General features: G+C 38.1%; 5 protein-coding genes and 5 pseudogenes across 6 annotated transcripts; 6 read left to right on the forward strand and 4 right to left on the reverse strand.

The window, feature by feature from the left end:
* Positions 1-15,525: 15,525 nt before the first annotated feature.
* On the reverse strand, positions 15,526-18,148 carry LOC143572947 (dnaJ protein homolog). The gene is made up of 7 exons (XM_077057961.1): positions 18,009-18,148; positions 17,738-17,921; positions 16,917-17,067; positions 16,687-16,834; positions 16,335-16,611; positions 16,051-16,249; positions 15,526-15,963 (listed from the first exon to the last, which is right to left on the reverse strand). The coding sequence occupies exons 2-7, from the start codon at positions 17,885-17,887 to the stop codon at positions 15,641-15,643; spliced, it is 1,248 nt and encodes a 415-aa protein (XP_076914076.1). The 5' UTR covers positions 17,888-17,921; positions 18,009-18,148; the 3' UTR covers positions 15,526-15,640.
* Positions 18,149-22,900: 4,752 nt separating this feature from the next.
* LOC143572948 (RING-H2 finger protein ATL70 pseudogene) lies at positions 22,901-23,350 on the forward strand (annotated as a pseudogene).
* Positions 23,351-25,399: 2,049 nt separating this feature from the next.
* LOC143572949 (RING-H2 finger protein ATL70-like) lies at positions 25,400-25,891 on the forward strand. The gene has a single exon (XM_077057962.1). The coding sequence runs from the start codon at positions 25,400-25,402 to the stop codon at positions 25,889-25,891; it is 492 nt and encodes a 163-aa protein (XP_076914077.1).
* Positions 25,892-27,050: 1,159 nt separating this feature from the next.
* Positions 27,051-27,524, forward strand: LOC143572950 (RING-H2 finger protein ATL70 pseudogene; annotated as a pseudogene).
* Positions 27,525-27,900: 376 nt separating this feature from the next.
* LOC143572951 (uncharacterized) lies at positions 27,901-28,826 on the forward strand. The gene is made up of 2 exons (XM_077057963.1): positions 27,901-28,237; positions 28,339-28,826. Exons 1-2 carry the CDS (start codon positions 27,901-27,903, stop codon positions 28,824-28,826), a joined length of 825 nt encoding a protein of 274 aa, XP_076914078.1.
* Positions 28,827-51,847: 23,021 nt separating this feature from the next.
* On the forward strand, positions 51,848-53,236 carry LOC143572939 (uncharacterized protein At3g28850-like; annotated as a pseudogene).
* Positions 53,237-53,475: 239 nt separating this feature from the next.
* On the reverse strand, positions 53,476-56,971 carry LOC143572953 (uncharacterized; annotated as a pseudogene). The gene is made up of 3 exons (XR_013142343.1): positions 56,624-56,971; positions 55,255-55,406; positions 53,476-55,172 (listed from the first exon to the last, which is right to left on the reverse strand). The product of XR_013142343.1 is annotated as an uncharacterized LOC143572953 (transcript).
* A 4,174-nt stretch (positions 56,972-61,145) lies between these two features.
* LOC143572940 (mitochondrial acidic protein mam33-like) lies at positions 61,146-64,155 on the reverse strand. The gene is made up of 3 exons (XM_077057958.1): positions 63,963-64,155; positions 62,750-63,090; positions 61,146-61,495 (listed from the first exon to the last, which is right to left on the reverse strand). Exons 1-3 carry the CDS (start codon positions 64,143-64,145, stop codon positions 61,330-61,332), a joined length of 690 nt encoding a protein of 229 aa, XP_076914073.1. The 5' UTR covers positions 64,146-64,155; the 3' UTR covers positions 61,146-61,329.
* Positions 64,156-118,609: 54,454 nt separating this feature from the next.
* Positions 118,610-119,842, forward strand: LOC143572941 (vacuolar protein sorting-associated protein 60.2-like; annotated as a pseudogene).
* A 20,911-nt stretch (positions 119,843-140,753) lies between these two features.
* Positions 140,754-142,335, reverse strand: LOC143572943 (uncharacterized). The gene is made up of 2 exons (XM_077057959.1): positions 141,902-142,335; positions 140,754-141,818 (listed from the first exon to the last, which is right to left on the reverse strand). Exons 1-2 carry the CDS (start codon positions 142,232-142,234, stop codon positions 141,345-141,347), a joined length of 807 nt encoding a protein of 268 aa, XP_076914074.1. The 5' UTR covers positions 142,235-142,335; the 3' UTR covers positions 140,754-141,344.
* Between the last annotated feature and the right edge of the window lie 1,844 nt (positions 142,336-144,179).

Raw genomic sequence — 144,179 nt, forward strand, 5'->3', positions numbered from 1 at the left:
ATGATAAAGCAAGAACCAACTTTAAACAAGCACAAGTTAACCTATAAATAAGATTATTGTTTTAATGATTTGTTTTAAGTCTTGATTATAAGTTAGCATAATTAATAAGTAAATTATTATATATAATATATATATTACCGAAAATCTGGGCAGAAGAGGGGAGAGAACGGAGGCAAGAGAGGAGGCGGCAGAAGGACAATCGGCAGAGAGCAAAGGAAGAGAGATAATAAGTGTTTGTGTGTGTAGTGTGAAGAAAAATAAGATTATTATTTATAGGGAAACCCTAGGAGACATGAATCCAGAAAAAGGGGAAAAGATTTCAAGACAAACAGAACAAGACAAAACAAAAGATAACAAAAGATATCAAAAGCAAGTAAAAGATATCAAGAGATATGGCAGCAGGGAAAAAGAGAAAAAGGCTGACAGGGAACAGTAAAAAGGCATGGGCGGTTCAGATAAAGGTACAGGTCAAGCATGGAAAAAGCAGATCTCAAAAGATAATGTCAGTCACTTTTTCTGCCAACCAATGGGGTTGGTGCGCATGCTGCGCCGAAAGTAACTTTTCAGACATAAAGCAGATTAGGTCAACAGCTCAAAAGATAAGACAACACAAAAGCAAACGGCTAGATTAAACAGAAGAAAACTCAAAGGGTTCAGCGCGAGAAGGCTGACACAGAAGGTCAAGAGAGCGCGAGCGCGAAGGCAGACAGAACTAACCTTAGCGCGTCGCGGGAAGAACTACCGTTCTTAGCGCGCTGCGAGAAGAATTACAATTCTTAGCGCGCTGCGAGAAGAGTTCGTCTCGCGTATCGCTGAAACAGGTGGTTTTCACGCAGGATTCCTTGTAAGGGGTCTGGCGCATGGAGCTGCGCAGACAACCTTAGGCGGGAAGGAACAAAGGACAAGCAAAGAGTTAGAAGAAAAAGAGGGAAACAAGGCGTAAGGGCGGGACGGCGACAAGAGGGAAAAGAGGGCGGAAAGAGAGAAGGAGAGGGACGGGACGGCGGAAAGAAAAAGAGAGAAAGAGGCGGGAAGGAAAATATATATTATTATTATTAAAAGTAAAATATAAGTATAAATAAATATTAAATCATAAAAGAAAGAGATCGGGTCAGAGAAACGGGTACCTGGGTCGGGTCGGATCGGGGCAGATGTTACAGTCTCCCCTACTTTAAGAAATTTCGTCCCGAAATTTATCTCGAAGTAGGTTGCGCAGAGAACAGGTGCGGGTACTTGATCTTCATTTGATCTTCCCTTTCCCATGTAAACTCGGCTCCGCGCTTGGACTCCTAACGAACTTTCACGATAGGGATACGACTGCGCTTGGTTTGCTTTACCTCGCGATCCATAATCTCAACAGGCTTCTCAACGAAATGCATAGTTTCATCAACTTGAACTTCATCAAGTGGAATGTGAAGGTTCTCGTCAGCTAAACACTTCTTGAGATTGGATACATGGAACGTTGGATGCACATTACTGAGTGCGGGCGGCAGGTCAAGTCTGTAGGCAACTTTTCCCACACGCGCGAGAATCTTAAATGGTCCAACATATCGGGGAGCAAGCTTACCTTTCTTCCCAAAGCGGACAACACCCTTCCAGGGCGACACTTTGAGGAGAACAAGATCACCAACTTGAAATTCGAGAGGCTTCCGCCTACGATCTGCGTAACTCTTCTGTCGGCTTCTGGCAGTCAGCAGATGATCACGGATCTTGGCGATTTTATCGGTCGTCTCTTGAACAAGTTCGGGTCCTGTGATTTGAGCTTCACCCACTTCGCTCCAACAAATCGGGGAGCGGCACTTACGACCGTAAAGTGCTTCAAATGGGGCCATACCAATACTGGAATGATAGCTGTTATTATAAGAGAACTCGATCAAAGGCAGGTGCGAATCCCAATTACCTCCAAAATCAAGAACACTAGATCGGAGCATATCCTCAAGAGTTTGAATAGTTCGCTCAGACTGACCGTCAGTCTGAGGATGATATGCCGTACTCATGTCCAAGCGAGTTCCTAGCGCAGATTGGAGAGATTTACAAAAGCGAGATATAAAACGGCCATCGCGATCGGATATGATGCTCAAAGGAGTACCATGGCGGCAGACAATTTCCTTGACATAAAGCTGCGCGAGTTGCTCAACACGGTAGTTTTCACGAATGGGCAGAAAGTGAGCAGACTTAGTCAAACGATCCACTATTACCCAAATGCTATCATGTTTGCTTGCTGTCAAAGGTAACTTGGTAATAAAGTCCATCGCTACACATTCCCATTTCCACGTAGGAATTTCTGGTTGTTCGAGCAAACCAGATGGGCGTTGGTGTTCAGCTTTCACTTTAGAACAAGTCAGACATTTAGCTACGAACACAGCAATATCCTTTTTCATACCGGGCCACCAATAAGTAATGCGCAAATCCTTGTACATCTTATCAGCGCCAGGATGAATAGAATACCGAGATTTGTGCGCTTCACTCAGGATATCAGCGCGAAGATTCTCATCAAAGGGAATCCAGATGCGATTAAGATAGCAGAGAATTCCACTCAGATTAGGGACAAAGTATGCTTCCGCGCCACACGCTAACTCGGCGCGAAGGTTACCATTACTGATGGATGCGCGCTGCGCGTCGCGAATGCGTGATTCAAGATTGCTCTGAATCGGCGCAAAGTGAAGCTGCGTGCGCGGCAAGATACAGTTAAGCTGGCAGGGTTTTCGGCTGAGCGCATCGGCTACCACATTAGCCTTACCAGGATGATACCGGATCTCACAATCGTAATCGCTGATGAGTTCGTTCCATCGGCGTTGTCTCATGTTAAGTTCCTTCTGATCAAAGATATGCTGAAGGCTTTTATGGTCAGTGTAAAGGATACACTTAGTGCCATAAAGGTAGTGTCTCCAGATCTTTAAGGCAAAAACAACTGCACCAAGTTCGAGGTCGTGAGTTGTATAATTCTTTTCATGAACCTTGAGTTGCCTTGATGCGTAAGCGATAACCTTGCCTCGTTGCATAAGAACACAACCGAGACCTTGGTTGGATGCATCGCAATACACGACAAAATCTTCATTACCCTCAGGTAGCGCAAGAACAGGAGCTTCACACAACAATTGCTTGAGCGATAGAAATGCTTCTTCTTGCTTCGAGCCCCAAATATACGGTTTACCTTTGTGCGTTAGAGCTGTTAAAGGCAAAGCGATCTTTGAGAAGTTCGAAATAAATCGCCGGTAGTAACCAGCTAAGCACAGAAAGGAACGGATCTCAGAAGGAGAGGATGGCGTAATCCAGTTCTTGATTGCTTCAATCTTGGATGGGTCGACATGAATACCCATCTTGTTGACAACATGGCCAAGAAACTGTACTTCATCCGACCAGAATTCACACTTGGAAAGCTTAGCATAGAGCTGCTCGGTTCGAAGCTTTTGCAACACCAACCGAAGATGTTGCTCATGCTCGGCCTTGGTCTTAGAATAAATCAGAACGTCATCGATAAACACAATCACGAATTTATCCAAGAAAGGCCTACACACCCGATTCATTAGATCCATGAAAACGGCGGGTGCGTTGGTTAAACCGAAGGACATGACCAAGAATTCAAAATGGCCATAACGAGTTCGAAAAGCAGTCTTCGGAACATCTTCATCGCGGATGCGCAACTGGTGATAGCCAGAGCGGAGATCGATCTTGGAAAAACAAGAGGCACCTTGGAGTTGATCAAAGAGGTCGTCAATGCGCGGTAAGGGATACCGGTTTTTAATGGTGAGTTTGTTCAACTCGCGGTAATCTATACACATGCGAAACGATCCATCTTTCTTTTTAACGAACAACACCGGAGCACCCCAGGGCGAAGAGCTAGGGCGAATGAATCCTTTAGCAGTCAACTCTTGAAGTTGGCTTGCCAATTCTTGCATCTCAGCGGGCGCAAGACGGTAAGGAGATTTAGCCACGGGGGAAGCACCAGGGATAAGATCAATACGGAACTCGACTTCACGAGCGGGAGGGATACCAGGAAGATCATCAGGAAAAACTTCAGGGAAATCACGCACAACAGGGATATCGCGAAGCTTCAACTTTCCTGCATCGGGTTTAACCACATGGGCTAAAAATGCAATACACCTTTTCCGCACGAGCCTTCGGGCTTCGGCGCAAGACATAAGTTTAAGACCGCGGGAGGGTTTTTCGCCGTAGATATGAAGATCACCATTCTCTCGAGGTATGCGAATCATCTTCTTGGCGCAAATAACTTCGGCGCGATTCTTCGAGAGCCAGTCCATACCAATGATAACATCAAAGCTTCCAAGAGGCATAGGGATGAGGTCAATCAGAAAATCGTTTTCGTTAAGGTTAAGCGTGCAATCTTTAATCACAGAGTTAATTAAAACAGTTCCACCGTTAGCCAATTCAACTGAAAAATCTTCTTTTAAATCGCTGCGCGGTCGCGCAAGCTTCTGCTCAAACGCGCGAGAAATAAAACTTCGATCGGCGCCAGTATCAAAAAGTACAGAAGCATAAAATCCGTTAAGCAAAAATGTACCATTAACTACGTCATTATTCGCTTGCGCTTGGTGCGCGGTTATATTAAAAGCTCGTCCACGCGTCACTTGGTTTGAAATCTGGTTCACCGGATTCGCCTGTGTGATTTGCACTTGTAGTCTCGGGCACGCGTTCCGGAAATGACTGGGATCACCGCAGTTAAAGCACGATCTGGGTCGTGGGTTTTGGTAGGTTGGTTGTGGGTTCTGCGGGTAGACTGGTGGTGTTGGCACAATTGGATTGGCGGGAAGGACTCTACAGTTTTCTGCAAGGTGACCAGCGCGGCCACATCGGGTACAAAGTCGACATGGGACTTGAGGTGGGTGGTGGAGTCTACAGGTTGGGCAGAAGGGTTGATTTCCTGTGTAAGGTTTCCTAGTTGGCGGGGCAGGGAGTGCTGGATTGGTTAAGGCATAGTTGTGGACTACAGGAGGTGTTGGGTAGGCTGACAGAGGGTTAGGCGCATAAACTGGAGGTTGGTAGATGGGTTGCTGGACAATGGGCGGGTTGGTAAGCGCGTAGGCTTGTCTGCGCCTACGTTTCGGGTTGTTATGGTGTGAGGGTTCAGGTTTGGTTTCTGCGGGTTCAGGGGCAGTCTTGGTGGGTTTGGTCTTCTCAGATCCCCGCAGGAACAGGGTTCCTGCTCTGACATGGTTGTCGCTGAGCACAGCGGCCAACTCGATGGCGTCAGAGAGGGTAACTGGGTTTCTGGCCCATACAGAATCTTGAATTTCCATGGGGAGACCCCCAAGGAATTTCTCTATGGCTCGGCGTGAAGGGGTAACAAGGTGAGGGACAAGCAAACTTAGTTCATGGAAGCGCGTCGCGTACTCGCGCGCTTCACCGCTGTATTGCTTCAAGTTCCAGAATTCTTCCTCCAAGCGCTTAACTTCGTTGGGAGGGCAGAATTCCCGCGTCAGAATTTCCTTAAATTCCTCCCAGAGCATGCTGGAAGCAGCTTCTGCGCCACGCGCATGAGCTACTCCATTCCACCGTGTAAGCGCTCTAGATTCCAGGACACTGGAAGCATATAGGGTTCGTCTGTCTGAGGGGCATTGGGTGTGGAGGAAAGTGTTTTCTATTTTCTCAAGCCACTGGAGCATCACGGTGGCTCCTTCAAGACCTGTGAACTTTGGAGGGTTACCCGCGTTGAAGGATTTAATGTTATAACTGGAGGTATTATTTTGGCTCAAGGCTTGGGCTATTGCGGTGGCCATTTCCTGGGAACGTTGCTGCGAGCGTCTGCGCGCGGCTTCTTTCTTCTTGAGATGGCGACGAGATAGCGGAGGCATTCTATAAAAGTTTTAATTTTAGTTAATATCTTGGTTTTAGCACAAAGTATAACCTCGAAAAGCTTGGTTTCGCGGAGTCAGTTACTGTCAAAAGTTAAAGTAAAATAAATGACCCAAAATGCAGACTTAATAAAGGTAACAAACTCGAATCAAGAATCGACAATTCATGTATCACCATGACTTTCCGAATTCCCAATTTAAAATATACGAGCAAACGAGTATTGGAGATTGACGATTCATGTATCACCATGACTTTTCAATCTTCAATATAAAATACACAAGAAAATGAGTATTGGAGGTTGACAATTCATGTATCACCATGACTTTTCAAGTCTCCAACCTCAGAACATAATCGTAAATGAAAATTGAAAATCAACTATTCATGTATCACCATGACTTTTCGGATTTTCAAACCCAACAAACGAATATGTAAGAAAAATCAATAAAAATCGAAATTCAACAAAAATCGAAATATCGCGAAATAAAACATAAAATCATATACTGCGCAAGCGCGAGCATATTCATAAATAACGAGTAATTAACAATAAGCGCGCAAACATGAGATTTCTCTCATGCGCGAGAAGGGACTCTTAGGTATTCTAGGCCGTTACGTCTAACCACCTATCCTAAAGTCAACGAGCTCTGATACCAATCTGTAACACCCCGACCAAAGGCGGATTATACATCGGGGCGCCACATATTGTTTCATTACTCGTGACACTATTGGGTGTCAATATTTAATAAATACATTCATTCGCGCACGCGCAGGGTAAACAAGAGATAACATAAATCATCATAAATCAATATATTATAAATCATAATATTCGAACAGCAATAACTTGTCTTGATACATTTTAATCTAGGTCCAAAATAAAGAAAACTTCCTATGTGTCCACAAGCTCCAAAACAGCTACTGCAAACCTGAACATGTGTTAAAATAAACGTCAGACACTTGCGTGTTGGTGAGAAATCAAGTTTAATAGTCAATACATAGAATACAATAAATCTGCGCGCAACATGTGTATGTCTGGTTTTCAACAAGGGTGTAATCTGATCGGGACCAACTCTAAGATTCATAAGACTGCCAGTGCTCACAATTGAGCTCACAAACAAGACAAACTGTGCATGTGTAAACAAAAGAGAAAATCATAAACGATAGTTCTCCCGTGTTCATCTAATGGTACCATGAGAACTGCGGAATAGACCGACAAGACGGTTAATGATCCACACATACAAATAAACAGCCAAGTCTACGTCCTCAACACATGGGATACTGCGCGACTAAAGTTCATAAACAAGTTTAAGACTCTAAGTTTGTATGAACACATGAACATCCCAAAACATTAAAAATAAAAAGGGATTAGGTACGAGATTACTCACTTGATAAACGATGCGGTGTAAGATAAAGCAAGAACCAACTTTAAACAAGCACAAGTTAACCTATAAATAAGATTATTGTTTTAATGATTTGTTTTAAGTCTTGATTATAAGTTAGCATAATTAATAAGTAAATTATTATATATAATATATATATTACCGAAAATCTGGGCAGAAGAGGGGAGAGAACGGAGGCAAGAGAGGAGGCGGCAGAAGGACAATCGGCAGAGAGCAAAGGAAGAGAGATAATAAGTGTTTGTGTGTGTAGTGTGAAGAAAAATAAGATTATTATTTATAGGGAAACCCTAGGAGACATGAATCCAGAAAAAGGGGAAAAGATTCCAAGACAAACAGAACAAGACAAAACAAAAGATAACAAAAGATATCAAAAGCAAGTAAAAGATATCAAGAGATATGGCAGCAGGGAAAAAGAGAAAAAGGCTGACAGGGAACAGTAAAAAGGCATGGGCGGTTCAGATAAAGGTACAGGTCAAGCATGGAAAAAGCAGATCTCAAAAGATAATGTCAGTCACTTTTTCTGCCAACCAATGGGGTTGGTGCGCATGCTGCGCCGAAAGTAACTTTTCAGACATAAAGCAGATTAGGTCAACAGCTCAAAAGATAAGACAACACAAAAGCAAACGGCTAGATTAAACAGAAGAAAACTCAAAGGGTTCAGCGCGAGAAGGCTGACACAGAAGGTCAAGAGAGCGCGAGCGCGAAGGCAGACAGAACTAACCTTAGCGCGTCGCGGGAAGAACTACCGTTCTTAGCGCGCTGCGAGAAGAATTACAATTCTTAGCGCGCTGCGAGAAGAGTTCGTCTCGCGTATCGCTGAAACAGGTGGTTTTCACGCAGGATTCCTTGTAAGGGGTCTGGCGCGTGGAGCTGCGCAGACAACCTTAGGCGGGAAGGAACAAAGGACAAGCAAAGAGTTAGAAGAAAAAGAGGGAAACAAGGCGTAAGGGCGGGACGGCGACAAGAGGGAAAAGAGGGCGGAAAGAGAGAAGGAGAGGGACGGGACGGCGGAAAGAAAAAGAGAGAAAGAGGCGGGAAGGAAAATATATATTATTATTATTAAAAGTAAAATATAAGTATAAATAAATATTAAATCATAAAAGAAAGAGATCGGGTCAGAGAAACGGGTACCTGGGTCGGGTCGGATCGGTGCAGATGTTACAGTTAATACATTTATCCTAAGTGATAAGTGTATGCCCTATATGATATATGTTTTATGTAAGAATGATTGCTTGATGGTACGTGAACGATCTTCGGATATTGCACGTACTGTCAGGTTGTAATGTTAAGTATAAGGTAAATATGATATGTATGCTTATGCGTATGAACGTGTTAGAGATAATAAAAGAAGGGAATAATGATGTATGGTTGTATGGTTACGAAAAGGGTACCGAGCCCTAATAATACTCGAGGTATGATGTATGGTTGTATGGTTACGAAAAGGGTACCGAGCCCTAATAATACTCGAGGTATGATGTATGGTTGTATGGTTACGAAAAGGGTACCGAGCCCTAAAATTACTCGGGGATAATGTATGGTAACGAAGAGGGAATCGAACCCTACTAATATTCGAAAACTAGGGACCAGCCCCTTATAATATCTGTGATGTTAGGGACCAGACCCTTATAATATCTGTGATGTTAGGGAATCGAACCCTTCTAATATTCGAAACTAGGGACCAGACCCTTATAATATCTGTGATGGTAGGGACCAGACCCTTATAATATATGTGATGTTAGGGAATCGAACCCTTCTAATATTCGAAAACTAGGGACCAGACCCTTATAATATCTGTGAGGTTATAGGGCGAAAGGCTCTTTAAAACGTATGATTATGTATGTAAAGAAAGTATGAAGGTAAAAATGAAAGTAAAAGCACTTAAGTGTGTATGAAAGAAAGTTAGGAGGTTAAGTATGAAATGTAAAGAATGTATTGTATGATTATGTGATTAACTAGAACTCACTCAGCGTAGCTGACTTTTAGTATGCACGCAGGTGAGTAGGATGAGACAGCTGGCTTGAGCGGGGACACATGGCAGAAGAATAAGAGCCTGGCATCTGAAGACTTACGATGTTTTAATGTGAAAGACAAAGGACGTTTTGAGACAAGTTATGAAATATTGTAATGTTTTATGAAAGTTTTATATTCCGCGTAAATGTTTTAATTAACTCTGATATTTAGAACTGTGTTTATGAGTAAATCCAACACGAAAGTAGGGTTACCGGTAACGGGGCCTTACACTAATAAAGGTTACAGATTCGGTCAAGAAGAAGAAACTTATAATATCGTAGCCGCTCATGGTTATTTTGGCCGATTGATCTTCCAATATGCTAGTTTCAACAACTCTCGTTCTTTACATTTCTTCCTAGCTGCTTGGCCTGTAGTAGGTATCTGGTTCACTGCTTTAGGTATCAGTACTATGGCTTTCAACCTAAATGGTTTCAATTTCAACCAATCGGTAGTTGATAGTCAAGGCCGTGTAATTAACACTTGGGCTGATATCATTAACCGTGCTAACCTTGGTATGGAAGTTATGCATAAACGTAATGCTCATAATTTCCCTCTAGACTTAGCTGCTATTGAAGCTCCATCTACAAATGGATAAGACTTTGGTCTGATTGTATAGGATTTTTTGAACTAAAAAAGGAGCAATAGTTTCCCTCTTGATAAAACAAGAAGGCGTTAATGCTCCTTTTTTTTATTTAGTACTATTTGCCTTACATAGTTTATTTCTCTTTGTTGACTTTTGTCAACTTGACACCTTTTGCAAAACCCCACAGAATACGTAAACGGAAACAAATACCTTGTTCTTCTTTCCGATCTACTACGGCAACCCTTCGCAGATATGATTTCCAAGCACGAAACCGGAGCAAGATATCACTACGGTAGCTGGTCCGACTGACCCGCTGCCGATTAGTAAACTCGTTGTTGGTTCTTCTCGATCGCTTGTGTTTAATCTCTTGCGGATTGCCAAACAGCCCCGAAATTCCGATGATCACGACTTTGATCGGTTGATCAATAAACACCGGAAAGTTATTCTGGTCACCAAATCTCAGCCCCTCGCCAACCCTTGTCTGAAAAGTCGACCCTCGGCTCGGTTATTTGATCACAACTTGATCGAACCCTCCTTACCGATCACCTCCCTGGATCAGGAAATAGCGTTTTAATCTTTCGGTCACGAATAGCTCTCGTAAAACACGAATCCAACTGTGCCAAAACTGATCCACGCAGAACCCTCTTGGTTTCGCCGATTACCGCCGTAGGGACCTGACTAACCTTCCGCCGCTGGTTGTAAACTTGCAACTGCCGGAGCTTAACTTGCCGTTGATCTTGTGAGAAAATAATTACTTGATAAACACCAAGAGCGCAACCGCTCTGATACCAATTAAAGTCCCGTATCGATAATAAAACACGAACTAAACAAATAACTCTTGTTTATTAATCAGAAAATATAACTCAAAAAACTTATTACAACTCTATCAAACACTAACTCGGTTTGACTCTTGATGAACCCTAGCTTGGTTGCATCTAGATGAACCCTAACTCGGTTACATCTCGTGTGTGCCTCTTGATGAACCCTAACTCGGTTGCATCTCACATCACACAATCTATAATGTCTAACCATAACTTGGTTTATATAGGACTAATTTAACTTGCTATCAAATACATTACATATTATAATTACAATACAATTAGGAAACATAATCAACTATGACCGACTTGTCATTATTGGCCCCTCAAGTTCACCGACTTGTGACTTAGAGTCTGAAATTACTTCCAACAATCAAACTGGTTATGATAAATTAAAGTTTAATGTAATAATATATGTAATTCTTTGAGAAAAATTAGTAATATAATATAATTGACATAACTTTTAATATTCAAAATATTAATACCAGTGAACACATCACTAATGCACTAAAAACGAGTCCATTCAAGTATACAACCTTAAACCTTTTAACTTACATATACACATTGCATGTAGTCAAGTGAATTCCGACACACGGGACAAGTACGATGAACCTTCAACCATGTGTCAACACAACTTACATGAAACAAGTGCCCACATTCCGGCAACAACCTTAGCATATCCGTTGCTTTATAATCCGCTAAGCAAATAACACAACCGGAGCCATAATAACTGCTAGGGTGGTCCGTTTCGTTGTAAACAAACGTAGGCAAAGTTTCCATGACATCATCTTGATGACTTTCAGGGAGGCTTAAGAAATGATAGTCGGATGTGGGCAGTGGTGGTGGTGGTGGTGATGAAGAGTGCAAGTTGCGTTTACATATGTAAGAAATACAACAGAGAACAAAGATGAAGAAGAGCAAGAAGAAGTACAATCCGAGAACGTAGGCGGTGCCGCCTCGGGTGTTTCCGGTGTCCATTGGACTATTGGAGTATTGATGGAACTATCATATGATATTGTGTGTGTATTATGTATACTAGGGAAATTGTGAACTTAGGTTGCTTATTATTAGTTGAGTTGAAATTTAATGGTGAATGGTAGCATCCAAGAAAATTATAAGCATATTTGGTTTGACTATAATGTTTGATAATGTATAAAATCTTATCTGATTTTAATATGATCTTAGTTAATCAAATGTACTCTTAGAAATATATTATGTATAACGTTATTAAAAAAATAATAATTATAAGGACTGATGAAACGAGGAAAAGTCCTAGATTGTTGAAATATGTGATTAGCAAGTAATGCAAAACCATAATTTAGATAGTAATAGTAAAGTAGGTAAACACACGGAGTATGTGATTATTAGATGTCTTGTTTGATTATAAAATTAAGTTTAAAGGTTTTCATTTGATTGTGAACTTGTTTTAAAGGTAAACAATGTTTCAATATAATTAAGAAATGAAAACAGAAACACAAGAAACTCAAGGTATATAGCGAGAAATCATTTTCAGTTTCAAGATTTAGCAACTAAAAGTTTCAATTGAATGTTGATGCATAGCATATAAATAATGGAAAATGACCGAAATTGACTCATTTGACCAAATTAATTCATTGTCAGTCCCCCACAATAAATATACTTAAAATAGTCTTTTTTAAACCGTAGGATCCATCATAATCAAATTGACACTCGACAGATCTTTCTGACACCTTTCCGTTTTTGAACCAACCACATCTTGACACGTATACACTGAAACGGGCGGGCCCGACCGTTTATTAAACAGTCGGCCAACGGATCTATTCCGTCGGGCCTTCATATCTACTTCGTCGACCAACATATCTATTATGGCGGTCTTCACATCTATTTCGTCAGGTCTTCATATCTATTTATTCGGGGCATTATTATCTTCATATTTAATTTAAATTTATTAAATATATATTACATATAATAAAACACAACTTTGGTGACGCAAGTACCCGATTTGGCCACTCGGTGGCACCTTAGTGAATTTTTTTTTAAAAAAATTGGTCTATTTTTTCTTTTTTTTATGTTCCTCTACATCAACCAAATGCCAATTTTGTTTTTTTTTTAATTTCCGATACTGTAACGAACACGACGAAAAACGACCTGATTCACAATGACTCGCATTTTTTTAAGTTCTGATACCGTAACAAACGTAAAGAAACTGACCGAAGGTCGAATTAGTTTTTGTTTTGTAGAACTTTGTTCTGGTATCTTAACAAACATGACGAAGACCGATCAAGTTTGCGTAGACTCAACACTCAGGAATGATAACGCTCAGGTTTTACTAATGCCCGAGTTTTACCGAATGACGCCACCTCATTGGTCTACCTCAAATTTTTTTGTTGTTTGAGTTCTGATACCATAACGCACGTAACCGAAACCAACCTAATTCAAATCGACTTACCGCCTCAACTTCTAGGATCGATAATGTTTGAGTTTTACCACTGCACGGGTTTTACGTTGCGCCGAGTGAAAACACTAGTTATTTAATATATATAAATTACAGGTTTGGTGTCGCGAAGTTGCCATTGGGCCGCTTGGCAGCACCTTACTTATCCATACAATTTTGTTTTTGTTCGTTTTGATATCGTAACGTACATAACGGAAGCTTACCGAATGATAATTTAGTTTTTCATTTGTTTGTTTTAATTCAGATATCATAACGAACATGACGCAAACCGACCCAATTCACATAGACTCAACGTCTCAACGTCCGGGACCGACAATGCTCGGTTTTACCAACTGACACCACTCCACTAGTCCTCTCAATTTTTATATTTTCCCCCTTTTTTTACCTCTGGCACCGTAACGAACGTAGCTGAAACCGACCAAGTTCGTGTCTAGTTACCGCATCAATGTCTGGGACTGACAACGTTTGGATTTTACCACTTCCCGAGTTTACTAACCAAACAAACTTTGCTTAAAATAATTTTTTTTATATGTTAATTTGACGAATATATATTTTTTGGAAGCTAAGGTTTTACCAATGGTGTCTATACCGTAAAGAACATAAATGATACTAATTGAATTCGCGTTAACTCACCAACGTAACGCTCGGGTTTTGCCAACACTCAGGTTTCAATGTTGAGGCTTTACCAATTGCCCCGGCGCAACACGCTGAATGAAAATCTAGTTAAAAATATTAAAAAAAAAACAAAGAATCCAAATAATCGAAACATTATTTAATGTTTAGTGAAAATTTTAAGGGCTAAGGGTGATAACTCATAAATTTGGTGGATCGTAAAATTAAAAAAAAAAAGAACATATTTGGGTGGTTTGTGATGATACACGACACCTCAACATGGGTAATATTCATGCATATTGACATATTGTTGACAATATTCGTTTTCCACCATTGTCGTGTAGCATCTTGACCGTTTTTAAAAAAACCGACCGTTTAGTTTGGTGTTAACCGTTTATTAAACAGTCGGTTTAATGGTTTAAAAACCTTTATACGGTCGGTACGACGGTTTAATAAACGGTCAGCCAACGGATCTATTCCGTTGGTCCTTCATATCTACTCCGTCAACCAACAACATATCTAATCTGGTGCCTTCACATCTATTCAGTCGGGTGTCAGTTATATTATGGTGGATCCTACCGTTCTAAGTTTTTTTTATTAGTTGGGGAGGCTAGTTATGGAATTGGTTTGGTCAAATGGATCATTTCAATCGTTTTCCCTCTAAATAACTACATTAATATGAAAGTAGCTTCTAAACAGTCGATCACACCAGGGTCTAGGACATCTCCTAAGTCCTAACTACGTTAACTAATGTGAGATGGCACCATTGTGAAATCAACAAGTATCCACCACGACTCATAGCAAACCGCACAAACGGATACATTAATTAGGGTGAGATGACCCCCACTGAGAACTCAAAATTCAAGTTAAATGTTCAATTAAAAAAATTTATAAACAAAATTTTATATATTTGGAGTGTTTAAACAAACAAATGGAAATCAGATTTACGGTATAATTAAGCAAATTTGTTAACATGGTGTGCCGAATAGATGCTAGAACGATGGACATAAGCATCTTCAACAATTTGATAATGAACAATCCGTGAAGAGGAATGAATGGCATCACGATTCACTCAACTCGTTAGCCTTTAACCACACAATCAATAAGATATTCGGTCGTTTCTGTATATGATTAATGAAGTAGTTTCTTTCCACATAAGATTTTTTTTTCTCTACATAGCCTCTAGGCCGAAGCCACAACTGTAGTTGTTTCTGCCTTTTAATGATCCACTTTTTAGTGTGTGTTTTTTGTCTCTGCATAGTCTCTAGGCCGAAGCCATAACTAGGGTTGCTTCAGTCTTTTAAGATCCTAACCACTTTTTTATAAAGTGGCGACTTAAATATTCTTCATCTCCCCTATGGATTTTCCAATGCTAGAACGACGCTCAAAAGACTTGTTTGGAGTCCACCACAGTTTAGAGGCTCCATTTAAAGTTGTTTGAAACACACAACGATTCAAAGGCTTTGTGGTAGACTCAAAGGTTTTCTTTTAATGAACCAAAGACACTTTGATTCTGACTGATCTAGAGATAAACTTTCAATAAAATCATTAAGACGCTACCAGAAAGCCCTTAAAACAAAACGAGTTGACTAAACACTACTCCGATATATATACCTTACCGATAAAACCGTCTAATATAGCAGAAAAACCCAACTCGATCTAGCAACCCATTAGTATTCTACTAAATCATTGCCAATAATTTTTGTTAAAACCAGCTCAACCAAACCGTCCAAACCATGGCAAAATCAAGTTTGACAGCATTAATACTAATAATGAAATGCCCTCACAAAAGTTGTTGAAGCACAAGAATATGCTGGAACCAAGCTAACAAAAACTTACCCTTTCATTGACATCACAACACAACACAAACAAGTAATAGTATTTCAAATCGTTCATACACGTTGCAGTTTTATACTTAAGTTAAAAAAGAAGAAAACCACAGCTGATATCAGATGAGACCAAATTGATGATTCAATTACTGTTGTGCACATTGTACCCTCTGTGCACCACCATGCATGTCTTCATCCTCATCATAAGCTTCTTGAGCCGCTTGCTGTTGCTTCCTTCTCATCTCTTCTTCAATGTTGACATCATGCAGAGTTGTTTCCTCACATTCATCCAGTTCCATGTCTGTCATTTGCATTGATGGCTTTGGTGGCAGCACCGCCTCCAACGCCTTGCACTTGTCTGGTGACAATGAATCAGGGAATTCCACGGTGAAGTGGATGTACAGCTTCCCCCTCATAAACGGCCTCTGGTACATTGGCATTCCTTCATCATTTATTGCCTTGAATTGATCTACATACAAATCGATTAATAACCAATCAAAACACCATCTTTAAAATACATATTAAGCATTAATCATTAGTTTGCAGAGGTATTTACCAGGCTTCACAACTTCTCCAGGTTGAGATTTGATGAGAAGCTGTCTGTTATCCAAATGAGTCAAGACAAACTGGAACCCGCAGAGAGCCTCTGTCAAGCTCAATGTGTGCTCAACAAATAAGTCATCACCCTTTCGCTTAAACTTCGGGTGCTCCTTTTGTTGCAGCACAAACACAATATCACCAGTGACCGTATCAGGCTGTATAACAAAAACCAAGTCAAACACCAATCCTACTTCATAAACAAACTCAAAAAACAAAATAATATAATAAGATAAAGCTTACAGCTTCATCAGCCTCTCCGGGAAACGTAATCTTCTGTCCATTTTGCATACCCTTCTCCACATGTACTTCCAGAACCTTCTTTTCCTGAACCACTTTTTCACCCTTGCACTGTGTACAACGATCCTTATCATTTATGGTTTCTCCAGTACCCTTGCACTCGTTACAAGGATGTTGCATCTGCTGGATCATAGACGGGCCAAGATGTCTGATGGAAACTTTCATTCCGGACCCTTGGCAGCCAGCACATTTCATTGAAGCACCTGATTTTGAACCCTTGCTGCAAAAATACAAACTAGGGTTAGAAAACTAAAACAGACATACATGAAGAGTACGAGATGAATTCAAAACATACCCTTTACACTTTGAGCAGATAACATTACGTGAAAGCGACAGTTTTTTGGAAGTTCCGTTATAGAGATCCTCAAGAGAAACTTTGAGAGGATGAACAACGTCTTCTCCCCTTCGTTGCCTTCGTCCCCTACTGCTACCACCACCACCACCTATTTACAAAAAAATTATCAAGTGAATCATAGCAGTAAAAAAACTACATTTTGAACAAAAAAGTAGATTAAGAATGCTTACCACCAAAGAAAGATTGAAAGATGTCAAAGGGGTCATGACCACCACCTCCACCTCCCATTCCTTCCTTCAAGGCATCCTCACCATACTCATCATATATCTCACGCTTCTCGGGATCACTCAGTACCTCATATGCTTGAGCAAGCTCTTTAAACTAAAAAATACAACATTACACACATATAACTACAACTATACAACCATTTACATGTCTTAGCAGGTTAGTAACGATGCGCTTAACGCATGTATCAAACATGAACACAACTCGTATAACTACTTAATATGTCACGACTCACAACTGTAAAACAGTTTTATGTTTCATGTACTAATAAGAAAAAATTATGAAGTCTAGCCAACTAATTTCAATTTTATAAAAAATAAAAAATTCACAAGCCGCATTTTTTTAACTAACAGGTCTTATCGTGTCTTAAACATGTACCCAATTCAATAGAACAATCGATACAAATACAAAAAGAAAACCTATAAACGCACAAATGACAACTTACTTCATATCAATTCTACCAAGTAATTATAAAAGTCTGTCATTTTAAGTGAAATTTTTTGCCAGTTTCACAGCTCAATACTGCTAATAACTATACTAACATCACCGACAACTATTGCAGAGCCTTAAAAGATAAAACTTTAAGCTCTCTTATAACTTATTATTGCAACCCTTTAACCCAAGTAGCATGCTATCAAAATTAAATTACACCACAATCTAAATTAATTAAATCCAAATCAACTAATCACTAGTATTATCAGATTCAAAATTCAACAATTACATAAACAAACTAATTAAAAAGATAAGGTTAGACGTAAGCAATTACCTTCTCAGGATCTCCACCTTTGTCGGGATGATTCTTAATAGCGGCTTTCCGATAAGCCTTCTTGAGATCATCCTGTGAAGCATCTTTTGGGACCCCAAGGATCTCGTAATACTTGGTGTTATCACTCTTCTTTGGTGCTCTTCCAAACATCTTGTCTACCTTCTTCTTCGATTCTCAGCACAAACTAGAACAATCACACGTAATCAGATCGAACCCACAAACTGATTAATAATATAATTGTGTGTGTGTGTAGAAGAATATATGTATATACCTGAGAAGAAGTAGATCGGAAAAGGAAGACTTGACTGGTATGTGTGTGTGTGAGTTCGGCGAATGAGAGAGAGAGAGAGAGGGTTTGTGGGTTGTGGGTGGCTGGTGTGGTATAGTAGATTTGGACGGTCCAGATTGATTCAATCCGATATTTTAGAAGCCTCTAGAACCCACCCTCAACCTCTTCACAACTTCACATCTCCAATTCTTTTATTATTATTATTATTATTATTATTATTTATTGGTAAAGTACAAAGTCAATATAATACCACCGGGCTTATTTGGAAATCATTCGGAAAATGCTCGCTTGATTGTAAACAATTTGCTCGCTTTGGTTTGTAAACAAGCCAGACACCAAGCAAAGGTCTGCTTGGTTCGGTCCGGTCGTAAACAAGCCAAGTAACGAGCAAGCCTTAGCTCGGTTCGGCTCGACTCGTGTACAACCCTAATAAGACTCGTATAGGTCTGTATGACCTGTATAGACAATGTGTGCCTTATAAATGTACGGAGAAATCAAAGTCTAAAGTTTTTGCAGTCTATACGGATCGTATAAGCCGATACGAGTCGTACGGGACATGATGTCTCGTATGGTTGCCATATATGCCTCGTTTAGGCTATATACGTTTAGTATAGTTCCTCATGGATGAGTTGTAAGTCTTGTATAGCTCTTTGTGGATGAATGTGAGGTAGCAAAAACAGGAACTTAACATGCCGACACAGACTGACACAATTCATGTCCTATACGACTCACATAGGCATATACACTGGTGTTTGGATAACCAAGGTAGTGTTTGTAGAACGCAAGTCATTTCGAAAATACAACCAGTGATGAAATTCTCTCTCTCGTGCCAATTTACGAGTCACACCGGACCAAGTCAAGAATCTGCTAACTTTATGACACATTTTAAGTCTGTATAAAAGCTCTTATGTTACAAATTACAACTAGGTTTTATTACCCGCGCGTTATGTGGGTTTGGGTCTAGCTTTTATATCCTTTGCGTTGCACGGGTTTGTGATTACAATAAAATTAGCCACAACTTCTAGCTAGGGTAATGCTAAACATAATTTGACTAAGAACGCAAATTACAAAGGTAACATTGAATCTCTTACTTGATGTTCTTACATATAGCATTTTGTTACAAAAAAAAATTGATTGACAACCTAACTTTACAAAACAACGAAATGACTATGGCTTCAATTTGTAATACAACCTGCAACCTATTTCTAATACTGCACTTTACAACCTCTCATCAACAGAAACCCAACCATCCATCTCAAGGTCAAAGTTTGGATTTCTTTCATGTGAAATCGTGTAAACTACTGCTTGTGCCCAATGTTTTAATTATGTAACAATTAAAACGAATAAAACCTTTTCCGACCTATTATTAACCAAAAACCATCTATCATAGTTCCCAAAAATAACTTTACTAGGCCACCAAATCTCACCACCTATAAAAAAAACTCAAAATGTAAATTAAATTACTTGAGACTCAGATCTTCAATATGATTGCAACATAGTTTATCATGCCAAATAATGAAGCATCTTCATAGCCTAAAAGCAAGATTAAGCACCAACTCTGTAGGCTCAGATACACCATTCCTCACTAACATTGTGAACAAAGTACGGCTCAACGTCGTCACGGCTGCAACCGAGGTTGCCATGCCAAGTAGCTAACCCCCATCATCGCCGACTAAAAGGAAATAAAGAAACCAAATCGTGCTATGCCAAGATCAGAGATCATAATGTTATTCACAAAGAAACTCAAAACTGAATTGTTGACTTATAAAAGTCAAACCTTCCACAATACTTGAAGTCTCCAAAAGTCTATGACACATTTAACATGGGTAAAATTTGAGTGTGAAACATCAAATAAAAAAGAATGATTTTAAATACATAAGAATGTCTTTTTTTGACATTTTATATAAATAAGCTAAGCCAAACACTATTTACAAAATTACTTATTGACTTACTGATACTGGTTATTTCCATCACATAAACTAATCCAAACACTTTTTTAAAAACTCATTTTTAAAAAGTCATAAGCCAATAAACACTTTTGATAAAAAACACTTTTAGGGCATGTTTGGGATTGAGTTTTGAAAATGATTATTGACTTATTGGTTTTTTCAAAAAGCCATTTTGAAAAGCCAGGATTTGGGGCTTTTGAAAAACTACTTTTTAACCTTTCAAAAAGCTAAAATAAAAAAGACTTTTGTGATTGCCAAACACATTTAAACTTATTGGTTTTTTGAAAACATCAATAAGCCAATAAACATTTTTCAAATTCAATCGAGTTAAATAAGCAATCCCAAACATCCTCTAAAAACGCTAGCAAGAATCTAGATACACCGATACAGCCACCAAAAACACCACGAACATGACCACCACAAAACACAAACAGAAAACGAGAAATGTTTTCAAAATTTGAAGGATTCAATTTTGAAAACTACTTTAATTTTTGTTTTGAAAATTTAAGGATGCAATTCTTATTTATGAAATTTAACCTTCAAAACAAACAATCATCCATGAAACTGTAAACTGTCATGTATCTAAAAAGAATTCAATTTATTTTTTCAATTGTTATTATAAACATATAAACTTCAAAACAAACGATCATCCACTTCAATGATCAAATGTTGAATTTTTAAACCACAGACAAAAGTCATAACACAATGCTACCATTGATAATCTCTGTAAATATAATAATATTAAATGTTACTTGAACATCAAAATTGAGATGATTCCAACCCATATCATATATATGCTTAAGACTAAAACCCCATTGACCCAATATAAACAAAAAATGAGCGGACTGTTTTGAGAACAAACAAGCAAAAAATACATCATGACCCATGCGGGTCTTGAATCTGCGACCTTTGCATTATTAGCACGACACTCTAACAAACTGAGCTAATAGAACGAACACGTTTGCTTGCAAGTGCTCAGCCCCTTAGCAACAGTAAAGATTTTGATATAAATAAGAACTTGATAACCATATATCATCATCTTATCTTACCTAAGTGAAATGTGAAAACGTCATCACCTATGTGGCGCTTACGTGTCTTGTCTACGTGGCAATTTCACATTTTACATCTCATGCCTTCAATAACACATAGTCTAAGGTCATACGGGTACGTTAAATCAACTATAAATATAGAATCCTAAGAATACTATAATACACGTAAACATCAGTTCTATAACCGTTAATCTCATACATTATGGTTAAAACAGAATATTTATGTGACTTTAAATGTTCTATACATAAATTTAGTGTTATGTTCAACGATTATATGATAATTACGAGTAGTTAGTTCCAACCACCATCTCTTTTGAATTGATATATGGTGAAGAAAATGATGCTATGGTCTATTTTTTATTCTCATATTCATAAATGGAACTTACGTTTTTTACACAATATTATATATATATTATTAGAATATTAATTTCCTGATATTCGATGAGCTCTTTATATCCTCAGAGTATTTGTTTATGTATACATATGATTAAGTCAATACAGTATATGATTAATCTATTATATGTGTAGGATATTCTGAATTGATCAAGTGTGGGTTGAATAAAATTTTGTAAGATTTATTAACACGATGGTTTCTATGATACGATAATATTGAGCTTTTGGTTCCAAACGCTCAATATTTATAGGTCTAGACTAATCAAAGAGTAACATTTTTGGTCCTTGAAATGAATGCTTGTTAAGGTTTCTGACAAATATAAAAAAAATTGTACAAAATACCCTTAACACAATTATTTGCCATACCATGCATCCTTCCTAGTCATCACATTGCATCCCACCATAGCCACTACTACCAAACAGTTTTACCTCACCATCACCTAAACAAACGAGTAGAATCAACACTGGATCTGTTTGGATGATCTCGTCGTCTAATAAGCGTTATTTGGTTGTCACATTTTAGACTAGTGATCGCCAATTAATATGGTGCAAACACATATTTTTTTTGTGAAGAAGAAAGTTGCAAAACCCATGTTTCCGTCTTTTCATATATAAAAATCCAAGCTCTTTTAATGTTTGTTTAAACTAGGAAATCTGGCTTTCCTCATAGTGAGGGCTTGAAGGGCATGGAGAAAGATGGTTGTGGTGATGTCAGAATCAAAGAAAATGAAGAAGATGAAGTAGAGCGGGCAGCAGGTGGGGCGCCCGTGTTTTACTTCTAACTTTGTTTTGTTTATTTAACACCGTCTTAAAAAAAAATGTTTGAAGCTACTCCTAATACCCGAGTGAACATTTCTGAGACGAAATGTTAGCTATCTATACTAATTTTACACTTATGGTCTGACAATGCGAGGAATACCTTCAAACAGGAAAGCCAACATTGTGGGAAACCACTTACTCGGTTTTTAAACAAAGACCTTATAGATTCCAAATTTTAACCCATCACTCACATGCATGATCACATTTGACCAAAAGACAAATTGCGTTTAACATGCACTTGAAAGAGTAAGTTAATGTCGATACACTTCAATGTTACATCTATACAAACTACGGTAACTACCGATCAAAAAGTGTAATTTTTGGAACTTCGATAAACCGCAATATGATCATGCCAATGAAATATCCGTGTAATTAGTTCTAAACACAATAAATAACATCTACTTACGTACATACATACGACACATGCTATTGTAAGCAAGCAAGTATGATGTATTATTTTGTATATATGCTGTATTTGTTTCAAATACAGATTTATAATTTATTAATGGTCTTTTTATATAATTTGTTTTTTTTTATCAAAGTCCAAACTCCAAAGCCAGCCGCCGGCTAGGAGACCTTAATATTATTATCTTCTTAGTTCACATATAAAAAGTAAAACAACCTCAAAGTTTACAATTCCTCCTCCTAGTACTCATCACACAATATGAGTAGCGGTACGCCAATCACCGGTGATTCGTACAACACCGAAAAAGCTGGCGGCGGTGTTGGCTATATCTTAGGACTCACCTTATTCTTCATCATCATCATAATACTCACTTTCTACTACGTGTCTTACAAGTGCACTCGTCGCATAAACTCTCAATCTGTACCAGAAGCTGAAGATGATTGCCACGTGTCTGGAGGTGTTGATGATGATGTACTCATGACTTACCCGACATTCATTTACGAGCAAATGACGGCTAACAAAGGTGACACTGCCGGTTGTTCTATTTGTTTGGCGGATTATAAACCGGACGACATTGTCCGGTTGTTGCCGGCTTGTGGGCACTTGTTTCATGTGAGTTGTGTAGATACGTGGTTGAAGGTTCATGCTACTTGTCCCGTGTGTAGGAACTCGCCGTTGCCGGTTAAACTAGCGGTTCAACAAAGTTAAATGTTGGAACTTGGAAGATCATTAGACGTTCGGTGGTTTGTAATCATATGTTAAATATTGATCTATTTCAGATGAATTATAAAATGCGTATAAATGAATAGTTAATTTCATTGACAAAAAAAATCATATATATTTTTAAGTTGTTTTGCTTTATTATAGACGACGTTGTGTATTTTCCTTTTTTTACGGCTAACAAACATAAAACTCCTAAGCACTTTCGTACGGGGTGACCAAATAACCAAAGGTCACCGTCAGCTGGCCCAACCCAGTCGTATAGAGCTCTTAAACGGTTTCAAGTTATCTTCAGTTTAAGGAATAACTTACCCACCCGAAGGCCACCGATGGTAGAACCCACATGGCGATGTGACGAGTTTTAAAAATCTAGCTTTAACTACCATTTTAGAAATATTCGTTATTTGTTGGTAGAAAATGTAGAGAGAAATTTATATCATGCATAATTTAAAATAAATTAAGATTTAACTATTTAAGCATACGAAGATATCATCACATTGATATAAGAACCTATGTTTGGGTGATATATGACTAATCTACTTGTAACTTTCTCTCTAATCTTGGTAGATATCATCAATTTATAATGGAAGTGGTAAAAAACTTTTAAATTATTTTATCTATAGTTGTTAACTTGTCAATAATCACCAAGTATTACGTTAAATAATTATACAAATAATTCATCCAATTTCTACATTGAAGTCACTCAGACCCTTATGCTCGTGTTATTTAAAATAAGAGTATCTCTAATGGAGACATATGGTGATGCATGATGGTTTGTTGGCCTCTCTCTGTCTCTTCATCATCCATGGACGATTGGATGGTTGCTACATAGGACTATGACAATCTTGTCCGGAGGAACATTGATAGATTTACTGGGGTCGACTATAAGTTGATAGTAGACTAATGTCAACATTTTATAAATAACGTCTTCTAATGTTTAAAATGTTATAAAAGTAGTTTTAGATCAATAGTTTTGTTCTAATCTAACCGATTCACTCGCGTCCCACATTCAACTAATAGTTGATGTTTTTATATTTCTTTTGAAGGCATCATTTGAAAGCAAAGTTTGTGGTAAATTAGCATGACAAAAAAAACCCAAACTTGATTTGACTTTACTAGTTCACACACACGTTTTATATGAGTATTTTAATCCACAAATCACAATAAGGCTAATATCTTCCATAACAAACGTATGCTAATTTAGTAATTTTAATTTAAGTGCAAGTTAACAATTAAAAAAAATCCTAAATTTCTCGATTGATTTTATCTTGAATTATACAATATCAATTAAAATAAATGCTATTTTAAATTAAGTTTTAAAAAAAAGTCAGTGTTACGCCCAGTCTAAAACTTAACCATCATCATAGTTTGCAAACTCAAATTGAGAAAATAAAAGAGCATCTTCAATGGTAGAGTTCGTCATGTCAACTGTCCGCCGCAACACTCTTTTCTATTCTCTCCCCTCTTTTCTCTTCTCCCTTACAAACCCGTCCGCAGCCGTCTGGGGTGAGAAGGATTTGCGCTCTCTAGCTCTTTGTCTCTTTCATCTCGATCTCTCTTTCATATATATATATATATATATTCATCAAAACTATATATGCTAAGCTTATATTGAAACAATATAAAAGTGGATTTGCATACAACAAAATCACCAACCCTCTAGACACTAGTTGGCTAAAACTTGTTAGCATTTACCAGTATATCATATATGCCAACAAAAACACAAGAAGTTGACTTTTCTATATACAAATACCACCAACCGCACCAAACAGTTATCCTTCTCAATGGCACCTTACGAAACCATAACACAGCTTAGTCTTAGCTTAAATAAATATTAATTATACTGAAATCCAACAACAAAATACCTTGAAAACAAAACAATATTATCAACTACTTTTTATATGTTCTTTTATTAAGCTCAAAGGTCAGATACCTTATAACCTTCCCATTAATTATCTACCTGGCTTTTTAGAACTTTCTAATATAAACAACAAAGTTTGACAACCTTAATCTCAAACTCAACAATCAACATTCAACATGAACACCACAACAGACGGTTTAGGACCTCCCTACACCCCCGACTCCGGTAATCCCCAAGGCGGAGACGCCTACATATTTGTAGCCGGGTTCTTTTGCGTCGTGGTCCTTCTACTCTCCCTCTCCTACACTTCTTATTTTTGCAAACGCTCTCGGTCACAACCACCACCGTCTATTAGTTTCAGTACCACTGCCTATGATGACGCTGACAGCCGCCGCCTTATTAGATTATCCTATGGCATTGATGAAGATGTTCTTGTGACATTTCCAACGTTTCTTTACTCCAACAAAGGTGAAACTGTCATAGACTCTAGTTGCTCTATATGCTTGGCTGATTATAAACCAGCTGATGTAGTCCGGTTATTGCCGGCTTGTGGACATTTGTATCATGTGAGTTGTATAGATACGTGGTTGAAGGCTCATCCTACTTGTCCAATGTGTCGGAACATGCCGGGACCCGCAGTTGGCGTCACGAGTTCACAAGAGGTTTAACCCTTTAAAAGACATTCGTTTTTTTTTTTTTTTAAAAAGAGTTTTATAATTTTTCATTAATAGGCTAATATACTTTTTTTTTATTTGAATTCATTCAATGGTGATTAATGGATGTTTAACTTGTTGACAATGACCAGACTTGATGTTGCTTTTATCTACTTGATTTAAATGAAGGGTGGCTAAATGCATCATTATTGTTAAACTTACCCTGTATTCGATTTAGACTAATTGGTGACTATTTTTTTTAATGACTTCTGACATGTCTCATTTCTATTCCTAAACGAAACCAAGAAAGTTATTGGCGCTACATGATAGTTTAAGAATGTGTTCAAAACGTTATTTTAACAACGTTTGAAACTACTCTAAAATACTTGAGTGAGCCTTTTTGAGACGGTATGTCAACCGTTCATTGTCCATACTGATTTTGACGCTTCAAGTTTGACTCACCCAATAACACCATTAAGGAGGAAACTTACAATTATGAGAAAACCTACCTTGAATCCGGTTTCAAAGTTTAGGACCTCAAATATCCCAAGCTTTAACCATCACTACCATGCATTGGACCAGATGACCAATCATCTGACCTTCTAAACCTTTGTTTAAGGAGTGCATGACCCAACTTTTTAACACCAGTTTCAGTTTCATTAATTAAAGGCATGTTCCAAGTTTTTAAGGCTCATTTAAGGACATGTTCAACTTTGTAAACTCACATTTAGTAGGGGTTGCTTAAATTTAAAGTCAGAGGGGGTATCTATAGCACAAACAAAAATTACATGTGACAATTTTATTGTTCATGTTACTATTTGTTTTTCATTTTGCTCATCCTAAATAAACTATTTATTTTAAAAATAGGCAGTTGTAATATACTAATTTCCCACTTTTATTCTTAATTCCTTAACTTTTTATCCTGATAACTAAACGTGCAAAGTTTTAAATAATAGTATATGTTAACCTATTATTTTTTGAAGTAGGTAAAATATTCCAAGAGTAATCCAATAATAATCCTGGTTGACTTTTTAATACTTGTAACCCACCAACCACACATAGTCACTCCTCAAACATATTATCTTTCCATTATCCATTTCTTCTATAGTATTAATCAATCATCATATAATAAAAAACCAAAGTTGACAACTCTCCAACCTTCTAATAACACACGATGAACGTCACAACGGACGGCGAAACGTCACCGTATATCGCTATCCCTAAACCGCAGGGAAGCCACGACTACTTATTCGTAGTCGGATTCTTCTTCACAGCCATACTTTTAGCTACCATTACCTATGTTTCTTACATGTGTAAACGCCGGACACCAGCATCACCATCTGACACCAACGAGGATGCAGACAACCGCCAATTAATAAGATTACCGCGGGGTCTAGATGACGATGTGTTAATAACTTTCCCGACGTCTGTTTACTCTGAGACAAAGTTGCCTCACAGCAAGGTTAACTCTGGCACGGTTGATGGCTCTGGGTGCTCCATATGTTTGGCGGATTATACACCTAAAGACGTGGTTCGGGTATTGCCCGAATGTAGCCACGTGTTTCATGTCGGGTGCATAGATACGTGGTTGAAGGCTCATCCTACTTGTCCGGTGTGTAGGAACTCGCCTCTTGCAGTGACAACTTAACTGAGTTGATTCAGTGAGTAAGACTCATAATTATTAGAAATTATCCACTTAGATAATTATGTAAGTTTTCTAGTATATCGGATATACCGCTTTATGCTAAGGGGCGAAGCTATTGGAATTCAAATATAGAATTCAAATATAGTTTATACCATATCTCTTCCTAGTTTATTCCTATTTTCTAGCAATTGTATTTGAATATTATCATGCTTCCTCGTTCTTTTTTTCTTGTATTTATAGGGATCGATTTCCCTATTGCAAAGATTACATTTAATAAAATATAACACCTTTGATATCATAGAAATCTTCATGGTATCAGAGCGGTTTTAACCACTCTCAAAATCCAACCCTAAATTCTAATCATTCATCCACAGACACCATGGTGAACGACAAAACCGAATCCAGCAGCAGCAACAAGGTTGAGAACGGCCCGGATGTCAACTCGCCACTATACCTCCACCCTTCGGATTACCCGAAGCAACTACATGTAAACGAAACTCTCAACGATCACAACTATACCGATTGGTCGCAAGAGATGATGAATTTTCTTTTCGCCAAGAACAAGGTTGGATTCGTTGATGGCTCCATAAAGAAACCAGAAAAGTCGTCATCCGATTACATGCCTTGGATGCGTTGTGACGCCATGATAAAAGGGTGGCTCACTACCGCGATGGAAAAAGAGATAAGAGCCAGTGTAAAGTATGCTGGAAAATATGGTCAGACCTTCTTGAACGGTTTGGCAAAGACAGTGCCCCTAGGGCTTACGAGTTAAAACATGCCCTAATAACCACACAACAAACCGGAACGTCCGTTTCAGCCTACTACACAAAACTTCGTAGTATATGGGATGAGATTAGTTCTGTCTTGCCTACACCCCGGTGCACATGTGACGGGTGCAGCTGTGACATCGGAAGAAAAGTAAACGAGGCGAAAGAAAAGGAGAGGCTCTACGAGTTCCTCATGGGGTTGGATAATGAATTTTCAGTCATTAAAACACAAATCTTGGCCACAAAACCTATACCAAACTTGAACAATGCCTACCACCTTGTTGCAGAAGATGAAAGACAAAGATCCATATCCTTCGAAAAAAAACCAACTGAATCAGCAGCCTTCAAGGTCTCCTTGCCAAACCGGCGTGAAGGTAATAGTAGTCGAGAAGCACCAAAACGAGACAAAGCTACTATGAAGGAAACAAAACGAAACGACCTAGTTGACCACTGTACTTTTTGTGGAAAAGACGGGCATAACAAGGAAGGGTGTTTTAAAAGAATAGGGTACCCCGAGTGGTGGCCGGCAATAAGATGAAACGAGAAGGCACCAAGGCTGCTTATGTGGAGACAGGTTCAAGTCCTATCCCGGGTCTTACAAAGGAACAATATGAGGTGTTCTTGAGTACTTTTACAGGAGGCACAACCAACCAAAGGAATGTATCAACACGTATGGCCAACTTTGCAGGTAACAGGAAAGAGGATGGTGACTAGGTGGTGGATTCGGGAGCCACCGAGCACATCACCTACGATCCGGATTTCCTTATTAACGAAACTAAAAGCGAGTTTGAAGCTCCCGTTACTATTGCAAACGGGACTAAGGTGCCCGTGAAGGGAAATGGTAGTGCCAACCTTAAAGGAGGAACCAAAATTGATAAAGTTCTTTACGTTCCTGATTTTAATTGCAACCTTTTATCTGTCGGAAAGTTAGCAAATGACTTGAAATGTGTTGTCTCATTCTTTCCTGATTTTTGTGTAATGCAGAAGCTTCACACGAAGAGCTTGATTGGTGCGGGGAAATACGAGGAAGGTTTATATCGGATGGGGATGATCAGAAACGAGAGAAAGGCAATGACGGTTACTAATAACACTTGGCACAAGAGGTTGGGGCACGCTTCCGGTGAAAAACTCAACAAGATTAGTTTTCTTAAAAATACTTTGTTCAATAAGTTGTGTGATTCTTGTTCCAAGGCAAAACACAAAAAACTTTCTTTTTCAAATAGTACCATTAAATCCGTTGATTGTTTTGATTTAATACATTGTGATATTTGGGGTAGATATCGCACACCCTCCTTTACCGGGGCAAGGTATTTTTTAACTATCGTTGATGATTTTAGTAGAGCCGTTTGGATATATTTACTAAAATATAAACATGAAGCGAGTGGGTATATAAAAGATTTCCAAAGAATGGTTAAAACACAGTTTGAAAAAAACATTAAAAGAATTAGATGTGATAACGGTGGAGAGTTCACATCAAATGAGATGAAATTTTTCTACAAAGAGAATGGAATTCTTCTCGAAAGTACTTGCCCGCACACTCCCCAACAGAATGGTGTCGTTGAAAGAAAGCATCGACACCTTCTTGAAACGGCTCGTGCCCTAAGATTTGGGGCAAAGCTACCAAAAGAATTTTGGGGTGAATGTGTTTTGACCGCCACATACATCATCAACCGTTTACTCTCTAAGGCCATTGGAAATAAGACACCATTCGACCTACTTCACAAACAAAAGCCTGACTATGATTTTATGAAGGTTTTCGGTTGTCTCGCCTATTATAGGAACACACACAAATGGGGATAAGTTTGAAATGAGAGGGAGGCCTGGCATTTTTTTAGGATACCCATCAGGCACAAAGGGATACAAGATATACGACTTAGAAAGTAAAAAAATAATTATTTCAAGAGATATGGTATAAACTATATTTGAATTATATATTTGAATTCCAAATATGAGTGTTGATGAAGAACACATTGATGGGTCTGCCTCAAGCAATGCTCCATCACAATTAATGACTTAAATGATAATGCTGGGCCTGAGCATGAAATTGGGCCAGACAATGTGCAAGAACTGGATGATAATATTAACACTAAAATTGACCAAGTGATGGAATCACCTTCTGATGTCCATAGTGTTGGCCTAAATGATAATAAGGGAAATGCTCAACAGCCACCAATACGACAACAAAGGGACAGAACCCAACCAACCAAGTTTAAAGATTTTCACATAAAGCTTCCCCCATCCATAGACCCAACTCGCTCCGCATCAAGTCAAAGCTCTTCAACGGTACATCCTCTATCTAATTTTGTTTCTTACAATAATTTTTCTAACTCACATAAAGCCTTTTTAGTGGCCATTAATACCAAAGATGAGCCAACAAATTTCAGCCAGGCTATGAAAAATGAAAAATGGAAAGAAGCTATGCAAAAGGAAATACGCGCACTCGAAGAAAATGGCACATGGACTCTTGATAGTTTGCCAAAAGGAAAACGTGTCATCGATTCCAAATGGGTATACAAAGTCAAATATAAACCCAATGGTGAGATTGAGCGATACAAGGCTCGATTGGTGGCAAAAGGGTTCACACAATAGGAAGGTGTTGATTATCATGACACTTTCGCTCCCGTTTCTAAACTAGTCACGATTAGAACTCTTCTAGTTGTGGCAACCAAGAAGAACTGGATCATTAATCAGCTCGACGTAAATAATGCATTTCTTCATGGTGACTTGCATGAAGAAGTTACATGAAGATACCACAAGGATTTTCTAAGGAAACTGAAACAAGAGTATGTCGGTTAAGGAAATCGCTTTACGGCTTAAAACAAGCCTCTCGCAATTGGTATCAAAAGTTCACTGCATCTCTACTTGATCTTGGATTCAAGCAATCAGGGGCTGATTACTCCCTCTTCATTTACAAACACAATGGCATTTTTGTGGCAGCCTTGATATACGTAGATGACGTTATTATCGCTGGAAATAGTCATCATAAAATCCAAGCTTTGAAACGTGAATTAGATAGGCGGTTTAGTATTAAAGATCTGGGAAACCTTAAGTATTTTCTTGGCATCGAGGTTGTGACATCTGACCCGATCCGACCCGACCCAGGTACCCGTTTCTCCGATCCGATCTCTTTCTTTTATGATTTAATATTTATTTATACTTATACTTTATTTTTAATAATAATATTTTCCTTCCCGCCTCTTCCTCTCTTTTTCTTCCCGCCGTCCCGTCCCTCTTCTTCTCTCTTTCCGCCTTCTTTTCCCTCTTGTTGCCGTCCCGCCTCTTTCTCTCTCTTGTCGTCGTTCCGCCCTTACGCCTTGAACCTCCTTTTCTCTTAACTCTTTGCTTGTCCTTTGGTTCTTCCCGCCTAAGGTTGTCTGCGCAGCTCCACGCGCCAGACTCCTTACAAGGAAGCCTGCGCGAAGACCAGTGGTTCCTGCGGTACGCGAGGCGAACTGTTCTCGATTCGAATTTGTTATCTGTAATAAGTTTGCATTCAAATTCATGTTTTATTTTAACTGTTGATGGTATCTAACTCTGCGAAACCAAGCTTTTCGAGATTAAACTTTGCGCTAAGATATTAACTAAAAATTAAAACTTTTATAGAATGCCTCCACTATCTCGCCGCCATCAGAGGAGAGAAGCCTCGCGCAGACGTTCGCTGCAACGTTCCCAGGAAATGGCCGCCGCAATAGCCCAAGCCTTAAACCAAAACAATGCTAATACCTCCAGTTATAACATTAAGTCCTTTAACGCGGGTAACCCTCCAAAGTTCACAGGTCTTGAAGGAGCCACCGTGATGCTCCAATGGCTCGAGAAGATTGAAAACACTTTCCTCCATACCCAATGCCCCTCAGACAGACGAACCCTATATGCTTCCAGTGTCCTGGAATCCAGAGCGCTTACATGGTGGAATGGAGTAGCTCATGCGCGTGGCGCAGAGGCTGCTACCAGCATGCTCTGGGAGGAATTTAAGGATCTCTTAACGCGAGAATTCTGCCCTCCCAACGAAGTTAAGCGCCTGGAGGAAGAATTTTGGAATCTTAAGCAATACAGCGGTGAAGCGCGCGAGTACGCGACGCGCTTCCATGAACTAAGCCTGCTTGTCCCTCACCTTGTTACCCCTTCCCGCCGAGCCATAGAGAAATTCCTTGGGGGTCTCCCCATGGAAATTCAAGATTCTGTATGGGCCAGAAACCCAGCAACCCTCTCTGACGCCATCGAGTTGGCCGCTGTGCTCAGCGACAACCATGTCAGAGCAGGAACCCTGTTCCTGCGGGGAACTGAGAAGACCAAACCCACCAAAACTGTCCCTGAACCAACAGAAACCAAACCAGAACCCTCAAACCGTAACAACCTCAAGCGCAGGCGCAAAGCCTATGCGCTTACCAACCCGCCCATTGTCCAGCAACCCGCCTACCAAGCTCCAGTTTACGCGCCTAACCCACTGTCAACTTACCCAACTCCTCCTGTAGTCCATAACTATGCCTTAACCAATCCGGCACTCCCTGCCCCGCCAACTAAGAAACCTTACACAGGAAACCAACCCTTTTGCCCAACCTGTAGATTTCACCACCCAACCCAAACCCCGTGTCGACTTTGTCACCGATGTGGCCGCGCTGGTCACATGGCGGAAAACTGTAGAATTCTTCCCGCCAATCCAATTGCGCCAACACCACCAGTCTACCCGCAGAACCCACAATCAACCTACCAAAACCCACGACCCAGATCGTGCTTTAACTGCGGTGATCCCAATCATTTCCGGAACGCGTGCCCGAGACTACAAGTTCAGATTACGCAAGCGAATCCGGTGAACCAGATTTCAAACCAAGTGACGCGCGGACGAGCTTTTAACATAACCGCGCACCAAGCGCAAGCAAATAATGACGTAGTTAATGGTACATTTTTGCTTAACGGATTTTATGCTTCTGTACTTTTTGATATTGGCGCCGATCGAAGTTTTATTTCTCGCGCGTTTGAGCAGAAGCTTGCGCGACCGCGCAGCGATTTAAAGGAAAATTTTTTAGTTGAATTGGCTAATGGTGAAACTGTTTTAATTAACTCAGTGATTAAAGATTGTACGCTTAACCTTAACGAAAACGATTTTCTGATCGACCTCATCCCCATGCCTCTTGGAAGTTTGATGTTATTATTGGTATGGACTGGCTCTCGAATAATCGCGCCGAAGTTATTTGCGCCATGAAGTTGATTCGCATTCCTCGAGAAAATGGTGATCTTCTCATCTACGGCGAAAAACCCTCAAGTGGTCTTAAGCTTATGTCTTGCGCCGAAGCCCAAAGACTCATGCGGAAGAAGTGTATTGCATTTTTAGCCCATGTGGTTAAACCCCCGATGAAGGAAAGAAGAAGCTTCGCGATATCCCTGTTGTGCGTGATTTCCCTGAAGTTTTTCCTGATGATCTTCCTGGTATCCCTCCCGCTCGTGAAGTCGAGTTCCGTATTGATCTTGTCCCTGGTGCTTCCCCCGTAGCTAAATCTCCTAACCGTCTTGCGCCCGCTGAGATGCAAGAATTGGCAAGTCAACTTCAAGAGTTGACCGCTAAAGGATTCATTCGCCCTAGCTCTTCGCCCTGGGGTGCTCCGGTGTTGTTCGTTAAAAAGAAAGATGGATCGTTTCGCATGTGTATTGATTACCGCGAGTTGAACAAACTCACCATTAAGAACCGGTATCCCTTACCGCGTATTGACGACCTCTTCGATCAACTCCAAGGTGCCTCTTGTTTCTCCAAGATTGATCTCCGCTCTGGCTATCACCAGTTGCGCATCCGCGATGAAGATGTTCCGAAGACTGCTTTTCGAACTCGTTATGGCCATTTTGAATTCTTGGTCATGTCCTTCGGTTTAACCAACGCACCCGCCGTTTTCATGGATCTAATGAATCGGGTGTGTAGGCCTTTCTTGGATAAATTCGTGATTGTGTTTATCAATGACGTTCTGATTTATTCTAAGACCAAGGCCGAGCATGAGCAACATCTTCGGTTGGTGTTGCAAAAGCTTCGAACCGAGCAGCTCTTTGCCAAGCTCTCCAAGTGTGAATTCTGGTCTGATGAAGTACAGTTTCTTGGCCATGTTGTGAACAAGATGGGTATTCACGTCGACCCATCCAAGATTGAAGCAATCAAGAACTGGATTACGCCATCCACTCCTACCGAGATCCGTTCATTTCTGGGCTTAGCTGGTTATTACCGGCGCTTCATTTCGAACTTCTCGAAGATCGCATTGCCTTTAACAGCTCTGACGCACAAAGGTAAACAGTATATTTGGGGCTCGAAGCAAGAAGAAGCCTTTCTGACGCTCAAGCGTTTGTTGTGTGAAGCTCCTGTTCTTGCGCTACCTGAGGGTAATGATGATTTTGTCGTGTATTGCGATGCATCCAACCAAGGTCTCGGTTGTGTTCTTATGCAACGAGGCAAGGTTATCGCTTACGCATCAAGGCAACTCAAGGTTCATGAAAAGAATTATACAACTCACGACCTCGAACTAGGCGCAGTTGTTTTTGCCTTGAAAATCTGGAGACACTACCTTTATGGTACTAAGTGTATCCTCTACACTGACCATAAAAGCCTTCAGCATATCTTTGATCAAAAGGAACTCAACATGAGGCAACGCCGATGGAACGAACTCATCAGCGATTACGATTGTGAGATCCGGTATCATCCTGGTAAGGCTAATGTGGTAGCCGATGCGCTCAGCCGAAAACCCAGCCAGCTTAACTGTATCTTGCCGCGCACGCAGCTTCACTTCGCGCCGATCCAAAGCAACCTTGAATCGCGCATTCGTGACGCGCAGCGCGCCTCCATCAGGAATGGTAACCTTCGCGCCGAGTTAGCGTGTGGCGCGGAAGCGCACTTTGTCCCTAATCTGAGTGGAATTCTCTGTTATCTTAATCGCATCTGGATTCCCTTTGATGAGAATCTTCGCGCTGATATCCTGAGTGAAGCGCATAAATCTCGGTATTCTATTCATCCCGGCGCTGATAAGATGTACAAGGATTTGCGCATTACTTATTGGTGGCCCGGTATGAAGAAGGATATTGCTGTGTTCGTAGCTAGATGCCTGACTTGTTCTAAGGTAAAAGCTGAACACCAACGCCCATCTGGTTTGCTCGAACAACCAGAAATTCCTACGTGGAAATGGGAAGGTATAGCAATGGACTTTATTACCAAGTTACCTTTGACAGCAAGCAAACATGATAGCATTTGGGTAATAGTGGATCGTTTGACTAAGTCTGCCCACTTTCTGCCCATTCGTGAAAACTACCGTGTTGAGCAACTCGCGCAGCTTTATGTCAAGGAAATTGTCTGCCGCCATGGTACTCCTTTGAGCATCATATCCGATCGCGATGGCCGTTTTATATCTCGCTTTTGGAAATCTCTCCAATCTGCGCTAGGAACTCGCTTGGACATGAGTACTGCATATCATCCTCAGACTGACGGACAGTCTGAGCGAACTATTCAAACTCTTGAGGATATGCTCCGATCTTGTGTTCTTGATTTTGGAGGTAATTGGGATTCGCACCTGCCTTTGATCGAGTTCTCTTATAATAACAGCTATCATTCCAGTATTGGTATGGCCCCATTTGAAGCACTTTACGGTCGTAAGTGCCGCTCCCCGATTTGTTGGAGCGAAGTGGGTGAAACTCAAATCACAGGACCCGAACTTGTTCAAGAGACAACCGATAAAATCGCCAAGATCCGTGATCATCTGCTGACTGCCAGAAGCCGACAGAAGAGTTACGCAGATCGCAGGCGAAAGCCTCTCGAATTTCAAGTTGGTGATCTTGTTCTCCTCAAAGTGTCGCCCTGGAAGGGTGTTGTCCGCTTTGGGAAGAAAGGTAAGCTTGCTCCTCGATATGTTGGACCATTCAAGATTCTCGCGCGTATAGGAAAAGTTGCATACAGACTTGACTTGCCGCCCGCGCTCAGTAATGTGCATCCAACGTTCCATGTATCCAATCTCAAGAAGTGTTTAGCCGACGAGAACCTTCACATTCCACTTGATGAAGTTCAAGTTGATGAATCTATGCATTTCGTTGAGAAGCCTGTTGAGATTATGGATCGCGAGGTTAAGCAAACCAAGCGCAGTCGTATCCCTATCGTGAAAGTTCGCTGGGAGTCCAAGCGCGGAGCCGAGTTTACATGGGAAAGGGAAGATCAAATGAAGATCAAGTACCCGCACCTGTTCTCTGCGCAACCTACTTCGAGATAAATTTCGGGACGAAATTTCTTAAAGTAGGGGAGACTGTGACATCTGACCCGATCCGACCCGACCCAGGTACCCGTTTCTCCGATCCGATCTCTTTCTTTTATGATTTAATATTTATTTATACTTATACTTTATTTTTAATAATAATATTTTCCTTCCCGCCTCTTCCTCTCTTTTTCTTCCCGCCGTCCCGTCCCTCTTCTTCTCTCTTTCTGCCTTCTTTTCCCTCTTGTTGCCGTCCCGCCTCTTTCTCTCTCTTGTCGTCGTTCCGCCCTTACGCCTTGAACCTCCTTTTCTCTTAACTCTTTGCTTGTCCTTTGGTTCTTCCCGCCTAAGGTTGTCTGCGCAGCTCCACGCGCCAGACTCCTTACAAGGAAGCCTGCGCGAAGACCAGTGGTTCCTGCGGTACGCGAGGCGAACTGTTCTCGCAGCGCGCTAAGAATTGTAGTTCTTCCCGCAGCGCGCTAAGAACGGTAGTTCTTCCCGCGACGCGCTAAGAATTGTAGTTCTTCTCGCAGCGCGCTAAGAATGGTAGTTCTTCCCGCGACGCGCTAAGGATTTTAGTTCTTCCCGCGGCGCGCTGTGGACTGTTCTGTCTGCCTTCGCCCTCGCGCGTGCGCTCGAGCCTTCTCGCGCTAAACCCTTTGAGTTTCCTTCTGTTTAATCTAGCCGTTTGCTTTTATGTTGTCTTATCTTCTGTGCTGTTGACCTAACCTGCCTTATGTCTGAAAAGTTGCTTTCGGCGCAGCATGCGCACCAACCCCATTGGTTGACAGAAAAAGTGACTGACATTATCTTTTGAGATCTGCTTTTTCCATGCTTGACCAGTACCTTTATCTGAACCGCCCATGCTTTTACTGTTACCTGTCAGCTTTTCCCTTGTCCCCTGCAGCTGCCATATCTTTTGATATCTTTTGCTTTTGTTTCCTTATGCTTTTTGATATCTTTTGCTTTTGGAATCTTTTACTTTTTGGAGATCTTTTCCCCTTTTCTAGGGATTGTGTTCCCTAGGGTTTCCCTATAAATAATAATGTTATTTTCTTAACACATCACACACAAACACTTAATTTAACCTCCTCCTTGCTCTCTCTGCCGCCTCCCTCTCTGCCTCCGTCTTCCTCCCTGATCTGCCCTGCTTTTCCGGTAATATATATATTATATATAATAAATTACTTATTAATTATGCTAACTTATAATCAAGACTTAAATCAAATCATTAAAACAATAATCTTATTTATAGGTTAACTTGTGCTTGTTTAAAGTTGGTTCTTGCTTTATCTTTCACTGCATCGTTTATCAAGTGAGTGATCTCGTACCTAATCCCTTTTTATTTTTAATGTTTCGGGATGTTCATGTGTTCATACAAACTTAGAGTCTTAAACTATTTATGAACTTTAGTCGCGCAGTATCCCATGTGTTGAGGACGTAGACTTGGCTGTTTATTTGTATGTGTGGATCATTAACCGTCTTGTCGGTCTATTCCGCAGTTTTCATGGTACCATTAGATGAACACGGGAGAACAATCGTTTATGATTTCTCTTTTGTTTACACTTGCACAGTTTTCTTGTTTTATGCTCAATTGGGAGCACAGATTGACTATGAGCTATGAATCTTAGACTTGATCCCGATCTGATTACACCCTTGTTGAAAACCAGACATACACATGTTGCGCGCAGATTTATTGTTATCTATGTATTGTATTAAACTTGATTTCTCACCAACACGCAAGTGTTTGACGTTTTATTTTAACACATGTTCTGGTTTGCTGTAGCTACATTTGGAGCTTGTGGACACGTTGGACGTTTTTACTTTTGGACCTAGATTAAAATGTATCAAGACAAGTTATTGTTGTTCGAATATTTTACCTTATAATATATTGAATTATGTTGCTTTATGTTATCTTGTGTTTACTTTGCGCGTGCGCGAATGAATGTATTTATTAAATATTGACACCCAATAGTGTCACGAGTAATGAAACAATATGTGGCGCCCCGATGTATAATCCGCCTTTGGTCGGGGTGTTACAGAGGTGGCTCGCACCACTAAGGGACTAGTACTAAGCCAACAAAAATATACCTTAGACATTCTCAAGGATTATGGTTTAGAAGGGTGTCGGCCTTCTACTTTTCCCATGGAACCGAATCTGAAGCTTGATAAAGGAGAGTCTGAGCCAAAATTTGATAGCAACAGGTACCGTCGTATGATTGGTCGTTTGCTTTACCTACAGGCCACTAGACCTGACATCACTTATGCGGTAAATGTTTTGAGCCAATTTGTTGCCGACCCGAGACAAAGTCATTTAGATGTTGCTCATCGTGTACTTCGTTACCTTAAAGCTACTTTGGGACAGGGGATACTTCTTCCGAGAGAGGGAGGCAATACCCTCGCCGCATATTGTGACTCTGATTGGCTTGGTTGCACATTCACAAGACGATCATAGACAGGATACATTCTTCTCTTGGGAGGTGCACCAGTCTCTTGGAAAACAAAGAAGCAATCTGTCGTATCACGTTCTTCCGCTGAAGCAGAATACAGCTCCATGGCTACTACTGTTAGCGAGGTATTGTGGATGCGGTGGCTTTTGAAACAGTTAGATGTCCCTGTAGAGGGATCTACGCCTTTATTTTGTGACAATCAAGAGCTCGACACATAGCGAATAATCCTGTCTTCCACGAATGAACCAAACACGTTGAAATGGACTGTTGTTTTGTTCATGAACGTGTTGAGAGTAACGAGATCACTCCTTTCTCCATAGAGTCTAAAATGCAGATTGCTGATATTTTCACTAAAGGGTTAGGAGGTCCACAACTTCATTTTCTACTTTGCAAGTTAGGTGTTGTCAACTTACACACTCCAACTTGAGAGGGAGTATTGGAATTCAAATATAGAATTCAAATATAGTTTATACCATATCTCTTCCTAGTTTATTCCTATATTCTAGCAATTGTATTTGAATATTATTATGCTTCCTCGTTCTTTTTTTCTTGTATTTATAGGGATCGATTTCCCTATTGCAAAGATTACATTTAATAAAATATAACACCTTTGATATCATAGAAATCTTCAGAAGCTTGAAGCAACCAGTAAGGTTCACGGTTTATGTGACATGAAGGTCATTTTTCCGGTCTTGAAAACATCCTCTTATAGAATACACGGTAAGGGTAATAATGCGTATATCAGACCCAAGTTGGTGGTACCGTCAGACTTGCGTATGCAAGAGCCTTATGTACCAGGTCATATAACAATTAGTTACCTAGGATGTTTCAACTTGGTGGAATCTAGAAAAGTAGTTACAATTGAACATTAGTGTAATATATACATTGTTAAAAGCACTACGTGAAAATTGACCTTTGGCCACACGAAAAAAGTGTGGCCGTAGGCCTTTAGCCACACACATTTGGTTCAGGTCATATGTGGCCAAAGGTCGCGACCGTGGGTATGATATGGCCACACACAGTTTTTAGTGGCCTTATGTGGTAATAAGTGTGGCTAAAGGGTACATGCATTAGTTGCTGGCCATCAAGAATCCTCTCCAATAAGTGTGGCTAAACGGTAGAAATTGACCACATGACTATTCACTATGAGTGACCATTGCACGTATACAGCCACATGAATTCATGTTTCAGCCACATGAATTTTATAATAATGTGGCCAATAGGGTTGTGTTAAGCTTGCATTGTGACCTATACTGTGTGGATATAGCAAATAAATGGCCACTTAAATTAAAAATAGATTGGCTAATTATATCATACAGACACTAGAAATTACGTTAAAAGTGGCTAAAAATGTTTGCTTGCCACCCAAACACTCCTTTGTAGATTATAGTGTGGCTATTGTCTTACCGTTTGTCACATATAATGCTTTTTGTAATTTAAAGTGTGGCTATTATCAAACTTTTCGTCACACATAGTGAGGTATTGTGTGGCTAATCATATCATATAGACACTGGAGGTTATTGTCAATGTGGCTAAAAATGTGAACTTGCCAGTCAAACACTCTTTTGTAGTTTGTGGTGTGGCCGTTGTCTTACCGTTTGTCACACATAATGCTTTTGTAATATAAAGTGTGGCTATTATCATACTTTTGATCACACATAGATAAATGTGGCTATTTCATAAGTTTAACAGACACAATAACATAAATTCAAAACAAGTGTACATTAACAAACCTTCACTAATAAGTTATGAATTCAAAATATTTGAAACTACTACTAATTACTACCGACCTCAAACTTTCTCATAAACTAATCAAATTGTTTTTGCCTCCTTTCTTCGTTTTCCTTAAGTTTTTTCCATTTATTTCATTCGTTGCGCTCGTTCTTCCAACTCGTTTCTTGACTTTTTTACATCTTTTTCCATTTCGGCTCTAACTTTTTGAACCTGAAATTGTTAAAATATTAGCATCATAACTAGTAAAGGGTTAATGTGAGGCGAAACCTCAAAGCACAACGACTATCACGCACAATCACATTAGACATAATGTATACACAAACAAAAACTTGAATCGACGACTTGTTGGTGATAATAATCAATGTCAACTGTACTAAAAAGTCCTAACATGTATTCACACATCGTATCATGGCAAATCAACCAAACATTCATCATACAACTTAACTTATGATCACTTAGTTCACGAGACAGATTACAGCATGTACAAACTGATTTTATTCACTAGGAAAAAATTAAGTATAAATTCTACAAAATTTACCACAGTAGAATATATGAATTAGGTTTCTCAAAAAAAATTTATAATATTTTTCTCATACATACAAAACTTACAATAATTCAACCATTAAAGATATGTACCAACAGTTCAGAAGATTGCACAACAAACACTTGTATAATGGTTCTATCGACTCATTAATCTAATTTGTGCAAGACCAATTGGGTTGTCTTCAAAACTCATAATACTAACTTTCAGAACTGGAAATAACCCGTTTGGTTTTGTCATTAGGGAGTTATGGTGTCGGAAAGACATGCCAAAATATAACTCCCCGAATAAGCTTTGACCAGTGTTTTTGTAAAATCATAAAAACTATTCAAAACGTGTCCAATAATATGAGTTTAGTGAGTCATAGTTTAGTTAAAGCCCAATAATATGTCATACTTTCATCAATGAGCCTTATTGGACCTTAACTGGTGTTTGTGGCCCATTATAGCCTTTATCACATCATAGTTGCTCTAAGAAGGTTGTATAGGAATGTCATCAGTCATAGTTAGATGTTAATGACCGATAACATGTGATACTTTCATCAATAGGTCTTATTGGGCCTTGTTGGTGTTAGTGGCCCATTATAGCCTTTTTCATGTCATAGTCGCTTTAATGGGCCATATTAGTGCTTGTAATCTCTTAGTGACCTATTATGGCATGTGATATGTAACATTAGATATTTAAGGGTTATATCGTGTTATACGGAGTCATATTAGACCATAATAGACAAATATAAGTCATACATGTCCTAATGGGCCATATTGGGCCTTGAAATCTCTAATGGCCCATTATGCATATAATTTTAAATTGTGTCTTAAGAGGTACAACTCGCCTAACCCGTCGATATACACTAAACATAGGGGTGGCAAATGGGTTGGGTTGGGTCAAAACGGGTTATGGGTCGGAATGGGTTAGGGTCGAAACGTGTCAGGGTTGGAACGGGTCAACTAAAAAAAAGGTTGTTATGGTTCGGGTCAGAACGGGTCAGGGTCAAAAGGTTCGGGTTATAACGGGTCCGGGTCAAAATGGGTCAAGGTTGGAACGGGTCAAAACGGGTCTCGAGTCTTTTTTTTTGTGAACAAAGACAACGGAGGAAATGTTTTAGTTTTATCATTAAAATTCATGTTCCAGTCCAGTTCGTTTCAGCACTTAACAACTCATTTTACAGCAAACAACATGCTAAACAGCTCGTTTCAGCGACTTTTCATTCCGTTTCAGCACTTAACAGCTCGTTTTAACAGCAAACAACATGTTAAACAGCTCGTTTCAGCAAGTTTTCAGTTTGTTTTACCACGTAACAGCTCGTTTCAGCACGTTTTGACCAATTTTGCAGCAATTCAGCAATAAAAAATCAATAGTTCAGCTCGTTTTTGCCCGTTTCAGCAGGTTACATAACCAATACTTCAAAACGTTTTGTGTTTTTAATCCAGAAAACAAGTATAGGCAAACGTTTAGTGATTTCAAAACTAGTATGTAAGTATGTCCGTGTTTTCAATCCAAAACCTGGTGTCACGTGTAACAGAGTTTTCTCAAAACCCAATGAATGCATTTGACTCGTTAACTGTTACCTAGTACAAGTGTTTTAAGTTATGAGAGTCTGTTCAACAACACATGACTCTAAGACCCACGTATGAACTCACACACAAACACAAACTTGACCCGAAGAATCGTTGGTGATAATAAGTATGTCAACAGTACCGAAAGTCCTAACATGTATCCACACATCATATCATGGCAAAGCAACCAAATATTCATCATACAACTTAACTTATGATCATTCGGTTCACGAGACAGATTCTGGCATGTACAAACTGATTTTATTCACAAAGAAAAAATTAAGGATAAATTCTACAAAATTCACCACAGTATGATATATGAATCAGGTTTCTCAAACAATTTTTATTATATTTTTCTCAAGCGTAGAAAACTCACAATAATTCAACCATTACAGATATGTACTAACAGTTCAGCAGATTGCGCAACAAAAACTAGTTTAATGGTTCTATCAACTCATTAAACCAAATTGTGTAAGACCAATTGGGTTATCTTTTAAACTCATAATACTAAGTTCCAGAAGTGGAACCAACCCGTTTGGGTTTGTCATTAGGGAGTTATGGTGTCCGAAAAATGGACCAGAATATAACTCCCCGAATCAGCTTTGACATATGTTTTTGTAAAATCATAAAAGGTATTCAATACTCATCCAAAAATTACAAAATTTACCTTTATGGAAACTAGACTCAGAATACTATATCCTAAAATCAAAAATCAATCAATAATCATCATTTAACAGCGAGTTACAGACCAATCAATAAATGAGAACGAATCTGTCAGCCAACTGTTCTCAACAAAACTCAAACCCTAACATGTTTATGACATCACTAGGTTCTAATTAATCATGTTAAAAACCCTCGTTAGAAAATATAAATCCAACAATGATAAAAAGTAAAGATTCAAAAATGTCACTTGCAACTTGTATCAAGATTGTTTAAATTAGAACGAATACTAATCGATTGAATCCAAGACCTAATTGCTTACATTCAAACCCTCGAACACCCAAATTTCTCAAAATTAAAGTATAAATCACCTACCTAACCAAGATGAGCTTCAATCGATGTTAATGAGTGATGAAAGTATTAGCAGCAGGTGATAGATTAGGGTTCAGATTGGTTACTGAAGGGTGGATGTTGGTCACACAAAAGAATTAGAATGTGACTATTAATTATCAATAGTCACACTTTTGTTTAATGTAACTGTTAGCTTTTAGCCATACATATAAATTTACAAGTGGCTATAAAATAATGCTTTATGGTCACATAAACCCCTTAAGTGTGACCACATGTATAACCTTTTAGCCACATATGAAACAATTAAAGTGTGGCCATTAACTACTAACGGTCACACGTTTTGTTTGCTGTCACCGTTAACTTTTAGCCACATATAAAACTTATAAGTGGCTAACAAACAATACTCTATGGTCACATATACCCGTAAGTGTGGCCATATGTATTAGTTTTTAACAACATCGTTATCAAACTACTGTGAGCGTAGATCATATTTGGCCATAGTTTACTAAGTGTGGCAAGTAAAAGTCACATTTTTTATGAAATTGTGGCTAACGGTTTCGAAGAACTGTGTTTTTTGTCACACGAATTGAAAAAGTGTGGCTAAATGTTCCAGCAGGTGTGATTTTTTGCCACAAAAATCTAATTTATGTGGCTAAAGGTTCTAACAGGTGTGTTTTTTGTCACACGAATTGAAAAGGTGTGGCTAAATGTTTCAGCATGTGTGATTTTTTGCCACAAAAATCTAATTTATGTGGCTAAATGTTCTAACAGGTGTGTTTTTTGTCACACGAATTGAAAAAGTGTGGCTAAATGTTCCAGCAGGTGTGATTTTTTGCCACAAAAATCTAATTTATGTGGCTAAAGGTTCTAAAAGGTGTGTTTTTTGTCACATGAATTGAAAAAGTGTGGCTAAATGTTCCAACAGGTGTGATTTTTTGCCACAAAAATCTAATGTATGTGGCTAAAGGTTCTAACATGTGTGTTTTTAGTCACACGAATAACAAATGTGTGGCGAAAGCGACCTTTAGCCACACATTTAGACCGAGGTGTGGCAAACCGCCCAGAGCATGTGTGTGGCTAAAAGCCAATATTCACGTAGTGAAGAAATTTCAAAAAGTTGTGTTTTTGCTCATTGAATTAGACATTTCAAACTGTTGATATAAACATCCAGATTAGTGTGATTGATTTCGTTAATTAGCCAAACAGGGTTAGGTGGATTCGTTGATCCTCCAACCAATGGACTCATATTTTTTTTAATGAAAGTAAATTTCTTAAAATATATTTTTGTTAATAAATTAATAGTGAGTTGTGCCTTTGAAGTTTTAATTAAAATCATCATCAAAGATAATACTACGTTAATCCCCACAAAAGTTTTAGTCACACCGTATAGATATAGTGTGTTTTATTAACTGAACTGTAATTTTTGGTGTTTCAAAAAATAAAATATATCAAACCATAGGTCCATTTTGTTGGTTACTTTGGTTAATCATATTTTTCCCATCCCTAGTAAATTTGTGACTTGTAGTTTTTTTTATTATTGTTTTGATACTTCGACTGTTGATTTTTGTTTGATTTAGACAGGTTGGTTAGTTTATTAGATTCATCTTCATTATTTATGTATATTTTAACTTTTAAGCATCTAATTGAAATATCATTATCAATTTATTTTATAAATTAAGAATGTTAACATGAAAGTCACGTCTTACCTATTGTCAATGGTATATATGCTGTTTGTATCACCCACTGATTTTATCGGTAAAATTAGTTATAAGGTTTAAGATCTTTGTCATAAATCTAATGGATAGTTATAAACTTATAATTCGAGCATATATAATTCTTTTTACAAACAAAATAATATGAGGATGTTGTGGTAAAATAAACTTTGTGAGAATAAAATGCGGTGAGATGATTTACAATAAAACTGTATCAACTAGGCTTTAGATCCCGCGCTTCGCGACGGGACCATTAAGTCGAATAAAAAACATAAGTAAAAGAGTTAAACTATAAATTCGTTTCAAGTCGACACGAAGTCAGTCTGTATCAAGTTACTACATCGAAACTAAACAAAATAAATAAACTCGTCAATGCCAAAATACAACAAATTATATCATATGTAGAACAAAAAAACCGACACGTTACAACTGTAAACTAACACAAATTCGTAAACATAAATTAGTAAGCCAAATAAAATAGTTTAAGGCGAGGTATTAAATGTTGAAACGTGGATATAAAACCATGCGACGATGGGATAATTTTAAATCATGAAAAAAACTTCGGTAATTGTAAAGACGAACTATAAAAAATAGGTTAGCGAAGTTTAAAAAGATCATTTAATCAACCGACAAATAAAACATGTAAACCGACACTTGTCCAAGTTTAGTGTTTGAAAATATAGTTTGTTAAATATTTTAATTAGTTTAAACAAAAAGGAAAATAATAGAAATAAAAAACATCATTTTTATTTATGCAATTGTAAAAGGCTTGTAATTTAGTGGTTAAAATTAATAAAATATTAAAATAATGAATAGTAAATTGAATAGTAGAATTGTGAGTAAGAATGAATCTTCTATTTAATATATATATTAATTTCTTTCCTCACATCTCTCCTTTTCAACTGCTCCAACCCAACAATAACTTCGTGAGCAGTTTGTGTTGCTCGCATGCTGCCACTGACCAATTACGACTGCTCACTGTGTTTTCGGTTCTTACCACTCGGTTCACTCTCACAATAACTTTTAAGTTGAAACAAAAACATGTTTGAACTAAGGTATTAAAGATGTTTAATACACATTAAACACCTAAGATTAATGTTGGAGAGTAGGGATGAGCAATCTTGTATCGAGTACACATACCAACCAGTGCCGTCCCCGAGAATGATAAAAAAAATTTAGGCATCATGCGAGACAAAATTTGAGTCATTTCCTTATAATATAAATTCATCAATTATATATCAAAAAACCACAATAAGAATACATTGTTATCAAATAACAAAAAAAAAAGTAGTCATGTGGTTTTCAATGTATTCGGTGTATTTACATTGGTTTGGATCCACTTGTATTGGGTTTGATAACTTTTTAAAATGTAGCCATTCACTATATACAAGTTTTAATGCTACATTAATATGAATTTATTATATGATACTTTAAATAAAATGATACGATTAATCGAAATTTCTAAGTCAACAATAGAGAAAAATCATGTCGTCAATTAATTTACTTCTTGTTAAATACACAAAATAACTTTTGTCTTATATAATATATATTGTCTTGTGAATTGTATCGAAAACCGAAATATATAGATAACTTAATGAGGGTGTAATTAAATGAATACGGAAAACTATGGGGAGGTAAGTTGTAAAATGATTACTTGTAAAACATTCACATTGACAAAATCTTGTGAACATGCAGATTTGTAGATAACGACAAGTTAGATGACATAAAATGTAAATACGAGCATATAAGGAGAAGAACGACCTTTGACCTTTGGGCCCCTTTGAGCTTTTGGGCCTCGTGCAAAAACCGGCCCTGATATCAACCAACTACAATCAGTAACACCACGTATTTGTTTTTCTTTTTTCGATTTTGATAACTTTAATGGTAACTTAACCGATCAATACGGTATTCGGTTTATACTTTCCCATTTATTAAGTATCTGTATTTTTAGGCACGGTATCTGTAACACCCCAACCCGGAACAGGCTAACGTGTTACTATTACAGATATCAATCAACGCCACAATCCAAAATACAACAAAAATTAATGCAACCTACGTCATATTATTAAACAAAATGAATTAACTTTTAGAAGCTTGAACTTCATTTTTTTTTTATCTCTCATCACTAAATTCCCAGAATCCCGGATTACCTGAAAACAAAATAAGAAAAACAAAACAAGAAAACACGGCTGAGCCAAAAATTGCCCAGTAACGTAAAGAACAATGGTATAGGTAAGGACAGACGTAAGAGAATAAATATACGAACTTCAATTCAAACTCGAAACCAACCCTTTATACCTAAACATATACTTAATAAAATTCGGATGTATGATCCGACACTTGGCCAGAACATGGTCAAACGCATGCGGAAATATATCAGAACTATAACAAAAACACCCAGAGCCAGAAACATATAACTTGTAACATATAATGTGTGACGTGTAACATATATCGTGTAACATTTAACTGAACTATAATTAAATGCGAAACATAATCCGATACACGATCGGGACGTAATCTGAATATACTCAAATTTAACCAAATGCGTATACACATATCAAAACGGACCAGAAATATAGCGAAACAAAATATAATTACTAAAATACACGACGATGATGTTAAAATAAATAGGTCGTGTAATACGGAAGCACCCAGAGCCTAAACAGAGGGGTACACAGCTAGCTAGTCCATGCACCAAGGAGACGGTGTGGGTGGCGTGCACACATTGTTCCATCTCAAACAGAAGTCAGGAGTCAGGAGTCAGGAGTCAGAGCTAAGATCGATCTATACGCCTCTAAGTGGCCGAGGTACTACATGAGTACTTTCAGAGACGCCGTGAACTTTGATTACGCACTGTCACGATAAGTGCCATGTCAGGAGTCAGGAGTCAGGAGTCGGAGCTAAGATCGATCTATACGCCCCTAAGTGGCCCTAATACTTCAAAAGTACTAGTTAGAGACGTCGTGAACTTTAATTACGCACTGTCACGATAAGTGCCATGTCGTTGACGCCCCAACGACAAGTCAGAAATTGCTCGGGTAACAGAGTACAAAAACTAAAATCGTATAACTAAAAATATTCAAACAGGAACATGCAATAATGAATTCAAAATATATATAACCTATTGCATGCTATAAAATTAATATAAACATCTCATACGAATAAACCGAACTAGATCTGTAACTGACAGATAACAAAAATCCGCACTACGAAGTGACGGACATCGAATATAAAATGGACTAGAACCAATACTATGAGTGAAGAAAAACAGAATCCGTACTACAAAGTAACGGAATATAAATAGTACTAAGAGGAAACAAAAACAGAAACCGTACTACGAAGTAACAAGAAACAGAATCCGTACTACAAACTAACGGACTATAATTAATACTAAAAATAGCAAAAACAGGAAACCGTACTACGAAGTAACCGAATATAATTTATACTATGAGTGACAGAAACCAGAATCCGTACCTTATATGATTATAAGCAAAGCAGACGGGGTCGAGTTACCCTCAAGTAATGTTAGAACCTACACTTTAATTATAATTTTATATTAGATTCCAGGGATTCATTATATGATTTGGTTGAATTCCTTTTCTTTTATTCATATTATAACATGAATTATCTACTGATGTGTAATATGAACCCAACGTTAGATTTATTATGTATTCAACTAATGAACAAGAATTTGATTTTAGTTACTGAGTTAACCTCTAACTAAAACTACATATCCCTTTCTTTTGCAAATTAAAATAATTTTCCAATGACTTGGTGAAAAATAAGTTTATGACACTTTCGATCACAAAACTAACATATACTCACTTTTATAATCTTGAGGGATGTCCATATTTTTAAAGGAAACCATGTTTTAAAGTAACAGGAACCAAATTCATCAGGGTAATGGCCATATCTAAACACTTTTAAGCATAATAATGGATTGTATTTTAACTAGCAGAAAATCAAGTCATTACCGCAATATGTGAACAGCAACTATACTTAATCAGGGTTCCGGTGGCGGCTTATCTCGGAGGAGCAGAGAGCGGAGGTTCCGGTGATTCTTGAAACCACTAAGGCGTCCGAGGCTGTGACGGTTGTCTCCGAAAACGATCGTTAGCGGTCGCGGTGGTTTCCGTCAGAAAGTTTCCGGCAAAGGTGTCGCGTTTCCTGACGAACCAAGTAGTGGCAGTGGTGATGGCGAAACTCGGAAGAGCAGGAAATGCGGTGTTGGCGTCAACCAAAGGCGACTGCTACGGTGGCGGAGGTGATGACGGCAACCGGCGGGGTTGTGGTGTTGTACAGAGAGAGATTAAGATTTAAAGTTTGATGAATCGATATCATTTGAACTTTATCGTTTATATATATTAAACAAGTTATAAACACAATCAAATTCCTAAATAAGTTAGTTGTTTGTTGCTCAAGTTTTCGCTGGAATGTTACAAGTTGTAAACTTGCTCAAACTCAAATTCTTAAATTTCATATTTTATTCAAAACACTCATCCGTTGATGTTATTATTATTATTATTAATTATACCATTTACAGTTTAAAATAATATTTATATTAAAATTATGGTTATTCGTTTGTTATCTAATACAAAAGTTTGGGTTATTATAGTATCAATCTCATCTCTGTTAGAGTTCCTACTTAGGTATTCAACTACATATCTACATAAAAAAGATGTTGCTTTAGTTGAAAAACACCTGAATATAATAACACCTTGAGATATGCTTTGTATACTTTCAATAACGCTCAAACACACACTCTTTTCCAACAATATTGACGGTGCAATTCTGGCTAGTGTTAGACAGTTAGAGGAGGCGCAAAATCTGTTTTAAGCCCCGATCATTTCACATAAAAAAAATTCATGGGTCCCAAATTGGCTTCTACCCCCCATTATTTGGCATGATAGTTTGATCAAAATATTTAGATGATCTTTTTACTGTGTTAGACAAAAATTCAACAAACTTACCTACAGCCGATCATACAGATAAATTTATCAATATTCAAAATATTATTTAAATACAAATTTAATTTTAATAATGTTTGTAAGGCCTTAAGGGTAGTGGGGCTTGATCAAGCCCCAAGTGATCCAATACATTTACGACACGCAGGCGCTGACGTGGATCGTGATCAAGCCTCATTGGGTGTAGTGGGGCTTGATTGACTCACCCCAAGCTTGATTGTTAATTTACTCAAACCCTTGCTTAAACCTTGTTCAAGCCCCACAGTCCCGGCCACCCCCCTTGTCCGCGCCCCCTGATCACATGAACGACTTGGTTGTATTCGCGAGCCACGTTTGCAGCCACCCGGATCACAAATATTGGGCCACAAATAGTTATAAAATGAGGGCCTCATTATACTTTATACTTAAAATGGGCCTCGTTATTATCTTTTTTTTAAATACTATACTTGTAACTTGTAAGCCTCGTAGAGGTGTTTATTGGTTCAAACTCGGTTAGTTAGTTACTTCAAATCGATTATCCAGATTTGTGATTTTTTTTGTCACTATTTGTTAACCGAATTAATCCAAATTCGCAGGAGTCTTAACCCAACAAAATTCAGTTCGGTTCAATCTTGGTTAAAACCCGTATTCAACCGAGTAACATTTAAACTACAGTGTGAATTTAGAAGCAATCATATAAACTTATAGCTAAACATGTACATTTAAGAATGATATCCAAAATTGTAAATTCGTTTAAAGCTAAGCATTTAAATGTGTTTTTTATTTGTTTAAAAGCAAACGTTTATTTTACGAATATCTAATGCATATTCGTGTAGGGTTAACTAATTAGTAGTGCCTACCAAGAGGAAACATTCAAAATTTTTGTACCTTAAATTTGAAATATTTTATTATAATAATAACTATTTTTCGTGACGTGTTAACGCTTAAGCATATTATCGTGTCGGACTATAATGACAAAGGAATTGATTACCTGAGACAGCCTCGGTGATTTGTAAAATGTACGTACATATCAAACTTGTGCTCTTCTAATGAATTCCTGGTAGGTCAAACCTAGCAACCGTTAATATAAGCGGGGTGGCATAATGCTACTCTCGGGTAATCGGAGACAGAAAGAGAACCCGTGACAATAGTGTGAGCAAATTAAATCTTCTTCAAACCTGTTTTTACTCTTAACTAAAAAAATAGAAAAATAAATCATACATTTAATCAAATATAAAGAGTTAAAACCTTTTTATTTATTCGACGAAAAGAAATTGCCAAAGCAACGATAACAAAAAGTCTGAGTAGGCCCGGCCCGGCCCATACGCCGGTTCGACCGTTGCTTCCAACACACTACCCTCTACAAACCAATCACCATCAAACTCTTACCATCAACAACATCTGACGGCCCAAATTTCACCTACACTCCAGCTAACCGTGGACCTCACCTCACCTCACCTTACCTTATCATCACAAAATTTAAAACTACACTCATATAATCTTTCTAGCCGTTACATAAAACAAGTCTTCATTTCTAAGCCCATACAAAATCCCCATTTCATTATTATTCAACATATTGTATCTTTATACTTTATAGTTTATATATACATATAGTTTTGTGTATATATAGGTCAGGATAAAGAGAAACAGGAAAATGAAGAGTGTAAAGGGAAGAATCTTGAAGAAGTTAAAGACGATTAAAACAATCGGGTACTCGAAAGCCGAAAGGATACTCCATGTTAATGCGGCCGATGGGATGATCGATAAAGTTGAAACCGGAGTGTCCGAAGAAGAAGAAGTGATGCAAACTGAAAGAATTGAAAGAAAGATTGAAAAGAAGAACAGCTTTCCGGTACAAGAAGTCGAAATTATAGATGTGTCGGAGCTCATGAAAGACCTCGAAGAACCCGATGAATCGGATATAGATGATAAAGAAAATTCCCGGCCCGTGATTGACCCGGTTGGTGGTCGGGTTTGGGTACATTCGAATTCGAAAAGTTTAGGTGCAAGTGGAAGTCCTTTGTTGGAAATTGATATTTTTCGGATGTCGAATTTGGATTCGGGTATGGTTTTTGACCCGAATCTGTTATCGGCTTTCAAGCAGGCGGGTTTGGAGATTAAAGCTAAAGGTTTAGATCATGATCATGATCATGATTCGGATACCGAACCGCCGTTAAAATCATTAAAACTGGAAGGAACTGAGAATCCCCTATTGGATTTCGAGAAAATTTGTCCTCCGGGAGGGAGTGATTCGGTGATTTTGTACACGACCGATTTAGAAGTGTCCGAAAGACGTTTGAAGATTGCGCGAGTATTCGGTTTTTACTCCAGAGTTTTAAGGTTTTGTATGATGAAAGAGATCTATCAATGCATTTGGATTTCAGAGATGAGCTGTGGCGGCTACTCGGCGGGAAAGTGGTCCCGCCGAGGTTGTTTATAAAGGGAAGGTACATTGGGGGAGCGGAGGAGGTGTTGCGGTTGCACGAGCAAGGGAGACTTCGCCCGCTTTTAGCTGGAATTCCGGTTAATACATGGGACAGGCCGTGTGAAGGGTGTGCAGGTGTTCGGTTTGTGGTGTGTTTTCGCTGCAGTGGTAGCAGAAAGGTGGTTTTGGGCGACGGGGGGTTACCGGAGAAGTGTGGGGAGTGTAATGAAAATGGTCTGATCTTATGTCCATTTTGCTGCTGAAAATTATTTGGTCTGTGTATTGAGTTTGTTGTCATTGTTACTTGATGATATAATGTGTTGGAATATTTGTATTCATTTTTGTTTATGGGTTTTTCTATTATTAATATCATTTAAAAGTTTTCGCAATTGGTCGAGAGAACCTACTTTGACTCGGGAGATGTGGTGCTCGTTTAATTTGTAATACAGGTGTAACGAGTGGCTAATGTTGTAGTTAGGCCCATCAGTCCACGGAGTGTGGTCCCCATGCCGAGGCTGGGACCCACCCTAACAAACCCGATAACAAGACTCGACATGACTTTCGTCGTAGCAATGACAGTAAAATATAAAAAGGCAAAGAAAACACAGTTTATCAATACTGTAACATTTCATAGATTTATACATATTACTTTAAACATGTACATTTAAAACTGTTCCGAGTAGAAACACGACGTATGAAAAACAGGGCCGGTGTTAGGCTACAAAACCGTTCAACAAAAACAGTTAACCCGTTAACAATCTAATACGTTAATAGCTGTTGTATTACCGCTTGCTTAAGCTAAAGAGGACTCTGTGTGATGAAACTCAATCTGCAGCCGATGATGAACTACAGTAGTTGATGCTGCCATCAACCCTTTCTTCAGATCCGCCTGCAATTCCCTTATCGGGATTGCAGCCAAAAAGCTTTTAATATACTCTTTGCACGACTCTTTCCCTTTGCACACAATCTCGCTATCTTTACTTTGACTTTCATTGCCTTCGGCATTCTCACTCGGTAGTGTTTCAATTACCGTATCTTTGTCAAACTTAAGCAAGTAAGCCTGATTGCATCCCTCGTATAACCTCTCTCCCAACGTGTCAATAATATAATACGCATCCCGTTCAACTTTCAACATGAAAAAATGGTCATTCCAGCTTACAATGTAGACCAACGGGTTCATGCTGTCGTTATGATTTGACCCGATTTGACAGATTTCATCCCATATGCTGTCAAACGACATAGCACCATCAAGAAAATGAAGATCACCTTCTTTAATCCCTTCGAGCTGAAAAAATCCAATGAATTATTTTTCAGGGACTACATCAAGATTTCTAATCTTGGCTTGTAAAACGGTTTCAAGATCAAAATGTTTATCTGGAAACCGTTCTCTGTAAACTTCATTTTCACACAGATTTCTCCATTCTAATGACCCGTCTCGAATCAAGCTGTCGAACTGTGATTTTATCGGCATCTCGTTCCAGTTGTTTTGGAACCAATCGGCTATAACCGCAACTAACGCGGTGCATGCACTTTCACCGGCGGCTCGTTCACTTCTTTGGTCAATTGAAGCAAAGAAAACTTGCGTCTCAAGTTTCATATGCCCGTCTCTGCTTACTATTTCCTTCTTCTCCCAACTACCTACAGCAAAATTATCGTCTCCAAATTCGGAAACTGAACATCTGTTTGTATTCGTGTCCTCATCCGAAGAACTCAACATTCGGCGGTCAAAGTCTATATCATCACCGCCTTCTTCTCCAGAATCTTTTTTCAAAAGCGGTTCACCTTTGTTCTTCGGGGATCTAAAACTCAACTTCCTTTTTCTCCAAGGGAATATGCTTCGTTTCAATACTTGTGTTTCTAAAGGATCAATGATGGGCTCACTTGAATAACTGGTTTTTTCTTTATTGTTGCGGTAATATAACCAATCTTCATCTTCATTAGAACTTGAGTTGAAGTGAGACAACCCTCCAGCATGATTTGCATATGCCAAAGTTCCATAACTGAAAGATTTTCTAACAGCTGAATCTTCATCTTTGACTTCCTCCGAGTCAACTTCATCTGCGCCAATGGAGTCGGTGTCAAACGGGTAATCAGCATCATAGCTTCTAACCGAGCTTTTTCCATCACTACCCTCGTCTTCACGACATGCTTTTTTAGCCTGGTTGACTGATATACCCCTGAAGATTTTGACCTTCTGAAGACCAGATTTAACATTACCAGGTGATAACGGAAGAGGTATAATGGTTCTTTGTGCTTGTTCTGTACTCTCGTGCGGGATCTTAAGTTCTTGCAGACTCAGAGACACCTGCATATTTAATAAAAAAGGACTTAGCTTATTATATTAAGAACTTAACCAATTTTTTAAGCATAAATTTTAAGGGACTTACATTAAGTATGGGTTTATATTCAGTGATGCCACTAGGAACAGAAAGAGGAATGCTTATATCGGTCTCGTTTTGCTCACTAGAACAAACTCCGCAAGATTTAACGATCCGGTTGCAATACAAAAATTCCTATTTTTTGGTCCTTGATTTAATCCCTGAATAAGAAGAAACACATTATTAGCAATTTTAATTGTTTAAAGAATACTCATCAAGTATATACCTTTAAGACAAAAGAACAAAAAAGGAAACTTCTTTCTGTATAGAGTTATAATAAAGTTCTTAAAAGTAGTCATCATCTTTGTTCACAGTAGCTATGTAGGGACGACACGTTAGAAGACGCGCATTAATAATCAAAGGGCAACTTTAGCTTTTAAAAAGTAATATACTAATAAAGGCCACCCTCTTTTATTGACAAAAACTCGTGTTGAATATTGTAACGCATGAGGTGAAACTTTTTCTTCTTTAATCAGAACGAACCACTAAATACGAAATACGTGTATCACTCTCGGTCCTAAAGTATAGAGATTCCTGATCATCAAGTGATAACATCATACCAGTAATTTTATGTCAAATATCAAGATCAATGGCAGTGAGAACTGTAACTAATATATGATCTAATTAACCTAGTATTGATTTATTGTTATTTTATATCTATACATATTTCTGGTGATTTTATCCAGCAAATCAATGAGGTGTTTGGGGATAAGACTTGGAATATGCTGCTATGCTATGCAATCAATTTTGAATTTTGATACAGCATATGGCTTTAAGTTAAAGGAAGTGATCCACTAAGGCTATAGTCAACTATAATTATTAGCTTCATCATATAAAAAAAAAAAAACTTAAAAACTCCATATAAGGGGGAAAATAATTATTAATATTTATAGTTGAAATTGACATCTATGAAAACCTTCCCCAGATCACCCTTCTTCAATCAAGCCCAAAAACAAAACAGATCTTCAAGTTTTAATCTTTATAAAGAAAAGTAATATTATTATTAACCTCAAACTCTAAATATATGAAAATCTCAAATCAAAGCTTGTAAATTTCTTCAATTTCTTAAAAATACCATTAAAAACAATAAAATAACCAAACCCAAGAATTTAAAATTAAAAAAAAGAAAAAACTCCATAAAATGAGGAAAATAAAATTTAATAATTATAGTTGAAATTGACATGTATGAAAACCTCCCCTGATCTTCAAGTTTTGATCTTTATAAATAACTAATGATATTATTAACTCAAACCTAATATACCCAAAATAAATAAAAATCTCAAACAAAAGCCTGTAAATTTGAGTCAAGTTTAACAAAATTTCAACAATTTCTTAAAACCAAACATAAAATTAATATGTAATTTGGCTGAGGACTTACGTCGAACACCTGGAGTGCAACATCCCAGTGATGAAACCCACCATCTTTCAAGCCCATCAACTCACAAACAGCAACAAACTCTTCATTCCATTCAATAACCCCATCATCCTTCACAAAACCCTCTTTGGTAACATTCGTTCTCACACTCTTTCTCTTGAAACTCAACCGATTATTATTATTATTGCCCCCTTTCCACTTAACCTCAACCCACAGTTTCGAACAATCAATTGCAGTAGTATTATTGTTAGGCTCAATCAACTCTTGAAGGGTATGAATAATAATCTTGGCTTCGAATTTCTTGGATTGCAGCGGTGGCCATGGCCTCCATTTCATCATACCCACAACCATTATTATTATTAATTTATCATTGGCACCGTCTTTGTGGGTTTCAGAAAATTGGGTGAGTTTTTATAGAGGCTTAGGGAGAGAATATGCTGTGTCTGAACACGTATAAACGACGTCGTGTTTAATATGGTGTTTGTATATTGGTGCTTTGTGTGGTTGTACGTGACGCTTTATATTGGTGCTAATTGATAGAGTATCCGCGTAATTTGTAGTGTGTAATATACACGTGGATAATAAGATATAATATATTATAAAAATAAGAACTGGAAATAAAGACGTATACAAAAGACATATATACACAGATTTAAACATGTTTATTATATGTGTATATATACACAGATATTATTACTAATTTTTTAAAACTAGTTTGTAAATGGTTTTATTTTCTGTTAAATCTAAGTATAATTGCTTTTAATAACCAAACCATAATATGGTGTTCGATTATTAATTATTAGACTGTTCTCTATGGTAGGGGGTATCGAAGCATCTCCACAGTGTCACGTCAACGTCACGTAAGCACCTGGGGCATCAAAGCCCCAACCTATATTGTTCGGTTGTGGTTTAAAGCCATTGGGCACCCCTATTATATATATATATATATATATATATAATCATGATCATGAGAGAATTTTTTTGAAATTGAGAACTATGAGAACCATTTTGAACCACAAAAAACCCAAAAATAAAAAAAATCATAAACAAAAAAAACACAAAAATCAAAAGAGTAAAAAACCAAAATTCTTATTTTATCATCCCGGTTTCTTAAAAAAAAACTCAGTTTAGCTATATTATATACACATATGTATAATATATACATATGTGTACATTTACATGTTTTTTTGTACACATGTGTATAATTTAAGATAAATGATACTGTACATATGTGTATATTACGTAACTAAATATTATATAAAATTATACATATGTGTATAATACGACGTTTTTTTATTTTTTTTATTATTTTTTATTTTTTTTATTGAAACCGGAATGAAATATAAGAGAGATGTACGTAGCAATAATGGTGATGTATATTACTTTTCATTAATTATAAGTCAAAAGAGATGTACGTAGCAATAATGGTGATGTATATTTGCGTTGACGTTCAGATAATAATATAATAAATCGTTTTTAAATATTTTTGTATTTTCTTTCGTTAATAAGATATATTAGTATGTAGGTAATAATATAATCAATCTTATTTAATGATTAATCAAAATTTTTATGATCGCTTTACACTACTAATAACCATGTTTTCATAACTAGATCGGACAGCGAACCGGTCAGACAGACCGAACGGCTTTTACTTAAAAAAATACTGGGAAAAAGATTTTTCAAAAAAGAGTTATTTTTTAATAGAAAAACCGATTCAACTGGTCCGGTTTCCCCGGTCGGACCGGTGAACCAGTTTGGACCGCCCGGTTTTTCTTGTAATCGAGCGAACTGCAGTGAACCGGACCGGTCAGTGGACCGAATCCCGGTCAGGTCTCAACAACATTGCTAATAACTAACTAATTCATCTCGTGTCCCGAACATTAGTATCGCCCCATAAAAAGAATTCATCTCAAAACGTTAATAAGAAAACCCGTAGATAGGCTCAAACATTTCCCTCACAAGTGTCTATGTAGCCGTTTCCGCTGAAAAATGGCACGTGTTAGCAAATCAGTGGGTTAGGCTTTTAGAGCATACCCCTACAACCCAAAAGTTTTACACATGTGTAGTATTCTAAAACTCTTATATTTTATAAAATGATAAAATCTCTAAAGCCCAGACTTTTCTCCACTTTTTCCATGGTCATTTTGGTGAGTTCCTAAAGATTATCATATGAACAACTAGTTTAAGGGTATGGGTAGTTGGGCGCGGCTGGCCCGGCGTGGCCACGCGCCGCGCACACTACTACACCATTCTCGTGATCAGGGGCGCGGACGAGGGGGGGTGGCCGGGACCGCAGGGCTTGAACGAGGTTGAGCAAGGGTTTGAGTAAATTAACAATAAAGCCCCACTACATCCATGGGGCTTGATTACGAGCCACGTCAGCGCCTACGTGTTGTAAATGTATAGAATCACTTTGGGCTTGATCAAGCCCCACTACCCTTAGACTAAGGACCAAAAGTTAGAGTGGCTTTTGCTCAAAAGATTTGGCCTTTATTTGAAACCAACAAAAGATATATTTTGCTTGGTCAACTCCACTACGTAGTTACAAAGTCAACGCAAATATTAATTAGGACCCACATCGGCCTCGTGAACAAGTGAACCACCCAATTGCAAATTGTAAAAGTTGACAAGGCATGTGAGAGACTCAATGGTCGGCTAGGATCAAATCATTATACTTATAGTCATGGCATATGGGAAACATGCCTCATGTCTCACATTTCTCTTTTGTGACTTGTTATGTGGCTAAATCTTTAATTCTTATGGTTTAGGTTTTAGACGAATGAATATTCATCTCCACCCAGCCCTAAATGGTATGGGTGTGGTAGCTCAACCCAATGATTAAAGCTAACTTTATATGATGTTTTTTTTTAAATTAATTTATATATTATATACTCTTTATTTTATTACATGGAACCTTATATTATAACCAAGTTTTGTTTGATAGTTCTTCGTTAATACATAAAGTAGTTACCAAGTGATATTTTTTTTATATTTAACTATTTTTACTAGTTTAATACACTTGTTAATTTCTTACAGGGATTGTTAATGACTTAACGTATACAATATAAACTCCTAAAAAGAGTAGGTATTTATATGCGTATTAAAGTTAAGAAGAGATAATAACAAGACCAAGAAGGATAACACTGAAAGCTTTATTTTCTCAATTAAGTATATTAGACGTTAGATTGTTTGTTTGATATTCTTGTATATATACTTTAAATCGGTTAGTCAACAATCGGACTCTACATATATCATGCTTCTACTTTACACTGCACTTCTTCAGTTATTTAACGAGCGTGGTTTTGTCAAGTTCTTATCACGATTATTCTAGGTTCGGTCATGTATCGACCGTGCTTATTTTTTGCACCATCCTTACTTTTCATCAACATATCTATCTTTCGATTGTGTATCGACCCTCTCTATCATCTTTTTTTTTTCTTTCCTCTCCACGTGATATTTTGAAGATTCTTTGTTAATACATTAAAAGTAAAATATGTGATCTGAACATATAAATATTTATATCAGCATTTTAATACACTTATATACACTCAAAGTTGTTTTATAGTTTACATATATAGTTAAGCTACTTTATTGCCTATCAATTATAATAAGATAGTCTATTGTCTCTTTAGAATGATTTAACCTAAGCTTTGAATATATAATACAGTTTCAAAAACTCTAGATGTTCACTTTGAAAAATATCCACATTAAAATTTTTTATTACCAAGTGGGCACAATGACCAATCCACTGAGATTGTGCCATTGTCATGAATTGACCAAAGTAACCTTGAATGAACTTACTATTGAGAAAAAAAGGGATTAGGAGATGACACAAAGACACAAGTGATCATGTCCACCACACTTTGTGACTTTGAACTTATGGTAACAAGGCCCAAACATTTTCTATCATAAAAGAAAAACATTGTCATGGACCAATAGACTGATGGTACATCAAATTGACATTGCACACATAGTTTTCTATTAATATAAAGTTAAAATAATATTAATATCCACCAAATTTCTACCACCATGCTGAAAAATTGACATGATTAGTTAAGAAATTGATGGTTACTAAGATTCTTTACTATAACATAGTTTGGACTTTGGTGGCTCAAGCATAATTATGTGTATGAATAAATGAAATAACTGAACCGTTATTAAATTCCAACATTTATTTTTGTTTTATGTTTGTAAGATTGTCATCATGTGACCAGAGGTCACGGGTTCGAGTTGTAGAAATAACTTTTTGTAGATATTCAAGAAAAGGTACATTTTACATAAAACCCACGTAAGCCCTTCAACCATCCCTGGGCGTACGTATGCAAAAGCCTCGGGCACCAAGTTTGCTCTTACGCCCATGATTATTATATTTAGATCGATACAACACGATTGTCATGGGTATCCATCTTTATTCACCAGACACACTGATGATACTTGCTACAAAAATGCCCTACAAAGGCTCCTTTTCTCTTGAATATATTAAAACCATTGACCATGTTATGTTACCTTCTAACTTGAAAAAAAAAAGAGAACATAACTGACATGATGCTGCAGCCACTATCTGACTGAGAAGTAGAAAGCTGAAACTTTGATGCAACTTTTTCAAAGAAAATCATTATAATCATAGCAAAGTAATCTTATAAAGATACGCAAGCAAGCAAGTTCGTCCAATAAAGAGTGTAACAATCTTAGCCGACAAACCAACAAGTCTAATTGGTTTTTTTAACACATGACCCGACTGATTTGAACCAATGCATAAGACCGCGGTGATCCTTCACATAAAGCCATGCTTGTAAGAAGGGAAACAGACTGTCATTTATACCTCTCTCTTCAATGTAACCATGAAATGCGTCCCTCATTCGATTATCAAGTGCTCTGTACCAAAAGAAAACAAACAATTAGTAAAATTAATAAGCTTCTAAGAATTCTTATTCTTAATCATGTTTCTATTTAAACTCTTGTCAGTGGTGGGATTATCTTTTGTTTGACCGAATTCTGTTTTTGGATATGTAAAAGGTAAATGGGCAAAGGATGTGCAACAATGCGACTCCAACATGAAAAGATAAGCTTACAGCAAAACAAAATAGTTTAAACCTGTTGTTTAATCACAGGTAATGTGAAGTTGTGAACAAATTATGTGTATGACACACATAAATAAAATTTATAAAAAAAAGTATTATTCTTATATGATTTCAAGAATATGTTCAAAACGAAGCACAATGTATGCAATATTTATCTCCTACGAAGAAGAGATAACTTCATGATTGAATGATGTTAGTATGTTACACAGATTAATGATGTCATTTTGTTTCATAACCTAGCCCCTGTAATAAACTTTAACATGCAGTGAACTGACAGTTGACATCTATTCAAAGTTAGATAGGATATGTAACCAGCGAGATGCTCAATACTTTAAGTAGATAACTGGGATATCTATTGCTTTAAATGTGATGAATAACAACATTTTGTAAAAGCCTCTTTTTCTCTCTCCCACTACATGCGACAATGTTCCACGCAAAACGTAACAAGTGCTTGCGGTTCTCTACTTAAGAATAGTCTTGTATTAAGCACACTCCTATGTAACAATGAGAACTTTTCCACTTATAAAATGAATCATATACATATGAAGCACATCAACTTTCCTCGCTGTAAATCTTTAGTAATTAGTAAGAATTTTAGTTTCTAAGCATCCAAGAGTAGAAAATAAATCACAAGATACTTAACTGGATCTCTATGATCATGTTCAAAACCTTACAGGAATAATGTGAAAAGAAAGCATATTGACCTAGAATCTATCAAATGTGGATGTTTAACCAATTTACTTGTTATTGTATTCATATTTCATACTCAATCAATAACCAAATTTTTAGTTCCCATTTACCTCCGTTTGTTGATAAGAATTACAAAGTATGCAAGTCATCCTATAGCGGATAACTCATATGATGAATCACATGCTCACTAATTCACTACCCAGAAAACACGGGTATCCCTTCAAGAGTGGCGTTGCCAGTACACAAAACTAATAGTGCTCACCTAAGAACTATGGTATCCAAAGAACATATACGATAATCAAGCATACTTGATATACATCAAAGGTAACTAGAAATTTAGAGTATTAAAACAACTTACTCAAAACTCGGGCCATTATATTTGGATGGAACCTCAAGAAGCCCCGAGGTTTCACGCTTATGTCTCAAGGAAACCGAATGAATTCCCAAAGCATCCGGATACAACCCACACAGAAAATGCAAAACATAGTCTTGCCCAGGCTTTGATATATCAGCATGAAGAAATAACTGATTGATCTCATCATCACCATCAATTTCAGAAGGGTCCACTCCGGGGAGAATGTTAATCATCCTCATCACAGATAAACTGATCTCCTCATCTCCATACGTCCGCTTCAGAACTGGGCCTCCACTGTCGAGTGCCCCTTTCACCACTGTAAATGGCTCAGGAGGACTCACCTTCTGTAGACAAATAAGATACACATTAGCATCAGTAAACCCTATACACCAATTCCAGTTTTTTATTCCCAATTAACATGAAAACAAGTACTTCAAAAATTAAGGCAGCAGTGCACACCGGTGTTCGACATAATTCTGCAAAGAGTAATTTATCGACTTGTTCATTTTTTAAAGCCAAATCCTTGTAAAGACTCATTAAACGGTATACGTTAAGTCCACCTTTTTATTCCCAATTAAGATGAGAACAAGTGATCATAACTGTATCGAGGCTACAGTGCCTACCAGGTCTTCAACATAATTCCACAAAGAGTAATTTATCGATTATTATAAATATTTAAAGCTAATCCGTCGAAAAACCTCATTAACGCTACACACCCACTCCAGTTTTGTATTCCCCAATCAAAACATGAGTGCAAGTGATCAAATCTGTATTGAGGGTACAGTGCCAACCAGGTGTTCGATACAATGCCGCAAAGAGAAATTCATCAAAGTTATCATTTTTAAAGCTAAACCCTCGAAAAACCTCATTAAAACACTATACACCGACTCTAATTCTCTATTCCCAATTAAAACATAAACGCCAGTGATCAAATATGTACTGAGACTACAATGCCCACCAGGTGTTCGACAAAATGCCGAAAAGAGTAATCTATCATTTTTATTAATTTTAAAGCTAAACCCTAGTAAAATCTCATTAAACAATCTTATTCCCAATTAAAACATAAGAGCAAGTGATCAAATCTGTACTGAGACAACAATGCCCACCAGGTGTTCGACGTAATTCCGAAAAGAACAATTTATAAATTTTATTAACTTTTTAAAACCAAACCCTCGTAAAACCCTAAATAAACAGAGTTTGAGAATGGAAAACGTACAGGAGGTGGGGCCATTTTGGAGACTTCAGTGTAGTGTTCTTTAAGAGAACGAAGAATCATGGAGTTAACCACCGAGGATGATGATGATGAAGAAGAGTAGTGGCGGCGGATAGGTGTTCCGGTACTACTCGGCAACTGTGACCGGATATCGCCGGTGGCGCGTACTATAGCTCTTCTCCACATGCTGCTTACTTTGGCTAATTGATTTCTACACTGGGTGAAGAAACACTAACCGAACCCCGGGCAGGTTACTGGTAACCTAGGGGTTGGAGAGCTGTTTCCCACGAGGGGTTAGACCCTTGGAAGATGGTTCTTCTGATAACCTGCAAAACAGACACCGTGAGCTCGTCACTGAGAAGGGGGGGGGTTCCTCCTTGTGACCACCCTCCGGCGTGAGAATCAGACTAGATTGCTCTTTAAATATAAAAGTATATTAAGAGATTGCTAGAGCAGATATCAGGTATATTATGATGATAATGTAATAAGATATGATAAGATGAGATGATCATACCATTTGTGGTATTTATAGCCGAAGGTAGGTTTCCAAGGGGTTTAGCCGGCCCAACACGCTACCAACTGTAACCTATGCACGTGCCCTGCCTGTGAGTGGTGGATAGGTAGCGGCTGACACAGAGCAGGCGTGTCGTGCACTCTTCCTCTTCTGCCAACTACAGGCTAGGCACGTGGTATGGCAGGAGTTGGTGGGTAGGCGGCGGCTATTGGTCACAGTGCTGTGGCGTGCTGTCTGCCATGCTGCTGTCAGTGAGCTGTCGCATCTCTGATCAGATCTTTTGCCCATACCTCGTCAGGTACAGTAAAAGATCCTTCAGTATACGGACTGGCTTATTTGGGCGGGAGTATTCCCCCTCCCGCCTCTGTGCGGGATTGCTCCCGGCTTGGCTCATTCCTTCAGGTGACACTGAACGATTGAGAGCTAAGTGCCTTGTGCGTGTAGCCATGCTGCGCGGGTGGCCTTCCCTCATGGCTTGTATCCGAGGCTGCGGGAACAGGCGGAGTCCTTCACCATGGGAGGCATTTCCTGCGGGACCAGCTTGCATACTGCGCGTAAGGACGTCACTTCTCTGAGCATGGTTGGTCCTGCGGATCCAGTTGGTCTCTGCGCAGACGTCCCTGTTTAAGGTGAGTCTTGCGGGTCCAACTGGGCTCTGCTGGGACCTACCTCTTCAGGGGGAATACTCCCGCCCAAATAAGCCAGTCCGTATACTGAAGGATCTTTTACTGTACCTGACGAGGTATGGGCAAAAGATCTGATCAGAGATGCGACAGCTCACTGACAGCAGCATGGCAGACAGCACGCCACAGCACTGTGACCAATAGCCGCCGCCTACCCACCAACTCCTGCCATACCACGTGCCTAGCCTGTAGTTGGCAGAAGAGGAGGAGTGCACGACACGCCTGCTCTGTGTCAGCCGCTACCTATCCACCACTCACAGGCAGGGCACGTGCATAGGTTACAGTTGGTAGCGTGTTGGGCCGGCTAAACCCCTTGGAAACCTACCTTCGGCTATAAATACCACAAATGGTATGATCATCTCATCTTATCATATCTTATTACATTATCATCATAATATACCTGATATCTGCTCTAGCAATCTCTTAATATACTTTTATATTTAAAGAGCAATCTAGTCTGATTCTCACGCCGGAGGGTGGTCACAAGGAGGAACCCCCCCCCCTTCTCAGTGACGAGCTCACGGTGTCTGTTTTGCAGGTTATCAGAAGAACCATCTTCCAAGGGTCTAACCCCTCGTGGGAAACAGCTCTCCAACCCCTAGGTTACCAGTAACCTGCCCGGGGTTCGGTTAGTGTTTCTTCATTGGCGCCATCCGTGCATAAAGCTAGAACTACAATTTTCTCCAGTTTTTTCAAAACTTTATACAAAAGATGGTTAGAGAAATTCCGGTAACCACAACCCCAGCTATTGGGGGGAATACCAGCAACACAGTTTTTACAAACACTACTCCGGCTACCGAAGCCGGAGCAAGTGAAGTAAATTTTACGAACACTACCCCACTTACTAAAGCAGGGGCAAGTGCAGTAAATGACCGCCTACTGGGATCCACCGATACCCAGTTTGAAAAACGAAGACTCCCCCGCCAGACTCTCGACGAAGTCAAGGCATGGGCGGAGGCACGACAAAAGGAATTCCAGGCTGAGTTGAACGAACGCTTGCGTTCCGTGCAACAGGCCGACGAATTCGAATACTGGGAGGATGACTCGGAGGAATCCGACTCCGACGCGAACCCTCGTCATAAGGCAAAAGGGAAGCGTAAAGAAACGAAAACCCAACCAAAAAGGCATTTTGGACAAGCCTTCAAACCAAAAAGCATAGATGGAAGTCCACGAGACTTCTCTAAAACGTTCAGACCAAACGTTACAAATGCAGGAACGTCCAAATTTGCAAGGGACATTGCTGAAGCAATTGCCCCGAAAAGTGCTAAACAAATGCCTAACATAGGCACATATGACGGCCTATCTGATCCAGACGATCATTTGAACAGGTTCATAGCGGGGGCAACCGTTAGCAATTGGACGGAACCCACGTGGTGTTACATGTTCCAAATGACGCTGGTGGGGGCTGCTAGGGCTTGGTTTGATCGTTTACCGGTTAACCACATTTACGACTGGGCAGACTTCCAGCAGAAGTTTAGCCAACACTTCAGCCAGCAGCGAAAGTATACCGAGGAGCAATGGACAATCCTCAAATGCACACGGGAAGAAGATGAATCTCTGCCAAACTTCATCACTCGCTTCAACTCAAAGAAGTTAAGTTTGGGCAATATCAGCGAGGATCTTGTTCGCGCAGCCTTCATCCAGGGCGCGCAAGACCCAGAGCTTATCCGCACCCTAACGGGTAAAGATGGAATGCCATCCACATGGGATGGCATCATGACAGCAGCCAAACGCTATGCGGAAACGGAGAAGCAACTGGGTAGAGACCTTCCGCAGAACACAAACCTTTACACCCAGAGGACGAGAGAGGACAACGTCCTCACCGCCCGATTGAACAAAAAACGGAAGCAAGGCATTTGGCAGTCAAGGGTAAACTTTGACACCTCATCCGGCTTACAACACCGATTGGGTGAAAGGGATAATGTAAAGCCGCACCGGAACCCCAGATGGACGCCACTTACCAAAAGCGTCACTGACATATTTGCTAATGAAGAGCTCCCATGGCCAAAGCCTCCAGAAATCCGACATCGTCACGATGCCGATCGGAGCAAGTACTGTGACTATCACAGAACAAAAGGCCACAACACTGAAGAATGCATAGACGTAAAAGACATGGTCGAAACATTCGTCAGAGATGGGACGCTCGCGCACCTCGTGGCGAAATAAAAGCTAAGCAGGCAGTCAGGTGCGTGTGGAACCACGGCTGGGGTAAACACGAATAAAAAATCAGCTTCAATAGACTACATGCTGCGTAAAGAACGAGATCCCGAAACAGGTGCGTGTCGGCTCGATGGCGCTCCCATCCCAACAACATGGAAGGGAGCTCATTTACACAGTTTGCATGTAAATCAATTCCAATTTGTAAAGAAAAGGCCAAGAGCCACTTCTAATGGAAATGATTCTCTCTAGAACATCGAAGATGATGATTTTACATTTATACTTTTCTGGACACTATTATGCCGGTTTTCACCGCATAATTACGTGAAGTCATTGCATGGGAAGGCGGTCCTACCCGCACGAACCCAATAACGTAACAAACCTTCACGCAGGTCAGTTGAAGGGGAAAAAATTCAGCACCCAAAAATGAAAGTGCCGGTCTATCCGCATGAATCATTAAGGAAACTGAATAATAACCTGTCAACAACCGCGCGTCGAACGGTTAAAACTATCCAACACTGGACGACATTCATATCACGTGAAGTCGTTGCGTGGGAAGGCGGTCTTACCCGCACGAACCCAATAACGTGGCAAACCTTCACGCAGGTCAGTTGAAGGAGTTCATCCCATTAAATGAAAGTGCCGGTCTATCCCGCATGAATCATTAGAGGGAACTGCACCAACAACCGCGCGTCGAACGGTTCAAAACAAAATTCTTAAAAAGATGAGAAACCTACACGCAGGTCAGATAAGGGTAAAGTTCTGCCATCCTACTAAGTGCAAGTGACGGTTCTACCCGCACAATCACGAAAGAGGAAGCAAAACTTCACACCTATTATCAACCACGTTCAAAGGTTAACTTATCCTAAAAAAGTAAGAAAAACCAGCACGCAGGTTGATAAAAGTTAAAGTTTAGCCATCCTACCAAGTGCAAGTGACGGTTCTACCCGCACAATCACGAAGGAGGAAGCGAAACTTTAACCCACTATCAACCACGTTCAAAGGTTCTTATTCTGAACACTTGGAAAATTGCTAATTTAAACTAAGTATGCAAGTCATAAGTTTATAAAGCAAGGAACCCAAAGAAGGAAATAACAGTCTTATACGCAAAAAGGTTAATATTTCAATGATGTATTACAACAGTGGCCGGGTAACTACCCGCCTAAAAGAAATCTATACAAAGCTAAGTCTATCCTAGCAGTGGGAAGGGATCTTCAGGATCAGGCTTCAGGGCCACCTCCGCTTGGACCAGCACCGTCAGAGCGCGGCTGCCCAAGGAAAGCCTTAAGGATGTTTAGCCCATCATCAGCAGCAGCAACTTCATTCACCTTCTCCACCACTGGATGCGGGAAGGCAGCGTACTGGTTCACAGCATGGTCATAAGCAGCTTCAGTATTAACATTGAATAAAGGGAAGTTGGAGGGCGGAAAGCCTCTCTCAGCGAACCCTAGACCAAGCAGGAAGCCAGTCTTCTGCCCATCCTCATGAGAAGCGTTGAGGGCTGCGCTCATCGCATCGTCATAAGAGGTCTCTGAGAGGACCTGACGCACAACCTACAAAAGAAAATTACAAGTTAGAACATTTTCTAATTACAAGTAGAAAAGAGAGAAAAAAAGAGGATACCTGAGGCAACGCTTCTCGAAGTAGCCATTGGAGGGTAGCTTGCACTTCGTCACGGGCGCGTTCGGCTTCGCTTTGGTTCAGATTGGCAAGTAATACTTCCTTTGCGGCAGCCTCTTCGACGCCCTTAAGCTTCCGCTCGGTTTGGTCAAGCACCCCCCTCTGGTCAAGAATCTCTTGCAGCTTCTTGGCGTCTTCCATTGCCAAGGCGTCATGAGCATGCTGAAGAGCCTTTAATTTGCATTTAAGCTGCTCATTCTCTTCGCGAAGTGGCTCAGCAACAGCTTCAGCTTTGGCAGCCCTCTCAGTTGAGTTTCGCGCAGTCTCCTTGGCCAGCCGAAGCTGTTCATTCACAGCTTGGGCAGCCTTGGAGCGGGCCTCGAGTCGCGCCTGGACTTCAACCTCGAGGGCCTTGAATGCCTTCTCCTTCTCGGCTGCGGCAGCGGCCAACTGCCGGTTCTCCTCCCGAAGAGCCCGCGCTTCAGATACATCTTTGGCGCGAGCTGCTTTTAACTTGTCGTTTTCACGACAAAGCAACTCGACGCGGGGCTGCGTCCGGGCCTGGAGAACCCGAAGCTCATTGGTTAGCCTACCCTCTTGGTAGCTAGCCATGGCTTCCCCCAACGCACCAGGAGGAGCAGCGTGGCGAGCCCAGTCCACGCACTCCACAGGGGTGCGAAGGGTTGTTCCTCGGCGTATGTTCCATCTTGGAACATACACTTCATTGGAATCCGACACTGCAAAAAAAAAAACAAAGGCAGTTAGGAAAAGATGATAAAAATATATAAGGGAAAAAAAAGAACCCTACGTACCTGTAGGGTCAATAACAGGCCGATAGCCGCCAAACCCATCACCTGAACCTAAAGGAAATCCATCCAACAGGTCAGGCAGACGGGAAGGTGGCATAGATCGGCGGAAAGCCCGGCGTGTACCTGATGGTCCGGCCGTCGGTGCCGGTGGCGCAGGTATAGTGGCAGCCGCTGTGGTAGCCGTTGTTGGCACCGCCTCCTCAGCAACAGTAACCGCCGGCTCCGTGAAAGATGCTGTAAAAATTGCACTCACGGCCGGCGGAGACACCTTCTCAGCTGGAACAGCCTCAGGAAGGCTGGAACCAGCGGAAGCAGACGCCTGGGTCGACGCCTCGGGAAGGCTGACCAAGCCTACCGTCATTGGCGGGGGAACACTTGCTCCAACTCCACCCTGGAATGCGTCAACATCCACACCTGCACAAGCAAAAGTGTTAGAAAAATTTATTTGAAACAACAAATTTAGACAAGAACTATGGGGGTACTCACGGGGTTTCTTGAGCTTGAACGCACGGACGAGCGGGGGCGAACCCGATGGAGCCGGCCTCTTGACACCGGTAACCGTCGTCGTCGCTGCCTCCCCGGAGGTAACACCTGCAGCCTCCGGAGCGGTGGTCTCCTCACCGCCGGGCTTCCCCGCCACCTCTGCATTATCTGACTCCGAGTCAGATAGGACTACCGGGTCGGCCGTAGAGGCCACCTTCTCCTTGCCCTTCCCGACGGCAGCCTTTTTCTTCCGCACCAGTGGAGGACCTTCTGCGGATTCCTCAGAAGAAGAAATGTCATGAACTCCAGCAGCAGGCACAGCATTGAGAGGTTCAGGGTAGAAGATAGGCTTACCTGGCCGTCGGTGGCTCAGGATCTCTTGGCCTGGCGGGTAAACCTCCACGAACCGACCCGCGGTCTGCTCTAAGATGGGCAACTCGTTCTCGTCCAGAGCACGAGTACCCATCCGCGCAGGACCATCTTCCTCCCGCGGGTTCAGGAGCGACTGAAGATCGTTCCCCTCTGAAATCAAGAAAGTTAGTAAAAATCGAAATCAGCAAAATGAAACAAGACGTACCATAAGGGACAGAGTTCGAACCATATTCAAGGACGATCGGAACCTTATCCGCATTCGCCGCCTTCCACACCCGGCTCATCCCCAGCATCACCATCGCCGACTCCGGAAAACGGAAAACCGGGGACTGGACCCGGGAAATCTTCGAGAACCATTCCGCCTCCTCGTAGTTGAGGGCGGGAAGGTTCGGAAGCGCCTGGCCATTCTTGAACTTCATGGCAATGGGGATGGCGCGAGCGGATATGAAGAAGAACTCTCTTCTCCAGGAGCGAAGACTCCGCTCGGTGGTACAAATCTTTAAACCCTTGATACGGGTTGTAAGAGTGTACCACCCTTGGATGCACCTCCATGTATAGAAGGTCATCAGGCGATCAACGAGGGGCTCAAGGCCCAGTATCCGGCACACCCACTCAAAGTGCCGGACCTTGGCAATGGCCATGGGGTGCACCTCTGTCAGGTGCACACCGTGCCTCTCCAGGACACGGTACACAAACTTTGTCAACGGAAACCTAAGGTTCCCGTAGACAAAGAATGCAGCATAAACCCCGATCTTGCCACTAGGGGCATCGTACACAGTATGGTGGGGTTCAGGAAACTCAGGCTCGAGAGACTCGAGCATGAACTTCCTGATGATATACTGGTACAGATCGACAGGAAGAGAGCACTGGCATTCGCCAGCAGTCTTCTGGTCATCAGCATCATGAGAAGACATGGTGGAAGAAAGACGAAAAGAGATTTCAGGGTAATGCTTTACTGAACAGAAAAATTCGCCGGAAATTACTTGAGAAGAAGAGATGAAAGTGGAAAATGTGAATTGCAAATAACCCTCTCCCCCTTTATATAGTAATCGCAATTAATGCGGTGAATTTAATGCGGAGGAGAGAGAAATCAAATGTGCAATGAAACTATGACACGTGGCAAAAAGCAAGCTGGCAACAGCTGTTGAAAGGACGTGTGCCAGTAATTTCGCGGCCACGCGCCCGAAAAATCGCTCCCACGCGCCTGAAAAAGCGACTGGAATGACCATGTTCTGTCACGTCACCATAACTTCCTGCACGTCCTGACACAGTCAGAAGAAACCGTCGCACGACGTTTCAGAGGTTTATCTTTTCACCAACTCTTCGAATTTCAAAATTCAAAATTCGAAAGTATTAAAAAGTAAGCGGGAAAATACCCCTTACCCCTTGGCAAGCAAGTAACCGTAAGACGGATGCGGGTACAGTGTAAAGGCAAAACCCTTCACATACCTAGCACTCGCAGGGAATTGAAGCCAAATAAACCTTGGCAAGTAACCGTAAAACGGATGCGGGTACAGTGTAAAAGCAAAACCCTTCACATACCTAGCACCCGCAGGGAATTGAAGCCAAATAAACCTTGGCAAACAAGTAACCGTAAGCCGGCTGCGGGTACAGTGTTAAGGCAAAACCCTTCACATACCTAGCACCTGCAGGGAATTGAAGCCAAGAACCTTGGTGAACAAGTAACCGTAAGACGAATGCGGGTACAGTGTTAAGGCAAAACCCTTCACATACCTAGCACCCGCAGGGAATTGACGCCAGGAATACCTTGAGAGTAAAGTAACCGTAAGACGAGCGCAGGTACAGTGTTAAGGCAAAACCCTTCACATACCTAGCGCTCCGCTGGGAATTGAAACCAAGAAGGATCTTCTGGGCAATGCTTGCGGAAACGGAAATAGCATCCCCGCATAGCGGGAACATCGAGAACTACGTTGTTTGAAGCTCCAGGATGGAATTGGTGGTCTTAACATAATTGATCACTATGTTCAAAACTACCAAAACCTCATGGAAAATACATACAACTGGGACTCAATGCTCCTGACTTGCGAGGAGGTTACAGACCTACCCGCATCATACCCAAAGACCAAGCAGGAAACTCGGGCATTTCTGCAAGTGACAAGGACTTCCGCGGAAAGAATCCCCATGGAAAACCTTACAAAACCCTTTTCAAAACCCTTTGCTCAAGTCCAAAAGTTCACCTCACTTCATTAAACACTCATGAGAAGAACATTGGACTGGGGGGACTTGAAGAGGTAGGTCCCAGCAGAGCCCAGTTGGACCCGCAAGACTCACCTTAAACAGGGACGTCTGCGCAGAGACCAACTGGATCCGCAGGACCAACCATGCTCAGAGAAGTGACGTCCTTACGCGCAGTATGCAAGCTGGTCCCGCAGGAAATGCCTCCCATGGTGAAGGACTCCGCCTGTTCCCGCAGCCTCGGATACAAGCCATGAGGGAAGGCCACCCGCGCAGCATGGCTACACGCACAAGGCACTTAGCTCTCAATCGTTCAGTGTCACCTGAAGGAATGAGCCAAGCCGGGAGCAATCCCGCACAGAGGCGGGAGGGGGAATACTCCCGCCCAAATAAGCCAGTCCGTATACTGAAGGATCTTTTACTGTACCTGACGAGGTATGGGCAAAAGATCTGATCAGAGATGCGACAGCTCACTGACAGCAGCATGGCAGACAGCACGCCACAGCACTGTGACCAATAGCCGCCGCCTACCCACCAACTCCTGCCATACCACGTGCCTAGCCTGTAGTTGGCAGAAGAGGAAGAGTGCACGACACGCCTGCTCTGTGTCAGCCGCTACCTATCCACCACTCACAGGCAGGGCACGTGCATAGGTTACAGTTGGTAGCGTGTTGGGCCGGCTAAACCCCTTGGAAACCTACCTTCGGCTATAAATACCACAAATGGTATGATCATCTCATCTTATCATATCTTATTACATTATCATCATAATATACCTGATATCTGCTCTAGCAATCTCTTAATATACTTTTATATTTAAAGAGATTGCTAGAGCAGATATCAGGTATATTATGATGATAATGTAATAAGATATGATAAGATGAGATGATCATACCATTTGTGGTATTTATAGCCGAAGGTAGGTTTCCAAGGGGTTTAGCCGGCCCAACACGCTACCAACTGTAACCTATGCACGTGCCCTGCCTGTGAGTGGTGGATAGGTAGCGGCTGACACAGAGCAGGCGTGTCGTGCACTCTTCCTCTTCTGCCAACTACAGGCTAGGCACGTGGTATGGCAGGAGTTGGTGGGTAGGCGGCGGCTATTGGTCACAGTGCTGTGGCGTGCTGTCTGCCATGCTGCTGTCAGTGAGCTGTCGCATCTCTGATCAGATCTTTTGCCCATACCTCGTCAGGTACAGTAAAAGATCCTTCAGTATACGGACTGGCTTATTTGGGCGGGAGTATTCCCCCTCCCGCCTCTGTGCGGGATTGCTCCCGGCTTGGCTCATTCCTTCAGGTGACACTGAACGATTGAGAGCTAAGTGCCTTGTGCGTGTAGCCATGCTGCGCGGGTGGCCTTCCCTCATGGCTTGTATCCGAGGCTGCGGGAACAGGCGGAGTCCTTCACCATGGGAGGCATTTCCTGCGGGACCAGCTTGCATACTGCGCGTAAGGACGTCACTTCTCTGAGCATGGTTGGTCCTGCGGATCCAGTTGGTCTCTGCGCAGACGTCCCTGTTTAAGGTGAGTCTTGCGGGTCCAACTGGGCTCTGCTGGGACCTACCTCTTCACTGGGATTTTAGGAGGGTTTATGGTCTCTGGCTGTAAATGTAATTAATTATGTTTGCACGGTAAATCTGAAATTAACTTTGATTTTGATAGAGTAACTATTTTAGTATTTTACAACAATAGTGTTTTTATGTGAAAGTAAAATTATTATTTAGTTTAATTGAATTTTAATTTTTAATAATTGCAACTTTGAGTTGATGATTGGGAGTTTTTTCTACTTAGAGAACGCAGAAAGTCTAACTTTGAATATTTTTTTCTTCAGTGATCTCATACTAACTTAAAGTTAAACACATTATTTTTTTTATGGTGTGGACTGCTTATTGCATATTAAGAGGGGTATTTGCTTAATACATGCTTACGTTTCTAATGAATACTCGATTAAAGTCCTAAAGAAATAATGGGGTTAAGTTTCATGTTGGTAAATTTTAGTTAACATGGTCTGCATTTCTAATGAATACTCAATTTGCAATATGGCACGTTTTTGCCACATAAGCAATCCACGTCATAAAACAAACTAACGATGTTAACTTTAAGTTCGTATCAGATCTTTAGAGAAAAATATGTTTAGGGTCGGGACTATGCATAAATGTTTAAGGTCGGGACTATGTATATAGATTTCATGAGTTGGGGTTATTGCCGGCCAACAAGTCAATGTTTGGATTATTAAAATCAAATTTGTCTATATTTAATCATTTTGTTATAGGTTTAATAATTTGATGATGATATAAACATACTTTTTTCCCTTTATTGGACGTACTTGTTTGTTCTTGAATCGAGATGGCATAACCACAAATTTCTACATTTAAAGATATGATGAATTTTTTACTTTTGTAAAATTAGTTGTCTGTCTATGCTGATGAACTTTTCTAAAGGTTAAACTTTTAAGGCATTGGTATTTGGTAAAAACTCAACGGATTGGGTTGTTTGTGTCCTGTAAATAATTTTTATTAAATTTTGAATTTCATTAAAAAATGTGTGCTAAATCTTGGATTCTATTTTTACAACAATAGTAATCTTACAATTACAGTAAAGTTCTGAATTTCAACAATTTTATAAGACGACTTTAGGTTCATCGGTACCAACTCGCAAATACACAATCCATTTAGCAGCCATAGGTTCAATATCAAAACGGTTTGGATTTTACGCCTTAAGTATTTGATGAATTAAAAAAAACAGACTTGGTACATGAGACCAAGCTGTCAATACCAAACCATTAAACCGATAGCTGTCAATTCGGCCAGACCAAACCATGAACACCTCACAGTAGATTCACGCCAAGAGGCCATCCCCACCTGGGAGATGTCAAGGCTCTAATAGGAAGGGCTCTATACCCCATGCTCATATTCACAACAATTTTGTTACTGGTTCTGAATGCAACTAATTTCAACCATCACTATCTTTTGCTTCTTTGTATGTATGCCTTGTCATGTTTTTACAGATACACAAATAAATATATCTTAGAATGAAAAAAAAAAAAAAAAAACAGATCATGAAAACCTAAAGCATTCGTTTCTACCACAGCCTATATCTTCAACGCTCCTTAAAAAATGAGAGACAAAAAAAATCTAGCAACCTCAATACCTGCTCGAGGTTGTAGAGATTGCTCAATATTGAAACAAAGGGCCATTCACATGTAATATAAAAATAAAACCTCTTCACTTCCTCCTGTTCAGTCTTTTAACTTTCAAAATCCTTCTATCAGACTTGACACTTCCGCCACTACCTAACGAGAAACTTCCTGCAGATGCCTGAAAAGGATTCTGAGATGGTGTTTGTTTGCCCACCAAATTGAAAAGGAACCGTTGATGGTGTTCCTGAACCAAACACGAAACCAGGTTTGCCACCAGGGTCTTGAGCAAATGCTGGGGAAGATGGACTAGGTTCTTGAGTAGTACCTGCTGCAGTAGAGCTAAGAACAATATCAGGTGTTGAACTGAAACCAGAACTAAATAAACTAGTGGTGGAACTGGTGGTAGCAGCAGAACTAAGACCAAAACTAGGAGCTGAGGAGCTAAAGAGAGAGCTCCCTGCAGTGGTTGACGGGGTCCCACCAGTCCCAGGCTCAAACTTGAACGGAACCGCCTGTGTATCAGCAGTGGATGCTGCCTGTGTATTTGCCTGAAATCCATTGGTGGTTAATGTAGCTGATGGAGAGCTGAATGAAAATATGCTACCACCATTGCTTGATGTACTAAACGTGCTAGCAAAAGGTTTAGTTGGTAGGAAGTATGTGTTTTTTAATAGGTATCCAAGTTCAAACTCCACCTACAACACTTCAGGGTGGCTCAATAAGGAAGAAAATCTTTGTGATCTCTAATTCTGGGTTTTACCACCAGTGGACATTCGGGCGGGTGGATTTTTCCCGGAATTAGAGAAAATTGGGCACTTAAGGACACCGTATGACTGGATTCTTTATATTGAGCATACTGTATGCCATTGGCTTGATTTCTTGAAACATGTTGGTATGAAGAAAAACAACCCAATAGAAGGGGGTTTGCAAATCAAAATTGGAATCAAGAACAAAGTCCCTCAATAGTTCGTTGTGAAGCCATTGGTTATCCATAAGCGGATTTTTTACTCACTGATTGTGTTGGGTCAGATACCTTCAAAAATAGTAGACTTTAAGAAAGCTTTCCACGTGTTCTCAATTTTATGTAAAATAGAAACGAGTCTGTAAAAAGCCAAAATAATAAGATTAAAACAATTTGGTTAAACTAATCTATACTCCAAATTATGTTAACATTAATATATCATATAAGCATATAAAACTAACAAATTACCAAAATTAATACTCCAAATCAGTTGTCGCATATGTGGCTAGGAAAAGAGATAGACTAGGTAACATCTTTTCATTTGTTAGATTGGCAAAGGTGTTAGACACAAACATCACACGATGAAGGAGATGAACAGTCTCTTAATATGGGAGGGCTAGGATTGTGGCCAACATCGCAAAACCAATTAGTTAAAATTTAGAGTTACCATAATTACATGTATCAAAAGGTGAGAGCCAAGCCAACTATGACAGCCATCATCGCAACCGCCTTGTAGATGTCACTAAGGATGAGTTCGGGATGGTACCGGTACCAATCCCAAAAATCGGAAATATTTGGTAATAATACCGATACCGAAATATTTGGTTCGGTTGCCGGTATTTTGTGCAAAATTCGAAAAATATCCGCTACCGTACTGATGCCAAAAACTCAAAACCTAGTACCAAATCGGTACCGGTACTGAAAACGCGCATCCCTAGATGTTGCCACCTAAAGAATATATTCTCTTAGGGTATGCGTAATGAGACGAGAAGTTGAATGTTTTGGGGCTACAAATTTGATGAACACCATTACACCCCGGTGACAAATGGTCGAAATGTGTGTTTGGAGGGGGGTGAGTTTTTGTCGCCTTTCATCACTTTTGTTTTATTATTATTATAATTGTTTGTGAGATATATATATATATATATATGTGTGTGTGTGTGTGTGTGTGTGTGTATGTTTGACCACAACACCATAACACCTTAAAATAAGAACTCATTCTTTGCTGACTGAGAACCACATGACGCAAGTCGGCTCATTTTATAGCCCCTCCATAAAACATAGTCTTATTGTAAGGCCCCGAACCCGGTGACCCTACCTTAACGTCGGATTTACTCATAAACACAGTTCTTCAAATCAGAGTTTATTAAAACTTTTCGCGGAATATAAAACATCAATAATTTGTTACAAAACATTAAATCTTTTCTTTGATACCATAACACAAAACTTTATATTTAAAACATCTTTACTTCTTTCTTCAGATGCCAGCCGTTCAATCCATGCCGTGTGTCATCCTCATGCTAACTCTATAATCAGCTCACCTGCGTGCATACTAAAAGTCAGCTACGCTGAGTGAGTTCTAGTTAATCGAACGCCATACAATACATACACATACATACATATCCGTAGATACATATCCATACTTCACTAGTTACCCTTCTGTTCTACATACATACTCGCTACCATACATACATACATATCTACTATCACTAACCTCAGTCTACCGAGAGTACGTTCATAGTTCACCGTCTATACCTGTACTCAAGGTCGTGAACACGTACAAGGTTCGCAGTCCTTACCTATGTTCACCATTTATGGTACGTACAAGGATCGCGGTCCTTCCCTATACCATAGTACATCCACAACACGTACAAGGTTCGCAGTCCTTCCCTATGTTGCAACCTAATTCATAGCACGTACGAGGTTCGCAGTCCTCCCCTATGCTACAAATCAGCACGTATAAGGTTCACAGTCCTTTCCTATGCTGAAATACATCCACAACACGTACAAGGTTCGCAGTCCTTCCCTATGTTGCAACCTAATTCATAGCACGTACGAGGTTCGCAGTCCTCCCCTATGCTACAAATACAGCACGTATAAGGTTCACAGTCCTTTCCTATGCTGACGCCTATCTACATTACGTATAAGGTTCGCAGTCCTTATCTACGTTTACATATATCATCTACTTCACGTATAAGGCTCGCAGTCCTTAACTACGCCATTACCAGCCGAGTCTTTGTCCGACAGAAGCTAGAGGGATTTGCCATCCTAACCTACTATGTCGAACGTAGAACTCACATGCCATTCGTGTACCTATATACACATACTTACATTATAACATAAGAACACTCTAGGCATTCTTTACCTCATTCATTTAACAACCATACCCCTTGTCGTTACGTGCAATATCCGAAGATCGTTCACGCCCCGACAAGTATTCATTTGAAATATTCATACATCTTCGATATATAATATTCGTACCTTTATTTTTAACCTGACAGTACGCGCAATATCCGAAGATCGTTCGCGTACCGACAAACAATCATTCATATCTATCACACATATCACATATGACATACACTTATCACTTAGGATAAATGTATTAACAACACATCGAGTATGCACACAGCCCCGAAAACATAACAAGGAATGGGGCTAGAAACTCACCTGAACACGGTTACGTTCACCGTTAATCGTAATCCCTTTCTTCAGCTGTGCACGGCTGACTGTATAACAAGTACACGTATCAAACAACTATCACTACTCATATCACCTTTCCAGTCTTAACTACTACCCACAACGAACGGGGGTCCGGGGGCAGCGCCCCTGGCAGCGGGGTCTAGGGGCAGCGCCCCTGGCTGGGGTCGAGCTGCCAGGTCAGCTTGGAAAAATTTTATTTCCATTAACCGTCTTAACACATTTTTCATTAGGTTTTTAATTTATTTTCTAAGCGAACTTAACTTTAGGCGAAGTTAAACCTTAGGCGAACTTAGCTTTAGGCGAAGTTAAACCTTAGGCGAACTTAGCTTTAGGCGAAGTTAAACCTCAGGCGAACTTGGCTTTAGGCGAAGTTAAACCTCAGGCGAACTTAGCTTCAGGCGAAGTTAAATCTTATGCGAACTTGGCTTCAGGCGAAGTTATCATCAGGCGAACTTAGCTTGCAGGCGAAGTTCATCAGGCGAACTTAGCTTGCAGGCGAAGTTCATCAGGCGAACTTAGCTTGCAGGCGAAGTTGTCGTCTGCAGGTTCTGTTCGCTCTTAGATCCTTCGTTTCTTAACCAAATAACTCGATTTAGGTACCCATGGAATCGTCTGACCAGCGCCTACAAACCCCAACTATCAAATCGACCTAACATCGATGTTTAGAGGGTGCGATTTAGGCACAAAGGTACGGGTTCTTTTTCATCAATCGATTAACCCATCAAATCATAACCATTTTCAGTAAGATTAGCTTTGTTGAATTCGTTTTTACCATACAAACTCAGATCTATCATTTCTCAAATCAAATCGAACCTATACGAACGATTTCTAACTATAAACGTACCTTGAACGAGTCGAACTACGAACCCGGTTAAGCCTTGATGTTGTTTTGGTCCGTCACGACGTTCCAGCACCAACAAGCTCGGGTTTTCGCCTTCGGATCTTGGTTCGGGTCGTGTGTGTTTTGGGTGTGTGTATGGAATATGTGAGAAATGGTGGTTAAGGGTATTTATATTAGGGATCATGGGCTTAAGCCCATGGACTCTCCTTCCTTCGCTCATAACCCAAGTCCATAACCCATATCCATTACCCAACACTAGCCCGACCCATACCAACTCCTACTCTATTTATATCCCGATAACCCGAGTAAACTTTCCCTCTATTATTAAGTAATATAATTAATATTATCTTGAAATTTCGGGATGTTACACTTATTATTACCATCATTTAATCATTTGAAAATATATTGGTCATTGATCCCAAGTAAGATAAATTTGAAAATAGTTAAGGTAAAGATATTCAAAAAACTTATTTTAAATATGACAACATAGATCAACATTTCAGACAAATTTGTAATTATCATTATGTACCCAGAAATCACTAAAGCAGAAAGATATGGAATAATTAACTAAATATCCACTAACAGAACTCTACATGTACATATATATATATATAATCTAGAGTAAAGGTGCACAAATGGTTAAAAACTTAAAACCGGTTTAGGTTGAAACTAGTTCGGTTTAATCAACAAAAGTTATATCCGATTTATGATCGGCTTTGATTCTGGTTGAAACCGGTTTTTTATCAGGTTAAGATCGGTTTCGTTTGGGTTTTGACCGGTTTTTGACCGGATTTGGTTTGATTAACTGGCTTGGAACCGGTTTTTGTGGTGAAAATTACAAACCTGTTCCGAACCTACGGTTTTAATCGGTTCCAAACCGGTTTCTACATAACTAAAGGTCTGTTTTGGTTTGATTTTCGGGTCAATTGGGTAACCGGTTTATTTGCTCACGTGTTATTCTAGAGCATCAAGTGTAAATTGCAATTATACCATATGAAAATTAAACATATCTCACATTTCAACGTGATAATACTAGTAAAATATCTAGAATGCACTCAAAAACCCAAGTGAAAGAACATTATATAATATTATATATAGCATTTCATCATATAAAATTGCTAAGAAACGTAAAATTGTTTGAACCTGGCAGGCGATGTTCATAAACTCAATCGTTGACCGTGGGTAGTTGTTGGCTCCCATATTATTGACACCAAGGGTCGTCGGAAAGTTTAGAGAGCTAGGGGATGAGTAAGATGGAGATGAATATTAAACTAAAGTGGGTGAGACTTATTAAACTGGGTGGGTTATAGAGTGACGGGTACCTTTCGGCGGGAGATCTGGGATCTCTTCATGATGGGTCGTTGTCGATCGCAAAAGGAGGAGATGACTTCTTTATGGCAGATAGCGACGAGTCGTCGGTAGTATTTATTACTTTATTAGTGCCTGGCCTGGAGGAAAGCCGGTAAGACAGACTACTCCCATCGGGCCTCATAAAGAAAGCAAAAATCAATTAAGTTGGACGATCACCGACTGCTAAAAATCTTGAATAACTAACTATATTCACTGAAAATTATTTGTGTCTTTGGGATTCCTTATTTAAGTCCAAATGACTTCTTGTAAAAAGAAAGAACTTATAACATATGACTTTTCGTAAAAAAGTTTTTAAAAAAAATGTTTGAATTAACATTTAAGCAATAATTCAATAAGTTGTTGTATGCCCTGAAACCGGACAAACGAACGGATTTTGTTCTTGATTAACGATCGAGACGGGTACGGTATAAACAAACGATCGAGCAAAAAGTATAAAAATAATATAAAGGATAGTGAATGACTCTGTAATCGGTAATAAAAGATTGATAATATTAAACGAACTGATCCCACCTAAGATGAGACCCCCCCCCCCTTGGGTGGTTGTTTACACACTAGAAAAACACACGCAAGCAAAGACAACATAGTCCCTATTTATAGCTAAACAATAAACATTTTATAAGTTTTTTCTCGTTCAAGTTAAACGTGTGCACCGAAGATCTCTTCTCGGATCCGGAATTCACGCAAACTTTAAGTAATCGCTTGACATAAGTATATAATACAAGTTTCGTCATATAGATATTGTAAGTCACAAATTATTGGCCTTATAGTTGTTTTAAAAAAATGTTGACTTACCTTATTAATGTAAAATGACAAAAAAATACATTTTCTAAATTATTTAAAAAAAATGTTTAGGATTTTAGTTGAGAAGGGTGTAATGGGTAATACTTCTCCTCACCAAACTTAAAAGTTCATAAAGTTAGAATTCCTTAACTTTTGAAAAAAACTCATTTTTACACTAGCTAAGAAGTTAAAATCTAAAAGAACTTATAGATGACCAAACACCTTTTAAACTATTAACTTCTACCAAAAATTAAAATTGTCAAAAAAAAGTTTCAATAAGAAATCCCAAACACCACCAGTCTTGATATTATACATTTTCTATATAAAACTTGAAGAAAGAGGAACATTGTTTGATTGAAAATAAATGACATACGGAGTACTTCTCTATATGTAATGCATTAAATGCATATTTTTCTATTTATTAACTTTGAATTGAATAAAAACAATTAATAAGTTATATATTTTATAATAAAGAATTAGTTTGGTTGGTTATAAATTTTTATTTTAGTCTTATTAGCTTGGAAGATCATATTCGAATGTAATTACAATTTCATGCTTAATACCTATGTTACTAAATAAATATATTTGATGAATGTGAAACAATTTTTTACTCATTATATTTATTTTCTATTTAAAGTAAATATTATATAAAAAGTTGCAAAGTTATTTATTATTTTTCTATTTATTTAATGTAATAAAAAGTCATCATAATATACATATTTGTTCAATAAAAAGTTGGTTGGTTAGATTGTGAATGAGAGTGAAAATTTGGATTGGGTTGGATTGTATAGGTAGAAGAAAGAGAAATTAGTTTTTCAATAAAAAATTGGATTTGGTTGGGTTGTGAATGGAGTAGTCAGGGGTTAGGGATGAGCGTAGGATAGTATCCGTATCCGACCAGTACTTGTACCCGATTGTACTTGTACCAAAAATTAGTAAAAACGCGTACCAATATTCGTACCAAATTTTTCGGTATGGCACGGGTATTTTGGTACAATACACGTTTTTGTACCATTTTGCTTTTTTATTTTCAAATTTTCGACGATCTTGAAACCGGTACAGGTACGGGTAACAAACAATCTGAATTAGTCCGGGTATCGGTACTTGCACAGGTACGTGAGGGGTACCAAATTAGTACATGTAGAAAATTGGTCGTCGATTTAATGATAAGATAGTATTGAAGAACCCTAATTCGGTCGCCGACTTTAAGTGATTTGTTTGTTGGTTCGAGTCTTGAATGTTATATTATTTAATTTTGAAGAAGCGTTTTGTACTTATTCAATAATAACATGGTTGGAGAATGTATATTATATATTAAATATGAAGACTCCAAATTAAACCCTTATATAATCCAAACATGTACAAAATACCAAATACACTCGTGCCGTACCCGTACCTGTACTCGTTGGGTTGTGAATGGAGTAGTCAGGGGTTAGGGATGAGCGTAGGATAGTATCCGTATCCGACCAGTACTTGTACCCGATTGTACTTGTACCAAAAATTAGTAAAAACACGTACCAATATTCGTACCAAATTTTTCGGTATGGCACGGGTATTTTGGTACAATACACGTTTTTGTACCATTTTGCTTTTTTATTTTCAAATTTTCGACGATCTTGAAACCGGTACAGGTACGGGTAACAAACAATCTGAATTAGTCCGGGTATCGGTACTTGCACAGGTACGTGAGGGGTACCAAATTAGTACATGTAGAAAATTGGTCGTCGATTTAATGATAAGATAGTATTGAAGAACCCTAATTCGGTCGCCGACTTTAAGTGATTTGTTTGTTGGTTCGAGTCTTGAATGTTATATTATTTAATTTTGAAGAAGCGTTTTGTACTTATTCAATAATAACATGGTTGGAGAATGTATATTATATATTAAATATGAAGACTCCAAATTAAACCCTTATATAATCCAAACATGTACAAAATACCAAATACACTCGTGCCGTACCCGTACCTGTACTCGATTATACCTGGACCACAATTCAACAAAAATGAGTATCAATACCCGTACCGAATATGCAAAATCGGTACGGGTTCATGTACGGGTATTTGGGACAAAATACTCCGCCCATGACAAGGGCTGAGGCACTTAGCTCGTCCCTCCATATATATATATATATCCATATTTTAGAACTTCATATAATATATTTTTTAGTTTTTAATTAAATCAAAGAGTTTATATCACTTATAAGTATACAAAGTCAATTATTAGGGTTGTAAACTATATTAGTTGAGCCTCATTTGCAGCTCTATTATTCAATTTACATTTGACAGTAGACCCGGTTTCGAGAAAGCAAAAAAAGTTTGGGTCGAAGGTTTTTTTAGGCCTTAATTAAAAAGGAGTATTTTGTTGGTTTAAACAATTAAACTTTTAAATGGGTTTCCTTGGTTATAATTTGGTTATGTAAAAAATCTTTGTATAAAAATAGGATCAAAACTTGTCTCAAATGAGACTAGAATCGATAACATTTTGGTTGAAAGTAATACCCCTGTACCACTAGACCAAGCTAATGGTCATGTAATTAAGTTTTAACATTAAATATACATATTGTTTTTAATAAAACTAAATATAATTTTAAAAAAAAAAAAATTCGGGCCTAACTGATTATCAGACCTATGGACGTCGACCACCCCGCCACCCCTATAGGCCGGCCCGGTTTGCTAGGATTTAAACTAACAATCTTAATAATAATAGTTAACCAATTTATATGGGTAAACTTTTACTCATCTATTGGACATTGTCCGTTTGTTTAATTTAGTTCACAAATGCCTAGAACCGCGATAGTCATTCATTTACTTTTTTTACATTAGTAAGTCAATAACTAATATCCTACACTATTTATACACTTGCACTTTGATCTCCAGTTAAAAGTTTTTAATTCCGTGACTAGTTAGAAGTATATATATATAACAAAAGTACTTTGAATTATAGTATTATACTATATGTATTTAGTGGTCCTCTCCTAATCTAGATGCCTAGAACAAACATATGATTTCGTCCCCTCTCATTTTAAATCTTCAAGTTCCGTCACTGCAGTAGTTTTTAAAAAAACCTGATAATTATGTCAAATGAAGATGAAAAATGGTCGAAGGTGGGGATATGAAGAGATTGTGAAGCGAGACATTTCGATAGAAGATTAGGGATCTCTTGACGAGTCATGATCACAAAGATGTACTAGTGTTGGGAGGAGATTAGGGATCTCTTGATGGGAAAGTTTATTTGTTTGTCTCCCATCTTTTACAAAGAAGGTATATTTGTTTGTTTGTTCTGCAACTTTTGTACAAGTTTTTAAAACCTTTCTTGTGTGTTTACTGCGGTTAACATAGTTGGTGAGTATAACTTTCATGAATTAAATGCTTATTGATAAAATGTTTGTGGAAGATGGTGTAAGCTATAATGAGATCCCTTCAATCCTTGTGCTTACAACATAATAAAATTTAAACTAGATTTTTGGGTTATTACAATGGATTAATTAGTTTCTGGACTTAGATTAATTGTCCGGTATAGTGTCATATATCATATATATCTTGATTAGTTTGTGACAAAAATTAAGTAATCAAAATCAGTCTAAAACTTGATTTAGAAGACTAATTGTAACGAAAATAGTCTCTACATTCCGCCATTACCACAACAGATGGCGTTAAGTAAGATGAGTTTGTTGAATTGGACTCATGCTTAATAATACTAAGTTTTAGACTTTAAGTTATCATAAAGTTTTTCAAGTTATGAGTTATCTAATTTGAGCTTGCACCGACCATGAATCTTGAACCAAACTAGAGTGTTGATTCTCCCAAGCATGTTTGAGCTTATTTTAAGTTCTTCAAAGCGGAGTTGTACTCCATCTCTTACGACCTTAGTTGTATTATTTTATTTAATCTTCAACTCTAAAATTAACTTACAATTATTTTATAACTAAGTACATCTTTGATTTATTTATATTTACTAGATTATAAACTCGTGTGATACATAAAGCTGGGTACAAATATAATGCAATTAAGAGAAATAAATAATAAATATAATGCAGTAAGCTTGTAAATGATGTCGAAAATCAAGAAACAAAGCTGAAATATATAGTAATTTTCAAATAGATAATTTTTTTAAACCAACATATTTTGATATGAATCCCTTTTTGAACATGCACTGTTTTAATCTGAAATATGTTCTGACCTGACCTCTTTCGACTCAAAAGCGTACCGACATGAATCGAACTAATTTAACCATTTTTGTATCGACTCGTTCTGACCCTAATTTGGTCTTACATATGACTCAAGTTCATCTGACTCGACTCCTAATTTGGTCTTGCACACGACTTGAGTTCATCTGACCCGACTTTTTACCGATCATAATCGATAATCATGTAGTATGTTAATTTTTTAAAGTTAAAAGAAGTATAGCAATATCATACTCAAATTAAAGAGAATAAAATGCTCGTTTTTATGATGTAATTTGTTTAAAAAATTATTAACGTGTGAAAAAATTATGGCTCCTAAAAAAGTCATGGGGGTAGTTAGTTTTGAATAAGGGTTGAATGTGTAACTATTATATAAATTAACAAAAATTGATATAAGTTCAAGTACCAAACTTGTGAATTCAAATGTAAAAGCTTGTAGAGTTTTTTCTCAAATTTAGAGTTTTTTCTCATTCTCTAAAAGCTTTAAGCTCCTCTTACTAAATATTACTTTTTATTAGATGGGAGCTTTTTCTAAAAGCTTGTAGCTTAAAGCTCATAAAAAGCTCCTAAAAGCCCTTTGCCAAACACACCCTTAATGGGGAAAGTTTTTGTACAAATAAAATTAACGTGCTAATTGTGAGATTCAAGTAGAGTAATTATGTAATTACATCATAGCTCTATGATGTAATTACATAATTACCCTACATGTAGATATAATAACTCTACTTGATTCTCACAATTAGCACATTAATTTTTTTGTGTTTTGTAATCCGGTGTGCGGTTCTAACATTTTTACGTCTGTTTTTTTTTGTTGGATGATGGCTTCAACTTTCTTATAATTAGTCTTCAGTGACTATAATACTGGTACGAATCGAATTTCAATCACCTCTAAGAGTCAACACGTGACTTACGAATACGATTTCAACAACACAATATCATATAACCAGCACAACACGCGGGTCATGAATCTTAATCACAACTGAATTACAATCAAAAGTTCAAAACCGCCCATGTCCTTTTTCATAATACATGTATATAAATTTACAAGGGAAAAACATTGAATGAACAAAAAAGGTTATTCTAATTTCTAACATATTTACCATATGCACTAGTTTCGTTTTAGGGATTAATGGAGTTACACCTTCACTTCTCGCTGTAAAAAAATTTCTGAAATAATCCAATACCTATATATATATATATATATATACCACAAACACAAAAACATAATAATAACATTAATCAAACAATATCAGGCAACAAAAAACTCTCTCCACCTTACTCTCCACCTTTTCGTCTTATTTATCGTCTAAGAGTGGTGTTCAACCAAAAAATCACCCATTTTATATGCATTTGTCGCCAACTAGAGTGGGCTTAACCTTTAACTCTTTTAAGGCAAGGTGGCCCTACAGTAACTCACTACCTACTAACCTAAACTTATTGGCTAACCAAAAAGACAAACTACAAAGTCAACTATCTTTTTAACAAATGAAATGTGATGTACGTATAGATTTGTTACAGTTTAACAACTCCTAGACTAGCCTTCATCTCTCTAAGGCCTCTAAACTTGCTAGGGATTTCTTGCTGCATTATTTCCTGAAAACATGTAACAAACTGTCAACTACATAAAGTAGATGAGTGAATTCATAGGTTTAAAGAAAAAGAGTTTATACACACATACACCTGTGAACTTGATGTAATTATATTCCGGACTATAATTACGAGTTCACCTTGTATGTGTGTATAAACTCTTTTTCTTTAAACCTATGAATTCACTCATCTACTTTATGTAGTTGACAGTTTGTTACATGTTTTCAGGAAATAATGCAGCAAGAAATCCCTAGCAAGTTTAGAGGCCTTAGAGAGATGAAGGCTAGTCTAGGAGTTGTTTGGAAACTTGATATTTTGTATTAAAACAATTTGTTTCATGTTACCTGGATGGTGTAATATTTGACATTTTGGTTATGTTTATGCATTTAGACTTTTATACTATTGTGCTCAACAATCACGACTTAGTCGCCGCGCCTCGATTATTCCGCCATCACGATCGGGGTGTGACAGATTGGTAGAGTGTGTGAAAACATGTGAATGGCTGATGCAATTAGTTTAAAGCTACTTTATGAAGCTGCAGTTTAACCAAAATAGTTTTCAAATCAGTTTCGACCCAAATATAACGCTTTTAAACCTGCAGTTTGACCGAAACTATATTAATATCATATTTGACCTGATATCATATATGGACCACTCTGATATCAATCGAGGGCATATTACTCAAACTGCAGGTTATAAAAGTAACTTTGAGTTTATCTTTTTGAACCTACATGTTGAATCCAATGTGTTTGTAAATCCAAACTTTATGAGATAATAATAATAATAATAATAATAATAATAATAATAACAGTAATCATAATCATAATCATAATCATAAAAAGAAAATAAATAAACATAGGATCCAAACACCATATCAGATGTTCACAATTAGTCTTGAATACGTAAGGATGCATGTAAGATGAAACACATATCAGAAGGTGAAACCAAACTTTCCACATACTCGATGGAGCGTACATCCTTTAATTCATGAATCTTATACATCTCATTGAAATCAGAAATTGTGTTTATCCTCTTGAAATCATCGAGAGTTGCCACACCATTAAGGGTCTTATATGAATCTTTTGATGTGTCGTAAATAACAAGTTGGAGTGAGCTATTTGTCATAACAATTTTTCCGTTTTCCAAAATACAAATAGGGTTGAACACCTTGAAACAATTACCCTCCAAACCGAATGTAAATGAATGAACTTTCATCCATGAGCACTCTTCTTTCATCAACTTCACGTCGAATCTGGTTGCGCCAATGTTATTAATCACGCAAAGGCATCCTCCTATGGATCCCGTAAGAAGCTTCCTGTGTTCCTTAGGAAAGGGTAGATTTATCTTCGAAAATACCATCTCCTTAACATTGAGTGCCAAGATGGATCCAGAATAAGTTAACCAATACAAAAAGCCATTTAGAAACATACCCACATCACCATATAAAAAAAATGTCGTGGGAGGTATTGTGGCGTCTTGCTCCACGAACCAGACATAAGATCAAAGACATCACATTCATACCAGAGACGTTCAAAAACTTTGATTCTAACAAGCTTTAAGTCATCTTTTGTCTCCCCATGGCCTAATCCAAATACACAGCAGGGGTAATTATAAACATCTGACATCGACGTATACACATTGCAATCATACATGTTGGACAGATCCAAAACCATAAGTACATTGGACGCACAGGTTAAGGGATTGTATAGGACAAACCGACAACGGAAGGACTCATTAGTAAGAGCCAAAAGCACAATGCCATTGAATGTTCCAACGATGGAAACAAGTACTTGTGTACATTCCTTTAGTAATTCCTCTAAGGGAGAAGGAATTCTGACCACGGAATGAACCTCGTCTTCGATTGGTACGTTGTCGTCTATAACAACCGGAGGCCGTGGGAATGGGAAAAAGATCATTCGACGTGATCTTGACTTCATAAAATAAGGATCAGAAATCAGACTATTCCAATGTTTAGACACGCATCGGAACCGTAGTAAAGGCTTTCCTGGTAGTCGAGCAAGTATATTGTGTAGAACATTATCACCTACGTTCACCAGAGATGTTACCATGTTATATTAATGGCCAGAAGATGCCCGGTGGTTTGTTTGTTTATGTGTTAAAGGAAAAAGGAAGGATCAACCCTAGCGACTTCTATATATAACCTTGAGTAAATTTCGGTACAAAAAAATCATTTATAGAAATTAATTGGGATGCAATACTTCTTTGTTGTAACTGTCTTGAATAATCCGTAAAATATTGCCGCAAGGTGTGAAAAGTTCCACGAGTAATAATAATACCAGTGGTGGAGAAAAATTGAATCGATTGCCATCGTTATTCTTTGACATTCATAGATCAAATAAATTGTTGATTTAGAGTAACGGGAATCTTTCATGTAGTTAATACCACAACAACCAATGTTTTAAAAATCGCTACGTACCGGTCAGTTGAACCGGTTATAGAGATTTTTCGTAAGGCAACAAGTATTTAGTGTCCGGTATTTTTGAACGGTTTGCTTGAACATCGTACCGTCGGTTTTTTTAAAATACCGGTTTAACCGGCAAACCAGTTTAATTTCTAAGAGTTATTTGATATTTTTTGATGCCCATACTTTTTAAAAATGATTTTTAACTAAGCAGATTTAATCGAAACGAGTAAGCACGGTAAATGATGATTTGTTAATCAACCAATTTTGTATCATGCAAATCCAATGTTAGTTTATTTACATCTTTTGTAATTGACTAATTTAGTATAAACTTTATATCTTACTCGACCATTGTTCATATGTGATATTTGGTTTAAATGCGATTTTCATTAATGTACGTTTGGGTTATTTTTTGAGTTGAAATGTATTTATATGGAACTACAAGATAAACTATTCAACCTGATTGAACCTCACGGGACATTCTGGTTCAACCGGTTATGTCATTTTTGAACTAAATCTAGTATGTGTAAAATACCGGTTTTTAAAACATTGACAATATGTGTTGGTGCGACATCGTAAGACTTCTTGTGAGCGTGAGGACGATAGTATTTGATACTTTAAAATAATTAATTATTTATATCCATTTCGTCACATCACCTTATTTCACATTTCATATCCATCACAACACATTCTCCTGTGTACATGTGAAACCCTTAATGGCTTTATGGCATATATGAGGGACTTTTTTCTTCTACATTTCACTGTTACCACAGCAGATGAACTTATAAATAGAGGTGCACATGAATCAGTTTGAGGCGGTTTTAAGCAAAACTCACAATCATAACAGACATATCAGTTAATAAATAAGCATAAAATAATCAACCTGTTACGACAGTTTCGGTTAATCAGTTTTAAGGGTTATATGAGTCGGTTATGGTTTAATTAACCGTGACCAAAACAATGCAATTGGTCCTAAAAGTTATATACTTTTCTCATGTACAAATAAACATGATTTTTAAACTAAACTTGATATTCAATACCTTTCATTTTAGTTTTCTTGGAATTTCTACTTATAAAAATAGTTATAATAATATAGGGTAAAGTTAAAATACAAATGAAGACAAATATAAGAAGTATGAAAAGGATTTGTGACCATACAAAAAACTCATTAAAAATAAACTCAAAAAAAAATCATAACTCAAAATATAAAGAAAATCAAAAAAAATTAAAAAAAAACTAAAATGTTTCCGTCATCATTCTAGTTAAAAAAAATTAAAAAATACAAAAAAATTGATGAAAAAACACATTGCCGAGATCAAAGACACAAATGACAAAAATGTACAAAAGACACAATTATAACTAAAAAATACACAATAAATCGTAAAATATAAAACAATGCCGAACAAAATATAGCATAATGTTGAGTAATATAACACAATATAAAAAAACACAATGTTAAAGACACAATCAATGACGAAAAAAAACAAAAAACACAATAATAAACAAAAAGACAAAACAACTTTTTTCACTTACCATTGTGTTTATTTTTGTTTTTTTAGAACGAGAAAGACGGTAGAAATATTTTTGTGTTTGTACTTTTTTCTTTTTTTTATTAAATTTTGAGTTATGATTTTTTATGTATTTTTTAATAATTTTTTTAAAGTTTTTTTTTGTGTGGCTACAAATTCTTCTCATCCTTCTTATTTTTGTTCCCTTTTAGACCATCATCTATGGTGAGGGGCTTTAAAGCCCCTCCCCAGTGCCAAAGCCCCACTCCAAAGATGCCCCTCTATGGTGAGGGGGCTTCGAAGCCCTTAACTTTTTTTTTTTAATTTAATAAACCAACAAATTTATTAAATACAACAATTATCAAATACAAATTAAATTAAAATTAAAAACATATACATAAAAAAATCAACTATTTTTAGTCGTCGTCGTCGTCGCCGCCGCCGCCGTTTTCTTGTTTGTTTCTATAAATATGTTCAACCAAATCCGCTCGAAGACTGAAATTCGTTTCTTTTTTTCGTGTTATTAATAAAATAGCAAATCTCTCATCTTCGTTTAGTGTTGTCATCGGATCCGGCGCATCGTCGTACTCGCCTTGACATATTGCTCTACCCGAGTCCTCCAGTATCATATTATGCAAGATAATACAAGTGTACATTACATTTCTTAACTTATCCATTTGCTGAATACGAGCCGGATGTCTAACTATAGACCAACGTCTCTTTAATACCCCGAATGCCCTTTTGATGTTCTTTTTGGCCGACTCGTGTTTTTCCTTGTAATATTTTCGTTTATCATCAGTCGGGCACATAAAGCTATGAACCAACTTGGCCCAATCCGGATAAATGTCGTCGACTAAATAATATCCGTATTCATAGTTGACACCATTCGTGGAAAATGAGGTGTCGGGTCCAACCCCGTTTACGAGACGGTCAAAAAGAAGAGACACATTTATCACAACTATATCATTGTTTGCACTGGGCATCCCAAAAAACACATGTCATATCCAAAGATCAAATGATGCTACAGCCTCAAGGATAATTGTTGGTCCATCATGATCACCCCAATGATATTGACCTTGCCAAGCAACTGGGCAGGCTTCCCAAGCCCAATGTGTGCAATCAAGACTACCAAGCATCCCAGGAAAATCGTGCCTCTATTCATGCACCTCGTATATTTTTTGTATGTCGGTTTGAGTCGGCTTCCTCAAATATATTTTATGATTTAGTTGAAGAATACCTAATATTAAATTTTTAAGGTTAGTTTATTAATTTTGCATTTAAGATGAGAGGATTTATAAATACATATTAAAAATGATAATACTCACATTCGTAGAACGTGTGAAGGGCTTCACGAGCCACTGTCTCCGACATTTGTAAATACTCTTCCATGGCGTCGCTCGCGGTCCCATACGCGAGTCGACGAATCACCGCCGTGCATTTTTGCAATGGAGAAAAACCCGGTCTACCTCTCGCGTCATCCTGTTGTTGGAAAAAAGCATAATCGCATTCTAAATCGCCAACAATTCGTAAAAAAGTTGGCGACTCATTCGAAAACGCCGCCGGAATTGTTCCGAATCAAAAGTCGCGTCCGGCGAAAAATAATCTTGCATCAACCGTTCATGAGCACCGACACGATCCCATTGTCGATGAGGACGTCCTGTTTGCGGTTGTGAGCTTTCGCAATGCCCGGCTAAGACTCGGGCAACATCTAGAATAGCACTAAATATTACCTCATCCCCTGAATCCGAGTATGAAATAACATCGGGATCAGGGTAGAAGTCGGGTGTCGAAGATGAATCGGAAGACATTTTTTTGGAGAAAATTATATAAAGTTTGTAGAGATTGAAAATGGTTTAGTTTGAGTGATTGATATATATATATATATATGTATAATATATGTATATATAGAGAAATGTTAAAATAAAAACCCACTCCAGTTGCGAAAACCCCGGAAACTCTTTCTAAGCCATTGATTTCTTGTAATGGATGGTTAAATTCAAATCTTTATTATCAGTACAATATTTATATTAAAAAAAACAACTTACAAGTACAGAAGGTAAAATCGACATTTACCACACACTTACTTTATGTCTAATCAACCAACATGCACACAAAATATCTAAAAAAATCGTTCAAAATTTAAAACAAATCTACCAACACCATTAATCCTCACCACTTCATCTTCTTGTTCTTCTAGAGAGAGAAAACAATATAAGTTAAGACAGAGAAATTTCGGCCATCCGATAGCTGTCGTCTGCAGAATCGGTACGTTTGGTTCATTCATATACGTTATTGAAGCTACAAAATGTATCTCTTGGTTGACAGGAAGTTAATATAATAAACGATTTATGTTTTAGGTTTTTATCATTTTCAGTCATCTTTCTATAACAAAAACGTAATTGATTTTGAAAAATTTCTACCCGATGTCATTGTTAGGAATAAAAAAATTGGGTTTTATTAAAGTATAAGAAAACGTAGATGTGTTCTAAAGGTTTTTTACCCATTACATTGGGTTCATACTTCGTGTAGAGGGCAGAGAGATACTAGCACACTTTTTGCTGGTCCAGATATTAAACCGAGAGGAGAGATGTAATATTATGAGGGGTATGAGCATGTGTGCCTTAACCAAAAATAAAGTACATTTGTCTAGGCAGCTCTATTGTTTTTAAATACCATTTAACCTTATTTATGGGATGTCAATCTAGAAAGTTTCAGTATGGGAAACTGGGTATGACCTTAAACCTTACTAGCATTAATGGCGATAATTCACGTACCTATGATGGAGGTTAATGTTTACTTTAGAGTTTGCTTGAGGGCAAGCAAAAGATAAGTATGGGGATGTGATGGTTGGTTAATTTGTGTATATTTAAATTTGTTTATTTATTAGTTTTAATCGTTTATTGTAGGAACTTCGATACTTCATACGTGTTTATTGTATTTCAGGTCACAGACGTTAAAGTACTTAATTTGGACCTGCTGATGCACGTGATGAAGACCCGGGACGTCCAGCATGCAAAACAAGAAGATTAAAGAAGTCTGCTGGTGACAAGGCCCATCGCGCTACGCGATGGGCAGGCTTGAAGACCCATCGCGTATCGCGATGGGTAGTTTTAATGAGTTGACTTTTTGGTCCATCGCAATACGCGATGGACCACTGAAGAGCCCATCGCGTATCGCGATGGGTTTCTCAGACGAGGCGGCTAGGGTTTTTATGTTATTTTCATCAATGACGACCCTAGCTTCCAACACATCAAAGGAGGCGATTTCCAGAGCTCAAGAGAGACGATTCCATCATTCCAAATCAACCCGAGAGTCCACCTATGATCCCTATCATCTAGATTGAAGATCCTACGATGCCAAGACACGACTAAACTCATAGAATCTCACCCGAGAATTTAAAGTTTGTAACAATTTCCGTTTTCTCATGTAACTACGAACGTTTATATATGATTGTTTATGTTTAATCTATGGTTATTGATGTTTAGTATGTTTGTGGCTAAACACCCCCCCCCCCCCCCCACAGCTGGAACTCCGTACTACCTTTCAATATTTGAAGTTATTTCAACACCACACTTTTGTTAACTTTTATCAATGTTTACGTACGGATTCTCATTACTTGTTCATCGGTTGAATTGTTAGACCCGTTAACTCGATTTGAAAGCTCATATTTTACATTATAAATAGAGCCGGTTTTGAGGATTCAAGAGCCGTATATAAGCAAAAAAAGTGACCCTTAGGCCCTAACAAAATATATAAATTATTTTTTTAAAAACGGATATTGATGTTATAACGAGGGGAGGGGGGGGGGGTTGAGTTGAGACTTGAGGAGTGGAGAAGAATTTCAGTTCCATTAACAAATTTACTAGCCATACATATTATAGATTTTCCAAAAATTCCATTTCATTTCCACTTCCAATTTTTAAAATATTCCGTAAACCAAATGCCACTCAGGGTTTTCCCAATACTAAAACTTGGACCAAAAATCAAATTCTGACTAAAAGTAAGACTAGATTCAGAAATTAGGATTGGCTGGCTCACCCCTCCTCTCTAATCAGCTGTCACACTTAACATTCCGATTGGCCCAAATTAAGACGTTAAATACACATAACTAAATGTGTTATATACTTATATGTTTGGTTTTCAATCTGGTCAATCGGTTACTAGGGGGACAAGGCACCTCATAGCAAGCTTCGAACTCATATGGTAACACTGCCGCCACTTATGGGGTATGCTTCGCTTCAAACTCATGTGATAAACTTTTGCCGTCTAACCAACCTCTGATTATTTTGTGTTGAATTAAAACTAAATAAAAAAAGAAAAAAGTTGTAGTAGTTGTGAGTAAGTGTTAGTGATTTATGGTTTGTAAGTATTTTAGAAAACTAAGGATAAAGTGTATAACTGATCGGTGCATGACTGCACGAGTGATATCAATTCATGAATGACCCTTCCTCCTTACAAATTTAAAACAATGACTTTTATAAACTTTAACATAATATTAAGTAACAAAAAAATTGATAGAAGGTATATAATGCATTAAGCAAACACAAGACATAATTTCCCATACCAATAGTATTAATGACTCATAAGAAAGTCCCTACCAGCCCTCTTTCCATTCCACCTCTCTCTTTTTCTCCATGTGTGATCGCCATTAATGCCAAACACTCATAAATCTAGATGACATTACAACACATACAAATACAAGTATTGGCGGATCTAGACCAAAATTTTAAAGGTAACGTTAAAAAAAATTACCATAATTTATGCAATGTAAACGAAAAAAATAGAAACACGATAATAAATAAATTTAAACACATACTTAATAGGCTAATAGATTTATCTTTGGTTTAATGAAAGTTTTTTTTGTTTAATTGTCACATTTATACCCAGCTCTATTGTGAAAATGGTTAAGTGATCCAACATAATCTTTTAAAGCACCCAATTTACTCCAATTACAAAAGCCTCCACTTACGCCCTGCTTGCGGTGCGCGCATATAATGTATATATGTGTGAACCCTCGGGTGGGCAAAGTAAAATTGCACTAATTTTGACGTTATTTTACTAATCTCGTGAAAATAACGTCAAAAGTGGCGGAAGGTTAATCAGGCATCATGTGGTGGCGTTGATAGCCGAAAGACAAGGGCACATGCACCAATCAGCCGGTGTCCCGATGGTTGAGTGCTATGTGCCTTATGTCCAAGGCTTGATGCAAAACTACTATCGATCCGGGGGTCTCACCGGAAGCAGCCTCTCTATCCCTATGGGATAGAGGTAAGGCTGTCTACATCTTACCCTCCTCAGACCCTACCATAGTATTGCTATTGGTGGGATATACTGAGTACGATGATGATGATGATGACAAAAGCCTCCACTTATAAACACCACTATTCTAACTTGATTACCAATATTTTCATTAAACAATTAACAACATAAGCAATATAGCTCTCAAATCTGTATTTAATCTTGTACCCATATCAATAAACATGAATTGGTTGAATACTTTATATGGTATCAGCCAGGTTTTACAAAAACTAAAATCCCGCCGCCGCTTCCATTTTTTTTCCGGTCATTCCTCCTCCACCAATGACCAACACAGGCAACTTTGCCACATACTTTCCCCATCAAACCCTCTCTCACTATTTCCAACCATAATACAAAACTCAATCATGAACTATCCTTGGTTTCTTCTACCACATCGGCTACAAATCTCACCCTACAACAACTACCAACTACCACTACTCATAAACCCCACACTATATCCTCTTCCAAACCTTGGTTAAACCAATCCAACATCCCTCACAACAATAAGTTTGGTTTACTACCTACACCCAAAACAAGACACTCCAACAAACAGTACCTAAGCACATGCCAATTTTGCTTTGTCAAGGGTCATTCCCTCACCCATTATTATGCATTTAAAAGGCTTACCCATATATTATTTTACCCACATACCCACACCACACCTCCAACATAAACCCACAGGTAAATATGTTGGGTCTAACAAACAATCACATCTCCAACCCCACTTGGCTTTTTGACAGTGGCGCTTTTCATCACATCACAAACGACCTTAATGTCATGTCTCTCTACACCCCTCACGATGGTACCGACGAGCTTGTTATTAGCGATGGTTCGTCCCTTACTATTACTCATGTTGGCTCTATAACTCTTAAATTCTCCAATGTCTCTTTCGTTTTACATAATGTTCTTTGTGTTCCTTTCATATCTCGCAACATAGTTTCAATATCTAGCTTATGCATTGACATTAATATAATAGTCCAATTCTGTTCGTTGAACTTTGTTATCAAAGATTCCCGCACAAACACTCCCCTCCTTCACGGGACAAGTAGCCGAGGAATCTATGAGCTCCGACCGACCTCACAACCTCAAGCATTTCTTTCACAATCATCTAAGGCCTCACTTTGGCATCATCGTCTAGGTCACCCTCATTTTAAAGTTTTACAACATTTGTCCTCCTTTGTTCCTTCAATTACCAATCTTCATGATTCTTGCAATTCATGTTGCATCAATAAAAGTCACAAACTTCCCTTTCATTCTTCTACCATCACTTCAAGTGCTCCCTTAGATCTATTATTTTCTGATGTATGGTCTTCACCTGTCACCTCCATTGATGGATTTAAATATTATATTATATTTGTATACCACTTTACCAAATACATTTGGATACCCATTTAAACATAAATTGGACTCCCTCACAACCTTTATTCGCTTCCAAAAACTAGTGGAAAACTATTTCCAAACCAAAATCAAACAACTATTCTCTGACAATGGAGGAGAATATATCAAACTTACTTCTCACCTTGCTTTGTGTGGTATTACTCATCTTACCTCTCCACCCCACACACCCGAGCATAATGGCTATGCCGAACGACGTCATCACATAGTCGAAACGGGCCTTACCCTTCTCTCACATGCCAAAATGCCACTACATTTTTGGCCATTTGCCTTCACTACCGCCACTTATCTCATCAACAGATTACCTACAACTACACTCCAAAATGACTCCCCTTTTTCTCGCCTTTTCGGCATCACCCCTAACTATGATAAACTTTATAGTTTTGGATGTTTAGCCTATCCATGGTTACGTCCTTACAACTCCCACAAACTTCAATCTCGGTCTAAACCGTGTCTCTTTGTGGGATACTCATCATCTCAAAGTGCATACCATCTCCTTGACCCCCTCACAAATAAAGTTTACACATCCCGTCATGTTCGATTTGTTGAAAATGAGTTTCCCTATGAAACTTTAACCAAAACATCCACCCAATCTCCACCCCACCCGGACACTTGGTTACCACTAACCGTCCAACACATTGTCAACCAACCCACCCTACCTTCATCAAAAAATGATTCCAACGTTCATTCACCTTCTATTAACTCTGACCTTAACACTTCTACTACACCATCTTCATCTATGGAGTCATCTCAACACACTTCATTAACTACAACACCCGATCCTATACCCCTATCACCGAACCTATCAACCAAACCAACTGTCACATTACCCGTCAATCACGTAAACCAAACCCCAAATACCATAACTCTGACTTTGTTCTTTACAACACCACCACTCAACCTTTTCCCGAACCTTCAACTATCACACAAGCACTAAAACAACCCCAATGGCGTAAAGCCATGCAAGACGAGTTTGATGCTCTTCAATGCAATCAAACTTGGACACTTATTCCTCCCGACTCTGCACCCAATCTCGTTGGTTGCAAATGGGTATTTCGAAAAAAATACAAACCCGATGGCTCGGTGGACCGTCTCAAAGCTCGCCTAGTAGCCAAGGGTTTCCATCAACGGCCTGGTTTAGACTACATCGAAACGTTTAGTCCCGTTGTTAAACCATCCACTTTGCGTCTTATTCTTGCTTTGGCCACATCCCATAATTGGTGTCTTCGTCAACTTAACATCAATAATGCATTTCTAAAAGGTAAACTCACTGAAGCCGTCTATATGTCTCAACCACCCGACTTCGCCGATCCTTCTCTTCCTACACACGTCTGTAATGTAACAACTCGGTTTTTCAATTCAATATTCTTATACGTAAACTCGACCCAATTCGAAGTTCGGAAAATTTTTCCGCATATATCGAGTAAATTAACTATTATTATATTACTTTTTAATTAATTATATATTATATATTTATAGCTATCACATTTTTGGCAATTTTGACCCAAACTTAAATTATTACCTTATTATGTTTCCATCCTCAAACTGTAGGGATCAAACTGCAAGATCTATATTATTATTATTATTATATATTATAATACCTAACCCATATCCTATACCCGATTATGGAACCCGTTAACCCATTTATCTTGCTTGTTGCTTAATTCTCGTAATCAACTTGGTAATCAAATGAGAATATAAGTTATTCTTGGCAATTACGACCTGCCGACATCGATTAATTATGTTAAAATGATCACCTTTGACACGGATTGTTTATTATAATCAGACCGTCAAATCCGTTCATTAAAATGCATGATAACGAACATGATAATTCAATTAAAACCCAGCCGCAACATCAGAAACCCTTCGCCAAGCAAACCCCCAAACTTAATTGTGTTATGGTAGCCGAGTATACCCTCACTGACCTAGTTCTTGGCCGTCGGAGCTGTGCACATCGTTCATCATCCATTCAAACTCGTTCAAGGTAATTAAATACATTATTACATTCGTCGTTCGTCATTATGCAAAACCCCTATGGTTAATTAACCAAAAACAAACGGATTTAATCGATTGTATTTGCTAGGGTTTGTTTATGAATTGGGTTTTATGCCTTCTGTTTACGTATTATTATTTACAAACTTTAATTAACTCATCTATCGAAGCTGTGCACATCGTTCATCATCCACTCAAACTCGTTTATGGTAATTAAATACATTATTACATTCGTCGTTCGTCATTCTGCAAAACCCCTATGATTAATTAACCCAAAACAAAACGGATTTAATCGAATGTATTTGCTAGGGTTTGTTTATGAATTGGGTTTTATGCCTTCTGTTTATGTGTTATTATTTACAAACTTTAATCAACTCATCTGTTGGAGCAGTTGGTTGTGTCCGTTAATGTTGAAACCCAGAAACGGCTGGGGGCGCAGGTTCAATTCTCCCCAGCCCGTTTTTGTAGGAATTTTTATTTTTAAATCATTTTAATTCATTTAAATCAATTAATTTATAATATAAATATATTAATAAACCAATCTATTTATAAGACCAGCATGAACCGAATACTTTTCCGAACTTTGGTTACACACTATATATATGTATATATTATATGTAAACACATATATTAGATAATTAAAGGGGTTATAAGTGTTTTAATAAATATTTTAATAAAGTTTTAGTTTAGAATACATAATATAACTGTGTTAATTCACATATTAAAAATATAGCTTACGTAGTATATACAAGATCATATTTTATATAAATATTATTATTTACGACATTTACTTATAAAGAAATCTTTATTTATAATGGAAATATATATAAACACATTAAACATATTTTTAGTTAAAATAAACATTTAAAAACAAATATCTTAAAATAATCTATTCATATTTTATAAATATTTATTTTGTATATTCTTGTATCAATAAATCATATTATTTACGATAACACCTTGATAATAAAATTAATAATAAATCTTTGTAACATTTAACTTTCGTAAGAATTCACACGATCATCGAATTCCCGATTTGCTATCTAATCTTAGTTCCATTATTCAAATTATATTTATTTCCTCAATTATTGTAATTAGGATTTTCGTCGGTAAATCTCGAAGAGCTTGATTTACCGCTTTCTTACCTATTCATTATCTCTTGCTTAATCACTAAGGTGAGTAATCACTCCCCTATTTTACTTATTTTTGAACATTTTTGTGGACATGTGCGTATCTTATATATTTATCTATTATCTAGTATTTAAAACCGCAAATGTTAATCCTTGTGTGTATATCAGTTTATGCTTAACTTGTTATTTGCTTACTTGCTTTATTTGAACGCTATTGCTTACTTCGGCAACCGATGTCCATTTTTATGGCAACGGTTTAGTCCTTGCTTGGTAGCCAATATCCATTTATATGGATTGGTTGAGCCCTTTCTTTATGGTTTGCTTTCTTTATGGTTTGATTGATTGTTTATGTGATATGGCTTAACTGTTTATTCTCACGGGAACAGTTTGCATTTTTCTTTATTTATTATATTATATTATGGTAATGTCTTAAACTGGTGTTTTACTCACTAAACACGTGTTGTTGACAAAATTCTATTTTATACGCATATGCATGTTATCATAGAAATTTAATGCAGGTTGGTGAAGACTTAGTGAAGAACTTAGTTAGAAGAATATTTTAATCAAGAAATATAAAATTTGTATTGTTGTATGAATTATGTACTTGTTTGTATTTGATTTATTTGATAATTGAATTAAATTAATAGATATTGTCATTTAAATATTGCATGATAGTACCTTGAGAGCTGTGGAAATCAGTTCACGTCCCGACATTTCCGCCTTAGGTTGGGGTGTGACATGTAAGCTTAACAAGGCAATTTATGGCCTTCGTCAAGCATCGCGAGCTTGGTACGAGGAACTAAAAACGTACCTTCTTTCTGTCCACTTCAAACCAACAATATCCTATCTGTCTCTGTTCGTCAATCAAACAACATTTTTTCCCATATTCATTCTCATATATGTCGATGATATAATTATCACCGGCCCCGATCCTTCTCTTGTGAGTACATTCATCACCCTTCTTGCTAAGCGTTTTTCCTTGAAAGACCTTGGAAACCTCTCATACTTTCTAGGTGTGGAAGTTCTTCCACACTCCAATGGTTTATTCTTATCTCAGGCAAAATACATTCTTGATCTCCTTACTCGCGCCAACATGAGTGACTGTAAACCGACGAGCACGCCAATGTCTTGTTCAGAATCACTTACCAAAACTGATGTTACATTTCTCAAATCCCCAACTGAATACCGTGCATTTGTTGGTGCACTGCAATACCTCTCCTTAACTCGCCCCGATTTCGCCTTGAAACGCCTCTTGTGTTACTTGCATGGCACCATTCATCATGGATTGATCATTAAACGAGACTCTCCCTTACACCTACATGAATTTACAGACGCTAATTGGGCCGGAGATAAAACCACTTAGCATAGTACAATAGGTTATATTGTTTACCTTGGGTCAAACCCGATCTCTTGGAGCTCTAAACGTCAACCTACTTTAGCCCGATCATATACCGAGGCTGAGTTTCGAGCTGTCGCATCCACAACAACAGAAGTGCAATGGGTCATTTCATTGCTTTATGAACTGGGCTACAAATCTGTTGCTACACCGGCTATTTTTTGCAATAACTTGAGTGCTACTCACTATTCAGCAAATCCTGTTTTCCATTCTCGAATGAAACATCTTGCTTTAGACTTTCACATTGTACGAGAAAAAGTCCAAGAAGGATCAATACGTGTCACTCACATTTCTGGCGATGATCAAATAGCCGATGCTTTAACGAAACCACTGCTTAAACATCGTTATTGCACCCTATTGTCCAAGATTGGTTTCCTTCCAAGATCGTCATCTTGCGGGGGCGTATAAGAGATCAACACAATCCCTAGAATTAATTTAAATATATTTGACTTGATATAGATGATTTTGTATAGTTTTCAATTTCCTAATATGTTTGTAACAGATCCTAACTTATAGCTCTCAAATCTGTATTTAATCTTTTACCCATATCAATAAACATGAATTGGTTGAATACTTTATACACACCTCCCCCATATATATCGCCCTTCTTCTGGACACAGCCCCAACCCCTTACCGCCTCGGCGCTGTGTTCCACACCCATGCAACCGTCTTTATCGCTCCTTTAAAGCCCGCACTGTGTGGTCTTTCAAATTAGTGAGAGATTTAAATCATTCTTTTATATTATAATGTGCCAATAGTATTGTGTAGAAATTCTAAAATAAGTTAGTGATATATGATCAAAGTCACTTGGTACCTAAAAAAATATAAGATTATAGAATAGACTATTTGACTAGCCAACTCAACAAAATAGACTTCGACAGAGCCGTCTTAAATCCCATACTAGACTCGTCCGAAATCTAGGGTAATGTCTTCATTATGGTATGAAATTTTTTTTTTAAAATTATATATATTAACCTTAATTAGTGGATTGTGCTAAAAATGGCTGAAAAAACCAATAAAATGCCAACAACAAAATCTATTAAACAATCTCATAAAGTTTTGGCCTAGTGATGAAGTATTACAATTATCATTGATATTGTGGGATTTTTTATATAAGGGTCATATGTTTGTACTCGTCTTTGAAATAATATGCTCTCTTTGTTGTGAACAAGATGAAGATATGTGTTCGTTTATCAACGATGCGTATCTAATTTCTATGTATCTTTCTCCGTATATGAAGCAGGCAACGGGTAAATCTTTTTTGTGAGTTCATACTAGGATCTAGTGTCACACCCCCATCTTAGGCCTAGGAGTGCGACCCAATATTTGGTATTGTGTTTGTAAATAAATCAGAGTTGCGTTAATTTGCGAAAGTCTTATAAAACATTAAGGATCAAAAGTGTATACATTCAAAAGACGGGATTTTAAACACCCGTTTAAGTTAACAGAAGTATTACTTGTTTATGTTTACAAACCACCACTTAATATATTAAGTTCACAAAAAGAATCCGAGCCATCAGATATTCAAAGCACTTCGTTACTCCAAGTGCTAAACTTGTTCACCTGCAAAATGTAAGAAAATACGTTAGCAACGAATGCTGGTGAACACGCTGACGCAAAAATAACTCTTTTACTTTATTACCCCTCGAGACTACGCCTGCCTCGGCCCAACGTGGCTTAGGAATAACAAATTTAAATAACACATTATAAATATAAGCCTCTACTCTAGGTCACCTCAGCAAACACCGCAACGTTCGACTTAGTTAAGTACCCGTAAATATACACAACGGCCGTACTCCCTGCAGGAGAGCGTCCTACGACCAACGGTGGTGCGATCATGCCCATACATCGCATAGTACCACCTACATAAGGATCCAGACATACGTATAGCACAGCCTGAGGGCTAGGTTTATACCCTTATTTACAACGGTTTTTAGGAATACATAGTTCCTTGTAAACAATTTCATATAACACGTTTGACTTTGTTTTAAAACAAGTTTAAATGTTTGGGGGCGTATTCACCTTGTCTCTTTAGGATCGGCTTCACTCATCGTCCAAGAGTCTTTCCCTTCTTTATCTCGCACCTATAGTACAAGTATAAATATTTGTTAGTCGGATACACGATCCGGCTTAAGACCTTTAGTCTTATTTTATATCTCAATCCTCAATTGAACCTTTAGTTCAATTCTTGTTTACTTGAAAACCTTTAGTTTAAAAGTAAATTATAAACATTTAGTTTATATTCAAAACCCGACGTTTCTTCTTCTCCAAGAAACGTAATCATTTTCTTTATTATTTAAGAATACTCTTTATTCATTAAATAATATTTTCATAACAAAGAATATATATACATATATACTTACACACATATATACGTATTCATTATATTCAATAATCATTCTTTCATTCATTTCTTTGTTATGTTTATTTCTTCTTTTATCGAGGCATCGAGTATAACCTCGACTTAGGGCTTAAGGCTTTTAATATAATATTGAATTATATTGAATTCATTATTACACCTAACCTTAGTGGCGTATAGAAAACCCTACGAAATCGAGCAGCACTCCAACGCCGCTTTACTTTTCTTGATCGTCAAAGGATAACGCCAAACTTCAATACTCGTTGGCACTTACTTCGAGAACAAACACCACTTTTGGTATGTAGGTGGAGGGTGGCACGTACTTCGAGGAAACATTGTACACAAACGAGGGATCGGGGCACGCTTAACGAGGTATTATGACACGATTATCGAGGTATGGCTTAGAGAGAGAGAGTAGTGAGATGTGAGAGCTGTGTTTGGATGCATAAATGAGCTGCCCTTGCCGCTATTTATAGGCCTCAAATTGGGTCCCATCGCGTACCGCGCCCGGGTTCCTGGGCACCCCGTCGCGTACCTCGACGTAGCCCAGTGAGTCACAGTGTAGACCTGCCACGTGGTGACACGTGGCAGGCGCCGCTCCACGTGGCGACCCGTGGCGGACGTGTTACCACGTGGCGGCAGACATTGCCACCGTGTGCCACGTTGGCACACGTGTCACGCTTTGTCAGACACCCCATCGCGTACCGCGATGGGTGTTTCTTTTGATCCGGTTGCGTACCGCTATGGATCAAGAAAGCAGAAGTTTCATTTTTAACCCTCAACTTTGGAATTTGGCCAATTCAGTCCTTAGACTTTGGAAAGTTTTATATTTTGAACTCGGAATTTTCACGTTGTTACGTCCTCCACACCTTGAAACAAATCTCGTCCTCGAGATTGCTTTACAAGAACAAATGAGGGTATTTTTTTCTCATTTCCGATTCAAGTTCCCAAGTATATTCGGGCCCTCTACGCGTGTCCCATTTTACTTTCACAATTTTCAACGTTCTTTTCTTTAGTTTCTTTGTTTTCGAATCTTCAATTTGAATTGGACGTTCTACAAATTTTAAGTTCTCATTTATTTCTACGTCTTTTAATGGCATAGCTAACGATTTATCGGTCAAACACTTACGCAGATTCGAAACATGGAATACATCATGTATTCCTTGCATTTCTTCGGGCAGTCGCAATCGGTATGCAACAGTGCCGATTCGTTCAAGTACCTCAAAAGGTCCAACGAATCGAGGACTTAATTTTCCTTTCTTACCGAAACGAACTACGCCATTCCAAGGCGAGACTTTTAACAAAACTTTGTCACCAACATTAAACTCTAACGGCTTACGACGAACATCGGCGTAACTCTTTTGGCGATCACTTGCCGTCTTAAGTCGTTCTCGAATTTGGAGAATCTTGTTGGTGGTTTCTTGGACTATCTCGGGTCCAGACAATTGATCGTCTCCGGTTTCAGACCAGCACACGGGCGTTCTACACTTGCGACCATATACGCCTCGAATGGTGCAGCTTGAATACTTGTGTGATAACTATTATTATACGAAAATTCCATTAGGGGTAAGTGGTCATCCCAACTTCCACCTAAGTCGATCACACAAGCACGGAGCATATCTTCCCACGTTTGAATCGTCCTTTCACTTTGCCCATCCGTTTGTGGATAATAGGCAGTTCTAAGGTTTAACTTTGTACCAAGAGCTTGTTGGAAGCTTTTCCAAAAGTGAGACGTAAAACGACTGTCTCGATCAGAAATTATAGATAGCGGTACTCCATGTAAAGCAACAATGTTGTTCACATAAATACGCGCGAATCTATCCATAGAGTACGACTCATTAATGGGTATGAAGTGTGCAGATTTCGTGAGACGATCCACGATTACCCATATCGCATTGTGTTGTCGAGTCATTTTCGGGAGTTTGGTAATGAAATCCATAGTTATTAACTCCCACTTCCATACGGGAAGTTCGGGTTGCTGAAGCAATCCCGAAGGCTTTTGATGTTCGGCCTTGACTTTTAAACACGTTAAGCATTTCGCAACATGCGAAGCGACATCCCTTTTCATTCCATTCCACCAATAGTTCGCCTTTAGATTGTGGTACATTTTATCGCTCCCGGGATGCATCATGTATTTTGACTTATGTGCTTCGTTTAAGATTTTCTCACGCAAACCTCCAACGATTGGTACCAAAATCCTATTGCCAAGTCTAAGGGTACCATCGTCACCTTTGACTAGCGAGTCAATGGTGCCGTTACGTTTTTCCTCGGAAATTTGGTTTTCATTGATCGCTTGTTTTTGCGCGGATTTGATTTGTTCTAAAAGATCAATTTGAAGTTCTAAACGTAACGCTCGGACTCTTTTAAGTTTCTCATGTTCCTTGCAACTTAAGGCATCGGCCACAACGTTGGCCTTGCCTTCATGGTAAACAATCTCGCAATCATAGTCGTTGAGCGTTTCCATCCATCGCCGTTGGCGCATGTTAAGCTCTTCTTGATCAAAGATATGTTTTAAACTTTTGTGATCAGTGTACACGGTAAATCTTACTCCGTAGAGATAGTGCCTCCATATCTTAAGTGCAAAGATTATGGCGCCTAACTCTAGATCGTGAGTCGTGTAGTTCTTCTCGTGTACCTTGAGTTGTCGAGAGGCGTATGCAATAACTTTCTTGCGTTGCATTAGTACACATCCCAAACCAGAGTGGGACGCGTCACTAAAGACCACAAAATCCTCAGTACCTTCTGGCAAAGCCAAGATAGGTTCTTGGGTGAGCTTTTGTTTAAGTATGTCAAACGCCTCTTGTTGCTTCGTTCCCCATTCATACTTGATATTCTAGCGGGTTAAGGAAGTTAAGGGAACGGCGATACGAAAGAAATTTTGGATGAACCTACGGTAGTAGCCGGCTAAACCTAAGAAACTACGGATCTCAGTTGGCGACTTCGGGACCTCCCACTTAGAGATAGCTTCAATCTTAGCGGGGTCCACTTGAATACCGTTTATGTTAATGATGTGACCAATAAATTGCACTTCGTGCAACCAGAACTCGCATTTCGAGAACTTGGCGTACAACTTCTCGATTTGAAGAATTTCAAGTAAAGTTTGAAGGTGAACTTCATGATCGGCCTTTGACTTAGAATAAATAAGTATATCGTCGATGAATACGATAACGAATTTATCCAAGTAAGGCTTGCAAATACGGTTCATCATATCCATGAACGCGGCCGGAGCATTAGTAAGTCCAAACGGAATAACCGTGAACTCATAATGTCCATACCTTGTTCGGAAAGCAGTCTTTGGAATGTCTTCGGATTGAACTTTAAGTTGGTGATAGCCAGAACGAAGATCGACTTTTGAAAAGTAGCTAGCACCTTGAAGTTGGTCGAAAAAAACATCAATACGAGGGAGTGGATATTGGTTTTTGATTGTGACTTTATTTAACGCACGATAGTCGATACACATCCTCATATAACCATCTTTCTTCTTGATGAATAAAATTAGTGCTCCCCAAGGCGACGAACTTGGTCGAATGAAACCTTTCTCCAATAACTCATCGAGTTGTTTCTTTAACTCCTTCATCTCAGTTGGCGCTAAGCGATACGGAGCTTTGGCGATTGGAGCAGTACCAGGAATAAGGTCAATCCTAAACTCTACTTCACGTTCAGGAGGGATTCCGGGAAGTTCATCAGGAAAGACATCAGAAAAGTCAGAAACAATAGGAACGTATTTGATTTCTTTTGGCTTAGACTCTTCCGTGACGTAGGCCATGAATGTGAGGCATCCTTGATTCAAACATTTGTTAGCCCTAATCATGGAGATTATGCTAACTTGGCCAGCGTCTTTATCCCCTTCAATTTGAACTGTTCGTTTATCGGGGGCTTGAAGTTCCACAATTTTGTTATTGCAGATGATACGAGCATGGTTATCTGATAACCAATTCATACCAAGTACAATATCAAGACCATCCAGACTCATAGGCAACAAACAAATTGGCAAAGTATAGCCCGCTAAATGAATTTTTCCGTTTTCAAGGGCTTCGGAGATCTTAACGATTTCACCGCTAGCAGTCTCGACGCTTAGAGTTTTATCTAATTTTGTTAATGGTTCGTTTAATAGACTACAGAAACTATAATCTATAAAACTTAGATTCGCACCTGAATCAAACAAAACTCTAGCATAGGTGTCGTTGACTAGAAACGTACCGGTTATGGTTTCTGGCACGTCAGCGGCCCTTTTTGTGTCGAGTACGAAGACTCGAGCGTTTCCCTTCTTATCCTTGCCACTTCCACCCGCACCACCACCAGCAGGTTTGTTCTTTGGGCACTCAAAACTCAAATGGCCCATTTTCTTGCAATTGTAGCAAGTCATCTTCTTTTTCCAGCAATCAGCAGCATCGTGACCTGTGCGATTGCATGATTCACAAACTTTGGAAGGCGGGGCAAAGTTACATCTTCCCTTGTGATACCTCCTACAAGTATTGCATTGAGTGGCGTTTGAATTAAATCGGCTTTGGTTCACGCCTTTTCCTTTGAATCGATTACTTCCTCCGCTTGTTCTTCCTTGAGTTGTTGGTGTCGTAACCTTCTTGTCTTCTTCTTTGTTACGAACCATGCCGCCCATCAGATAACATGCTAACTCCATCGCAGAGTCAACGGTTTGAGGTAAGTGTGACCTTACCATGTCGCGGATTTCCCGCGGAAGTCCCCATATATATCGTGTTACTTTGCTGGACTCAGGGTTAACCAGCTGAGGAACAAGGCGACAATACTCATGGAACTTAGTATTGTACTCTCGGAGGTTTGTCCCTACGACCTTCAGATTTAGAAAATTTGTTTGAATCTGGTCGGTCTCGTGTATGGGACAGAATTTTGCCATCAACAAGGCTTTAAACTCTTCCCAACTTAACCCATACATCACATCTCTTCCTTTGCTCATCAACAGAGCATTCCACCATTCCAACACCTCCCCTTTGAACATTAAGGCGGAGTACTGCACCTTCTCCTTATTCAAACACTTACTTGTGATTACGATTGTTTCCATCTCCTCGAGCCACCTCACGGTTGAAATGGCTCCCTTGTCACCATGGAACTCTTTCGGTCCATAGTACTTGAAGTCTTTAAACGAACAACCACTAATTTTGAGTTTCTTGAACTCACGTCTAACTCCACCATCGGCGTTAGACTCATTCACGCTTTCTTCCTTATGTGAAGGTTTAGATCGTGGTTTGGAAACGGAATTATGGGAAGGATTGACAGAGTGAGAGTGTTTTGTTTGTCTAGATTGAGATCTAGCCATTGATTCTTCCCTTACCGCATCTTTTATCATCTTTTGAATTTTATTCATATATTTTTCGGGTATATCATAATTTTGATTTCCCACGGGGTCTTTCCCCTTCAATTCTCTCATTTCTCTCTCTTTTCATGCGTTTTCAATGTTATTGCTTTGTTCAGACATTTTTGATATATCTTTTTAATCTGAAATTTTAATAACATTTCGTTTCTTAAACACATACTTTATTATACATATATATATATATATATATATCACAAAAGATATATATATATATATATATTCATATTACACAAACATATATATATATCGTTCCAACGATATATATATTATCTTATCATTTCATTAGAACGTTTCAAACGTTCTTTATTGTACAACACTTAACACATAAAACTATTTTACACATAGCTTCACATGACATATTCCACCTTTCCACCATCTTTAATCTTTCAAGAACTTCTTCACAACTTTCGTTAATTTTTGGCATTTGTGAAGAAGTTTCTCTCCCATCTTTTTCTTCTTCTGTCCTTCCTCGGCTACCTTCCTCCTCCAATCGTCGGTTTCATGCAAAGCACGATCCAAATGTTCTTCGTACGATTGTGGAACCTTGTCGGGGTATCCATAGTGCGGAGGTGGGTCACGGTAACCCAGTGTCACCATCTCGTAATGGTTCCTCGGCTCAGGATATGGAACCTCAGTTGTATCCGATGCAAGGTAGAGGTATGTCTTGGCAGCCTGATTTTGTTCGCGAATCTCATCCGCTTGTTCTTGGATTGAAGGAATCCGTCCTTGAAATGGCGGGAAGCTTGACGAGGCTTGGTTCTTGAGTTTTTCAAGGTATTGGACATATGGGTCCATAGAACCATAGCTCGTGTTTGAAGTGAGTGATCCATTCATTGAGCTTGATATTTCGTTGGGGTTTTCAGGATGCTCTTCTTCCGGCTCCTTCTCGAACTCCTCCTCAGGGTCCTCTTCTTCTTTGAGGATTTCTTCTTCATTGGGGTCTTCCTCTTCCTCGGGTCCTTCTTCTTCTGGTTCATCTTCCTCCAAGGTTTGTATAGTCTCATTCACCATTGAGGGCATCTTGAAACTTTCGTAGGGCATTATTACCCTCATCTTGGGCTTGTGAGATGGCCCTTCATCATTGTTGTTTGGTTGAGAGCTGACTGCGTTCATGGTGGAGCTTCCAGTAAACCATCGGCATGGATTGGAATGACATTGTATCCAATCAGAGGATGGGGTTTGTGGTTCTTCCTTTATGGGTTGATTTGAAAGGAAGGCATAGGACGGGTGTGCATTTGGGAAATATCCAGTGGGGTAATGTTGCGGCTCCTGTGATGGTTGTTAATTGGAAATCTCCGAGGGATGGTATGTTGGTACTTCGGAGGGTTGATACATTGGTATAGTCGGTGGATGATAGTTAGAATGTCTCGGTGGTTCAACTCCTTGTCTTGGTGGACTTTCGGGAACTTCTATCGGGTAATGTCTACTCCCGGGGTAGTACAACGGTTTGGTCAAATCGTGTTCCACATCTTGATCAAAATACGCTTCATAGTATCCATCGCTCATGTTGTCTTCGGGGAAGGGTTCGGCAATTCCGGCCTCCTTTGCCCTTCGTACATAATTCTCCATCCAACTTTTGAACGACATCTACATTTTAGGTGGTTTAGATTGTGGAGAGGAAATAAAGGTTACCAGCCTATCTTATCCCTAAACATATAAACAATTATTTCCTATACTTGGATCGAAGCTTGGGTATTGTTTTATGATACCCAATTCGCTAAGATCGATGGCTCTGATACCAACCTGTCACACCCCTATCTTAGGCCTAGGTGTGCGACCCAGTAGTTGGTATCGTGTTTGTAAATAAATCAGAGTTGCGTTAATTTGCGGAAGTTTTATAAAACATTAAGGATCAAAAGTGTAATTTATATATACATTCAAAAGATGGGATTTTAAACACCCGTTTAAGTTAACAAAAGTATTACTTGTTTATGTTTACAAACCACCACTTAATATATTAAGTTCACAAAAAGAATCCCAGCCATCGGATATTCAAAGCACTTCGTTACTCCAAGTGCTAAACTTGTTTACCTGCAAAATGTAAGAAAATACGTCAGCAACGAATGCTGGTGAACACGCTGACGCAAAAATAACTCTTTTACTTTATTACCCCTCGAGACTACGACTGCCTCGGCCCAACGTGGCTTAGGAATAACAAAGTTAAATAACACATTATAAATATGAGTCTCTACTCTAGGTCACCTCAGCAAACACCGCAACGTTCGACTTAGTTAAGTACCCGTAAATATACACAATGGTCGTACTCCCTGCAGGAGAGCGTCCTACGACCAAGGGTGGTGCAATCATGCCCATACATCGCATAGTACCACCTATGTAAGGATCCAGACATACGTATACCACAGCTTGAGGGCTAGGTTTATACCCTTATTTACAACGGTTTTTAGGAACACATAGTTCCTTGTAAACAATTTCATATAACACGTTTGACTTTGTTTTAAAACAAATTTAAAAGTTTGGGGGCGTATTCACCTTGTCTCTTTAGGATCGGCTTCACTCACCGTCCAAGGGTCTTTCCCTTCTTTATCTCGCACCTATAGTACGAGTATAAATATTTGTTAGTCGGATACACGATCCGGCTTATGACCTTTAGTCTTATTTTATATCTCAATCCTCGATTGAACCTTTAGTTCAATTCTTGTTTACTTGAAAACCTTTAGTTTAAAAGTAAATTATAAACATTTAGTTTATATTCAAAACTCGACGTTTCTTCTTCTCCAAGAAACGTAATCATTTTCTTTATTATTTAAGAATACTCTTTATTCATTAAATAATATTTTCATAACAAAGAATATATATACATATATACTTACACACATATATACGTATTCATTAGATGTGAGAGCTGTGTTTGGATGCATAAATGAGCTGCCCTTGGCCGCTATTTATAGGCCTCAAATTGGGTCTCATCGCGTACCGCGCCCGGGTTCCTGGGCACCCCGTCGCGTACCGCGACGTAGCCCAGGTGAGTCACAGTGTAGACCTGCCACGTGGTGACACGTGGCAGGCGCCGCTCGACGTGGCACACGTGTCACGCTTTGTCAGACACCCCATCGCGTACCGCGATGGGTGTTTCTTTTGATCCGGTCGTGTACCGCTATGGGTCAAGAAAGCAGAATTTTCATTTTTAACCCTCAACTTTGGAATTTGGCCAATTCAGTCCTTAGACTTTCGAAAGTTTTATATTTTGAACTCGAAATTTTCACGTTGTTACATCTAGGGAAAGGCTCTATGCTCACCCTGCGAAAGACGCATGATTTCTTTCTACGAGTTAGCCGTTGAGAAGCGGGTAAAGGGTGACAAATAAGAATTAACTCAAAAGCGTCAATCAAAAAGTGACAAATAAGATTAGCGAGTAAGCCATAAAAAAGTTAGCTTCTCAATCCCCGTCATTTATTTCAAACATAGTTCACATGTGGCCCAACATATTTAGTAACGCAACACACCAACAAATTTCAATAATAAGAGTCTGAAGATTTTGTTCTACAATATGTTTATAATGCGTTCTAAAATAGTTTTGATAATTTACAAAGTAAAATGTTCTTTAGCTATAATTAAGCATAACTTGTAAATAAACATATTTATAAATTTTTATTATACAATACTTTACTAATACTAATAGTATTTATTATCATTATTTTATAACATTGAAAAGTATTTGGTTTACTCTTTACATTTTTGAATTACTTCTTATCGATGTGTTTATGAATTTGGTTCTCTCTTTATTCAATAAAATATTCTAATCGAATATTTAAAAAACATAATTCAAATCCACATAAAATTCAAAAAACCGATTCGGATAAACATGTTCGAAATCGGGTCTATTGAAATAAACCAAATTCACATAAAATCTAAAAAACTATTAAGGATAAAAGAAATTAACTAGTTAAAATTTAAGGAAAAAAAACACATCTAATCCAAATTCAGATCGGTCCAATTCGAATTCCCAAAATCGAATTTGATTCGATAACTTTTTCAAGTATGCATCGGGTAATGAACGCCCCTAGTCACAAGTGAAACCCTCCTGCAAGAGTTTGCATACAAAAAAACATGCATAAAATTTGAAATGATCAGAACCAGTTATATTACAATATGGTCGGCTCCTGGTTTCTAGGTCCTAAGAATACCATTAACCGGGTCGGGTATGGTGGGCAAGACCCGTTTTCTCATATATAGGGGTGAGCATAAACCGTTTAAGACCCGAAACCTAAACCGATCAGACCAGGTTATTTACAATAAAGTCAATTTCCGGGTCATGTGAATACTATTAATCGGGTCCGGGTCAGGTATTATGGGTCCTAAATAAACTAATACTAAGACATAGCCAAAAGTGTAAAATAAATAAAAATAGAAGACCGTTTCGATCAACTAATTAACATTACAGGGACTAGTTTAGCAAATCGGAACAGAGTATTTGACAAGATCAAAAGTCATCCGAAAAAAATACACGACATCGTAATTGCTCACGAATCACCTCCAAACTTCCAACGCAAGATCTAACGTTGACTTTCATTCTTCTTCTTCTTCTTCTTCTTCTTCTTCTTATTATTATTATACATACATAATAATCTATCGTCTGTTGAATTGTGGGTTATAAATTAATTAATCCAGACAGAGTAAACCCTAAATCTAAATCAAAAAAGAAGAATGAGAAGAGTATTCGGTGTGAAGAAAGACAAAGAACCACCTCATTCTCTTAATGACGCCACTGATCGGGTAATATCACCATTCATATAACTCTTTTATTTTATCAATTCTTGTTGCCTTTTGGGGCTTATCATTATGATTATTATTATTCTTATTATTATGATTAATAATCGTGTCCAGTGTTACATCTTATTACTTTACGAATTTTATCAATTGTTCTATATGGGGCTGCTTGTTATTATTATTATTATTATTATTATATGGGAATCTTTAATAAGCTCGGGTGAGCAATAACCGAACCGAAAACTGATGAAACCAAACCGAAATTAACTGAAAATCGGTTATGGGTTTTTTTTGTTCTCTTGGTTAACCGAATTAACTGAACCAAACCGAATCATTTGTGTTTTCGTATATTTATAGCTTTTATATCTCCGTTTCATGTAATTTAAAGCAAAAAATTAAGCCAAGTTTGGCGTTGATCATTAACCGAACCGAAAACCAAAAACTAGCCGAATAAAGAAGTAAAATGGGGGAATGTGGTACTCACCTCAAAGACGAACAACAGATGATTAAGAAAATGAGAATGCGAGAAATCACACGCGAACGTTTAAGCCTAAGAGAAACGAGGGCAAACGGATGCACTAAGTACAAGATTTAATTACGACAACTAGTTAAGCAATAACAATTTAATAATATTATTATATGTATATAAGGATTTATTAATAAAATTATTATTTTGATTATGAAAACATAACTTGGAAAAATATTACTTTTAATTATATATATATATATATATATATATATATATATATATATATATATATATATATATATGGATCAGGATCATAAGAGAACTTTTTTGAAATTGAGAACTATGATAATCATTTTGGACCACAAAAAACCTTAAAATAAAAAAAATCATAAAATAAAAAAAAACACAAAAATCAAAAAAGTAAAAAAACCAAAATTCTTATTTTATCATCCTAGTTTCATAAAAAAAAACTCGGTTTAGCTAAATTATATACATATATGTACATTTACATGTTTTTTTGGTACACATATGTATAATTTAAGATAAATGATATTGTACATATGTGTATATTACGTAACTAAAGATTAAATAAAATTATACATATGTGTCTAATACGACGTTTTTTTTATTTATTTTTTTAATGAAACCGTAATGAACTATAAGAATTTTGGTTTTTTTACTTTTTTAAAAATTTTATTATTCTTTGTTTTATGAATTTTTTAAATATTTTTTAAAGGTGTTTTTAGTGGTCCAAAATGATTCTCAAAGTTCTCAATTTGCAAAGGGTTCTCTTAGGATCCTTACCCTATATATAGTTTACATGATTTTTTTATATATAAATATTAGATTTTAAGTTAATATATATTTTTTATATATACGTATATATGCTTATATACGAATATACACGAATGAAAACGTGAGTTAAACGAGTGTCATAAGGTTGGTTTTCGTCAAAATAGTTTTTAAGTAGTTATTATTATTATTATTAATATAATTACTAAATGATAAAAAAATAGTTTTAACAAAAAATAACAAGAAAATCGGGGTTCGGGGGGGTAGAACCCGCGACCTCCACCCCGTAACACATGGTCCTTAGCAAACTGAGCTGCAAGTAACACGCGTCAAGAACCCGTCTCTTTTAATTATAAACACATACTATTAATAACAAAATTGATCATGTAGAATAAGGTATCGCGATCTGAAGCAAGTGCTTAATTACCTTTGTTGATGATCATAAGAGGGTGAACAGAAGCATAACAGGGCCGGCGGTTAGAGGTTGAGAACGATGATCAAGAAGGCTAAACTAATTCAATTAAATATAGGGTAAAGGTCGGCTAGAGTTTAAAGATCGTATCTGTGCATTTAAGTGGAATATAACTAGCGATTTCGTGATCAAAGGGTTACTTTGGCTGTCAGTGATGATAAAAATGGAGAATAGATCAGTTTATGATATTGTTAGCTTATAATGCCTTATATAAATCGTCGGTGATGCCGAAATTGATATTAATACGCGATACACGAGATCAATTACATCACATAAACGGGTCCAAAAGATTATTGCGCAAGATAGTGATTCTTGAATTCGGGTCCAAAATACGAAAAATTATATCGGGTTTTGATAAGGGTACGGGTCTGGGTTAACCAGATTAGGAAATGGGTTATAAAATACTTTCAGTTTGGACCTTGGGGTTTGAGATTGGATGCAATTGAGACTAAAACTAAAAGAAACAATTAACTATTAATAAAATAATCAATTTAGATTGTTAAACGTGATATTTTTATAAAATGACCCGAACACCTACAGGTCGGGTTTATAAGTTCGAAAAGACCGAGTTGTTACATCAGCTGGCGAGCACCCCAACGGACCGGTTCCTGTCACTGGCACCCTTCGTGCCCCCAAGTCATACAACCTCTGCACACGTTCAAGGAAAATGTTTATAAATATTGCAATATTGTGGCTAAATATAAATTTAAATACATACCAATAAAATATTATTATTATTTTTATTATGGGAATCTTTAATAACCCGAACCGAAAACTGACGAAACCCAACCGAAATTAACTGAAAATCGGTTATGGGGTTTTTTTTTGTTTCCTTGGTTAACCGAATTATCCGAACCAAACCGAACTATTCGTGTTTTCATATATTTATAGCTTTTATATCTCTGTTTCATGTATTTTAAAGCAAACAATTAAGCCCAAGTTTGGTGTTGATCATTAACCGAACCGAAAACCAAAAAACTAGCCGAGCAAACAGAACTAATTGGTTAATTTAATAGAATAACCGATGACTTTAGTTTTGATTTTGGTTTAGGCTAATAACCTAACTGAACAGGACCGTGCACATCCTATTAGGTAGTATTGAATTCATGAATACACAATAGATCCCTAAATATTCAGAAAACCCCTATTTTCACTTAAAAAAAGTTTTTTTATTGATAGTTTTATGACATTTCAATACTAATGATAGCATAAGATTCTAAGTAGCTTTCTAATTTTAGATCAATATCTTAGTTTTGTTTACAATTATATTTTATTCTTTGCTTAGTTATTATTCAAATGGATTCCTGATTAATGTTTGTAACTTGTTTTAGATCAATAAACGAGGTGAATCCGTGGATGAAAAGATTAAACGGCTTGATGCGGAACTTGCTAGATATAAAGAACAGATCAAGAAAACTAGACCAGGTCCAGCTCAAGAAGCCGTGAAGGCTCGAGCAATGAGAGTTAACAAAAAAGAATGTAGGTTGCTTTCTAATACGACAACTATGCGATTTTGCATATATAAATTGAACAACTTTGTCATAAGGGTGTGCGTGCATTTGCTTATTATTTGCAGGCATGAAGGACAACGCGGCATGCTATGCAATCAAACATTTAATCTAGATCAAGTTGCTTTTGCTTCAGAAGGGATTAAAGATGCTCAGCAAACAGTAAGTTTTCTGATTATAAAAAAAACTTTATTGTTATTTCTTTTGGATAGTATTATCTATAAAACTTTATGACTTGTATTTCTCATCACTCTGTTGTTTTGTATCTTTTAGATGTCAGTTCTGAAATCAGCAAACAAGGAATTAAAGGGAATGATGAAAACCGTGAAGATTCAAGACATTGATGTTAGTACATTAGTTATTTTGACATGATGGATATTAGTAATGAAATACAAGAATCTCTCGGTAGAAGTTACAGTGTGCCAGATGACATCGATGAAGATGAACTTTAGGGTGGTAAGCACACATAGTTTTTATTTATTTATTTGCATGATTGATTTATGTGGTTAAATGTGTTTTTTTATGGTTGGTTACTTGGTTATGCAGAACTTGATGCTCTAGAGGCTGATATGGGCCAGGAAACTGAAGGTAAAGGGGTGCCTTCTTATCTTCAACCCGATAACGAGCCCGATTTGAATGAAGAGCTCAATCTGCCTTCAGCTCCAAGTGTGCCAGCTGGCAGAGTTAACAATCAGGTAACTTTGAAATACATGTCAATTGCCATGCGTTAGTTATCATGGTATTTATTGTTTGCATTTGCTTTACAGGCTGTGGATAAATTTGGTTTTCCTGCGGTACCTCATGCATAGCTTCGTAATATCAACTTTTAGGTTGTTTATTCATTGTCTGGCGTCACATGTTTGCATAATCTGAACATGAGCACTTTTGTTTGCTGTCTCTTAGGATACATTACATGGGCATGCATATGATTTTTGTAAAATGCCTTTATTGTTAAAGCCCCATTTTATAATGTTATGTTAGTGGATTTTGGCTAAGAATGAAATTCATTGTTTCGGGTCAAAGGGTTGACCGACTAACATTTGAAATTCTACCAGGTGTGTTTAATAGTTGAAATCAGTTTTAAACTATTAAGTTTAATATTAAAAAAGTGGGTAAAGTTGACTGTTCAAACCAGTATGTTGAAGATGAGATTAAAAGGGTATCGGCTATATTAAATAGTATTCTGAAGATGGGATTAAACTGTTATGGTTGCATGTAGGTCAAGGTTAAATTATATAATATATTTATCATTAACTGTATTTTTAGATCATCTTAGCCATTTAAACTCTTTTAACTTAAGATCCAGACCGTTCAAAGTGATAAAAATCCTTCTAGAAGGAGTTGAGGGAGGTTCCACACTCTCTCTCCTATTTCCTTATTCTGCGCTACACCGGTTACCACTCCCTAAATCATCGCCCACCTCAACACATAAACCCCTAATCGACTTCGTCTCCTAAACTGTAACTGTAAAGACCATCAAAGAGTTTTTAAAGGCATCTTGGCTGTTCGCGGCTCTCTGAAAATAAGCAAATCAGCCTTCAAAGAGTTTTTAAAAGTATTCAAGTTTCGTGTCCTCTTTTGCTTGAACCGAGATTTGGCAATTTGATGTTTGAGGACGCCAAAGAGGTACGCATTATCGCCTGTTCAATTTTGATTCAATATTACTAATCTATTTCTCATCATTTGTTTAAGTTCATAACTTTTAATATCCTACATCTTCTAAATTTCCAATGTTGATTGTTCTACTACAGGTGCTTGCTACTTTTTGGGCACAACCGTCCCAAAGATTTTATCTACAACATATTCATCCATTGTAAATAAATCTGGTTGGAAGGTATGCTTGTGTAGTTGTGGTTATTTTTATTTTCTATATTTCCTGTGTTAAATATGGTTTATTAATTGTATATCTTTATGCAAGGTATCTCAGTTGATATAATGGTGAAGATGCTCTTACTCAAGTCGATAAAATTCGAGTACCTGCTGAAAAAAACTTACCACCTGACCCATTTTGGTTAAAAGACGGGCCTGCTCATCATGATGTAACCATTGTTGATATCAATTCAAAGTGAACTTTAAGCCATTTTTTTTCTTTCTCAAAGTCGTATTCTTAATTAATGAAATAATTCAGATAATTGGGTTTCCATGGTTATTTGATTATTATATTAGCTTTTAAATAGTTCACGTCTACATAAAACAGAAAAAAAGTGATTCTATATCTCAATCTACATGCTTGGCGAAAAGATTGTTGCCATTGGTAATTTATATTGATGTATTCAATTAATTCAATGGCTTTGATATGTTTGTGTGATTTATTTATGTGAAATTTGTATGTACATTAATATGTGTAAGATATAGACAAATATATGATAGGACTGATTTGAAATGGAATGAATGTGTTGTTTTGAGCTGATTAAAATATATGATTAATGACAGTTGATCACCAATCATTCTTTATCATTTTCTTGAAATCTGATTTTTAAAATTTGACTATATTCTTATAATAGAGATGCTGTTTGTGATGCATACTTTTATGAAACACACACACACATATAATTGTTAACTTCTGCACAAAACATTGCAGATCATGGGCAGCCAAAAATCAGCCCAAAGATTCCCCTAAAGTGAAATGTCATTAGAGATTTAGAGGATAACGAGAATGAGAAGATTCAAACACATAAATATTAAATTGTCATTTGCAGAATGAGGAGAAATGTATAAGCCAAGTTAATAAACATTTCAACATCCTTAAGTCACCACAAATAACAAAATTCAACAGACAATGTAAAAAAAAAAGCAATGTTCACCCCTCATCAGCTCACAACACAATACGAAAAACAGTTTCCTCCCTTGTGCTCATTCCAACATACCATAAACCTACAAGCATAAAACATTTTCTTGTAAATAAAAAATACATTAGTCGTGTGGATTGTACAGCAGTGCTAAAACATGATACTCAAGAACAGAAATCAATATATATTCCAATGCAAAAGCTTAACTAAGATTATTACTATGTGTTAAAAACGTGTACGAGAACAAAAAATCTTTATTTCAAATGCTCCATTGCAAAAGTATATTATATTTTACATTCACAAGTTACAATCAAAACAGATTGAGAGATTTGACCACGGTAACATGTTGTAAAAAAAAGGAGAAACCTAAAAGCCAAATTATTTCAAAACATTACCCATTATACTCCTATCACAACTTGGATCATTTCTAAAAGGTTAAGTCAAGCTATGCAATGCAGCAGGTAACTTCTAAACAATGCAAATTAACAAAAATTCATTCACTTAGCAAACAAAAATAAGAATGTAAACAAAAAATATTCTAAACAATGCAAATTAACAAAAATTCATTCACTTAGCAAACAAAAAATAAGAATGTAAACAAAAAATAAGATGATCTGGATTTTAACAGCTTAATCAAGAAACTAACAAAATACATAAAATTTCTTCTAACATGGTTAATCAACATCAAATCTTGTTTCTATTACACAAACAGTCATCAAAAATGCAATTTAAACAAAATCAACATAAGATTAAAATTATAACCGACAATTGGTATTATAAACATATCACGACAAGAAGAAAAAGAAATTAACAAACTGCTACTGCTACTGCCACATCAGATTCTATTCATGAATAAAAAGGATAATTCCACAACAATATAAAGAACTAAATTCACAAAATGCCTAACAAAAACAAGACGTTAACGTTTAAGTGGGAAAAAACTTACAGTTCACATCTCGGTGAATCCCTTAACGAACTCTTCAATTACGGGTGCAGTTGAGGCTGAATCAGATGTGGAACTTAATGAAAACATACCCAAACAGACCAAATTATTTTCACCAACCCTTATTTTCATCACTTTTGAAAAAACTTCTTTCATCGCCAAGATGCACTCAACAAGATCCATGTAGTTGGCAGGAACAAGATTTAAGACTACCATGCCATCACCATTTAACACATTTCTTGTCATTCGAATCGTGTCGGGTGTTATTACATCTTCCACGTCATCAAAAACTAGTATATCAAAAAAACCATGTGTACTTTTGCTAAACTCGCTAACTTTTACACCTTGATAATTTTGAAGAACATCTTTAGGGCTCAAGTTATACACAGAAACCTTCATATCATAGAGTTCCATAAAGAATTTAATTGCATCGGCTTGCCTATGCACAAAAATCACTTCGGACGCACAATCGCTCTCAAGAAAATTTAGCACCGCTGGCCCAACACACCCAAACAACAAACACTTTCTAGTTTTTTTCTTTCCGCTTATCAAAAAATAAGACACGCCAAGACTAAAAACTAGAAAGTGTTTGTTGTTTGGGTGTGTTGAGCCAGCGGTGCTAAATTTTCTTGAGAGCGATTGTGCGTCCGAAGTGATTTTTGTGCATAGGCAAGCCGATGCAATTAAAATCATTATGGAACTCTATGATATGAAGGTTTCTGTGTATAACTTGAGCCCTAAAGATGTTCTTCAAAATTATCAAGGTGTAAAAGTTAGCGAGTTTATATTCTTTGAAACAACTACTCCGTCAACAATCAAACGAACTTCAACAAAAATATTAGCTGAAGTGCGGTCAAATCTTAGCCACCTTCTTCGTTCATACTCTTGATTTTTGTTTAGAACAATCTCATCAGCAATATAAAAGTCTCCAACAGGCTGCAACCCACCACTACCCACTTTTCTTCGATAAACTACACGATCGAGAAAGTTAGGCAAACACCTTATAAACAATTGAGAACCACCATCAATCAGCAACGGTTGTAACAATAGAGTTACACAGTTTTCAGCAGCTTTGAAGTCTTCTTCACTTGGTTAAAGCCCATGAGAAACATCATCTCGATAGGCTTCGACATTGTTCGCAACAATACAGAGTCTGGATACATTAAAAATATTTTGAATCAATTGATTGTAGCCCTCTTTGGTAGAAAACTGCAAATCATTTTCAAATCCCCTTCTAACAATTCAGGCAGCTACAAGCGGCGGCTGAATACCCCCCGCAGAATCAAGAACAGTGACTTTTAAAACAGGAGCATGTAGCGTTAAATTTTCTTCAAGAGGATTTCTTATAGTAAACACTTTGATTGCCATTAGCCTAACTTCTTCAAAACTATGAGAACAAACCAAGCTTTCCATGTTTTCCTGTTTAAAAAAAGTAATTAAAACGTAAACAAATTAAGGAAATCATTAAATTAAAGCATAATGTGTAAAAAAGAATTTCGAAACAAAAACCAACATAAACATAAAAAAATTTCAAATTTCAACTTAACTTAAACAGATAAATGTGAAACACATTTATCTCAAAACTTTATCAGCCAAATCAAGCATCACAAGGAAACTAAACTTACAGTCAAAACTATCCAACATCATTAACACATACAATACTGATAATAAGATTCAAAACTTTCCAGTTTCAACAAAACTTAATAAATACAACAAAGCAAAGAGAACTATTAAACTATCTGCAACACAATACATAAAAACACCAAAACATGAAAACTAAAAATATAAAAATCAACATCTATCTTTATAGAGAATATAACCACAAAACAAAATCAACAAAATACAAAAACACACATCAATATTTATAACGAAATAAACTTAAAAACACACTGAAATACCTGGGTTATCTCGATAAAAGCAGCAGAGACAGATTTTGAACAGGATAAACTGAGGTAGACGTCGCGGCTAGGGTTTTGTAAATACAAACAGCAAACAATTATGCGTTTGAAAACGGCTTAACAAACAATAGTTATAATGTTGGGCTTGAACCAAAACGTGTTGGGCTTAAAGCATAGCACATGCCCAATGAGTAATGAGTAAATATAAAAAAACAAACATGACAAACAGAAAATAAACTAAAATAAGTTTGGGATTTTTTACCTTCTTCACCTTATGACTTACGAAGAGAGAATAAGTCCTTTTTTTGTATATATTGTGTTTACAAACCAAAGAGTACTTTTAACTTCTTCTAAATGCGTACAGTATAATTAAAAATTTAACAAAAAATGGTAAAAAGATAATAAACAGAGAAACACAAAAAAAAAACTATTAAAGCACTGAACAGATACAATCTGGTTGTACAGATAAACTGGATAATAAGCACAAGACTAGAGGATTTTAACAATTTCCGTACACATAGCAAGCGGCACATAAACCATCATCAAATATTACATTAAAACATCATATATATTCTGATATCAATATGAAATAAAGATTTGTAGCATAGTTTCTAGATAAATGACATAAAACATACACAAATTAAAATATAGGCAGACCCGAAACATAGAACTCAGATGGATGTTAACAAAGCACACAAACATGCTCTGCGACACAACCATCATCATCGACCCAACCTAAAAATCAACACTTTAGATATATGTTGATAGATATATGTTGAAAACCACACACTCATTTTCACCTAAATCAGAAGCATAGAACTCAAATGGATGTTCGTAAACCACACAAACATGGTCCAAGAGATAACTATCATTATCGAACTAACTTAGAACTAAAAATTTATACACACAAAAGAAATTTTAATAACATCAAAAAAGTCATAAATCTGGAGACTAAAATAAATGTAAACTAACAACACAAACAAGGTCTATGACATAACCATCATCATCGACCCAACGTAAAAGTATGGGACTCAAACGAATGTTAACGAAACACAAAACATGGTGTATGCCATAACCATCATGATTATCCCAACGTAAACGCATAAGACTCTTATGAATGTTAACAAACCACACAAAGATTGTCTATGACACAACCGTCATCATCAACAACACAAACTTAGTCTATGACACAACCATCATCATTGACCCAACGTAATATCCACAAGTTACAAACATAAATAAGAATTTCATAACAAAAAAAGCATGTGAATCTAAAGCATAGGACTCAGATGGATGTTGACAAACCAAAATAAACAAGGTCTATGACACAACCATCATCATCGACCTAACCTAAAATCAACATGTTATAAACACAATTAAAAATTTGATAACACCGAAAGAGATATCGATCCAAAGCAGAGGACTCAACAGAATGTAAACAAACCACACAAAAATGGTCTATAACACAACCATCATCATCGACCCAACCTAAAATCAAAACGTTATTATCACATAAAAACTTCATAACATCAAAAAAAACATATAGATCCGAAGCATGAGACTCAGATGGATGTTGACAAACCACACAAACAACCATCATCATCAACCCAACCTAAAATCAACACGTTATAAACACAAAAAAAAAATTACATCAGATCAAAAGAGACATATAGATCCGAAGCATAGATCCTTAGAACCATCATCATCATCATCGCTCCTAATATCAAATCGAAAACTTTAATTAGAAAAAAAAAATAATAACAATAATAATAATAATAATAATAGTAAAGGTAAATCTAAGAACAAACAGTTAAGATAACAAAATAGATCCACAAGAAATAATCTGTGTTTTGTATCATATGTTATACGAGTATCACTACTATTGTAGGTGTTTACTAATTTGTGTTTTGGGTCTAATGTCTGTACGAATACGAACCTAGCTTATATCAACAAAATTCGTGTCTATCGCCGCAACGCGGCAGGTTGCTACCCAGTTAACATACAAATATTAGTACATAATAGTGTTGGTGCATGATGTCAGTAGTTCAGTGTCGAGTGTCTGTAATCGTGTTAGTTAGATTTGAGTTTTGTATGTAAGCGAAGTTGCTAACAAGTTCGCTTATATGGGCGAACTTGTTAGACAAGCGAAGTTAGGGACAACTTCGCCTGAACATACCAGGCGAAGTTGTCGTGTCTATATAAGCCATTTGTATACGGCTTATTCATTAAGAAAAAGTTTTAGTTCATTCGTGTATTCGAGTCAGAGAGTTTTGTATTCAGTGATCATCGTATCACGTGTTTACGGTTGGAATACAACGTGTGTTTGATTATCGTATCGTGTGTTAGCTCGTATTGCTTTCTATACTCGTAACGTCTTACGTAGGGATTCCGCACCTACGTAGAACGCGATATCTCGTGTAGATCCGGCTGGGAACCTACAATTGGTATCAGAGCTTTTGCTCGATTGTGTGGTTCGGGATTATCACGCGGGTGTAGAAATCGTTCCGTTCGACTATTCGCGGGACGAGTTTTTTGAGTTTTTGTGCTATACTCACCTCCTACAATCATAAACAACCCATAACACCTTCACAAACCTCGAAAAACCCAGAAATCTAATCTGCAGAAAGTTCGTGTTCATCAGGCGAAGTTGCCGTCACTGTTAGTAGGGTTTCGGCGAAGATATAAGGTTAAGCGAAGTTATCCACAACTTCGCCTACCTCTTCAAGTTCGCTTACCTCAAGCGAAGTTACCCACAACTTCGCCTACCTCCCAAGTTCGCTCAACTTAAGCGAAGTTATTCTCAACTTCGCCAATCCGGCGAATTTAAGAAAGTGAGCGAAGTTACAAATTCACGCGAAGTTAAGTTTTAAGCGAAGTTATCCACAACTTCGCCTACAGTGCTGTTTGAAAATAAAATTTTTGATTTTCGTATTTCTTTGAGTTTTGTGAAAGATGTCTTCGATAAACATTACTGAACTGGTAAAGATGGAAGTAGAAGCGGGTTCGGCTACAAAGGCACCTAAGATGCTTAAGAAAACTGATTATGTAGCGTGGAAAGATCGTTTTGAACAATATGTCAAGTATCAAGATGCTAAGATGTGGGTGTGCATACAAGATGGTTACATTCCACCTACTGCTGAGTATGAGGGTCGTGATCAGATCAAGATATACAAAGAGATGGAAGAAGAAGAGAAGAAAATGTATGAGGTAGAAAGCAAAGCTCATGCAGCAATTACAATGGCTCTTCCACAAGAGATACTTCACACCTTCCGAAAGTATAAAACTGCTAGAGAGCTTTGGGAAGCACTTGAGAACCGGTTTGAGGGCAATGTGGGAATTCGTGCCTCGAAAATTAAACTTCTAAAAACCCAATTCTCGGTCATCAAGTATCTGAAGAATGAATCACTTGATGATATCATCACTAGATATTATCATCTGATGACTGAACTCAGCAACTATTCAATTGTTTACAAAGAAGATGAGATAGTTGAAAAGCTTCTTGATGCTCTCCCACCGAAATGGGAGATGTATACTGTGTTGATGAGAGAAGACAAAGACTTTGCTGACTTTGACATGGAGACAGCAGTTAACAAGCTAAGAACGTTTGAACTGAACATGGTACGAAAGGAGACACCTACCGATCAGGTTCAAGATCCGGGTATGTATGGTGCAAAGGTTAACTCAGGATCAAGTTCGAAAACTGAATCATCTGCTTATTACTCTAAGGGAGAGTCAGGCGCTAACTCAACACACGAAGGACATGTATCTCTCAACATGAACGGTGATGTGTGCTTTGTAGCTGGAGGATCAAATGCTTCTCAACCTCAAGCGACCAAGAGTAGTTTTACCCCAAGTGTTTCAACAACAACTACTCGAATATGCCCATGAGTGTTAAATCTGCTGAACAGCAGTTTGCTCTCTATGCATCTTTTATTGCTTCGTATGAGAATTACATTCAGGGTAAGATTGTTGATCCTGCAATTTTGGATGAAGATTATGATCAGATCGATGTTGATGATCTGGAGGAGATGGATCTGCAGTGGCAGATGGCTATGATTGTCAGAAGGGTTAAGAGGTTCATGAAGAAGACTGGCAGGAAGTTTGTCGGTGAGAGGCCAGGGTTTGATAAGTCGAAGGTTCGCTGTTACAACTGTCAGCAGAATGGCCACTTTGCAAAAGAATGCAAAAATGAACGTGTAGAACGCAGTCAAAACAGATCTACACAGCAGAGTGGTAGTGGTAATGACTATAGAGCCATGATTTCCAGACAGAATGAGGAGTACAACTGGAATCTGCATGTTGAAGAAGTATTTGAACTGGCCAATTTGGCAAACATCGAAACTGCAGATAGTGAGAAGGGAACTGGCAAAAATGAAGCTTACATGGCAGATGTGGCAGACCAGCTCTCCGAGGTAAGTACCGAACTCCCTTGTACTAAGTGTGAACATCTGTCTGAACAACTGACAACTATAACTGATCAGTTTGTTAGTTTGGATGCGCAATTTAAAACTTTAAAAGAAGATCATCATTTCACTAAAGCTAGAGAAAATAGTTACAAAGTAAAAATTAAAGCTAGTGAGAAAGATATTAAAAGTCTTAAAGCAAAGCTTGCTGAAAAAATTCAAGTGATTGATCTTAGCTATGAGGTTCTAGAAGAGAAAACCAAACTAATAGCTGAAAGGGAAAAACAGATAGCTGATCACCAGGTAAAAGTGGTGGAACTTAACAGGAAACTGGAGCAATTCAGAAATTCCTCCGCTATACTTGATCACCTCGTTAGTGATCAAGGTTCCCCAAAAAGGGGAGGAATTGGTTATCATGAAGTTCCACCACCTTTCAATCATAATTACACTTATGACCCTAGTAATCAGAAATCTGTCAATGTTGACTATGGTCAGACAGTTCCGGTTAAAGTAACGATTAAAGAACCAGAAGTTAGTAAGCCTGTTGCAAGTGTTAAGATTTCTGCTCTGAGTCCTGTCTCATCTAACTCAGACAAGTCTTCTGAGTCGAGTGAGACAAAACAAGAGGAAGTGTTACCAAAAAGTGGAGAGAAAAAGAAAACACCTGAAAAGAAGTCTCCACTAAACCCGTATGTCCCGCCATATGTGAGACAAACGGGCAGTAATACAGCCTCAACATCTAAGACAACTTTTGATAAGAAAGTTGGACACAGGAGTTGTTTTAGATGTAATCAATTAGGACACCTTGTTGCTGATTGCCTTCTGAAGCAGAAATTCAGAGATGTGAGGACTTCAAAATCTGAGAAAAGAACTAACGTTAACCAATATAATGGTAAAAATGAAAACCCATCAAATTTCAGAAAATGGACTAATCAAGGTTTTCAAAGAAATAGATCTCAGTTTTTCACTGCTAACAACCAAACCTTAAGTAATAATTCTTTTAATTCACGAAGGTTTGGATGGCCTCATAGTCAATCCACAAGAAGGTATCCTGTTAGGACTCACAGAAATTATTATGATACTAACTTTGGACAGCCAAGGTACGGAATGTATCAACCCAAGACCAATCGGTCTTGGGTCCCCAGATTTTAATCATCTGCTTTAATCGTGCAGGAACAGTTGAACAGGGCTGCCAACAATCAATGGGTTGTGGATAGCGGCTGTTCCCGGCACTTGACGGGTAACAAGAAATTGTTACACGACTTGAAACCTGTTCAAGGAGGAAGAGTGAGTTTCGCAGGAGAGAGCGGTGGAAGGATTACAGGAATAGGGACTGTGTCGAATGGAAAGATGACTTTGGAGAAAGTAAATTTTGTTGAAGAACTGAAGCACAATCTGCTGAGTGTTTCGCAGATTTGTGACAAAGACTACACCGTACATTTTACAAAGAATGAAGCGATTGTGTTGTATCCTGGTTTTAAGATACCAGAGGATTGGATTGTTATGAAGGCTCCAAGAGTAAAGAATACGTATATCATGGACATGAGATCGACTGAGATGGCCACAGAAGAATCGTGTCTTCTGTCAAAAGCAACTGAATCGGAGTCCGAGTTGTGGCATAGGAGAATGGGGCACATTCATCTTCGGAAAATGAACTACCTTGTCAAAAATGGGCTTGTGCTGGGTGTTCCCTTGAAGAATTTCAACTTTGAAGACAAATGCTTATCATGCAAAAAGGGAAAGCAACACAAGAAATCTCATCTCACCAAGAAGGTCAATTCAATTGTCAGTACCCTAGAATTACTTCACATGGATCTCTTCGGTCCCGTGAATGTAAAAAGTCTAGGAGGAACATCTTACTGCTTGGTGATCACTGATGATTTCTCACTATATTCCTAGGTATATTTCCTGAAGTCAAAGGATGAAACAGTGCAGATGGTAAAGAATTTGGTTACCAAGGTTGAGAATATCATGGGGAAACGGGTTAAATTCATCAGGAGTGACAATGGAACTGAGTTCAAGAACTACGAGATGGAGATCTTCTGCTTACAGAAGGGGATAGAACACCAATACAGCGCACCGTATACACCGCAACAAAATGGAGTGGCTGAGAGGAAGAACAGAACCTTAATTGAAGGAGCCAGAACCATGCTGGCTGATTCGAAACTTCCCGTGGTGTTCTGGGCTGAAGCTGTTGCAACAGCCTGTTATATCCTTAATAGAGTGTTAACTGTTAAAAGATTAAATAAAACCTGTTATGAACTTATACATGGGAGAAAGCCCAACTTGAGTGGTCTTGAACCATTCGGATCCCCATGTTCGATATTAAAGACCAATTCTAAATTTGGTGAAGTAGCCGACGAAGGAATCTTAGTCGGATACGTTGTTGGGACTCCCAACAGACGGGTCTTTAGTACATCGAACAGCAAGGTTGAGGTGGTGTGTAACACTGATATCACAAGTTACAAATCACCAAAACCAAGCTCGGGACCCGCTGGGGTTTTCGACTATGATAGACTTTTTAAATCTTTTAACATGCCTTATTTGGATTTTGCAGAAGTTGAGGAAAGAATGGCTACGAAGATGATATGCGATGAGGAAGACACTTTGGTGCAACGACCACAGTATGATGAATGTCAGCCTTCCTCGTCAAATGCTGTCAATACCCCTGCTGCCTCTACTGAAGAGGAATTCATCAATCCGTTTCACTCTCAACATCAATCACCCATTGATGAGCTATCTTCGAACTTGGAAGATAATCTGAATGTCAGTTCGGTTCCGACTACGAGAATTCACAAAGATCATCCTTTGGAGAACGTGATAGGTGATCTGTCCGCCGGTGTACAAACAAGACAAAGCTTGAATGAGCACACCTGTGTTTACACAAGCATTAAAGAATCAGGCATAATCAACGAGTGCTTGTACACCTGCTTCATCAGCCAGATTGAACCAAAGAACTATCAAATGGCTCTTAAGGACAGCTCGTGGGTCGAAGCCATGCAAGAAGAGTTAGCTCAGTTTAAGAAAATGGAAGTATGGAACTTGGTTGCAAAACCAAGGAATGTGCATGCGATTGGCACGAAATGGGTCTTCAAATGTAAGAGAGATGAGAAAGGGATTGTTATCAGAAACAAGGCGAGGCTGGTTGTTAAAGGCTTTAATCAACAAGAGGGGATTGATTACAATGAGGTGTTTGCTCCTGTGGCAAGATTGGAAGCCATTCGTTTGTTTTTGGCATTTGCTGCTCATAAGGAGATGAAGGTTTTTCAGTTGGATGTGAAGAGTGCGTTCCTAAACGGTAAAGTCGACGAGGTTGTGTATGTTGAGCAACCTCCGGGTTTTCCTGACCCTGACTTTCCCGATCACGTGTACAAGCTAAGTAAAGCGCTGTATGGACTACATCAGGCACCTCGTGCCTGGTATTCAACCTTATCAGATTACTTGCTTGAGAATGAGTTTGAAAGAGGTAAAATTGATAGCACATTGTTCTTCAAGAGAAAGGGTAGCGACTTTCTGCTGGTGCAAGTCTACGTGGACGACATTATCTTTGCTGCATCAAAAGTCTCCATGTGTCAGGAGTTTGAGGCCGTCATGAAGAAGAGATTTGAAATGAGTGCTATGGGTGAACTAACTTTCTCTTTAGGATTGCAGGTTGATCAGAAGAAAGACGGGATGTTCATTCATCAGACGAAGTATGTCCATGATGTTCTCAAACGCTTCAAGATGGAGGACAACACTCCTTATGATACTCCAGTCTGCGTCAATCACAAATTGGGTGCTGATTCAGACAACGATGCAGACGTGGACCCAACCCAATATCGGGCTATTATAGGTTCTTTAATGTACTTAACTGCTTCTAGGCCTGATATAATGTTTGCTGTTTGTCTTTGTGCACGCTTTCAGGCAAACCCAAAAGAATCTCATTTGAAGGGTGCGAAGAGAATACTTTGGTATCTCAAAGGCAAGCCGAAGCTGGGGTTGTGGTACTCGAGAGGAGGAGACTTGGAGCTAGTCGCTTACACAGATTCTGATTATGGAGGGTGCAATCAGAGTCGGAAGTCTACAACTGGTGGATGTCAGTTTCTTGGTGGCAGACTAGTGTCGTGGCAATGCAAGAAGCAGAGCTCAGTCGCAATTTCAACCTGTGAAGCAGAATACATGGCAGCATCCAACTGCTGCTCCCAGGTTCTTTGGATTCAACAACAGTTGCGCGATTATGGTCTGAATTTCTCACTTACTCCTATTTGCATTGATAACACTGCTGCTATCTCAGTAACTAACAATCCCGTGAAGCACAGTAAAACTAAACATATTGACATACGTCATCATTTTATACGGGATTGTGCTGAGAAGAAACTGATTGAGCTCGAAAAGGTTGACACGTTAGATAATTTCGCTGACTTGTTCACGAAAGCGTTTGACAAAACTAGATTTCAAAACCTTGTTGAGCTGAATGGGATGATCAATCCCGAGTAACCATGCTTTATGTTTGTGTTAAATAAAAAAAAAAAAAAAAACGTCACTATCGCTTAGAATTATGTCGGTTGCCTCAGTTTGAAGGACATGTCTTCGGATATGTTTGGTCCTCATTTCTACTTGTAGAATATGAGGATAGCCATTAACCAGATGACTGAAAGTGACCGGGGCGGTTTATGATGTGTTTTCATTCTTTCGCTGAAAATTAGTCGATCATACTTAGTTAGAAGGACACATACTAGTATGTGGTCGGTCCAGCTGATCCATTGGATCTTCGGGATAGCCGTTTCCCTGAAGACTTTGATTTGGTCGGGGCGATTGATGTTAAATTTTTTCTTTTCGGGAGATGAAATTATTTTTCAAGTCTACTACTTCGTAAGAAGTATCTTTACTATGTTTAACAGAAAATTGATCCAACCTTGGAAAGTGATAGATATACTGATTCTGTGTGCTTAACTAGTGAAGTTATTAGGCCTAAAAGACTTTAGAACAGTCATTGTATGTCATGGTAGCTTTTTATGGTGCGTAAAAGTAGAAGTGATACTAACTAAATCTACTCGATTTTATGTGGAAACTCCTTAAGAGTTGTGCATGTCTTCATACATATCTTTCCGAATGATAGGCAGAAAAGCGATTACCCAGTCATACACGAGCCCGTGAGTGTTCTGATTCCCATGAAGATAGCGTGTCAAGACGCTGCAGTGATCCAGATTCGGGACTTGCAGTTATTTTCTACTTGAAGTTGTGTATATACATGTTAAAAAAATAAAAATAAATAAAAAATAAAAATAAAAAAATTTTCTAGAGTTCATAATGTTAATGATTATCAATCAAGACGCAAGAAGGTGAACGGGAAGCAGAGTCTAAGATCGAAGAGTAATTACTACTTAATCAGACACTACGGGTCGAGGTCAATTCGGGGTGACTTGGGGAAAGCCAAATACGCTTTGAGAATAGATATGAGGCATCATAATCTCTGAGTTGTTGCCCACTTAAGTTTTGAGCTTAATTGAACCTAACTCGTATCACAGAAACGATGAAAACCATTTTAAGTATATTACCTGCTTACAACCTGTTTCTTTACGTCATAATATAGCTGAACACGGATCTGTGTGACAGTCACGAAATTAGTATGATTCCTGTTCGGATCTTTTCTAAAACATGGTAGTCCCTGTCGAGACTGAAATTTGATCCCGTGTACTTTAATTTTTCAAATTTTTGTTACTTTTGTAATTGTTTGATTTTATACCTGGTTACTTGGTCTTGATCGTATCATTTAACGCTTTAAAGGATGCTTTAAAACTTTATTGAAAATTGTTCAAAGTATAGGGGTTTGTTTTGTAAATACAGGCGAACTTGTTCATAACTTCGCCTGGAATAGGCGAAGTTATCGATAACTTCGCCTGTACTAACTTTAACCCTATATAAAGAAGTTTTAAGGTCAAACGATTTATTATTTTCCAAAAACCAGCGAACTAACTCTCTGTCAACCTAAGCGAACTTATCGATCATTTATTCTCGATCTTCTGTGTTTAACCTTACTTCGATTCAAATCAAATTCAAGGTGTGTAGGGTTCGATTATCATATTATCATTGTCTATTGAGGTTAATCATCGGTCGTTTCGACTCGATTCTCGACCTCGTCTTTCGAAACCTTAAACACTCGATTTCAAACTTGTTTTTACGTGATAGTAAACTACTTGAACGTCTAAAACTTCATAAAATCATGTATTTCGGAGTCCTCGATCTCCGAAATCATCATCTACACGTCGTTCGTAAATCCTAACTGTTGCCGATTCGAATTCGGCGAAGTTACAGTTTAGGCGAAGTTATCCGTAACTTCGCCTGAGGTCTAACTTCGCCTGATTATATATTTTGAAACAGTTTATGAGGCGATGTTGTGATTAGGCGAAGTTATCATTAACTTCGCCTAGACCTTTGTACTTAACAGTTATCAGACGAAGTTCAAGTTGAAGCGAAGTTGTTTCCCAACTTCGCCCCACCTTTAACTTCGCCTATACAGAATTGATCACAACTTCGCTCATGGTAACAGGCGAACTTGTGATTCGCTTTGACGTTTATCTAACTTAATCTGTTTGTTGCAGATATGGCTGCCGTTGCTGGAGCAGGTGGTGCAGGCGGTGATGACGGAGGTGATCACCAGAGACAGTTCTTCCCGGGTCACAACATGTACATAACATTAGACCCGGAGGCGAGCGGAGTTGATGATTTCCGCGAAATCATCACATTTCTGTTACGCTCGCTGATATTCCACGCGATTACAACAACTCTGCCAATATCCTTGCCCAATATTGAGGATTTTTGGCAGACCGTGGAATACGACTGTAGAGTCGAGCCCCCGGTGATGCGCGTAACAGTCAACAATCAGATTGTTCAGTTCTCTTCTGAACAAATCCGGGCGGCTTTACGATTTGGGAATGAGACAAGGGATGACCCGACAGAGTTTGTAGCTCCTTTCCGTGATGGAGCGTTTTTGAGAATGGGATACTCTGGTCCCTTGGGGGATACGCAGAGGAGGAAAGGATTTTTACTTGACCAGTGGCGCTTTCTCATGCATGTTATGATCGTTTGCATGTCAGGGAGAAAGGCGGGCACTGATGGCATGGGCGCGACCATGCAGTCAGCGATGACTGCTCTGACTTACTACAAGCGATTCAGCTTTAGTCAGATGGTCTTTTATGAGATTGATCGTCAAAGAAGAGCGATGGCGCGTGAGCGATTTATCATGTATCCAAGATTTCTTCAAATGATCTTGAATCATGTTGCTCCAACGCTTCCTCAGCGCCGTCCGATCCGATACGTTGAGAGTGTGAACAAACGGAACTTCGCCCAATGTAGATCCTCCAGTGCGAGGAGCAAACCTGAGCTCCGTCCTCGGCATACTCCACTCTTTGGGTACTTGATCAACCCGGGGTATGTGCCTGCTCGAGGGGACGAGTTTAGGGACCCGACACCACAACAGGCAGGAGCACCTCAAGCTATACCTGCTGCTCCTGTTGTGTCACCGGAGGAGAACGTGGACCTTGATGCAGAATTTGGTGGTCAAGGCTTCTTTGATATGGATCGGGTGGATCCAGAGGAAAACGTACAGGTCCCGGTTGAACGTGCTTCGACTGTGAATGTTACTAGGGCAGCTACAACGGTGGCTGGCTCAGATTCTGATGATGAAGTGGCAGAGGCAAGAAGGATTATGGTAACTCGAGAAAGACTACATGGGAAAAGAAAGAGAACTGTTGATGACAGCGAGTCAGATTATGAAGAAGAGGTACAACAGTTGATCCGGAGGTCAAGAAGGGAACGGATATGTGCAGGATCGGGAGCCGGTGAGAGCTCTAGGGTGGTACGTTTCACTCCACCAGCACTATCCGGTATGACAATGGTTCCCTCATCACTACAGGTTACAAGGCCAAGCGCTACGGGTGTTCCCGTGGTGGCTACCTCATCCACATTTGGCCTCCCACCCACTACTTTCCAACTTTCGGCTCCTGAGATCGTTTCATTGCCGCCTCCGACTGTTACTCCATCGGAGGTCGTGGCACAGTTTATAGAGTCGACTGTTGTGGCCACTGCAGGGCTATCGGTGACGATATCACCTGCGGTTACGTCTATTTCTACTTCTGAGGTCCCGGTGACATCGGAAATCCCTCCTCAGTACACTCAAGATATATCACATATGAGGTTCGATTTCGATGCAACCCTATCAGACTCTGAACGAATAGCAGCACTGGAACGGGTCGTGGCAGAGCAGTCAAGGATTAATCTTATCCAGACCCAGGCTATTCAGCGCCTAGTTGCAGAGAATCAGATGCAGTCGTCCATGCTGGTACAACATGGAAAAATCATAGATGCTTTCAAGGAGTTCTTGGCATCTCAGGGGGAGACGAGCTGTAAAGGCGATGAGTTGAGGACCAAGAGACGAAATGATAGAGACGATGATCCCAATGCATCGAAAGATGCAGGTGGTGAGTTGCCAAGAACTGATCAAGCTCTTGGAACTTCCACAACTCAGGGGGAGTCGACAACTGCAGCTGGTGGTGATGATGTGGTGGTGGTGGACGTAGAGGAGATGGATGATGGTTTGGTTGGTGATGATGATGTACTACCGAGTGATGTGATAGAGAAGATTGGAGAAGAGATTGTGATTGATAATGAGATTGAAGAGGGAGAGATAGTTGAGGAGAATGTGGAGCATGAGATACCGCAAGTCGAGAACGTAGATATGAGTCAAGAGATTGGGAATGATGAGACTGAATGGGAAGAGCAGCCTAGATGGAAAGAAGGCTATGCTCAGTGGTTCGTCAAAACGAAGAAACCGGCGGTCCCTACAATGTTTAAGAAGAGTTACAACATTAAAGGCTATGCTGAAGCGAAGAAAGGGATTATATGCTGGATATATGATGAGCAGTTGAGGCTCTTCGTGATTAAAAGGTATGACGGTACTTTAGAAGGATGTTAAGATCGTTGAATACACTGCCAGAATGTGAAGTGAAAGACTTAGCCAGATTGGGATTGATAAACAGAAGTGACGATAATATGGCTAGAGTCATTGGGAAGATTGTGTGGAAAGAGAGTATAAAAGAGAAGAAATTTGAGCTGTTGAAACCACAAAAGGGAAAACTTGTTGAAGACAAGGATAGAGGTTTGAGAGCTGTTGGAAAACCTTGGATGACTAAAAAGTATAAACCGATCCGGTGTTTGAAAGAAGTACCGATGAAGCTAACGCCCAAGGATGTGCTTAAAGACCTGAAGTGGTGGTTTGTAGATTGTGAGACAGCTGAGGCCGTGATGGAAGACGAAGATGAACAAGAGCTGCTTAGAGTGTACGATGCGATGCACTTGGTAAACTTATCGCAAGCTGATTTGCAGGTGTTGAATGATAAGAATATATTTTATATTCCTGCTTGGAAAGACGAAGCGAGGAAATATCAAAGAGTTGTCTCGGTTTGTGTACGAGAAGGAGTGCATGCTTGAAGATAGAAGATTGAAGATTACTAGACACGTGTTTGAAGCTAAAGAGATGAAGCTACTGCCAAGGGGGAGTCTGTTGGTGCATGATGTCAGTAGTTCAGTGTCGAGTGTCTGTAATCGTGTTAGTTAGATTTGAGTTTTGTATGTATGCGAAGTTGCTAACAAGTTCGCTTATATGGGCGAACTTGTTAGACAAGCGAAGTTAGGGACAACTTCGCCTGAACATACCAGGCGAAGTTGTCATGTCTATATAAGCCATTTGTATACGGCTTATTCATTAAGAAAAAGTTTTAGTTCATTCATGTATTCGAGTCAGAGAGTTTTGTATTCAGTGATCATCGTATCACGTGTTTACGGTTGGAATACAACGTGTGTTTGATTATCGTATCGTGTGTTAGCTCGTATTGTTTTCTATACTCGTAACGTCTTACGTAGGGATTCCGCACCTACGTAGAACGCGATATCTCGTGTAGATCCGGCTGGGAAACTACAAATAGAAAATATAGTTTTTCTTCATAAAAGGTCCATGAAGCTGCTTTTTGAATCATAAATTGTTAAACTTACGGTATGCATCAAATTTAAAGTTATTAGGTTGAAAAGATAGAACTAAGTTGAAAAACGAAATAACAATTTAATGCTAGTATAAGTAATTTAGGAGTAAATTATTACTCCTTTTAAGTGTATATCAACTTGCAGGTTATATACTTTGATAATCAAATTGGACGTCATTTATTTAAGGAGTTTGTAACACATTACGTAAGCTAATGGATTATAGATTTTTCGTTAAAATCTAATGCTACATTGGTCATTTAACATAAATTCTAACATACATTTGTTAGCTTAGATGACCAAACGTGTTACAATCGATTTACATAAAGGGCATTCAACGTAATTATTTAAGATAAACAATAAACTCATAAACATGTAAGTTGATAAAGACTTAAAGGATGTTATCTTTAATTTACTCAAAAATTACTTAGGGTGTGTTTGGGATTCCTTATTTAAAGTAAAAACGCTTTTTTGTGATAAGATAAAAAGATCTTATGGTTTTCTAATAAGGAGTTTCCAAAAAAGTGTTTGGATTAACATAAGACAATAAGTTATTTTTTTAAAAGTGTTTGGTTTAACTTATTGATATAAATGACTAAAAGGGACATAATTTAGCAATGGGGGAATGGAACTTGGAAGGGTGTAATGGGTATTCTAATCCTATAAGGAGATAAGTTAGCAAACTTCAACTTATTAAAAACCCTTACTTTGGCTTTGTTGATAAGAAGAAATGAAAAAGGCCTTATGGGTTCCCAAACACTTTGTTAACACAAAAAGAACTTATTCAACCATCATAAGTTATAAGAAAAAGAAAATAAGGAATCCCAAACACACCCTTCATTTGCTCCAAAGTTATCTATAATGGCATTACATTGTTATAGAGTGAAAGTATATACAAGAGAGAAAAGTCACGTGCTAAGAAAATTCTAATGAATATATTATTTTCCGTGATAAAGTTAAAAGTCCATGGGGCTATAACTGCTAAACTGTAGCCGGCCATTTAATTGGATTAAATACAAGTATTTCCAATTCATTTAAAATGTAAGGGAAAATTAAATAACAGCTACATTGAACAAAAGAAGTACAAAATGGGGTGGGGTGTGGGGGGGGGGGGGGGGGGGGGTTGTTGATGAGTGTTAAGATGGAGAATATATTTGGTCCTTTGATACTTTGTGACGTCTAGCCCATGCCAAAGCAAACGGCTGAAACTTACCTTTCAATGTTCACATCCCTTTCGTTGTTGTATATGTAACAAGCATTTGATACATGTAACAACAAAACCTATACTTTCAGCCATAAGGGCGAAGCGTGTTACAATCTCCTTACACAAAGGACGTTCAACGTTATTATTAAAGAGCGTAATTTAGGAAGGTTGCTAAGCATGAGGCATCGTGTTTGGAGATTCAACACGTGTTCATTCCATTTGCATTCGACACATTTGGATCCCTAGCTCCTGAGGCGGTTCGTTTCTTGGAGCGAGTGCAGAAGGTGGTCCACAGTGACTCGCAGAGCCCGAGGAACCAAGGATTTATATTTAGTAGGATAGACTTTGCGATTCAAAAGGGGATAACGGCGTAGCTTGTTGCTCGCTTACCCATTATCCAGATGTAGCTCGGTTTGTGTTATATAAAAACAATTAGTACATGACTAAAATTAAAAAAATAATAAATAAATAAAGGATAAACGTGTAAGGTGATATATACTTAATATCTTTAATGGATATTATTTTTCCATGTAAAAAGTCCAGGGCTATACACTACTAAACTATATCCATTTAATTGAATTAAATACAAGTTTTCGCAATCCATCTTGAACCCAAAAAAAAAACTATAATTAGTAAAAATTCCACGCCATGTTACATGATTACGTAATTCTTGAACCCGCTAATTAATCGTTCTAGATAAATACACACCCATGCCCCCAAAATCTCTTGAACCTCTACCTTGTTGAGGCAAGTTACTCGGTATAGCTTTTGTCAATGAGTTTGAGAGTTCTATAGTTCTTTTACGCCCAACTAGGGAGATCATCATCAACATCACATAATCATTCGTTGGGTGCCAAATGAAGGTCCAACTTCACATCATGTAATGTTTAGATCATAACTTAACAATAAACACACACCCCTCTAGTTCTACTTTTAACTATTTTAAGACTACATTATCTTCACAATGGAACTCGAACTCTCAGCATCATTAAGAGGGATATCATTTTACAAACCTAAACGTCGGTACCAATAAACTACAAGTTATTTGATATAAAACGTCAACACGATGAATTTTTTGCTAGGGAACATTTTTTAGGCCTTCCCTGCGCGTGTAACATTAACCACGGGTCATGACTATCTAAATCAAGTAAGGAATTATAGCCTTGATATCTTTGCGAAACGTGTCTCCAAACTTTAAAATGTACCACTTTCGTGTAGCATAGCTCCGCGTGATTAACAAGAATATCGTGCCTAGAGTGAAACACAGGGTAAATGTCGTTTGAGAAATGCATGATACTCCAATGAACTCCACAATCTCAAATAAATAGTGTGGACATATAATCAAATCAAACATTCCGCCTTTAGGTATTTTGTACACTTTATCACCTTTCTTTCTTAAACTAGAAAGAATACAATGATGATAAAAGTTTCCGGTTATTCCAATAAAAAACACGACAAGTCCAACACGTTTGAGATCAATCGAAGGCTCGGGTAGTTCTTGCGATACATATTGGGCGTAAATCATGGTAGTAGTGGATACACAATAACTCGCACCAATTGTTATAGCATCATTAACCATCATGAAACCACTAAACTTGTGAACAAATAGAACCTGCAAACCAAACCGTCAAAAATCAAATTAAATGACATGTGACAATTGACAAAAGTTAAACTGAATTTAATGAAAACATGTACCTCGAGGATCCGTTTGGAAAAATGAAACACGAGAACATATTCAACCATAATGAATCGAAGATCTTGGCGGGGAATGGTGGCCAATGCAACAAGAGTCACGATGAATGATGGTGCATAAAATACGAGCATTCCATTTCTACTTAGCAGCCTATGGTTTTCTTCATTCTTTGATTTGTTTGACGAACTAGCATAAAAAAACTTGCCATATCGCTTGTGTTTGTCAATCAATTCCATATATCCAGCAATTGTGAGTGACAATAAGTTTACAAAAGACATTGTCGTGATGAACAAGGAATGAGGTGGTGGAAATAAGAGCAATGAGAAAGTCGTCATTTATTTTTTCTTGAACGTTTTATCTTTATTGGTATTCTTATAGTTTTCAGGCGAATAAATATGATGGTATTTTGGTATACAACCCTTTGTATTTATAGATAGAGGTGATTTGTTTTCAACTTTTGAAAATTAATTTCTTTCCAATTTTTTCAACATTTCATTAAACATACAATTTGACCTCCATTTTTTCTTTTTTTAACAACGACGACTTTCTTATATTTAGCCAACCATATTCTTTAAATTTGGAGAGTTTTGTTGCCACACTTTGACCAAACTATGTTGTCTTAACCGGACTCACACTGGTTTTCTGTGTTTGGCATGGGCGTTCACCGAGGAAACTGACAGTCGCTGTGCCTATAATTTTTTGACATAACACACGGTGTGACGAAAACCCGGATAAACTCGGGGTTCCAACTGACAACCTTTATACAAGACCTAGCTTTCTTAATAACATGTTTTGTTAATAACATATAATATTTAATGTTTTCAAAATTTTTAAATAAATAAGTTTGATTAATTTTTTTACGCTATAATGTAACTTTTATTGAATATCGAGTTGTATTTAAATTAAACTATTTTTAGAGTCTTAGTAATAAATAATACTTGTTTTTAATACAATTTGGCTTTTCATAATAATAAAATTAGTATCGGAACATATATAAAAAGTAGAAAGGAAACCAACGTTTTTATATCTAATAAAAAACTAAATCGTCATTTTCTTTATTTTCTTTTCTAGAACTCTTGGTTTTGAAATGGAGATAAAAAACCGGTATACAATGCGTGTCATTGTATTTTCAAGTGTTAGGATTTTTAGGGAAAAAACAATACTTTGATTTTAATCACTCTTTAATAGTCTGCATTTGAGGATGGTAGGTTTGCCGAACTTTTAATTAAGGGTTTTTTTTTTCTTCTCAATGGGATAACAATGTGTACGTTCCATGCATCCTAATTAACAAGGGTTGATAATTATTAAATACTATATTAAATCTCAACGAAAAAGAAAGCAAAACTCACAAAAGAAGCTTCCAGATGTTACTGACTTACTGTGGAGTAGGAGTCTTTGATAGGTTGAATTTAGCCAAAATTACAAATTACATCATTTATATTTGTAAGTTTGTCTCTACCTTCATTTACATAATTTTTGAAAATCACACTATACATGTACGTTTTTAATCATGTTCACTTTCCATCATTAATCACTAACTTTGTTAGTGTTAATATTAGCTTAACTGCTTAAGCAATTAATCTAGTCTTTTACTTTCTATATTAAACAAAGCACACATCGTAATCGCATGTCATCGACTGTATGTAACTGGAACGTACGCAACAGTCGATTTGTGTTTTCCCTCCATCATGACCGATCATATCCAGATTGAAAAAGATGCGAAAATTTCAGATATATACCCGAAGTTAATCCAATGACGATCTCATAGAATTGTATGATAATGGCCAAAAGTTTCATATGATAACCGTTCTATATTTGATCGATTATTTTTGTGTTCTTGTTCGATTGAACTATTCTATTGAGCTTAAAGGTGATTACAATATCTTGCTTCTGATTTTCAGAAAAATATGCACCCAAATCCGACAAAAATTTAATTGAACCCTTCTTGATAATCAATTCTTAATTTTCAATTTCGGTATCTTGTGATGTACTCAGCCCAGTGTTTTAAAACCCGGTTCAAGCCGGCCGGTTGAATCGGTTAAACCGGATTTCGCTCAGCAGGCCGGTATTTTGAACCCAGTATTTTGGCCGGTTTGCTAGAACATCGTACCGGCGGTTTTTTTCTAAAATACCGTTTTTAAGACCGAGAATTTTTTGATATTTGAGGCCTATATTTTTTCAAAATTACTTTTAACACAACCATTAACATTTAAACGTGTAAACTTTAGAACTATTTATTTAAAATTGAGTGCTTTTGTATAAATTGTTTAATCTAGATTA

The sequence above is a fragment of the Bidens hawaiensis genome, unplaced genomic scaffold, assembly GCF_021521415.1.
Source record: "Bidens hawaiensis isolate Kalapana, Puna unplaced genomic scaffold, B.hawaiensis_p1.1 tig00026178_1, whole genome shotgun sequence".
NCBI classification, from domain to species: domain Eukaryota; kingdom Viridiplantae; phylum Streptophyta; class Magnoliopsida; order Asterales; family Asteraceae; genus Bidens; species Bidens hawaiensis.

Excerpts from the sequence above, each read along its gene's own strand:
- LOC143572947 (XM_077057961.1), bottom strand. The coding sequence starts at position 17,887 with ATGTTTGGAAGAGCACCAAAGAAGAGTGATAACACCAAGTATTACGAG. Across the intron at positions 16,835-16,916 it reads CTTTCAATCTTTCTTTGGTG|GTGGTGGTGGTGGTAGCAGT; the intron begins GTAAGCATTCTT and ends TTTTGTAAATAG. Across the intron at positions 16,250-16,334 it reads CCGGAGAGGCTGATGAAGCT|CCTGATACGGTCACTGGTGA; the intron begins GTAAGCTTTATC and ends TTTGTTATACAG.
- LOC143572949 (XM_077057962.1), top strand. The coding sequence starts at position 25,400 with ATGAACACCACAACAGACGGTTTAGGACCTCCCTACACCCCCGACTCC.
- LOC143572951 (XM_077057963.1), top strand. The coding sequence starts at position 27,901 with ATGGTGAACGACAAAACCGAATCCAGCAGCAGCAACAAGGTTGAGAAC. Across the intron at positions 28,238-28,338 it reads AAAGTATGCTGGAAAATATG|CCTACTACACAAAACTTCGT; the intron begins GTCAGACCTTCT and ends CGTCCGTTTCAG.
- LOC143572940 (XM_077057958.1), bottom strand. The coding sequence starts at position 64,145 with ATGTGGAGAAGAGCTATAGTACGCGCCACCGGCGATATCCGGTCACAG. Across the intron at positions 63,091-63,962 it reads CCAAAATGGCCCCACCTCCT|AAGGTGAGTCCTCCTGAGCC; the intron begins GTACGTTTTCCA and ends ATTTGTCTACAG. Across the intron at positions 61,496-62,749 it reads TATAATGGCCCGAGTTTTGA|AGCACTTGATAATCGAATGA; the intron begins GTAAGTTGTTTT and ends CTTTTGGTACAG.
- LOC143572943 (XM_077057959.1), bottom strand. The coding sequence starts at position 142,234 with ATGACGACTTTCTCATTGCTCTTATTTCCACCACCTCATTCCTTGTTC. Across the intron at positions 141,819-141,901 it reads TTTCCAAACGGATCCTCGAG|GTTCTATTTGTTCACAAGTT; the intron begins GTACATGTTTTC and ends TTTGGTTTGCAG.